At 46.9% G+C, this 111,279-nt stretch overlaps 1 protein-coding gene across 1 annotated transcript; it reads right to left on the bottom strand.

Annotated features, from left to right (window-relative positions):
- Positions 1 to 15,600: 15,600 nt before the first annotated feature.
- Positions 15,601 to 74,243, bottom strand: LOC119956799 (tetraspanin-3-like). The gene is made up of 7 exons (XM_038784231.1): positions 74,032 to 74,243; positions 54,741 to 54,932; positions 49,168 to 49,242; positions 46,313 to 46,414; positions 42,741 to 42,893; positions 39,955 to 40,038; positions 15,601 to 16,270 (listed from the first exon to the last, which is right to left on the bottom strand). The coding sequence occupies exons 1-7, from the start codon at positions 74,092 to 74,094 to the stop codon at positions 16,178 to 16,180; spliced, it is 762 nt and encodes a 253-aa protein (XP_038640159.1). The 5' UTR covers positions 74,095 to 74,243; the 3' UTR covers positions 15,601 to 16,177.
- Between the last annotated feature and the right edge of the window lie 37,036 nt (positions 74,244 to 111,279).

The raw sequence follows: 111,279 nt of genomic DNA, 5'->3' as shown, positions 1-111,279 counted from the left end.
TCTTCTTGCAACCTGCCTGCACGTTGTGTACTCCAAAAAGAAACCTTATATTTATCAACTCAGTGAACATTCATATATCATACATAAAGTGTTATCCTATTATTAAATATACTGAAATCTGCACACATTTGCTGTGTACACACCAGGTGACAAATGCAGTACCGTCATATAGTGTTTTTTATATAGTCAGTGTTCAGGTGGGAGTGCTAGGAGTGTCTGCAGTGATAGATTTCTAGTGATTTAAAAATTTTAATCATGTAAATAATTAAGGAACCAAACTAATTTTATAGCCACAAAACTCATTGGTGTGGTATTTCGCCGTAGAATTGTCTTGTACCAAATTCTAAATAAAGTTGGTTTATAAACCATTGACTTTTGTCGTGAATGACTTTTGTTTTGTCCCTCGGTTTCTGCCCTCTTTATTTTTGGAAATGCTGACTCCTCGTTGTACAGGGATGCTGGGAGGCCTCCTTGTCACCTCCACTGTCGTTGCTGCATTCCAGGGCTGAGAATTACTCGCACAGTCAAACTGGGTCTCCAACGCCTTCCAACGCCACAAGAGGGCGCTGGAGAGCCATCGGCAACAGGCCACCTGGTTCATTTGTGCAAATCCCCAGCCTTAGGAGCTGAACTCGACGCCGGCTCGGGATGTTGCACTGGGGGGAAAAAAAAGACATGAAGTCGAAGCTCTTTTGACTTGCACTTGTCAGGACAAATGAAAGAATATCAAATTTCAAAGGGAGCCAGAATTTGTACTGCATGAGAAAAAGGTGGTGATAGTTTGGCCAATCCAGGCGTTTAAGGCAGGCAGAAGTAACATGTCCTGGTACTGTGCCTTTTTTTGAATTAGAAGAAAGCGCGGGGAAATAGTTTGCTGGATCATTCTCCACGGCTACACCTTGTCCAATCAGAGTTAACTTGTCAACCAATCAAGGGCGGCAGGGTGGCGCCGTGGTTAGCACTGCTGCCTCATGGCGCCGAGGTCCCAGGTTCGATCCCGGCACTGGGTCACTGTCGGTGAGGAGTTTGCACATTCTCCCCGTGTCTGCGTGGGTTTCACCCCCACAACCCAAAGATGTGCAGGGTAGGTGGATTGCCCCTTAATTGGAAAATAGAATTGGGCATACTAAATTTTTTTTTTTTAAAAACTTGCCAACCAATCATCACCCCTTTCTAATTCAGTATAAATTGTTGCTCCCTTTGAAATTTGGTATTCTTGCATTTGTCTTGATGAGTGAAGGACAAAAAGCTTCGACAGCATGTCTCTTTATTGAGCTATACCATGTGACCATAATCTAGGGACTGGTCTATGGGAACCCCAGAGGGTAATTTCATGTCACTTTAGGATGGAATATATCAGTGGTTCTCAAACAGAGGGAGCCCTTATCAAATTAATTAATAATTGTTGACCCCCGTCTACATAATATCACTGTGAAAATACGACACATAAAATGTGCTTAGCTAGGTGTTTTAAAAAAAAAAAAGAAAACCGATATTTACTCAAGGACATCAATCTATGGAATGCGTTGCTCCTTTGCACTGGGGAGTCTGTCTAACCTTCGCAGAAACGCAAAAAGAACAGGAACTCGGGGAGAATAAAACACAAGGAAAGCCACACGGGGACAGGGAGAGCAGGCGGGAGGAGCCAGGCAGGGAGGGAGAGCATGCCATGGCTTGGGCTCGTTCACTGACTCTCACTCCGAGCCCTGAGCAGGCGCCCAGCCTTCAGGCCAGTCCTGCATTGCAAACGCCTTGAGAAGCCCTTGTGTGTGCCAGTGTTCGAGATTTACTGGGGTAATACTCCGGCCCTGGCGAGGTTAAGAGTCAGCGGAGTCATTTCCTGCAGGTTTTCTATTTAACCTGCCGGACACCAGGCTGATATTAATTGACGGGCGCCCGTGGCCAGCGTAACCCGTTAAGTGTGCTGGCTGAGACTGGCACATTGCCGTGACGGCAAAGTCCCTTCACATCTCGGGAATGCAGCGCGTGGTGTTCAAACAACCAGGTTTTTAAAGTTTGCAGCTGCAACATCTTTCAGCCACAAAGAGGTTACAAATATTTTGTAAAACATTTGTGTTCCTGAGTTGGCGACACGAAGCCATTGAGCCTGGGGAAGGGGCAGAGTTTTGTTTCCATTTCAAAAATATTTTAGGTGCGCCAATCGATTCCGGCTGCTGGGCAAAGGTCACAACCTTTCAGTGGCTGGGCAAAGGTCACAACCTATCTCACGAGAGAGGCTGAGTGCAACCTGTCGTGTAAATGAGAATTCTTTCCTGCTATGGGCGGCTGTGACGTGCAATTTTGATGGATGAAAGAGCGGCGGCAGCAGATTCGAGAGTAACCTCCAGAAAAAATAATTGGATAAATACTCAGGTTTGCCGGGTTATGGGGTAGGGCAGGTGGCGGGGGGGGGGGGGGGGGGGGGGGGGAGAGATTGTGGTAAAATCCCATCTGGTTCACTAATGTCCATATAGGGAAGCAAATCTGCCGCCCTTACCTGGCACGGTAGCACAGTGGTGAGCACTGTTGCTTCACAGCTCCAGGGACCCAGGTTCGATTCCCGGCTTGGGTCACTGTCTGTGCGGAGTCTGCACGTCCCCCCCGTGTCTGCGTGGGTTTCCTCCGGGTGCTCCGGTTTCCTCCCACAAGTCCAAAGATGTGCAGATTAGGCGGATTGGCCATGCTAAATTGCCCTTCGTGTCCAAAATGGTCAGGTGGCGTTACGGGAACAGGGTGGAGGTGTGGGCTTAAGTAGGGGGCACTTTCCAAGGGGTGGGTGCAGACGGTGCAGACGAACCGCCTCCTTCTGCAGTGTAAATTCTATGTAAACCTATGTCTGGCACGAGTGGTCCGTCCTTGTGACGCACATCTTCCTGCATCAATTGGATAAGCAAAGAGACTCATTACCCCATTGGGTGATGTTTGACCGTCAGTCAAAAAGTCTGTTATCTCCATTTTCACAAAGAAAATCGCGCAAATGTCCTGATGATTTTGCTCCGGGGTTTCACACCGCAGTGTCCTGGAAATCGATCTTCAATTCCTGGAGGCTCCAAGTCAATCCTGGAGGGTTGGGAACCTCCTCTGAAAACGGGGTCTGGCAGCATTGCTGTGGTGCCTTGCGAACGAGCTGCAGTAACATTGTCCACCCACAGGTGGTGACACTGAGTTAATAATTGGCCTCTTCCTAGCAGCAGCCATCAATTGGAATCGCACCGTTTGCTGTTCTATCTTCACTGTTCCCCCTTCTCGGCACCTTCTCCGTTTAAAATCTTGTGCACTTAAGGAAATGGAGACACTGGAGAAGGTGAAGACTAAAATCACAAGGCTGTCGTCGGAACTGAGAGATTGTATAATCTATGTTTAAATATGCCACAGTTACTAATAAACCAGAGAGCATTGAGAACTCATTAAATGGCTGACGTTTTAAAAAATCTTTAAGCAGGCTTGCAATGAAGTTACTGTGAAAATCCCCTAGTCGCCACACTCCGGCGCCTGTTTGGGTACACAGAGGGAGAATTCAGAATGTCCAATTCACCTAACAAGCACGTCTTTCGGGACGTGTGGGAGGAAACCGGAGCACCCGGAGGAAACCCACGCAGACACGGGGAGGACGTGCAGACTCCGCACAGACAGTGACCCAGCTGGGAATCAAACCTGGGACCCTGAAGCTGTGAAGCAACAGTGCTAACCACTGCGCTACCGTGTGGCTTATTATTTTAGTGTATCATCGCACTTGCTTCTTTCCCTTTACAGAATGCCAGTGGGAGGGTTCCCGAGCTGATTATCAGCCCATTGAACCGTGTTACGAACGCACCTTCTGTGGCCAAGTGTGTGGGAACGAGGAGCCTGGCATGTTCCGGAACAGTCTAAGACGGCAGCTTCCTGTTCTGGAAGCTTCTCCTGCACCTTCAGGTGTCCGTCAGACTTTGACAGTAGCTACATAGAACATAGAACAGTACAGCACAGAACAGGCCCTTCGGCCCTCGATGTTGTGCCGAGCAATGATCACCCTACTCAAGCCCACGTATCCACCCTATACCCGTAACCCAACAACTCCCCCTCCTTAACCTTACTTTTTAGGACACTACGGGCAATTTAGCATGGCCAATCCACCTAACCCGCACATCTTTGGACTGTGGGAGGGAACCGGAGCACCCGGAGGAAACCCACGCAGACACGGGGAGGACGTGCAGACTCCGCACAGACAGTGACCCAGCTGGGAATCAAACCTGGGACCCTGAAGCTGTGAAGCAACAGTGCTAACCACTGCGCTACCGTGTGGCTTATTATTTTAGTGTATCATCGCACTTGCTTCTTTCCCTTTACAGAATGCCAGTGGGAGGGTTCCCGAGCTGATTATCAGCCCATTGAACCGTGTTACGAACGCACCTTCTGTGGCCAAGTGTGTGGGAACGAGGAGCCTGGCATGTTCCGGAACAGTCTAAGACGGCAGCTTCCTGTTCTGGAAGCTTCTCCTGCACCTTCAGGTGTCCGTCAGACTTTGACAGTAGCTACATAGAACATAGAACAGTACAGCACAGAACAGGCCCTTCGGCCCTCGATGTTGTGCCGAGCAATGATCACCCTACAAGCCAACGTATCCACCCTATACCCGTAACCCAACAACTCCCCCTCCTTAACCTTACTTTTTAGGACACTACGGGCAATTTAGCATGGCCAATCCACCTAACCCGCACATCTTTGGACTGTGGGAGGGAACCGGAGCACCCGGAGGAAACCCACGCAGACACGGGGAGGACGTGCAGACTCCCCACATGGCTCTGGTAAAGGTCCAGGAATTATGGAGCATTTCAATTCCATTTCATATGGCCGGGGTTATGAATTTGTAGCCTCCTAGCTGCAGAATATTACCACAAATACCATGCTAGTAATTCAGCAACAGAGGTGAGGAAAATGCTGGCAAATTAATTCCATTTTTTCCACCCCAAAAACAAAAAACATTTGCTTTAAATCGACAAAGATTTGTTCCACGATCTTTACAAGTAATTTCTAAGATGGATTTCACTTTCGGCTTCTTTACGACAAACTTCCGTCACGTTCTTTTTTTTTGAAAAAAAGAAAACATGCATGTTTGAGAGCGAGTCCCCTTTACCCTCGGGCATTCTGAAACATTAACCTTTCTGGTCGCGAGATGACAATGATTCTGCCCTCGAGGTCAGCGATAATTGGAATAATTATCATGGATTTCCTTCGGAACAGACATTCCCATGGAGCGCACACTCGCTCACAACATCAGGCTGAAGTGACAGTGTCCTTCCCCCTTTCCCTTAGCCGAGCAGTGAGGTTTTACAAGCAGCGTACATAAGCCTCCCAGGCTCTTTGTGAAGGTGACCTCTGCCTTTCCTCTTTCAAAGGCAGATCAATCCATTTGTCTGGTAACCAAATCTTTCAACAGCAGAAGACTGATAGATTACCCAGCACTGGAAGCTTTAAGTTTCCCATTGAACTAAAGCTCTGGAATTAAGCCACAACGCTCACACAATCGCTGCTCTAAAATAATTCCCAAATATTAGATAACAGATGCACAGGGCAGGTTTCTTTATACATGATTAAAGTTTAATATTTTCTTAAATGTATGTTTGAGAGCAGCGATTCCAATGTGTGAAGGATGAAAAGGGGCCAGGTTCGATCCCCAATTTTAAAAAATAAATTACTTCTTGGGACTGTTTCCACTAGCTGGAAAAACTAGAACCCGAGGGCACAGCCTCAGACTGAAGGGACGTTCCTTTGAGATGAGAAGTTTCTTCAGCCAGAGGGTGGTGAATCTGTGGAACTCTTTGCCGCAGAAGGCTGTGGAGGCCAATTCACTGAGTGTCTTTAAGACAGAGATAGATAGGTTCTTGATTAATAAGGGGATCAGGGGTTATGGGGAGAAGGCAGGAAAATGGGGATGAGAAAAATATCAGCCATGATTGAATGGCGGAGCAGACTCGATGGGCCGAATGGACTAATACTGCCCCCACGATCTTATGGGATGTGGGTGCCTCTGGCAAGGCCATCAGTTGTTGCCCATCCCTAATTGCCCCCAGAACTGAGGGGCTTGCCCGCCCATTTCAGAGGGTTGTTACAGAGTCGACTACATTGCTGTGGGTCAGGAGTCACATGTAGGCCAGACCGGGTAAGGACGGCAGATTTCCTTCCCTACAGGACCAGCAGGGAATCGGATGGGGTTTTACAACCATCGATGATAGTTTTGTGCTCCCTATCACTAGCCTTCAATTCAAAATTTAATTAAATTTCAATGCGTTTGAATCCTCGTTTCCCCGGGCTTTAACCTGGACCCCAGAATCACAAGTCAAGCAACATTACTGCTAGGTTCCTGCAATAGATATAGGAGCTATCTAAACGTATCATAAGACCATAAGACATAGGAGTGGAAGTAAGGCCATTCGGCCCATCGAGTCCACTCCGCCATTCAATCATGGCTGATGGGCATTTCAACTCCACCTCCCAGCATTCTCCCCATAGCCCTTAATTCCTCGCGACATCAAGAATTTATCTATCTCTGCCTTGAAGCCATTTAGCGTCCCGGCCTCCACTGCACTCTGCGGCAATGAATTCCACAGGCCCACCACTCTCTGGCTGAAGAAATGTCTCCGCATTTCTGTTTTGAATTTACCCCCTCTAATTCTAAGGCTGTGCCCACGGGTCCTCGACTCCTCGCCTAACGGAAACAGTTTCTTTGCGTCCATCCTTTCTAAGCCATGTATTATCTTGTAGCCATGTATTATCTTGTATCATGAGTAGCAGTAAGTGCGTCTCTCACTGTCAACTGCAGCAGGTCCTGGGATAAGCATGGCACAGGTGTGGAGTTTGCACATTCTCCCCGTGTCTGCGTGGGTCTCACTCCCACAACCCAAAGATGTGCAGGGTAGGTGGATTGGCCATGCTAAATTGCCCCTTAATTGGGAAAAACAAATTGGGTATTCTAAAATTATTAAATAAATAAATGAGGTTCCCAACCGTCCGTGACAGGATTCGTGTTACTCCACTGGCAAGGGGCCTGGAAACTCTGAAAATGCAATCTCGCCGCGAGAATCACCTTTCCTGATGTCTCGCCGTATTTTGCGCCCAAGTCGGCCATTCTCACCGAGGGCTAACGGCTGCAGAAAATCGCCCCCAATGTGACCGATCACTTGTCCCGCGAACGGTAACGAAGAGCCAAGCTCTGGTCACGTATGTCCACACGCGGGAGCCACATTGTTAGCTCCTGTATCGCTAATCAGATGGAGATCGACTAACTCCAGCATAAAATGCCAAGCAAGCCACAAGGTTTCCTGGTTGCTATGGCTCACTTCCTCGTGTCACGAGCACGTTTAAATGTTTAGGGAGCGGCCTGGATGGCAAATAGTAATAAAATAAAAATGCATGAGAGGTAGGGGGTGCCGGGGGGGGGGGGGGGGGGGGGGGGGGGGCAGGAGCTAACGTGCTCGAGGCTCTCACACCATCAGAGAAATAATAAATACTGGAATCATTGTAACTAGAAACTGCGGCTGATTAATAATGGTGAGGGGTTGTTATCTCAACACATGACAGTTTCTGGCAATCATTTATTTCTAACTATGGCAACACCCCGTCCACAAATACCTAGAATACCAGAGATAAATGGAATAAGACTGGGACAGCCATTAGCCAGATATAATTAAAAGGCAGGGCTGTGTTTATATAGCACCTTCCATTGCTTGTGTATATTCCCAAAGTGTTTTACAGCCACTGGAGTACTTTATATAAGTATAGGCATCAGTGTAATATCAGAAATCTGACAGCCAATTTGCACACAGTAAGGCCCCTACAATTGTGATAACAGACAAGACAATCATTTCATAGAATTTACATAAAATTTACAGTGCAGAAGGAGGCCATTCAGCCCATCGAGTCCGCACCGGCTCTTGGAAAGAGCACCCTACCCAAGGTCAGCACCTCCACCCTATCCCCATAACCCAGTAACCCCACCCAACACTAAGGGCAATTTTGGACACTAAGGGCAATTTATCATGGCCAATCCACCTAACCTGCACATCTTTGGGCTGTGGGAGGAAACCGGAGCACCCGGAGGAAACCCACACATACACACGGAGAGGTTGTGCAGACTCCACACAGACAGTGACCCAGCGGGGAATCGAACCTGGGACCCTGGAGCTGTGAAGCAATTGTGCTATCCGCAATGCCACTGTGCTGCCCATAGTTTTAGTAATGTTAGTTGGGGATGAAATGCCAGCAAAGATGCTGGCTCAAACTCTTACTACTGTTCTTTGACATAGCACTGCTGCTTCACAGCGCCAGGGTCCCGGGTTCGATTCCTGGCTTGGGTCACTGTCTGTGCGGAGTCTGTACATTCTCCCTGTGTCTGCGTGGGTTTCCTCCGGGTGCTCCGGTTTCCTCCCACAAGTCCCGAAAGACATGCTTGTCAGGTGAATTGGACAGTCAGAATTCTACCTCTGTGACCCGAACAGGCGTCGGAATGTGGCAACTAGGGGATTTTCACAGTAACTTCATTGCAGTGTTAATGTGAGCCTACTTGTGACAATAATAATGGTTATTATTATTATTAAAAGAGTGCATTAAGAGAATCCCAGGGCCGTGTTGAGTTACTAATCTCAGCCAGGATGACAGCAGGGGAGGATGACAATTTGTGTCAAGGTCGTTGAAATTAAGCAGGAAGTGCGCCCCCTACCGACTATCGTTGGAAAGTACGCAGAGGTCAGAGTATGGAACACCATTATGGTCACCATGGTGGATGTGGAAATGGCACAAAGGAAAACCCAACTATTAAAACATAAGGGACATGTGAAAGAGTGGAATAGCTTGGAAGAAGGCAGTCGCAATGAATCTCAAAGCATTAAGCTTTGAGTTGCACCCAGAATACAAACCAGCCATGAAAATGGGTTACGTTCACACAACAGCTTGCTACAACGGTGCATCATGGGGAAAAAAAACACCCCAAGGCAACACAAACACAAGGAACATGAAATGTCAAGCCGGGGAAGGGAAAAGAAGGGTCTGGTGAGAGAAGTGGGTTTTATGGAGGAGGGTATTAAAAGGAGCAATGGAATTTATCGAAGCAACACCCAAATACGTGGCCAAGGTGACTGAAGGCGCAGTTACCAATGGTGGGGTGAAGCAAGAGAGGGAGGCACAAGTGGCGGACGTCAGATTAGAGCAGGCTGCCATAAATGTATTTAAGGGTAAGCTAGATAATGTGAAGAAGGGAAAAGGTGATAGAATGAGGTTCTTGCGGGGCATAATCACCAGCTTGGGCTGAATGGCCTCCCTCTGTGATTGTATGTTTGACAGGGCTAGGAGGGATAAGGAGAGGTGAGGGTGGCACGGCAGCACAGTGGTTAGCACTGCTGCTTCACAGCACCAGGGACCCGAGTTCGATTCCCGGCTTGGGTCACTGTCTGTGTGGAGTCTGCACGTTCTCCCCGTGTCTGCGTGGGTTTCCTCCGGGTGCCCCGGTTTCCTCCCACAGGTCCAAAGATGTGTAGGTGAGGTGGATTGGTCATGTCATATTGCTCCTTGTTGTCCAAAAAGTTAGGTGGGGTTACAGGGTGGAGGTGTGGGCTTAGGTAGGGTGCTGTTTCAAGGATCGGTGTAGACTCGATGGGCTGAATGCCCATTTGGGCAGCACGGGTGGCGCGTGATTAGCACAGCTGTCTCGCGGTGCCGGAGTCCCAGGTTCGATCCCGGCTCTGGGTCACTGTCTGTGTGGAGTTTGCACATTCTCCCAGTGTCTGCGTGGGTTTCGCCCCTACAACCCAGGGTAGGTGGATAGGCCGCGCTAAATTGCCCCTGGAAAAAATTAATTGGGCACTCTATATTTTTAAAAAAGTAAATTTTATGATGAAAAAAACCTAGCAAACAGGGCAAGGACATTGGGATTATTCAATACAAAGTGCCCCGGTGGGAATGCTGATACACTGAGGAGGGGCTTCGATGAGTCAACTGGCCTTTTGCCCCATTACCTCAAGTGATTAATTGCTGAAAACCAAGGAGCAGAGACGAAAACACTCAAATTGCAGTGGAGGATGTGGTAAGTACTAAAGTACTGGAGTGGTGGCAGCGGGGGCGGGGGGGGGGGGGGGGGGGGGGGGTGGTGGTGGTGGTGGTGGTGCAGTGGTTAGCACCGCAGTCTCACAGCACTGAGGTCCCAGGTTCGATCCCTGCTCTGGGTCACTGTCTGTGTGGAGTTTGCACATTCTCCCCGTGTCTGCGTGGGTTTCGCCCCCACAACCCAAAGATGTGCAGGGTAGGTGGATTAGTCGTGCTAAATTGCCCCTTAATTGGAAAAAATTAATTGGGCACTCTAAATTTATTTTTTTTAAAGTACTGGAGTGGAAGAGGCCCAATTTCTCTGGAATTTAGTGGGGCGATCTCATTTCGAATGTGTACATTTTTCAGAGTGTTTACACAGGGTAGGTGCCCAGAGGCTGATTTTCTCTGTCTGGGGTGTGGCGGTGGTCATAGGTCGCAGGATAAAGGTGACGGCCGTCTAGCAGAGATGAAAAGAAACGTCTCCACTCAAGAGGATTGTGAATCCTTGGAATTCTCTACCGCAGAGATGCGTGTGTGTTTCCGACTCAAAGGGAATAAAGTGATATGGCGTTTGTATGGGTAAATCAAGCTGTGGTGGACCAGTCTTGATCTCACTGAATGGTGGGGCAGACTGGAGGTAGTGTGGTCTGAGGTTCTTCTGGAGATTTCGCTTTCAACTGGGTGCCCCTCAGTGCAATTCCAACCCCTCTATTCCTCCAGTCTATAAGATTTCCATTTTATAGTGCAACTGTCCTTTATGGCTTCTTCCTAGACTGGTAATTAATTGAGTCCCAATGGTCTTAAACCTGAAATATTGACTATTTCTCCCCCTTATGATGCCTGACTGGAGTAATTCTAGCTTTTATTGTTTTCCGCTCATCGAGATTAGTCCCATTTTATACAAGTTGGCAGCCACAGAGCTAAGTGAAGACTGAACAAACTAATCCATTTAGTGCTACTACTCATTAGTGAGATAAAAGCCTCTCCTCTAATGTTGATTGAATTAAATCCAGATCAGCCCAGATTAAAAAGTCAGCGTTCCAAAACATTTGTCACTCTGGTTGCCTTTATACTGGCTGACTGTTCTGCTGGTGGGTCCCAAGACACAAGTCCTGCGCCGTTTGTAGCAACACCAGATTTAGACATCCCGAATTTGTGGCGCTCAGTCACAGCCCAGCAAACCTGGAAAATGTAATCCACAGAATCCCGACAGTGCAGAGGGAGGCCAATTGTCCCATCGAGTGTGCACCAGCCCTCTGAATGAACACCACAGCTAGGTCCACCCCCCGCCTCAACCTATCCCAGTGCACTAATCATAGCCAATCCACCAAACCTGCACATCTTTGGACTGTATTATTATTTATTACCCCCCCCAATTCCCCTTGCTCGGCCATTTCGGAGGGCAGTGTTGCTCGTTATGCTTTCCCTTAATTTGCTCTGTTTTAATTACCTTTGCTCAAGAGTCGCCAGGTATCTTTCTGATACCACCACAGGGTTCAAAGCCGAATACTGATCAATGACTCAATACACCAGTTAGTAAGTTTGAAATCAATGCACATTTATTTACACACATAGTCAATTATTACTCATGCACAAACTCTACTCGCTAAACTACAACTACTACTAAAAGCCTATACTTAGCTTCGAGTGGCCCACTCAGTCAGAGGAACAATGGCCATTGTCCGGTTCTGATACTGCTGGCTTCTAACTGGTATAGAATAGTAACTAGGAGCGTCTATCTCGTAGCGTGCGTTGACCATAGACTTACTTGGTTGGTGCTTGGCAGCCTCCCGTTGCTGAGAGCCAAATGCCAAGGTGAAGATGGAGAAAGTAAGAGTTCTCAAGCGAGCGAACTGACCTTGGGGGACTCTGCTTTCTACCCCAAGGGGTTTTGCGCCCTTCTGGGCGGACCCTGGGCTTGGTCCCAATTAATTGGACCATGTCCCAATCGTTTGTATCGATTCTCTCCAATAACGGGTCATTCCCTGATCGTTGGGCGGGCTCTAGGTAACCGTTGGCCTGCCTTTCTTTTAGCTTCCACTGGCGCCGGGAAGTCGGTCCTGGTACCGATTGTTTCAATGTTTCTTTTTGTCCCCGGAGATAGCTCATTACTATGCTAATGGCTTGTAGTTTCAGTTCTGTCTGGCTTCTGCAAGTTCCAATCCACAGGAAACCTTGCACCTGCTTGTTTTTCCTAGTGCTGTCCATTTTTCCCTGCACTCTTTGCGAGCATCCGTTTTGGAATCGGGACGTGGCCACCCCAGGTGGCTACAGCAGCGAGGGTCAACCACGCGGCTGTGGGTCTGGAGTCACATGTAGGCCAGACCAGGTAAGGGCGGCAGATTTCCTTCCTACAGGACATTAGTGGAGCAGGTGGGTTTTTAAAAACGCCAATCGACAACGGTTTCATAGCCATCATTCCAGATTTTGATGGAATTCAAATTTTACCAGCTGCTGTGGTGGGACGTGAACCCAGATGACAAGAGGATTACGCTGGCTGCCTGGATCACTAGTTCAGTGACAATACCGCTACCCCACCGCTGCATTTCCTGTGCTACTAATAGAGATTACACAAGCAGCCACTGGAGCCCACAAAGCACATTGAGGAGAGTGAACATTGCTCGGCATGAGGCGGGGATACCACCTCTGCTTTACCAATTGTGTCATGGGACGTTTTCAAATCCACCTAAGGAGGTAGACAGGATCCTAGTTCAACGTCACATGCATCCAAAAGTTACTTCCAAAAGGGCATGACCCTCTTGGCAGTGCCAGCCTAGATTATGTGCTCAGTGGGGCACGAGCCCACGACTTTGACTCAGACACGTAGGCACCGAGTGTGACACCAATATGGTTAGTTTTAGATAGGTGTTCAGCAAGGTCCCACCTATTCAGACATTATTGAAGCTGATGGTCGGGGTACGGTGTTCTTTTCACCAACAAAAATATAGTTAGCCAGTATCAATTTCCATTTCTCCAGACTCAGTAAAAGGTGACATGATAATAACGTGCGGGGAGATGGTGGTTAAGTGGCAGTAATAACATTGGACTAGTAATCCCGAGGACCAGGCTAATGCTCTGGGGGCATTTCAAATCCCACCACGTCAACTGGTGGAATTGAGCAACAAGTAACTGAAGCTAGGCTAGGGAAACTGGTTGTTGCAAAAGGACTCCAGGTCCACAGGAATTTTCATTTCATAGAATTTACAGTGCAGAAGGAGGCCATTCGGCCCATCGAGTCTGCACCGGCTCTTGGAAAGAGCACCCTACCCAAGGTCAACACCTCCACCCTATCACCATAACCCAGTAACCCCACCCAACACTAAGGGCATTTTTTTTTAGACACTAAGGGAAATTTATCATGGCCAATCCACCTACCCAAGGTCAACACCTCCACCCTACCCCCATAACCCAGTAACCCCACCCAACACTAAGTGCAATTTTTTTAGACACCAAGGGCAATTTATCATGGCTAATCCACGTAACCTGCACATCTTTGGACTGTGGGAGGAAACCAGAGCACCCGGCGGAAACCCACGCACACACGGGATGTGCAGACTCCGCACAGTGGCCCAAGCCGGAATCGAACCTGGGACCCTGGAGCTGTGAAACAATTGTGCTATCCACAATGCAACCGTGCTGCCCTAGGCATGTAGTTGACTCTGCAATGGCCTAGCATGCCATTCTGCTCATGGACAATTAGGGAGTCCACATCCTCACCAAAATATGTATTTTTTTTTTTTTTAAAAAGGTCAGATTGGTTAAGTCCACCTCCAGCGTTCCTCACCCCTCCCCAGTGAATCACAATAAATAATATTTTTAAATGCCATTCTTAATGAATACAAGTCTTGGAGAGTTAAATCAGCTTGTAAATTAGCTTAGCTGTTTTCACTTAGTCCACAAGTCAGGTCTTCAGCTCCATACGAATTACAATCGTGATAACTGACAAAAACGTTTGCTTTAGAGAAATCAAGAAATATTGGACAAAATACCGGGAAACTCATCTCTTCTTTTGAGAACAACCGTGTAATATTAAGTGAGTGGGTAAGGGTCTGGCAGATGGAGTTCAATGTTGATAAATGTGAGTTCATCCATTTTGATAGGAATAACAGCAAAATGGACTATTATTTAAATGGTTAAAAAAAATACAACATGCTACTGTGCAGAGGGACCTGGGTGTCCTTGTGCATGAATCGCAAAATGTTGGTTTGCAGCAGGTAATCAAGGCGGCAGATGGAATTTTGTCCTTCATTGCTAGAGGATCGGAGTTTAAAAGCAGAGAGGTTAAGTTGCAGCTGTATAGGGTGGCGAGGCCACGCCTGGAGTACTGTGTACAGTTTTGGTCTCATTACTTGAGAAAGGATAATATAATAATAATACTAACTTGTCACAAGTAGGCTTCAATGAAGTTACTGTGAAAAGACCCTTGTCGCCACATTCCGGCGCCTGTTCGGGGAGACCGGTATGGGAATTGAACCCACGCTGCTGGCCTTATTCTGCCTTACAAGCCAGCTGTTTAGCACACTGTGCTAAACCAGCCCCTGTACTGGCACTGAGGGTGTGCAGAGGAGATTCAAGAGGTTGATTCCGGAGTTGAGACGATTGGCTTATGAGGAGAGACTGAGACTATACATTTAGAGGAATGAGGGGGAATCTTATAGAAACATAAAATTATGAAGGAAATAGATAGAAGCAGGGAGGTGGTTTCCACTGGCGGGTGAAACTAGAACTAGGAGGCATAGCCTCAAAATAAGGGAGAAGCAGGTTTAGGACTGAGTTGAGGAGGAACTTCTTCACCCAAAGGGCTGTGAATGTGTAAAATTCCCTGCCCAGTGAAACAGTTGAGGCTACCTCACTGAATGTTTTTATATAGACATATAGAACATACAATGCAGAAGGAGGCCATTCAGCCCATCGAGTCTGCACTGACCCACAAGCCCTCACTTCCACCCTATCCCCATAACCCTCCTAACCTTTTTGGTCACCAGGAGCAATTTATCATATGGCCAATCCACCTAATCTGCACGTCTTTGAACTGTGGGAGGAAACCGAAGCACCCGGAGGAAACCCACACATGCAAGGGAAGAACGTGCAGACTCCGCACAGATAGTGACCCAGCAGGGAATCGAACCTGGGACCCTGGCGCTGTGAAGCCACAGTGCTAACCACTTGTGCAACCGTGCTGCCCTTGAGAGATAGATTTTTGAACAGTTAAGAGAATAAAAGATTATGGTGAGCGGGCGGGTAAGCTGCGTCCACAAAAAGATCAGCCATGATCTTATTGAATGACGGAGCAGGCTCGAGGGGCCAGATGGTCTGTTCCTGCTCCTAGTTCTTATTATACATTTAAGTGATCAGGAGCGATTTAATTTTGCTCCTTCTAATGCCCAGGGATGTTGTAGGCAATTGTCAATACTCCCTCGATGAGACGGTTCAACAGGAAACCAGTATGGATCCACACGATCCATCTGGATTCATGCAGTAGGATTTCTTTTACCGCTTTGCTTCATTTGATCACATTTAAATCGCCGAAGAATAAAACCAAACTTCAGTTTCAACAATCTTTATTTATTTTAAGTAATTCAGTTCGACCCTATCCTTTCTAAAAGGCTGCATTATTTCAGGAGATAACTTAAAAACTTCTCATCAGAACTCACTACACAAACAGCAAACTGGAAAAAATACTATACAATGTAAAATATCCTGATAGTGCACATAATAAATCGAAAACAAAATTCAGTTTAAAGGCTAAGGACAATAAAGTTAATGCTTAAATCTGGAAGATCACGCTCTCAAACACATCAGTTACTAGTGATTACCGTTTCCGTGATTGCTACAGTATTAGTAGTCATTTTTGTACAATTTAATCTCTGCTAGTTATACAACGTCTTGGGTACACCCATCAAGTGCGCACTTTTGTGCGACTAAACCCAGCAGTTCAGACTGTAAGATGTGCTTTAAATTTCCTTGATATGTATATATACAAAAGGAGTCAGTTTCATAGATTCGGTCTTTAGGAGATTGAGGGTTGAAAACAGCATAACAATTTTCAGGATTGGGGTCGAGGGTGGGTAGAAGGACAGGGAAGGAAATGGGAAACAGAACAGAGCAATCAGGAAACAGATTATGCATATGTTCCTCCAGGGATAAGGGGCTCGTAGGCAAGGTCCCCGCTCCTCCTGCACAGCACGACGAAGGCACACAGCATGCCCAGCAACTAGGGAACAAAGAAGAAAAAAATATTACTGGGGCAACCCAAACTTAAAAGCACCTTCTGCCTAAGGGACAGTCAAATTGGTGATCATCACAACCTTCTCTTCCATTGGTGGCCTGATGCTTAAAATGAGCACCCAACCAACCAGCCCATCCTCACCACCCATCACTCACCCTGCCCAAAACAAATAAAACAGGTCATTTCCACAAAACTGCAAGAGCAAGATGATCAAAACCAATTACACGGTTTAACTTCACATCTGTCTAAAATGCTAAAATCACAAGTTATAGATTAGGAAGGTCATTCGAACCATCTTAGTTCAATCAACCCAACGTCCATCCACTGAGTCATCCACAAACAAGTTCTACAAGAACAGCGGCATTTTCTCCTCTACTAATCTGCCCGTTCCTTGGGCTGATCGCGTTCAAATTGGTCTTAATTATTAGTGCGAGTGACATTGCAGCAACGTGGCTTTGCCAGTGAAAGGTCTGTGGGCCAGTATGCTTCTTGCCAATCTTACCTGGTGATGTCATTATCACTCAATTACACAAACTGACACTGATCCAACATGAGACCATGTGCGGAAAATGGAAAACAAAAATCAATGTTAGAAAGAAGTGCTTTTAATCAAGATTTAAAACACTTGGGTTAATGGGCATATAGCAGCTAAAAGGCATTTTTTTTTTTATTATATAAAAAGCAATGCACCCTTATTAGCATTTATGGAGTTTTGCATCCCGTTTGGCAACTCCACATGGCCTAGAGAGCTCATTATGAGGCCTAGAGAGCTCATTATCAGGCAGCTTAATGGAGACAGGACAGCATTTCCAAGTGTTAAATAAATTATGAGCAGCACACAGGAGACTGTTCACCAGCAGAATGTAATGAATAGTGTTGGCCACTAAATAAGCAGCATCTACAATATACAACTGGGTCCATTATGTGAACAGGGTGATGGCCAATACAAAAGGGGGCACTTGCATGTTCTTCAATTTCTATTCCAATCTCTAGCAGGCAAATTATGAAAATGTGGAAAGACTATTCAACCGATCTCGTGCTTTGAAACAATCGCATCACATTTGCAACATGCAATTCGTAACTATGCAATTCCTAGGGCAGCAGGGTGGCGCAGTGATTAGCACTGCTGCCTCATGGCATCGAGGACCCAGGTTTGATCCTGGGTCACTGTGCATGTGGAGTTTGCACTCTCTCCCAGTGTCTGCAGGGATCTCACCCCCAAAGATGTGCAGGGTGGGTGGATTGGCTGCGCCAAATTGTCCCTTAATTGGGAAAATTAAAAAACTATGCAATCCTTACGGGTATTGGTATCTCCAAAATATAACATAACCCCAAAGTCTGTCTGGAAAACTCTTCACTTTAAATATCCGAGGAACAACAACATCTTGCATTTATATATAACACCTATATTGTAGTTCAATGTCCCAAAGTACGTCACAAAATTCAACACCAAGCACAAAACACCAAACTGGTGTTCACTGGCATAAACCCCACAATGCTTCAACCCTCCTACTGTTCTGAAGGAGTTATATTCAACTGGAACGGTTAACTCAGCTCCCAAGAGCTTTTAAGGAAAGCCTTCAAAGGGGAGAGGGCAGTACCGAGGTGGTGCAGTTTAGAGGGAGAATTCCAGAACTTGGGACCTTGACTGCTGAATGAGATTTGACTAAGAGGATTCAAATTTTAATCACATGAACCTGCAGCCAGACAAGTCAGTAAATTCAGAATATTTTGGCGAAAATCAAGTATATTTAATCAACAAAAGGAGACATTCAACACTTTTTTTTTTAAATGTAGAGTTGCCAATTATTTTTCTTTTCCAATTAAGGTGCAATTTAGCGTGGTCAATCTACCTAACCAGCACATCTTTGGATTGTGGGGGTGAAACCCACGCAGACATGGGGAGAATGTGCAAACTCCACACCGACAGTGACCCAGGGCCGAATTCAAACCCGGGTCCACAGCGCCACAGTGCTAACCACTGGGCCACATGCCACCCCAATCAACGCATAATTAAGCATAAGACTTGATGAGAATAAGATTGGCCAACGTACATTTATCATCTAGGCCTGAGGGCAGCCTGCGGTAATGAGAGCTGCTATACGGCTCGCTTCTGTCGACAGTACCCGCTGCTTTTCAAAATTTCCAAAAAATTTATTTTTATTCGTCTCCAATCATTAAGGTTAGTGTGAGGAATGTTCACAATGGAAATTTGAGGGGATCCTTGCAACCAATTTGCACCTTGCAAATCACACAATGATCTGGCTTGGAAGGCGCAAGTCTGATCTCCTGAAATTTCCACATTAATGGAAACTCCGGATTCGGAATTACTTTAAATCTTCTAAATGAATCACAAAAACACTTGCAACCTCAGCATTTGATTGGGGGATTCACTGTTTACATAAGTGCAGCTCGGTACCATTGTGGTTAGCCACAATTGCTTCACAACTCCAGGGTCAATTCCCGGCTTGGGTCACTGTTTGTACAGAGTCTGCACGTTCTCCCCGTGTCTGCATGGGTTTCCTCTGGGTGCTCCGGTTTCCTCCCACAGTCCAAAGAGGTGCAGGTTAGGTCAATTGATCATGCTAAATTGCCCATAGTGTCCAAAAAAGGTTAGGTGGGGTTATGGGGATAGGGTGGAGGTGTGGGCATAGGTGGGGTGCTCTTTCTAAGAGCCGGTGCAGACTCGATGGGCCAAATGGCCTTCTTCTGCACTGTAAATTCTATGAAGTATTCCAGACTTTTACGCCACTAAAGCAGCCAGGGACTCTACCTGTTCTTTTGTGCCCTCATTCAATTAGCAGAATGGAAGGTTAGCCGAGTGAAGACTTTAGACGTTGAGAAATTTTTATTTGCTGGCAATGCCCTGTTAACCTCGTTACAGGATCATGCATCAAGCCCACAGCCACGTTGACAGTTCACATCCTTGCTGGCAGCTGCTGCTGACACAACAGAGAGAATACAAAACCCATATAAAATTGAAAATGTATTAACTGCTGCGAATGGATCAAAACTGTAATCGAATAGGTAGGTTCAGATAGCAGTCAACCCGATTCAGCTTTATCCTAGCAGCTGGCAAAGTAACACAAGAACTTTAGATTCTTGCCTTGTAATTATTTCTAGGCAGCCTTGATTCTACATTTCAGTAATGTCCGAGCGGACCATCATTAAACATGGTGGTCATAGCTCATCTCTTCAGGAATGCGAGGGGACAGGAAACCATGCAACTCAAATTAAAGGCTTAAAAATAAAAATGGTTTAACAAAAAAAAAAAATCATCAATGGGTCTCCACATCAGGCAGAACAGTTTTAAAAATTGTCAACCAATGACAGAAATGGTGGGGGTGGAGTAGGAGGAGGTCATATTTACAGTTAATGAAGCCAAGCTTGAGGAAAGTTACAATAAAAAGGCTTCAAAATGAAACTGCAGGTTAAGGCGAGTTTGGCAAAGAGAAAGATAAGACGTGACCTTCGCCTCACATTGTATCAGCACTTGCACAACATCTTTTCCGTGAGCCGATTTAACCACCCACCCTGACATGGCCATTTACCACAACTCGTCACAAACCATTTTCGAAGAGAGACTGCAACTGTGAAGTCACATGCCCAGCTTTATAACCTGGTAAAGTTCTGTGCAAATCCAAAGTTTCTATTTTGGTCCAAAAATATCAAAAGGTTCTTGTTATTTACAGTTCATTTCTCTCAATCGCCCTACACTTTCTTAAGTGAAGGGAAATCCTTTTACATGTTGTTCCTGCACATTAAAAACACCCGTTATTTTCTCCTACACACCCCTGGGATTTCTCATGTCTTTTTTAAATTATGGGGCAATTTGGTGTGGCCAATCCATCTAACCTGCACATCTTTGGGTTGTGGGGGGTGAAACCCACGCAGACACGGGGAGAACGTGCAAACTCCACAGGACAGTGACCTGGGGCTGGGATCGATCCCGGGTCCTCAGCACCGTGAGGCAGCAGTGCTAACCACTGCATCACCGTGCTGCCCTACGGAATTTGTCATGGTTTAAGCAGATAGGAGCGAGGGTAAAGATCACCAAATGCAAATTCCTGAACTTCGTCTCAGGCACGAGAAAAATTGTTAAATTCAAACATAATGCAATTTAAGAAAAAGTATTCCTAGCTTCTACTGGTGGCCACTTGAGGAAGGTCCCCCGGCTTCCACGAGACTGAAATCCCACATGACACCACTATTTGCAGGAAGAGGCAATGGCAGGAAATTGGCATGGAAATCCAAGACAATTTGTGGACACTTTTTACCGTGTCAATGATGATGCTGGGTACAGCAACATGCAACAAGGATAACAAAAGACACAGGATATAGAAGCAAGGAAGTAATAATCCAGTTCTAAAAATAGGGTTGGAACACCATCATGGGAAGGAATCCCTGCCATAGAGCAAGTCCAATAACAATTCACCTGCATAGAGCTGACAAAGTGACTTGAGTCATGGTGGTTGACGGGATACAATGACATTGTGTTCTGGTGATTAGCAGCTTAAAAGACTGCCGGGTTTTAAATTGTGATGGATTGATGGAAAGACAGTCCCTACTATACTCCCTGTACACACACACACACGACTGCGTGGCAAAATTTGGTTCCAACTCCATCTACAAGTTTGCTGACGATACGACCATAGTGGGCCGGATCTCGAATAACGACGAGTCAGAATACAGGAGGGAGATAGAGAACCTAGTGGAGTGGTGCAGCGACAACAATATCTCCCTCAATGCCAGCAAAACTAAAGAGCTGGTCATTGACTTCAGGAAGCAAAGTACTGTACACACCCCTGTCAGCATCAACGGGCCGAGGTAGAGATGGTGAGCAGTTTCAAATTCCTAGGGGCACACATCTCCAAAAATCCTGGTCCACCCACGCCGACGTTACCACCAAGAAAGCCCAACAGCGCCTATACTTCCTCAGGAAACTAAGGAAATTTGGCATGTCCACATTAACTCTTACCAACTTTTACAGATGCACCATAGAAAGCTTACTCACTCTCCCAACTTCTTCCATTGGGCAGGAGATACAGGAGTCTGAGAACACGCACAAACAGACTCAAAAACAGCTTCTTCCCTGCTGTCACCAGACTCCTAAACGACCCTCTTATGGACTGACCTCATTAACACTACACCCTGTATGCTTCACACGATGCCAGTGTTTGTGTAGTTACATTGTGTACCTTGTGTTGCCCTATTCTGTATTTTCTTTTCTTTCCTTTTCATGTACTTTTCACTGTACCTTGGTACACGTGGCAATAAACAAAATCCAATCCAAGACAGGATCCAACTCTTTCTTCCAATAGTGGGATAGAGAGCAGGAAGAGATAATTAAGCCAGTTTTCCGCAAATTCAGAAAGAAAATTGAGAAAATCAGTCAATTGAGCTGATTATATTTGAGATGCAGAGGCATGAAAGTATTTCAAGGGCAGAGATGAAGAGGAGGCGAGGCTATTAAAATGCCAGAGCAGGCTCAAATAAATGGCTCACTCATTTAATTTGGGCCCCATCTATATGGTGGTGGTGAAGATAAAATTTTAAACACCTAGGCTTTTTATACATCAGTTCCGGCTGAATTTTCTTCCTCTCACCCCCACCACCCAAGGTTATTTGCATCAGAAACATTTTGATGTTTTATAATGAAGTCTTCTCACCATTTCCTCATTAAAATGAGCAAAGGCGTTGAAAATGTTTCCAGCTCACATCAAATGGGTCGTTACTCAAGCGCAACAGTCGAACAAAAACTTTCTCCCACTTGAACAGTTAAAATAGAAGACCATTCTATTAATTTTGCCTGCTTACTGTATCACACAAATAGTTCCTCAAACCTCCATCTATTTTTGTAATAGGTCCAGCACAATGCAGGCCAACATTAACTGTAAAGGTTCAGTTAAGTATTTCAACTCGCAGTTATAACCACAATGGATAGAGCAAGTAATTGTCTGTGGTGCCACCTCGGCCAATCAGAGATGTATTCAGAAATACTCAAGTTCATGTTGCAGAAAATTCCCTTTTGTTTTCTGTCCGGATCACACAAACCATGGAGCTGGGTCAGAAAGGAAAGTTGGAAGATCCTGGATTTAAACAAACCACATTTCATGAAACTGCTAAACTTGCTGTTGAAATGAAATAAAATGAAATGAAAATCGCTTATTGTCACGAGTAGGCTTCAATGAAGTTACTGTGAAAAGCCCCTAGTCGCCACATTCCGGCGCCTGTCCGGGGAGGCTGGTACGGGAATCGAACCGTGCTGCTGGCCTGCTTGGTCTGCTTTAAAAGCCAGCAATTTAGCCTTGTGAGCTAAACCAGCTTCTCAATGTCATTGCAAGTGCAAAGGGCATCAAACTCCACATGCTCAGTCCCCTGGAGGCAATATTAAAAAGTAGCATTGGAAATGTACAGCAGGGAAGAGGCGGCACTGTGGCACAGTTTAGCACTGCTGCCTCACAGGGACCCGGGTTCAAATCCGGCCTCAGGTGACTATGTGAGGAGTCTGCACGTTCTTCCCGTGTCTGCGTGGGTCTCCTCTAGGTGCTCCGGTTTCCTCCCACAGTCCAAAGATGTGCAGCTTAGGTGGTTTGGCCGTGATAAATTGCCCTTAGTGTCCAATGATGTGTAGGTTAGGTAGGGTTACGAGTATAGGGTGGGTGTATGGGCCTAGGTACGGTGCTCTTTCAGAGGGTCAATGCAGACTCGAACAGCCAAGTGACCTCCTTCTGCACCGTAGGGGTTCTATGGTTTGGCAGCATTCGGTGAAGAGAAAGAGTTAATGACCTTTTATGAATACCCGACGTGGATCTATTTTCTTGCTACAAACGCTGTCTGACCTGCTGACTAGTTCCAGCACTTTTATTTTTATTTCAGATTCCTTTTGTCCATAAGGGTGTCGAAGGCAGCACAATGTGCACTACTGCGCCTGCAGAGCATGTAGGTCAGAATCAATAGCTTATTTACTGCAGTAAACCGATCTCAAGTCTCAGCCTTCATTTGGAGTGCAAATCTCCAGCACCAGCAGAAAAACAACTTCCAATAAGACATTACATGAACAACTTGAGCCTCTAAATAGAACTGCCTCAGAGATGAGACCAAAGTGCCTGTTTTAGATCACACGGACTATTCGAACAGCAAGCAGCTCTCAGCAGATCCTGGTCAACTTTCCTGCCTCAGCTAACACCACAATATTAAAGAAAAAAAAAAAAGATTATCCAGTCACTCCTTGTTCTCTAGAATTTGTGACATGGAAACTGATGACAAAGGCCTGATATTCAAAATCAGGTTACTGTGCACTCAGGTGCCTTGAAGACACGGAGGTAATATTGAATGCAGCTTCTTTCCCCTTAGTGTTTGGATAAACCTCAAAAAGTAAAGTCACAAAACGAGATCCTCCGCATAAAAGGGAAAACAAAAGGAGTTTGGAGATTGGTGGTTGGGGGGGGGGGGGGGGGGGGTGAAAAGCAACAAAGAATTCAGAGAGAATTTACAATTGTTCTGTGCTGAGTTATTCAGTAGTCCGAGAACTGGTCACAGAACACAAATCAAACTGGTAAATAACGTGGAGTAGATTACAATGGGTAAAGGGATACCCTTTATGTCTTCTCATCACAACCTTTCCCACACCCTGAATCGAGTTGCAAAGCAGAAACTGCTGCGGGCCAGCAGCCCATCAGCCAAGCAGCCACTGGAACAAGAGATAAATCTTGGAAGGCCATCGGAAAATTGACAAATTTACTGCTACAATTTTTGATGTTTATGGGTCAAAGCTCTGCAGGTTTGCAAAAACATCAAATAAATCGCGGTCAATCTTAAGAGAAACGAAAAGGGTGAAGAGATGTTAAGTGGAGCGGTCGACAACATCTTGCGGCACTTTTAAACCAGTAGTTTTTGATTGGATTTCAAGACCTGAGCAAATGTGAAGCAGCTTTTGTTGCATCTGGGATCAGGCTAAAGGCAATGGTCTGGAACGTAAACAACAGGAGTCAGTTCATGGACAAAGGGCCATTGAGAACCAATATAAAGGCAGCTTTACATATTACACTGTGGTTGCAGTACTCATAGAACATACAGTGCAGAAGGAGGCCATTCAGCCCATCGAGGCGGCACCGGCCAACTTAAGCCCTCATTTCCACCCTATCCCGGGAACCCAATAACCCCTCCGAACATTTTTGGTTACCAAAGGCAATATATCATGGCCAATCCACCTAACCTGCACGTCTTTGGACTGTGGGAGGAAATCGGAGCACCCAGAGGAAACCCACGCAGACACGGGGGAGAACTCCGCACAGACAGTGACCCAAGCGGGGAATCGAACCTGGGGCCTTGGCGCTGTGAAGCCACAGTGCTAACCACTGTGCTGCCCACCCCATACAAAAACAAAACTCCAACAGGGCTATTCATTTTTTCAGACTGTCCCAAAGCCCTTCACAACACGAGAACAATTTAATAGACTTTTAACATAGTAAACCGATCCATGATGTGTCACAGGGACCATATTCAAACAGAATCTGCTATTGTGTCACATTTGGAGCTTTGAGCATAAATGAAAAGGTTGCCATTCCATCAGGCAGGGACTCACTTTAGGTACCTGGGGTGCAGGTTGCCTGGGAATGGGGGAAGGGGGGGGATCCGCAGGTACAACATTTTTAGTTTGGTGGGAAGAGTGAAAGCTGATCTGGCAAGGTGGGATTGTCTCCCTCAGTCACTGGCGGGTCAGGTACAGGCGATTAAAATGAACAGGTTGCCACGATTTCTGTTTATTTTCCAACGCCTGCCAATTTTCCTGCCAACGGCTTTATTCAGAGAGATTGAGGAAATGATTACTTCGTTCATATGGGGAGGGAAGGTGGCCAGAGTTGGAAAGGTGCTGCTACAGATGGGAAGGCAGGCAGGGGGTTTGGGTCTTCTGAACCTGATGTATTACTACTGGGTGGCGAATGTGGAGAAGGTGCGGAGCTGGGTCAGAGAGGTTGATTCCCAGTGGGTCAGAATGGAGGAGGGTTTGTGCAGGGGTTCAGGACTGAAAGCACTAGCAACAGCGCCGCTCCCGATGGCCCCGGGAAATACTCAGGGAGCCCGGTAATAATAGCTTCATTGAGAATTTGGAGGCAGTTTCGCCAACACTTTGGGTTGGGGGCAGGGTCAAGGGAAATGCCGATTCGGGGGAACCACAGATTTGAGCCAGGGAAGTGGGATGGAAATTTTCGGAAATGGGAGGAGAAGGAGATTAAGACACTAAAAGATTTGTTTCTTGGGGGTCGGTTTGCAGGATTGAAGGAGCTGGAAGCGAAGTATGGGCTGGAGCTGGGGGAAATGTTTAGATACATGCAGGTTCGAAATTTTGCCAGAAAGGAGATACAGAGCTTCCCAGTGGAGCCGGCCTCCACATTGCTAGAGGAGGTGCTGACGACAGGGGGACTGGAGAAGGGGGTCTTTTCGGCGGTTTATGGAGCTATTTTGGAAGAGGAGAAGGCACCACTGGAAGGGATCAAAGCAAAGTGGGAGCAAGAGTTGGGAGAGGATATGGTAGCAGGGTTCTGGTGTGAGATGCTCTAAGAGTGAATGCCTCACCTCGTGCGCGAGGTTGGGCCTGATACAGCTGAAGGTGATAAACCTCACGAGGGAGAGGATGAGCGCATTCTTTGAAGGAGTAGAAGATGTGTGTGTGTGTTGCGGGATGGGGGGGGGGGGGGGGGGGCGCTAATCACGGACCCTCAGGAGTCCATATTCAGGGTGTCGGACCAGCCAGGGTTGGAAACAGGCGCGGAGGCAGATGTAGCCTTCGCCTCTTTGAGCGCCCGAAGGCAGATCCTGATGGGTTGGAGAGCAACCGCTCCACCCTGTGCTCCTGTGCTCTGGCGTGGCGGGGGGACCTGTTGGAATTCTTGACTCTTGAGAAGGTTAAGGTTGAACTGAGGGGAAGGATGGAGGGGTTCTACAATTCATGGGCATTATTCATTATGCACTTTCAAGAACTAGATAACATCGAACATTAGTTTGGGGGGGGGGGGGGGGGGGGGTGGAGAGGGCTGTGTGTGTTAATAGTAACTATGGGTGATTCCCGATTCCTTTTTGTCATTTTTTATGTGAACATACTAATGTTTGGGGTTTGGTGGGAGGATGGGATAGTTGTTATTGATATGGGGATTGACATATTTGTTACTGATTATAGTTTATTGTTGGCGGGTGTATATTTGGGAGAAAATGTGAAATAGGTGGAGAATAAAAATATTTTTTTAAAATGATCAGAGGTAGGTTTCAAGGAGTGTCAAAGGAGAAGAGAGAGTTGGGAGATGCAGAAGTCTAGGAAAGGAGTGCTAGGTCTGGGGGCTCAAGCAGCTGAAAGCATGGCTGCCAATGTTGGCATGAATAAAACTGGGGATGTGCAAAAGAGGCCACATCGAGAGCAATGCAGGGAACAGCAGGTTGTAGGGTTGGAGGAGCTCAAGGTGTAGGGAGTGACAAGGATGTGGAGGGAATCGAAAACGAGGACGAGAATTCCAAAACTGTTCCAGTTGACAGACCAGGAGCCAATGGGGGTCAATGAGCACAGGGGTGATGGATAAATGGGAATTGGTACGAGTGGGAATGTGAGCACAGTGGTTAGCACAGTTCCTTCACAGCTCCAGAGTCCCAGGTCCGATTCCCGGCTTGGGTCACTGTTTGTGTGGAGTCTGCACGCTCTCCCAGTGTCTGCGTGGGTTTCTTCCGGGTGCTCCGGTTTCCTCCCACTGTCCAAATATGTGCAGGTTAGGTGGATTGGCCTTGCTAAATTGCCCCTTAAGTGTCCAAAAAGGTGGGGTGGGGTTACTGGGTTACAGGGATAGGGTGGAGGTGTGGGCTTGGGTAGGGTGCGCTTTCCAAAGGCCGGTGCAGACTTGATGGGGTGAATGGCCTCCTTCTGCATTGTAAATTGTATGAATCTATTTGGACTAGTTAAACGAACGGTGGGCGTGGGAGACCCACCACGAGAACCAATTATTTTCAGGAATGTAACTTTACTGTAGGCAATTGTGGCAGAAAGTGTAATGCGGCAGAAGTTTCAAGAACTGAAGACTTTGCAGAAACATGAGAAAGATAGGTTTATAACACTGCAGGGTAAGGGAGCTGATTTCAGGTACTCCATAAGAAGTGGAGCTCAAGGCAGCACGGTGGCGCAGTGGGTTAGTCCTGCAGCTTCACGGCGCCGAGGTCCCAGGTTCGATCCCGGCTCTGGGTCACTGTCCGTGTGGAGTTTGCACATTTTCCCCGTGTCTGCATGGGTTTCATCCCCACAACCCAAAAGATGCGCAGGGTAGGTGACGTGGCCACGCTAAATTGCCCCTTAATTGGAAAAAAATGAATTGGTTACTCCAAATTAAAAATTTTTTTTTTTTTTTTTTAAAAGAAGTGGAGCTCAACATAGACTGAGCGATGCAAGGAGGTCCTTCTGTGGAACAGGGCTTCATTTAAAACATGTGAACCACTTCCTCAGCTAACAAGTGGTCCAGGTTAGCTTTCTGTACATGTTGCAAACTAAACAGCATCTTAACCAAAAGTATTTTTGGAAAAACTCCCAAGGAAGCAATTTTAACACCTGGTTGGCTAACCCAACACACGATTCCTGCAGCGAAACCAGAGCCTGCAGCAGACAAGAAAAAGAACTGGGTCAAGCCAATTCCTCAAGCTTCTCCACTACCAGAGAAAATGATCTATTTCCTGAAGATTCCCAACTCTCACTGAAGTACACTTCCATAACAAATACCCATGGATGAACCTAGATTATCCACATTGCCACACATCATAACCCAGTGTCATACATAGCTTGCCCGATATCCATAGGTGCGTGTTTTTTGGCAGGTCACTATGTAACATTCAGAAAGAAACTGTTTTTTTACCTCCCTGGTCCAGGGACACTGAAGCATTCTTCAGCACGGTAGCATTGTGGATAGCACAATTGCTTCACAGCTCCAGGGTCCTAGGTTCGATTCCGGCTTGGGTCACTGTCTGTGCAAAGTCTGCACATCCTCCCAGTGTGTGCGAGGGTTTTCTCCGGGTGCTCTGGTTTCCTCCCACAGTCCAAAGATGTGCCGGTTAGGTGGATTGGCCGTGATAAATTGCCCTTAGTGTCCAAACATTGCCCTTATTGTTGGGTGGGGTTACTGGGTTATGGGGATAGGGTGGAGGTGTGAACCTTGGGTAGGGAGCTCTTTCCAAGAGCCGGTGCAGACTCGATGGGCCAAATGGCCTCCTTCTGCACTGTAAATTCTAAATTCTATGAGCTTAATAAAGCATGCACAGTGAAGGAGCCTGAAAGCATTTTGCTCAAAACAAAATTCCAGACTGACTAAGAGTGAGAGATCCCAGAGCTGCTGTCAATGATGGGCCAGCTGGAGTCTGTCGGGAGATACACAGTCTTGGGTAATTGGCTGGAAAGTGAGAGAATAAATCTTACACTTTCCTCCTCTCACACCCAAGGATCTGGCACCCTGGCCAGCCAATAATTGACTGGAGCATAGCCAAGAAATTTTTTCTTCTTTTATTTTAATATATAAATTTAGAGTACCCAAATGTTCTTCTCCGATCAAGGGGCATTTTAGCATGGCCAATCCACCTACCCTGCACATTATTGGGTTGAGGGGGTGAGACCCACGCAGACACGGGGAGAATGTGCAAACTCCACACGGACAGTGACCCAGGGTCGGGAACAAACCCGGGTACTTGGCGCCGTGAGGCAGCAGTGCTAAGCACTGCGCCACCATGTCGCCCCATAACCAAGTAATTAAGACAATTTTGATTCGCAGAGGACAAGAAGTCGATCATGGCACGACAACATGAATTGCTACAAAACGTGACGCGCCAGTTGTTGTAGCAATACATAAACTGGAGGCAGTCGAAATATGTCGATTACTCAGCCAATCAGGACCCATCGTACCAAGAACATAGAACAGTGCAGCACAGAACAGGCCCTTCGGCCCTCGATGTTGTGCCGAGCAATGATCACCCTACCCAAAACCACGTATCCACCCTATACCCGTAACCCAACAACCCCCCCCAACCTTACTTTTTTTTAGGACACTACGGGCAATTTAGCATGGCCAATCCACCTAACCCACACATCTTTGGACTGTGGGAGGAAACCGGAGCACCCGGAGGAAACGCACGCACACACGGGGAGGACGTGCAGACTCCGTACAGACAGTGACCCAGCCGGGAATCGAAACCTAGGACCCTGGAGCTGTAAAGCATTTATGCTAACCAACATGCTACCGTGCTGCCCCACACATGGCATTATTGTAAATGTGGTCTTCCGACAGAATATTCCTCCTCATTCAGCAAACCACAAAGCAGAGATGCTAGGTTGGTTAAAAAACAAATTAAATAAATTCAGAGTACCTAATTATTCCCCCCCCCCCCCACAAAGGGGCAATTTAGCATAGCCAGGTTACCTACCCTGCACATCTTTTTGGGTCGTGAGGTGAGACCCACGCTGACACAGGGAGATTGGTAAAAATGACCTGCTGCCATTTGAGACCAAATTCAAAAACAGCAGTAGGATTTTAAAATGAATTTTGTAAAGTATGTTCAGATGCAGCATTATAGTCTTTGTGAACAACTCTGACCGGTAGGAGATTATAGAATAATTGAATCTACAGCACGGAGACAGGCCCTTCGGCCCAAACTGTTCCATACCAACCAAAAAGCCTGTCTAAGCTAATCCTATTTGCCTGCATTTGGCACTCAACAGGTGCCGGAATGTGGTGACTAGGGGCTTTTCACAGTAATTTCATCACAGTGTTAATGTAAGCCTACTTGTGACAATAATAAAGATTATATTATTATATCCCTCTAAACCTTTCCTATCTATGTATCTGTCCAAATACCTTTTAAATGTTGTCAATGTTGTCTAGACATGCCACCTCACAAATCACCAAGGCAAACTCTTGAATCAAGACACAGAAACATAGAACACACAGTGCAGGACAAATGCCTCAACCACTTCCTCTGCCAGCTCATTCCACATACCTACCACCCTCGGTGTAAAAAGATTGCACCTCAGGTTCCCATTAATTCTTTACCGTCTAGTTCTCGATTCCCCAACCCTGGGTGGGAAAAACACAGTGCATTCACCCTACACATGCCTTATGATCTTATACACCTCTACAAGATCATCCCTCACTCTCCTACGCTCCAAAGAAAAAAGGTCCACGCCTGTCCAATCTCTCCCTGTAACTAGTCCCTTGCGTCCTGGCAACATCCTTAAATAAGTTGATGATGTTTATAAATCAGTTGCCAATCTAGAATGGTTTACGTTTGGAAAAGAAAAAGCAACATATGATTTCTATTGCGCACAAGTGGGTAGCACTGTGGCTTCACAGCGCCAAGGTCCCAGGTTCGATCCCTCGCTGGGTCACTGTCTGTGGGGTCAGTACGTCACTGAGGAGTCTGCACGTTTTCCCAGTGTCTGTGTGGGTTTCCTCCGGGTGCTCCGGTTTCCTCCCACAGTCCAAAGACGTGCAGGTTAGGTGGATCGGCCATGATAAACTGCCCTTAGTGACCAAAAAGGTTAGGAGGGGTTACTGGGTTACGGGGATAGGGTGGAAGTGAGGGCTTAAGTGGGTCAGTGCAGACTCGATGGGCCGAACGCCTTCCTCCTGCACTGCATGTTATATGTTTCTATGTCTTGATTCAAGAGTTTGCCTTGGTGATTTGTGAGGTGGCATGTCTAGACAAGAGTGACAAATGCAAAAACAGAATATCACTGATTTTTTGCTAAATTTTTCACTTGAGAAATTATGACTTTTATTGCATTTGGTCTGCTGAAAATGAAACAATATTTTCCAAGCTATTTCTTTCGAGCTGCTCGATTGGAGTCAGATTGCCACAGGATACTGTGTATTGTGCGAGTGTGACCACAAAGGGTTCAGTATGCACTGCATGCTCAAAGGCACAAAGTCAATAAAAAGGGATCCCCGTGCCCAGCCTTGTACTGCCAGGTCAAAGCAGAATCTCCAATGTTCATCAGAATCTAGTGTTCTTAAAAAGTTCAAACGTTTCAAACGGGGAGAGATTTTCAAAATGATATTCTTTTTTTAAAAATCAAGAACAATAGTTCATGTGGTGCCATGCAAGAGATTTGTGGCTCTGATTTGTTCCCCTCAAGTACACATATAAACTCTTTCTGCCCAGGAAAGGGATATCAGGTGCTCTGCCGTAGGGAGACGAGGTGAATCATCCAGTCTGCTATTACAAATGGAAACAGAGCAGCATTTGCGGCTACACTGCTGCCTTACAAATACCGATATGACTGATATGGGGGGGGGGGGGGGGTTAGACAAGGATTTTTTTTCCTTAAAACCTTCCAAGCACCATTTGTAGCTACAAGATGCAGTGTAAAAAACACAGCAAGAAGCAGTTGGGAGGGGAGAGAGAGAGAGAGAGAGAGAGAGAGAGAGGTTTTTGCAAAAAAAAGCAGGCATCAAATCACCATGCCTGGAGACACTGAAGTCATAGTCTGTAATTTTACAGACAGAAGGTTTAGTGTTTTAACAAGCTAAAGGCATACATCTGCAGGACTAAAGTTACCATAAAGCTGGCTTTCATCCATACAAGAAGAGGGAGGCGATGGCGTAGTGACATTATCGCTGGACTAGTAATCCAGAGACCCAGAGTAATGCTCTGGGCCCAGGTTCAAATCCCACCACGGCAGATGGTGAAATTTGAATTCAATAAAAATCTGGTTAAAAGTCGAAACGGTAACCATGATTGTTGTAAAACCCATCTGGTTCATTAATGTCCTTCAAGGAAGGAAATCGGTCTTCCCTACCTGGTCTGGCCTACATGCGACTCCAGATCCACAGCAATGTGGTTGATTCTTGGTGCTGGGATGGGAAATAAATGCTGGCCCAGTCAGCGGCACCCACATCTCACGAGTGAATTAAAAAAAAAAAAGAGCTGGCCATTTCTTAAACTGCATTACTTGGGAGTTAATCCACATTGGGTGAACGGTCTCCACCCAAAACAGAAACCCATTCTCTCCTTAGGAAGTCAATGATTGTCAGCATTTTTAAGTTTACTTTCAATCGTCTTGCAGATTTTGCATGAAATAGAGTCATTTTCTTCCGAGAATGACGCTCCCTTGTCTCAGGAGAAATGAATTAATCAATCGTCAAAGAATCTTAACATAGACAACAATGTGGTTTCATTTATTAGCATATTTAGGGAAGTGCGCATTATGATATAGCGAGTCTGACTCTCATCCCTCAACTGGTACTGGTGGGGTGGAACTGAGCTAGCTCCCAAGCCCTGAATCTTCCCCTCTCTCTCCCCCCCCCCCCCCCCCCCTTTGGGAACCCAAGCCCCACAGTCCTAGCAGAAATGCCTTTGCAAAAATACTCTGTGCCCTCGCAGACACGGGGAAAATGTGCAAACTCCACACGGACAGTGACCCGGGCTTATTGAAGAGTTAATCTTCCTTTATTAAATATCACATCCGCTGTACGGACTGCAGACACACTGTGCAGAAGTATACAAAAGTAGTTTTTTTCAAAAGCTTCTCAGGAGGGTTTGTTTGATAATCTGTAAAGATTTCTCGACCCACAATGAATTTTTTTTTCAAATTCATATTTCAGGACAAAACAGTACTCGCCATGTGGACGTTTTACATCCACCTTTCTTTGGGTTTCTTGCAGCTTTAAGTCTTGGTAGTTGGTTTTTAAATCATGCTTTTAACTGCATGACAACCTAGAAGACACCCAAAGTTGCTTCACAGGAGAAAAACACAAGGGAATGGACTCAGAATCAATGAGGAAGACTTGGGAGACATGATTCAAGGCTTGGGGGGGGGGGGGGGGGGGGGGTTATGGGAGGAGATAATTTTGAAAAGAAATGGTGTGTGGACGAAGAAAAAGGAGATAGAGTTTGAGGTAAGGGACGAGGTGGCTGAAAGTGCCATTATCAATATGCAAAAGCAGGCCACAGTTGTAAAACTGAAGTGATGGGGTAACTGTGTAGGGATCTGATGCAAGAGGATCAATGAGTGGAGGTCGGTGGTATTGATAAGCTTTTATGCTGCAAATTAGGATGATGTGGGGTTCGTGAAGAGAACGCTGGCTGCCATTCCAGATCTGGATACCCAAGAGTTGATAGTTGGTGGGTGGGGCCAATTGTGGAGAATGTAGGGTTCAATTGCATGGGGAGGTCTCGCCATTGGTGGTGAGGGAGGAGGTGATCTTGTTTAAGGCCAAGGTGGATAGGGAGGAGAGGGAGGAATGTCAACTGTTGATACAAGAGATTTGGGAGGTGAATGGGAGGTACGCGGGGGACCCAGATCCAGGGCTCCTGGCAAAGAGAAAGGAGTTGAAAGCGAGATTTGACCTGCTCTTCATGGGGAAAGCGTCAGTTGAGAGGGGTGAGAGGGGCTGCCTACGAGTACAGGGAGAAGGCAGGGCGCAGTTGGCAGGTCAGCTCCGTAGCGAGGCTGCGACAATGGAGATAGCTCGGTGCAGGACAAGACGGGGGAGTTGGTGGTGGCTCCAGAACAGATTAACAAGGTAATTGAGGAGTTTTATAGGGACCTGTACAAATGGAGCACCAGAGAGTGAGGAAATGAGGGAGTTCCTGGGCTTGTTAGAGTGCCAGAAGCTGGGTGAGGTGGAGAGGGCAGGTTGGAGGAGCCGGTGGGGGTGGAGGAGGTGAAGGTGGCAATTGGGAAGATGCAGGCTGGGAAGGTGGCTTGGCCAGATGTTCACCCGGTCGAATTTTATAAAAGTTTTAAGGATAGGCTGACCCCGATGATGGTGGAAATGTTGGAGGACGCGATGGACGGGGGCGGGGGGGGGGGATTGCCGCAAATGATGGGGCTGGCCTCCATCTTGTTGTTGCTCAAGAAGGACAAGGATCCAGTGGAGTGTACAGGCCAATATCTCTGCTGACTGGGAATGCCAAGATATTGACAACGGTGCTGGCATTAAGGTTGGAGGGGTGCCTCTGAGGGTGATTGGGGAGGATCAGATGGGGTTCGTAAAGGGCAGACAACTGTCCTCGAATGCGAGGAGGTTGCTGATTGTGGTGCTTTCTCCGGCAGAGGGATGGGAGACGGAGGCGGTGGTGGCGTTCGATGCGGAGAAGGCGTTTGATCGGGTGGAGTGGAGTTATTTGCTGGTGGTGTTGGAGAAATTTGAGATTGGGCTGAAGTTTGTGGCGTGAATGCAGCTGTTGTCCAAGGAGCCGATGGCGAGCGTGCGCACGAATTATATGAATTCAGTGTATTTTGCATTGCAAATGAGGCAGCCATGCCCCATTTCCCCACTTCCGTTCACATTTGCTATATATAGAACCCTTGACCATTGAACGGAGGTTCTCGGGGTTGTGGACAGGGATAGTGAGGGGGAGGGGGGAGCACAGGGAGTCTTCGTATGCAGATGACTTGTATATTTCAGAGCTGAGGTCTTTGGTGGGGGACATAATGTGTTAGCTTCAGAGAATTAGGATGTTTTCCGGGTATAAAAATTGAATTCAGGGAAAAGCGAGTACTTTATGGTCTCCTCTCAGAGAGTGGGGGGTGGGGGGTGGGGGGGGGGCTGCCATTTCATCTGGCAACCTCTCGCTTTAGGTATCTGGGGGTGCACGTGGCCCGGGACTGAGAAGGTCTCCGGAAGTTCAATTTCACTAGCTTGGTAGGGAGGGTGAAGGCTGACCTTTTGAGGTGGGAGTGCTGTGGAGGATAAATGCCTTGACTGTTTGCATGTTCAGGGCTGATACAGCTGAAGTTGGTGTACAAGGCGTAACCCACAAAGTCTAGGATGAGACAGCTGTTCGAGGGGGTGGAGGATGTCTGTGGGCAATGTGGAAGTGGTCCTGCGAACCATGTACATATGCTTTGGTCCTGCCCAAAGTTGGGAAGGTTTTGGAGGGTGGTTTTCAGCACCATCTCAGGGGTTCTGCATGTCGACGTGGAGCCCGGTCCCCTGGGTCATATTCAGGGTTTTGGACCAGCCGGAGTTGTAGTCTGTGGGCGAGGGATTTCCCCTTTACATCGCTGAACAACACTGGTGGATAGTTAACAACTGATTTTCAACTTGCTCTATTGGTTGAAAAGGCTTTACCATGGAACATAGAGAAAACAAAGTAAGCTAAGACTTCTCCTTGCTCAATGTCAAATCAATTGGCTACACCTAAATCACCTAATACCAGGAAAACAACCAAAAACCAAATGCAGGTACACAATCCCGAAAGACGTACTGTTAGGTGAATTGGACATTCTGAATTCTCGGTGTACCCAAACAGGCACCGGAATGTGGCGACTAGGGGATTTTCACAGTAACTTCATTGCAGTGTTACTGTAAGCCAATTTGTGACATTAATAAAGATTATTAATTATTGTTTGGAAGGCAGAGTTTGTAACTCAAATGCATAATGGTAGAGTAAATGCTTTTGAAAGAATGGATTACGTTATAGTTTACTGAGGAACTATACACATCTCAACTCAGCAGCTGCCCATAGCGACTACACCAAGTTTCCTCTGGGATTGTCACCGACTCTGATCCCAATTATAGGACATCAGTGACTCCAGCACCCCACTGAGTGAAAAATAGAAAGCAACTTACAACTCCAATCCCAAAATTCAAATGTAGATTTTTACTTTGCAACAATTCTGAATTTATGGATATAAAAAGTTTAAATGCGGCACAGTCAATATTGACAATTGAAGATGGTGCTGCACGAACATGCACTTGGAGGATACAATAGCTTATGACAAAGACAATTACTTAATTCATATGGGAGGAAACAATTTGTCTTTTATTTTTTATAGTGTTTGCACAGTTATTCAGACGGTTTGGCAAACCTTAATTATTTCAAAATTCCATGGGGTGCCCATGGTTACAATCAGTTGAAAGCTCTAATGACACAATGCTGTTACCTATATGGAAGCTCTTACTGTCCAATATACCTCACCAATCAAATCTCAAAAACATTCAAATCCCTCCTCAATGATCATAGCGCCCAGCAGGAGTGCCAAACACAAGACTGAAGCATTTTCAACCATCTTCAGCCACAAGTGCCAAATGCATTATCCACCTCAACCTCCTGCTAAGGTCTCGGCCATCACAAAGGTCAGTCTTCAGTAAATGTGATTCACTCCACATGATATCAAAAAGCAGCTGAGTGTACTGGATACAGCAACGGCTATGGACCCCAACAGGTATACTGTTGAAGACTTCTGCGCTAGGACTAGCCACGTCTTTAGATGATCTACCCAGTACTTACAACACTGGCAGCTACCCAACACAAACGGAAACTTGTCCAGCTATGGCCTGCCCACAAATGACAGGACTAATCCAACTCGGCCAATTACTGCCTCAGTCTATACTCAATTGGCTAAAAGATTGACTGCATTGTTGACGGTGCATTACTGATGGCACTTCCATCAATAACATGCTCACTGATGCCCAGCTTGGATTCTGCCAGGACCTCATTATAGCTTTTCTCCAAACTTGGACAGAAGAGCTGAATTCTAGGTGAGGAGAGAATCACTGCCTTTGGCATCAAGTTGACCCAGTAAAATTGATGTCAATGGAAATCAGAGGGAAAACTCACCACTAACTGCAGTCATACCTAGTACAAAGGGGGCAGCACGGTAGCATGGTGGTTAGCATAAATGCTTCACAGCTCCAGGGTCCCAGGTTCGATTCCCGGCTGGGTCACTGTCTGTGTGGAGTCTGCACGTTCTCCCCGTGTGCGCGTGGGTTTCCTCCGGGTGCTCCGGTTTCCACCCACAGTCCAAAGATGTGCGGGTTAGGTGGATTGGCCGTGCTAAATTGCCCGTAGTGTCCTAAAAAGTAACGTTAAGGGGGGGGGTTGTTGGGTTACGGGCATAGGGTGGATACGTGGGTTTGAGTAGGGTGATCATTGCTCGGCACAACATCGAGGGCCAAAGGGCCTGTTCTGTGCTGTACTGTTCTATGTTCTAAGACAGTTGTTTTTGCTGGAAGCCAATCTCAGCCCCAGGACTCCACTGCAGAAATTCCTCAGGGCAGTGCCATGGGCCCAATCATCTCCAGTTGTTTCATTAATAATCTTCCCTCCTTCATGTCAGAAATCTGGATGTTTACTGATCATTGCAGTGTATTGACCCATCCACAACTCCTCAGATCATGAAATAGTCAGTGCTAAAATGCAGCAAGATCTGGGCAACATTCAGGCTTGGGCTCAAACAAAAAAATAACATGCGTGCCACACAATCTGCAATGAGAGTCTAAGCACCTCCCCTTGATATTCAATACAATTACCATCGTCAATTCCCTTACAATCAGCACATGAGAGTCAGCATTGACCATAAACTGAACTGGACCAACCAGATAAACAGTGCAAAAAGTCAGAGGCTGGATGTTCCACAGTGATTCACTGCACAATTCCCCAAACACTTTCCACCATTTATAAGGCACAAGTCAAGAGTCTGATGGAGTCCCCACTTGCCTGGATGCACCTCCAAGAGGCTCAGAGCCATCCAGAACTAGGCTGTTCAGTTGTTTGCCACTTTAGATATTCAATCCTTTCAATAGTGGTTCAATGTAGTGTCTGCAAGATGTACTGCAGCAACTCACAAAGACTACTTGTGACTGCAGCTTCCAAACCCCAGAGAAGGCTTTGTACCCTGTGACTATTTTTGCTATGTAACTATTGAATTATATGGAGGCTTTGTGCCTTGGGACAGCTTTTTGATCTGTAACTGTCAGATTGTTAATAAACCAAAATAGTTCCAAACTTCCTAGAAGGCAGAGGTCAGCAGGCACATGGGAACTCACAACCTCCAAGTTCCCCTTCAAGTCACATCACCTTTACTTGGAAATGTGTGTCGCCATTTCAAAATCCTGAAATTCCGAACAGCATTATGAGTGTCCCTCAACCACAGGGACTGAAGAGGTTCAAGAAGTCATCTCACCACCACCTTCTCATGGGTAATAAATTCTGGCCTTGCAAGTGATGTCCGCATTCCATGAAAGAATAATTTTTGAAATAAGTTTTGATACACAAACTAACAAGAATGAGAGATACTAGCTCCCTAAAGTGGTCATCAGGGTCCCCAACACAACAGTGGAACAAAGAGCCGCTTGCAGATAGTGTTTTATGAATATTTCAAAAAAAGATGCAAGTTTGTTCCTGGAGATGTTACTGGTACCTGGAATTTTTAGGCTGGATCTCCATCCTCAATAGCAACAATTTAATAATCCCAACTTTGATTGGAAGAAAATATCTAGGACATCATTCAAGAGGAGCTTGTGCAACTGACTCATCTTCATGGGTCATCCAAACATGTTCAGGTCCTGGAGAAAGTTCAGAGATAAGCCACGAGCACCACCCCCGGGACTGAGCGCAAGGTCAGATTGCAGAAATGTACAGGTCTAAGCTTTGACAGGCCATCAATGAGGTAATGTGTGGGAGTGAGGGTGATTGGGGTGGGGGAAAGAGAGGGAGGAGAAAAGAGAGAGGGAGGAGAAAAGAGAGAGAGAGAGAGAGAGAGAGAGAGAGAGAGAGAGAGAGAGAGAGAGAGAGAGAGAGAGAGAGAGAGAGAGAGAGAGAGAGAGAGAGAAAAGAGCAAGCGAGAGAGAAAAAGGAGAGAAAAGAGCGAGCGAGAGAGAGAGAAAAGAGAGCGAGCGAGAGAGAGAAAAAAGAAAGAGAGAGAGAGAGAGAGAGAGAGAGAGAGAGAGAGAGTGAGTGAGTGAGTGAGAGAGAGTGAGAGAGAGAGAGAGAGAGGAAAAAAGAGGGAGAGAGAAAACACAGACACAGAGAGAGAGAATATTACTGATGTGGTATCCACAAAACACTTTAGAAATGCTCAAGATGCAGTATATCAAGGTAAATCTTGATGGGATTGGGGTCAGGGCTAATTTCTGAACAGTCTGACACTTCAGAATTTCCCCTGTGATAGAGACGCAGATGATTCAAATTGCTGAAATTTAGAACTGTCTGGAAGAATTTCTTCACAAAAATGCTTTACAGGGAGAATAGTGAAGCTGGAAACCTTAACGGCCATCTATTTCTGAAATGGTGATGTGATTTGAGGGGGCGAATTGCACATTATTTGGATAGGAAGAGGGAGTGAAAATTTCCCCACAATAAATTTTTTTAAAACCTTGAATTCCCCTTCTCAATTTACAGCCACCATACAGGAACCAGAATTCCCTGAAGCAGCAATGCAAAATGTGCAAAATGCCTTCCTTGCATCAGCGACCAGATATAATGCATACTAAAAGATCAAAGCAGTTTACCATAACCTCCATTAATGGCAACACCCATGCAGGTTATGATCCGTAAAACAAGATGCAACCTAGTACTAGATCAATCACTTACCAGATGGTATATAAAAGACACAGGTGTGATTTATAACATGTGCAAGCAAGTCAACAATCACATGCCTGTCTAAAGAGAACACACATGGTATCACTGAAGCTTCAATTCCCACCAATGAGAAAGATTTGCATTGCACGAGTACTGCTGTTTTTGCATCTTCTAAAACAATCCAATATACTACGTGCTCCATTTCCCGTTATATATTAACACTAGCCGAGAGAGAGCAGGGGACTGGTAGCTCCTTCACAGAGCTGGCAAAAGCACGATGGGCTGAACTGGTGTGTTGTGCAGTACTATGGGTTCGAAAGCAACTTATTCTTCAGCCTTACCTGAATAGCTGCAAATGCCAGAGCAGCCGTTATAACATACATCATGATTTCCTGTAGCTTTTCCACCACCAGAACTTTGCACCCCTGTGAGATTAAAGGATAAAGTCATAAAAATCATACCTTTTTTGTTTCTTACCTCCCGCCACAACTACCCCATAAGAGTTCACTATTTTCTCTTGGCATCCTCCCGTGTCACTGCCAAGTCGTCACCCATGCGAGAGCCAGTGGGTATCACAGCGAATACTACCATCAAAGCATTTGCTGCTATTGGATAGTGAATTTGAGATCCCGGTTGAATCTTTTTTTCTCCGTCCCTCCTCTCCAGTCCGGAATACCAAGGTCAATAGCAGAACTTGTCCTGTATAAGACCAGCTAACAGCACGGATTAGACATCACATGTCACTTAATAGCACATCAGATTGTGCCTTTATCCACTGGGTTATATGGAGCTTGGTCACAGACTGGTCATGGTTTCATTAAATGGCAGGTTAATCAGGCTCGAGAGGTTAAGTAACCGACTCCTGTCCTTCTGTGTTCTTGTTCAAGGGCAGGGTGGATTAGAGAGAGAGAGAGAGAGAGAGAGAGAGAGACTATTTTTTCCTCAGTAACTGGTGTCACATCAGTAAAAGCATGAACACAATTCAGGTTTTTTTTAAATAAGTGTTGGGAGATTAGCCACAGAAGTAGTAGCTAGAATCAGTGTGGTGCAATAGAGCAGTATGTGGCTGCTTCATTCCTGTACTTCTCCAACCACACTTGTATCATTATGGAATAGTGACAAGCAGTAGGCTGGGAGATGGGGGAAGGGAGTACAAAATCATCCACAGGCCATGATTTCACATCCGACGGCATAGAACATACAATGCAGAAGGAGGCCATTCGGCCCATCAAGTCTGCACCAACCCACTTAAACCCTCACTTCCACCCTATCCCCATAACCCAATACCCCTCCGAAACTTTTTTTGGTTACCAAGGGCAATTTATCATGGCCAATCCACCTAACCTGCACGTCTTTGGAGAGTGGGAGGAAGCCGGAGCACGTGGAGGAAACCCACGCTGGGAGAACGTGCAGACTCCGCACAGACAGTGACCCAGCGGGGAATCAAACCTGGGACCCTGGCACTGTGAAGCCACAGTGCTAGCCACTTGTGAAGCCACAGTGCTAGCCACTTGTGCTGCCGTCCATAGGTGTATCGAGCAAACTAGAACGAGTCGGTTGTCTTTTTCCATAGGAGCTGCATAATGGTTAGCAGGTGAAATAGATAACAAACCTTTACCTAAGCTTTTGAAAAAGCAATGAATAGAAATTTAAGACATGCATCATGAAAATTAGATTAATTTAGTCACGGCATTAATTCTGACTGCAATGACAGATTTCACGCACTTTGCAATTAAGAAGTTTGCAACAAACGTTTGCGGTTAAATTTTAACTTTTGCATGGATTCATAGGGCTTAATGGACTTTTGTGCCTATTAATTTTCTGTAGTTTAGACATCACCAGTTAAAAACAGTGAAGCATTGAATTGTTTGTTTTAAATAAGCGTCAGTTTTAATAAAGAAACTGCTTTCGGAAGTAGTGGGACACTGCCAAGGATGCTCATTCCTATATGTTCCAAGAATGTGGTGGTGTGTCTGGAGTGATTATTGTAGACTTCCAGAGCATTAACAGACAGCCACGGAATAAGAGTTGCATGTTGACTAAACTAGAAAAGGGTGGCGGCTTTCTTTCCTGAAGGTCATCAGTGATCCAGTTGAGCGGTTTTATTAAAAGAAAAAAACTGCAATCCAGCTGCTTTTGTATACTTTTCTCTCCCTTGGTGATAGCCCACAAGCAACTAGATTTACTCAATTCAATTGCACAACATGCCACGGTGGACCGGAATTATGGGCTATAGACTGGAGAGCAGTGACAGGTTATGAAAATGCACAAGTCAGCAGTTCGTTGTGCCCAACTTAGTTTACTTTGGCAGCAGTGAGGCTTGTAATACACTGAAATTAAACTTGTGACTATATACATTTCAGATACTTTGTTTTTATGAAAGCTCATTAAAGAGACTGCTGGGGAGGGAGGGGACAGGGAGGGATCCCATCTGAAGTGGAGACCCAGTACGTGCACGCACAAAAGGAAAAGAAAAAGCACAGAACGATAGAAGGTGGACGGGCTTTTAAAAAGACTCCAGAAGGGGAGGAGAATGAGCAAAGAAAGGAGTTGCACAATTTTAGAAAATATTAATTTGAAGCAGGATTTCCTGCAATGAATCTCTAATTAACTAATGCAAGGGTGCAGACAGAAAGGGAAGGTTGTAGGTCATTATACTATACACCAAGAAAGGCTTTCTGCAAATGGCACAATTAATAACCTGCTTCTATGGGACAAATCCATTAAATCTCTACAGTGCAGGAGACGGCTATTTGGCCTGTGGGTGCGCACCGACCCTCCGAAAGAGCGACCCACCCAGCTCCACTCCCCCACCCTATCCCATAACCCCACATAACCTGCATATCGTTGGACACCAAGGGGCAATTTAGCATGGCCAATCTACATCACCTGCATATTTTTGCGAGGAAACTGGAGCACCTGGAGAAAACCCACACAGACCTTTTGGGGGGGGGGGGGGGTAACAAACTTCACACACCATCACTTAATTTTAAAAAGTAGATTTAGTAATTTCTAAGACAATGGATCTGCGGATACTAGCATCGTGTCAAATGGGAATTTTCAAATTACATCTGATCAAAGTAATTTTCCTCTGTGATACCAGTCACTTGTTGGCATGAGGTCTCACCTCGGAATACAGGTCCATGGGGCGGCTCATGTTGCCTGTGCAGTTGCTGACACCCAATTTGCAGCAGCTGATTGGTACGCTATTGTTCCTCGTCTGTTTGAACCACTGTGTATTTTCCCAGTCAGAGTAATTGTGGATGCCACAACAGCGCAGCTAGAAAACAGAAGCATACATTTAATTTGTAGTCACAGCACTCCTTACACCATGCAGTTTTCAAACCAGTATCCCTAAATTCATGAAACAACCAAACATAGAACATAGAACAGTACAGGACAGAACAGGCCCTTGATATTGTGCCGAGCCATGATCACCCTACTCAAACCCACCTATCACCCTATGCCCGTAACCCAACAACCCCCCACCCCTTAACCTTACTTTTTAGGACACTACGGGCAATTTATCACGGCCAATCCCCCTAACCCACACATCTTTGGACTGTGGGAGGAAACCGGAGCACCCGGAGGAAACCCATGCACACACGGGGAGGACGTGCAGACTCCGCACAGACAGTGACCCAGCCGGGAATCGAACCTGGGACCCTGGAGCTGTGAAGCATTTATGCTAACCACCATGCTACTGTGCTGCCCATCAGACTTCCCAATTTTTCTTGATTTGATGATTTGCTGCTGTAATTTTGTATAAATTCATTTACAGAATGAGTGTCGCTGGCTGGGCCAGCATCTATTGCCCATCCCTAATTGCTCTTCAGAAGATGGTGGCAAGTTGCCTTCTTGAATTGCTGCAGTCCACATGTTGTAGGTACACCCATGGTGATTCTTGGGGACTAAAAATATATTATTTGTACCATTTGTTGTTCTTTTCAGCAGGCAACCCACCCTTTCAGATGTTAGGAGAGGAGGAGCCCAGTGAGTACATTGATAAACATCTGCTCACCATCTAAATCCATTGGAGATAGCGGACATCATTAGATAACATACAGCCAAGAAACTCCATTTTAGCCTCTACTATCCCAGGGAATGAGAAGCAACTTGCAGCAGCCCAACTATTCCCATAACAGAGGTCACTGAACTTGGCAGAGTCCACAGATTCAAAAGGAAGGGCTTTTTACAATTCTTCACTCATCTCACACAATCGTGAAGGAACAACTGCAAAGCATTTTAAGTAATAAAATTTAAAAGTGGGTCAACTAATTTTTCCAATGAATTTAGTATTTTCATTTAGAACAAAGCAATAGGATTATATTGCAAGGATGTACAGTAACACTAGAGGGGATTGAATCATGTAAGCCACAAGAGAAGACAGTCATCGCAAACATTACTGTGTTTCGTGTGGCAGAAAAATATGTATGCAACTCTTCCAACTTTCCAGAAGCAGAGATCATATCTTTCGCTTTAAATTACAAATGTCAAGCTTTTGTGTAGATTTGTTCAAGACAAACGTGATTACAACATACGTAAGTGCAAAAGAGTAGGGAGGTACAATGCCTGCTCTATGTCAAGGCAGTAGCTGCATTGTAATTAAGCTAGCTTCAAAGCCACTGGGCTGGAGGCAGATGGGAACATGGTCTAGGACTTCAGATTTCTGACTGTTATCCGTCTTTCAACTGAGACATTAAAACAGTCTGTTCCAGCGTCGAGATACTATGACATTAAATTGAAGAGAAGGGCACTTCCTGTGTTCTGACCAACATCCTCCCCTCTCAATAAGTAACCACATAAAAGCAAAATTAACTGGATATTCATCCTACTGGTTTGGCTGCTCCTTTTGCCTTCCGTAAGCCTAAATATAATTCACTATGTCAGTATCGGGTGATGAGCCTTTCAATAACATTGATTTGCATCTGCAGTATTAGATCTTGTTATGATGGCTTTTCACCACTGAATAAATCTCCCAATAATGAAAGCGCATAGATCTTGGGCTGACAGATGAGCACAAGAAGCAATATAGGGAGTAAGGAATAAAGTTGAGAAGTCGGACCTTAAAAGTAATCTAAGAATCACTTAAAAAACAAAATCACTACCAGTGCAACATGATAGTTAAGAGTAGAAATAGCAGCATATATTGGACAAATACATGGCTGAAGATATGGTATAAGGTGGATGGTTTCAGATTCTTTGGGGATTGGGGCTGGCTCCAGGAGAGAATTAGAACAGTACAGCACAGAACAGGCCCCTCGGCCCTCAATGTTGTGCCGAGCAATGATCACCCTACTCAAACCCACGTATCCACCCTATACCCGTAACCCAACAACCCCCCTTAACCTTACTTTTTAGGACACTACGGGCAATTTAGCATGGCCAATCCACCTAACCTGCACATCTTTGGACTGTGGGAGGAAACCGGAGCACCCGGAGGAAACCCACGCACACACGGGGAGGACGTGCAGACTCCGCACAGACAGTGACCCAGCCGGGAATCGAACCTGGGACCCTGGAGCTGTGAAGCATTTATGCTAACCACCATGCTGCCCATGGGACCAGTTCAAACCAACGGGTTATACCTGGGCAGGACCGGGATTGATGTCCTAGGGGAAGACAGGAGAGCGGCTGGGGAGAGTTTAAATTAAAAGGGCAGGGGGATGGGAACCTATGCAAGGAGTCAGAGGAGGAGGAAACAAGAACAAATACAAAAAGATAATAAAGGGACTAAGAAAAGTGATAGGCTGAGAAACCAAGGGCCAGATTCAAACAGGGCCACAGTGAAAAATAGAGGGTGGGACAAGAAATGTTCAAAAGACAAGTTTAAAGGCTTTGCACCTTAACACGCGGAACATTCGCAATAAAGCAGATGAACTAATCACGCAAATAAATGTAAACGGTATGATATCATCGGGATTTTGGGGGCATGGCTGCAGAGTGATGCAGCCATGTGATGGGATAAATGAGAGGTTATCCACTTTGGTAGCAAATACGAGAAGACAGATTATGGCCATGAGTTAGGAGAGGGGAATGTGCAACGAGACCCAGGTGTCCTCGTACACCAGTCACTGAAGATAAGCATGCAGGTGCAGCAGGCGGTAAAAGAAGGCAAATGGTATACTGGCCTTCATTGTGAGGGATTCGAGTGCAGGAGCAGGGATGTTTTGTTGCAATTATACAAGGCCTTGGTGAGGGATATCGTGGGCAGTTTTGGTATCCTCGTCTGAGCAAGGACGTTGTTCTAGAGGGAGTGCAGCGAAGGTTTACCAGACGGATTCCTGAGATGACAGAACTGACGTACGAGGAGAGATTGAATCGGTTAGGATTGTATTCGCTCGAGTTCAGAAGAATATGGGGGGGGGGGGTTTCATAGAAACTTATAAAATTTGAAGAGGGCTAGACCGGGTAGATGCAACAAGGATGTTCTCAATGATGGGGGTGTCCAGAGCCAGGGATCATAATCTGAGGATACGGGGTAGACCATTTAGGGCAGAGAGGAGGAGAAATTGCTTCATCCAGAGAGTGGTCGGCCTGTGGAAATCTTTACCACAGGAAGCAGTTGAGGCCAAAACATTATATGCTTTCAAGAAGCAGTTGGATTTAGCAATTGGGGCAAAGGGGATCAAAGGATATGCGGGGGGAAAGGGGGAATGGTGAAACAAAACGGAGAACATCAGCGTTGATTACTCCTACCTGTCTCTGTACATAATCAATTGCACGGCTGGCAGCATCTGGGTACGTTCCATTGTATTCATTGTACACTTTCTGAATACTGTTATCAACTTCATCCTCCACCTGCACAGAACAGAACAAGGTTTAGGCTGCCCCGTGCGGACTAATTTCACAGTAAAGTAAGGGTGAGGCATTGTAGTTTTTCTTCGTCATTGCGAGTATGAAATTAAACCATGAGCGCCGGCTACAATAAAGCTTTCCTCACATTTCTTTCAAAAGAAAAAGAGAACAGAAAATAACTACGATGTTTGCTCCTTAATAGTCCGGAATTCTTCAGGTAATGCTCGAATCGGGGAAGTGAATCAAAACACTTCAAACACAAAAAGGCTCATGAGAAGTTGCTGAACAGCAAGATACAAGGTTAGTGTTGTTACAATATTGCAAGGTGACTTTACCCAGACCAGCTTCACTTGCGCTATGTGCAAGATTATAACTACAACATGGACCCTGTACATTTTCAGAAATGAAATTTCTCTTGTAGCTACATCTTGGCCAGTCATGGTGGATTAATGTTTTTTTAAATTATTTCACAGGATGTGGGCATTGTTGGCTGGGCCAGGATTTGCTGCCCATCCCCAATTTTCCTCGGTGGTGTATGTAGATTTGCCTTCATGCACTGCTGCCAGTCCATGTGTTTATAGGTACGCCCACAGTGCTGTTGGAGAGGGTGTTTCAGGATCACCAAAGCAGATTAGCTTGTAAATTGATTGCCTTACTTCACTTTAATGGCTTTAACAGGGTGTGACATTTGCATTGGCCTTGGGAAAATTACTTGCACTCTGGCAGCAGACAGCAAACCCACAAGAGTTTAAACAGCACGAACCTCTTGGCTCTTTCAGCCCTTAACACCAACACTCACGGGACTCGGGGTTGAACCAAGGAGAACATAGTTGCAAGGGGTTTCAATGGAAGTAAAGCTGCCAAAATGTACAAAGTCCATGAAGTTAGCAGCCGACAGTACAAACTACTGAATCCAAAGCATACTTTTTCCAATTACCAAACCTTTAAAAAAAAAAAAAAAAATTTAGCGTACCCAATAATTTTTTCCAATTAAGGGGCAATTTAGCCAATCCACCTACCCTGCACATCTTTTGGGTTGTTGGGGGGTGAAACCCACGCAGACACGGGGAGAATGTGCAAACTCCACACGGACAGTGACCCAGAGCCGGGATTCGAACCCGGGTCCTCAGCGCCGTAGGCAGCAATGCTAACCACTGTGCCACCGTGCTGCCTTCCAATTACCAAACCTATGCAACAGTCAATTTCATTACCTGAATGGATCACCTCAGAACAGAGTGCCACATACAGGTTATAAATACTTCCTCTTACATCTGAAGACAATGCCTTATTGGTTAAGCATTGGATAGACAGATGGGATTTTTTGGGGGGGGGGGGGGGGGAAGAAAGAGGCCTATTCCAGCTTCTCCACCCAAAATGATCACATGGTGCTATTACAGCATTTAGCTCTTGTATATAAATTCCTTTTGAAGGTTCACCACCACTACCCTACTGCCTATCCCATGTGTTAATCAATGGGCAAAGTACTCCCTGATGTCAAGCCTAAACTTGTCTTTTTTTTTTAAACTGGTGTTCCCTTGTCCTGTTTATGTGGCTTCAGTTTTTTAATGTAGGCGCTGGCTAGTCCGGCAAGCATTTATTGCCCATCCCTAGTTGCCCTTCAGAAGTTGGTGGTGAGCTGCCTTCTCGAACCGCTGTGGTCCTTGAGGTGTAGGTACACCAACTGTGCTATTAGGGAAGGAGTTCCAGGATATTGCCCCAGCGATTGTGAAGGAACAGCGGCATATTTCCAAGTCAGGGCCGTGAGTGATTTGGAAGGGCACCTCCAGGTGGTGGGGTTCCCAGGTATCTGCTGCCCTTGAGCTTCTAGATGGTAGTGGTCGTACGTTTGGAAGGAGCTGCCTAACGAACCTTGGTGAGGTACTGCAGTGCATCCTGTAGATTGTACACGATTGCCACTGTTCGTCAGTGGAGGGCGTGAATGTTTATGGAAGGAGGAGCAATCAAGCTTTGTCCTGGATGGTGTTGAGCTTCGAGTGTTGTTGGAACTGCATTCATCCAGGCAAGTGGATTCCATTACACTCCTGACACCTTGTAGATAGTGGACAGGCTTTTGGGGGTCAAGAGGAGAGTTACTCACCGCAGGATTCCCAGCCTTTGACCTGCCCTGGTATCCACAGTATTAATATGGCTATCCAGTTCAGTTTCTGATCAATGGTAACCCCAAGGATATTGATTGTGCATCTTTGCTACCCTTTCAAGTTGTGTTTCAAAGTGGAAAAGTCCAAGGTTTGCCAGTCACACTTCGTAAATTGATGCTATGATCAGAGTGAACAGTCTTCTGGTTTCTCTCCAGATACGTCCTTGGGCTTAAATATCTCCCTTTTGGTCTACGATAAGAAATAGATGCAATACTCAGGGTATTGTCTGATCGTAATAGCGTACATACCACATCTGACTTATAACCCTGGGCAATGTGATTTAACTTTACATTTGCTTTGTTGATGGTTAGGCAAAATTGTAAGAAAAGCTGGGATCTGAACTTGCATGTCCTGGCTGGGAACTGGATGAGAGACACTATAGGTCCCTGAACCACAAACAGTGTCATTCAATTGCACAAACTATTATAATTGACATCCATAGATAACATGCTTAGCAGTACATCAATGACATTCTTTTGCCCTACAGCTTTGTAGTTGCGGACAAAGGTCCATTTTTTCGCGTTTACTTGAAATTAGTATTAGCACCCCGACTATTGGGAATTAAAGCATATCAAGCAACTGTGGATTTAAGTTTACCTTTGCTCTGTAGATGTAGCCAAGTACCACGACAACCCACTCTGTGATGAAAACTAACAGGAGAATCAGCACAAACTTTTGGGGGGGAAAAAAAAGAGAAAAAAAAGATAATTTCAATTTCTGCAGAATGACATTGGCATTGTTAACCTGTGTTACTGTTTTGTTTTATTCATTCATGGAGGTGAACATTGTTGGCAAAGCCCATCCCCAACTGCCTTTGAGGAGCTGAGTCAACTTCTTGAATACAACAGAGTGACTTGTTAGGCCATTCCAGAGGGAAGTTCAGAGACAAACACATTGCTTTGGATCTGGAGTTACATATAGACGAGACTGGGTAAGGGCAACAGGTTTATTTCTCTAAAGGACATCTAAAAGCCGGGAGGGTATTTTTAAAATATTTTTTATTCTCCTTTTTCACATTTTCTCCCAAATTTACACCCAACAATAAACAATAATCAGTAACGAGTGTAATGTCAATCCCCATATCAATAGCAACGGTCCCATACTCCCACCAAACCCCCCAAACATTAGCCCGCATGTTAACATAAACAAATGACAAAAAGGAATGAGGAATCACCCATAGTCACCATTAACACATACAGTTCCCCTTCCCCAACCCTCCCAGCCCCCAACCCCCCTAATGTTCGATGTGATCCAATTCTCGAAAATGCATAATGAATAACGCCCATGAATTGTAGAACCCCCTCCATCCTTCCCCTCAGTTCAAATTTGACCTTTTAAAGCATTAAGAATTCCAGCAGGTCCCCCCGCCACGCCAGGGCACAGGGTGGAGAGTTTGATCTCCATCCCAACAGGATCCGCCTTCGGGCGACCAACGAGGCGAAGACTACAACGTCTGCGTCCGTTTCCAACCCCAGCTGGTCCAACACCCCGAATATGGCCTCCCGAGGGCCCGGGTCCAGTTTCACGTGCACCACTTTAGAGATTACCCTAAACACCTCCTTCCAGTAATCCTTGATCTTTGGACAGGACCAAAACATGTTTGCGTGGTTTGCGGGGCATTCCCTGCAACGTTCACACACATCTTCTGCCCTCTCAAAGAGCCGGCTCATCATCACCCTTGTAAGGTGCGCTCCATACACCACCTTGCACACGAGGTGGAGGCATTCACCCTCCAGAGCACCTCACACCAGAACCCTGCCTCCATACCCTTTCCCAACTCTCCCTCCCATTTTGCCTTGATTCCTTCGAGCGGCGCCTTCTCCTCTTCCAAAATAGCCCCGTAAACTGCCGATACTAACCCCCTTCTGCAGTCCCCCTGTCGTCAGCACCTCCTCCAGCAATGTGGAAGCCGGCTCTATTGGGAAGCTCTGTATCTCCTTTCTGGCAAAGTCTCAAACCTGCATGTATCTAAATATTTCTCCCCTGCTCCAGCCCATACTTCGCTCCCAGCTCCTTCAATCCCGCAAAACGACCCCCAAGAAATAAATCTTTTAGTGTCCTAATTCCCTTCTCCTCCCATCTCCCAAAATGTCCATCCCACTTCCCTGGCCCAAATCTATGGTTTCTCTGAATCGGTATTCCCCTTGACCCTGCCCCCAACCCGAAGTGCTGTCAAAACTGCCTCCAAAAGGCAGCATGGTGGCTCAGTGGGTTAGCCCTGTTGCCTCACGGCGCTGAGGTCCCAGGTTCGATCCCGGCTCTGGGTCACTGTCCGTGTGGAGTTTGCACATTCTCCCCGTGTTTGCGTGGGTTTCGCACCCACAACCCAAAGATGTGCAGGGTAGGTGAATTGGCTACTCTAAATTGCCCCTTAATTGGAAAAAATGAATTGAGTACACTAAATTTAAAAAAAAAAAAAAAAAACTGCCTCCAAATTTTCAACGAAGCTATTATTACCGGACTCCCCGAGTATCTCCCCGGGGCCGTCGGGAGCGGCGCTGTCGCTAGCGCCTTCAATCCCGACCCCCTACCGAAACTCTCCTCCATTCTGACCCATTGGGAATCAACCCCTCTGACCCAGCTCCGTACCTTCTCCACATTCACCGCCCAGTAATAATACAACAGGTTCAGAAGACCCAAACCCCCTGCCTGCCTTCCTCTCTATAGTTGCACCTTTTTAATAAGCCAGGAGGGTTTTTTTTTATAAATGTTTTTTATTGAGTTTTCATATTTCATATATGACAAATTACAAGTTATTAGAGAGAGAGAAAAAAAAGAAAAAAAAAGGAAAACACAAAAATTTTTTACATGAATATTTACAGGTAAGCATCTTCATAACAATAATTGTGGCCGCCCCCTTTAGCCAGCATACATATTTTACATTCCCCAATATGGCCGAGGCACATGTTTATAGGCATTTAATTATAGTTTGGTTTTGGGCCTTGGCTTGCCATCAAACCCCCATACCGAGCCCGTAGCCCCCCCCCCCCCCCCTCCCCCCGGCTACCTTCCCCCGATTCCCGCCCATTTTCCCCTGGTTCTTGGCCACCCGACTATTCTTCCTCATGTACGTTGGCCACAAACAGGTCCCGGAACAGTTGCATGAATGGCTCCCACGTTCTGTGGAAGCCGTCGTCCGACCCTCGGATGGCGAATTTGATTTTCTCCATTTGGAGAGATTCCGAGAGGTCGGACAGCCAGTCTGCAGCTCTGGGTGGTGCTGCTGACCGCCAGCCAAACAGGATTCTACGGCGGGCAATCAGGGAGGCAAAGGCAAGGGCGTCCGCCCTCCTCCCCAGGAATAGATCTGGCTGGTCTGAAACCCCGAAGACCGCCACTATCGGGCATGGCTCCATCCTCACCCCCACCACTTTGGACATTGCCTCGAAGAAGGCTGTCCAGTACTGCACAAGTCTGGGGCAAGACCAGAACATGTGGGCGTGGTTGGCCGGGCCTCTCTGGCACCGCTCACATTTGTCCTCCACCTCCGGGAAGAACCTACTCATACGGTTTCTCGTTAAGTGGGCTCTATGTACCACTTTTAGTTGCGTCAGGCTGAGCCTTGCGCACGTGGAGGTGGAGTTGACCCTATGCAGTGCTTCGCTCCAGAGTCCCCACCCTATCTCCATCCCCAGGTCGTCCTCCCATTTCCTTCTTGTTGCGTCCAGAACGGTGTCGTCCCTGTCTACCAGTCGGTCATACATGTCACTACAGTTCCCTTTCTCTAGGATACTTGCGTCCAGTAGGTCTTCCAATAGTGTCTGTCGTGGCGGTTGTGGGTACGTCCCTGTCTCCTTTCGTAGGAAGTTTTTGAGCTGCAGGTACCGTAGCTCGTTCCCCCCAGCTAGCTGAAATTTCTCTGTCAGTTCGTCCAGTGTTGCGATCCTGTCGTCCGTGTATAGGTCCCTGACTGTCAGTGTCCCCCCGTCCTGCCTCCACCTTTTGAAGGTGGCGTCGGTCAGTGCTGGTTTGAACCTATGGTTGTTGCAGATGGGAGCCTTGTCCAACATTTTGTACAGGCCAAATTGCTGCCGCAGTTGGTTCCAGGATTGGAGGGTGGCTGTCCCCACTGGGCTGGTGGAGTGTTTTTTGGGTGGGGATGGGAGTGCTGCCGTGGCGAGGGCCCGGAGGGAGGTTCCCATGCAGGAGGCCTCCTCCGCATGCACCCACTCGGCTTCTGGCTCCTGGATCTATCCCCTTACTCGCTCGGCTGTTGCCGCCCAGTGATAGAATTGTAGATTCGGGAGGGCTAGCCCCCCCCTGGATTTTGTTTTTTGTATGACCTTCTTTGGGATCCTAGCATTTTTACCCCCCCATACGAACGCCATGATATGTTTGTCCAGCGCTTTGAAAAAGGCCTTGGGGATGTAGATCGGAATGGATCTAAACAGGAAAAGGAACCTGGGCAGTACGTTCATTTTGATCGTCTGGACTCTCCCCGCGAGGGAGAGCGGGAGTGTGTTCCATCTTTGCAGGTCCTTTTTAACTTCCTCCGTCAGGCTGGTGAGGTTCCATTTGTGGACCCCTTTCCAGTCATGGGCTATTTGGATCCCCAGGTAGCGGAATTTATTTCGGGCTTGTTTGAACGGCAGGCCCTTTAGCGCTGCCCCCCCCCCCCCTTGCGGGTGTACTGGGAAGATCTCACTTTTGCTCATGTTGAGTTTGTAGCCCGAGAAGGCTCCAAACTCTTTCAGGAGCGCTATGATTCCGTCCATGCTGCTTTGTGGGTCCGAGATATAGAGGAGCAGATAGCCAGGAGGGTTTTGACCACAATCTACTAAGTTTCATGGTCAGCATTACTACTGAGCTTTCGACACCAAACTTATTTAAATAACCAAATTTAAATATCCCGGCCGTTTTCTTTAAGTAGTATTGACCAGGAAGATAAATAATGCAAGTGGGATGATCAGAGATGTGGAGTCAATCAAATTTCAAACTGCTTTGCTGCTGTGCATCATTAGGGTTAGTATACTCAAGGCAATATCTTTTAATGTTGTCACCCACACACGCATCTATTCATGCAGTCAATTGAAAAGCAATTAACTTGCTAAAGATTATACAACGGTGGCAGATGTGACGACTGTAAGAATGTCATTTTTTTTAAGTAATGTTATTAAACCGGAGTCAGGATGCATGCAGACAGTATGTCTGCTAGAGCTGTGATTAAGGTGTCGTAAAAGGTAGGTCATTGATTTGCAGGTGAAGTGTTCTGCTAATAGATCTTAAGAACCATTTACTGGTTTACAGATAGCTAGCTACTTAGGTATTGTTTATATTTGTAGGATGCCTGGGGGTAGATAATTTATGGGGTTCATTGTGTTTGATCCTGATTAAACAAGCCAAAGGAACATCATGTAAGAAGAGACAAAGAATGCCTTCTGATTTGGGTAGTGAATGTGAGAAGCCAGATATGTCTGAAAAGGCAGTTGGTCCTAGAACTCGCATCCAGACAGAAATGTTTCAGTTTGGTCCTGAACAGTTCTCACCCAAAAGATTCTTCACATAGAAAAAGTAAGCTCAGTGGTTAGCACTGCAGTCTCACAGTACCGAGGTCCCAGGTTCGATCCTGGCTCTGGGTCACTGTCCGTGTGGATTTTGCACATTCTCCCCGTGTCTGCGTGGGTTTCGGCCCCCACAACCCAAAGACGTGCGAGGTAGGTTTGCAAGATTGAACACGCTAAATTGCCCCTTAATTTATATTTTTTTTAAAAGTTAGTTGAAACCTTTACTCATGAGTGGTATATGAAATATATCAGTTTGCTTAATTGGAATATAGTGTCAGGTTTAGGAAGTTAGTTACAGTTTTCTCATTTACTTTTTAAAAAAAATTTAGAGTACCCAATTTTTCCCCCCGCAATTAAGGGGCAATTTAGCATGGCCAATCCACCTAACCTGTACATCATTTTAGGTTGTGGGGGTGAGACCCACGCAGACACGAGGAGAATGTGCAAACTCCATACGGACTGTGACCCGGGGCCGCGATCGAACCCAGGTCCTCAGTGCCATGAGGCAGCAGTGCTAACCACTGTGCCACCCAAGGCAAAAATATTTTAATGAGATCTATTTTAACTGCATTTCAACTACAATTTTGAAACTGGTGTGCTTGAGACAGCACATTTTACCTCAAATTAACTTATTTGTTCAGGTACAATATCATTCAGAATACTTACAGTTGCCAGGCCACATTGGCTTTCACGGATAGTAGCACAACAGCCAATCAAACCGATGATAAACAGGAGTGTCCCAACCCCAATGATGACAACCGCAGGAATTAGCGTGTACACATCTTCAAAGAAGTGGTCGTAGTCGTCGTACGTAATGAAGACATAGGCCCCCACGTAACACAGGATCCCTGCTGCCGCCTGTAAAACATTTTTAAAAATTAATACATTGAATAAGTTGCAATTCTGTTTGCCTGCAATCGAGACACTTTTGATCGAACCCGGGTCCTCAGTGCTGTGAGCCAGCGATGCTAACCACTGCGCCATCCCTCAGCTGTCCCAAAGTAGTGGCTGTTTTTACAATGGAGAAACTTCCCACGCCACTTCAGAAGGCAGTCAAAGAAAACCCGCTGTGCGGGACGTGCGCACCGGACTAGACGGCAATTGCATGATGCATTCAGAGGTAACAAGCCAGCAAGTTTCATGATTACTTTAATTCAGTACTAGCCAATTATTACCAGATTCAAATTCAATTTTGCAACTTGCTGACGCCAAATGCCATAATTGCTATAACTACTGCTGCCTAAGTGTTCTGCAGCTGGTAACCAGATAAACTAGATTGCGAAGGAAACGTCACTGATTTTTGACTCTTGCCATGTGGATCAGTAAACGTTCTGCACTAGAGCAGCAAGACTTGTAAAAATTTGCATTGGCTTGCAAGACTGATTTTGCAGTACAATCCAATTTGGCAATGTCACATCCCCTACAATGGCATAGCAATACAAAGCAAGCTGGAATGTTTCAAATGATATGATGCATCCATATCATAGCACATATGCGCAGAGCGATTTTTCATAGTGCACTGAGAATTTGTCCCAGCCTTACCTTCAGGAAGGTCTCCAAATACTAGAAGAAACACAGACCCCCATCCAGCCAATCAGGAATAGCTGATATTGACCTCCTTTGCCACCAGTTCCAAAAAACACTACCAGAAATCTAAACTAGTAGCATTCTTGCACGAAATTCAAAACAGACAGTTTGCAGCAGAAAAATAGGAACTGGGAAGAAACAGAGCAAGAAAAGACACTGCAGATCTTCAGACTTGTCCTAAAAGCTAACGACCATAATCGCTAGCCCCTCAAACATGTACGTAGTGGTCCCTTAAATCTTTCTTTTTTTTAAAATTACTTTTTCTGAGTTACAAAGCCAGGGCTCAGAGTGTGGACAGAGGCAAACCCCTAATCCAGCTCCTTGCCTGCTCCAAAAACCAATTCAAATTGAATCCAATTTATGGTCTCCACAAGCAAGACAGATCAGATCTGAGCCAAAAGGCCGAGCAGATACTACACTTGGCCTTCCGATCCTTAAATCTTTCAGGATCTGCCTCTCTACTGGTCTGTTCCACATATTCCCCCAGCTACCATTTTCCAATCAAGTTTGCGTTTTCCCAAATTGGGAGAAATTCCAAAACATATTACTGAGGTTATATTGTCTGTTAAGAATTGAAGGTTTTCAAACCTTCCTTCAAGTCTTTCCTCCAGAGTAAACAATCTGTTCAATATTTCCTTGTAGCTCAGGGATGTCTTAAAGGGATGTAACATTTGATGGATCTTTCCTGCAATATTTCCCTTCCATGTTCCAGCTATAACAATGGCATTTATACGACCATGTGGAAAATTTGCACGTATGTCCTATCCACAAAAAGCAGGACAAATCCAACCCAGTCAATTGACATCCCATCAGACTACTCTCAAAAACATCAGTAAAGTGATGGAACCTGCTTGACTGGAACCCCACCCATCACCTTAAACATTCACTCCCTCCAGCACCACAGTGGCAGCAATGTGCACCATCTACAAGATGCATTGCAGCAACTCACCAAAACCTCTTTGACAGCACCTGCCAAACCCAGAAGCTCTAGGATCTAGAAGGAAGAGGCCACCAGATGCATGGGACAACCACCTGCAAGTTCCCCTTACAAAGACACAATATGCTGACTTGGAAATATATCGCCATTCTTTTTTTTAAATTCATTTATGGGATGAGGGCGTCGCTGGTTAGGCCAGCATTTATTGGAATTCTCTTCCTATAAGGACGGCGCGTACACATACACCACCATCTGCTCAAGGGCAATTAGGGATGGGCAATAATTGCTGTGTTTACCAATGACGCCCACATCCCATAAATGAACAAAAACTTTCCCTTCCCTCTTTTTCCTATGTACTGCTGAATACCTGGATAGAGGTTATGGAGGGTTGCCTATTCTTACTCTCTGATCCACAGTTTGGATAGGTTGATACAATTAGCTGAACTAATGCACACAATTGTATTCAACACAATGTGATAACGTTCCAGAACAGGCACTAGCTCAATCACTTGAGCGGTGCTACTGAAATTACAGTGCCCAAGCATTTTCACAGCGCAATATCTATATCTACAATGAAGCCTCAGATACCAATTACAAAGTCAACTTGCCCATTAATCTGATGCAAAGTTACTGACACTAACAGACCTCGATGCATCCAATGAGGCAACGTGAAGGCACTAACACTGATCCAGAAAACAAACAAGTCAACTCAGGTGAAAAATAAATGCCTGAAATGCAGACCTCGAGGCTCGAGACACACCAAGCCCATAATATGGACCATTTTAAATTGAAGGATCAGGGGTGGCGGGGACTGAAATCTGTACCATATGCTCTTCTTTATGTATAAGCATTGATGACACTTTTAAACTATTTAAAGAATACTGACACAAAGTCATATGGAATAGGCCTCATTAAAATGTAAAATTAAGCACTGTGAAATACAGAATGCTGGCGGCATGATACCACCAACAAATCTCAAGAGTGCCCTAGCAACAAGAATGCTGTCCATTGTTTATAATTGACAGAATCATGGCCAGTGAGAAGATGGCCAACTGGTGGCACTCAATTTGCCTTACAGCCTGCTGCTGGACTTTCAGCTGATTTACAGGGGCCTGACTGCTAGGTACAGTAACCGGTGTAGACAGACATTGGCACCATGCCCTTGGCTTGCAGAAACAGCAGCCAATTATTCCAATGCCAGATTTTCAGAATCCTTTACGCAATTTATATTTACGAGACAGGCTGATGGTGAATCAGCCGCATTCTTGTCGTTGGCTGTGTTTATGCTTCGGTAATTGAGCAGTGCTACTACCACAGTGTGTTCCATTCACCACCCCAAGAGTCAATACTGCTCAAAGGTTCACAAATTTTTTGGGGGTCCAAGGATTTTCAAGCAAAACATTGTCCCATGTTGTGCCCTCACACTTGAGTGTTGTGGATTCAGAATTTTCTATTTTATTTCACAATTTAAGATTTGTTTCTTTTCTGTCTCTGGGAAAGCCAGACTACAGGGTCCTTACCCTCAAGATTCACAATTAATCTTCAAATTGCTCCCGTCTACCTCTAGTAAGTTTTTTAAAAATCTACTGAAACTTAGCTTTACAGTTCCGTACATTTATCTCTTCAGAACGCCAATTACCTCCATTCTCTTTTAATAAATTTAGAGTACCCAATTATTTTTTTCCCCCCACTTAAGGGGCAATTTAGCATGGCCAATCCACCTAACCGGCACATCTTTGGACTGTGGGGGTGAAACCCACGCAGACATGGGGAGAATTTGCAAACTCCACACGGACAGTGACCCAGGGCTGGGATTCGAACCCGGGTCCTCAGCGCCACAGTCCCAGTGCTAATCACTGCGCCACATGACACCCATATTACCTCCATTCTCAATGCGTGTTCCTAACAGGAGCTTATACATCGACCAGGGAGAAAACCTTCCTGCAGTTCTCCAGTCACAATATAAAATCTGTTTAATCGATGAATCCTTTCCTTTTCCAGATTTAGAAAGTTGCTTTGATCTTGTAATCTACCAAACTGTGCTTTTAGATTAGCTTGGCTGTTTTACTCACGACTAATGTTCAAAAGTATTGAAGCTTTACTGCGCTCAAGTACAAGTACCAAATCATCAGCTGAGCCCACTTTAGACATTCTATGAGACTGCATAAGCTTCAATAAAGAAATGTCATGACTCAACTTCACTCCTCTGACCAACTGTCCTCTTGATAGGGTCATCAGTGCTCAGTTGATACTACTCTTGCCTTATGGGTCAAGTCCTGCTAGTTGATTCTAGCACAAACTAGATTGACAGTTTTGAGGGAGATGCTGCACTATTGGAGGTACAACCTATCTGATGAGATGTCAAACCATGGACCGGCCTGTTCTAGGGAGAATGGAAAAGGGCCCACGATCACCACTTTGGAGGAAGAGAGCAGTTATTCTGGCCCATCTTAATCCCTCCAAAACAGATTATCTGGTAATCATCACACTGCTGTGGAGGCTTGCTAAGTGCTGATTGGTCGCTGTGCCTCCTCCATTACAATATTGACTACATTTCAAAAATACTGCATTGGTTGTCAAGCACTTGGGTATGCCTCGGGTCTTGAAAGACATAAATGCAAATCTTTCTTCCACTTTTTCACCTATTCAACTACAAATTAAATTTGCTTCCACCGCTATCACCTGCTTCTCCCCACATTAGCTGCTGAAATCCTCATCATCACATGGTTACATTTGGACTCAACCTCCCCAACACTTGAAAGCCAGTCTGTGTTGATCTTCAAAACCATGGTCATCCAAATCCTGTTCTGCACCATCCTGCCTACCTATAAACCCCACTCACACAGACCTCTCCCTCCCCATAGTCAAATTCATAACCCTCACTCTCAAACTTCTCCACAGCATTTCCCCCACCTACATAATGGCAATTTGTTCAAGATTGCTTAGTGCCAGCGCTGAGGACCCAGGTTCCATCACGGTTCAGGTCACTGTTCGTGTGGCTTTTGCACGTTCTCCCCGTGTCTGCGTGGGTTTCACCCCCACAACTCAAAGATGTGCAAGGTAGGTGGATTGGCCATGCTAAATTGCCCCTTAATTGGAAAAAAAATAATTGGGTACTCTAAATTTATTTTTAAAAATAATTTTAAATGTTCAAGATCATAATAATCAGAAGCATAACATGCTACCATGATCCGCAGTATGTATAGGAAAAATAGACAAGGCAAAATATGCTGTTGTGTGAAAAAGGGTCAGACATCTATTCCTGCCTTTTTTCAGTCCTCAGGATTCAAAGAATTGTGGAGGCCATGTGGCACAGTAGTAGAACCCTACCTCTGGACCAAAAACTCTGGACCATGTTAAAGTACAATGCCAGGACTGTTTGGCCACAAATGGAGCCTTCACAATGCAGTTCAATGGGCTGCTAAACAGCTCAGGGATCCTTTCGGCATTTCCCCAGGAGGGAAAAAACGGTGTGAGAGAAGATTTGCTTTTTAAAAATGTCAGAAAAGCAGTTAAGAATCTTGCAGAACAGGTGGTGAATATTTTGTCCATAGTAGCAGCACCAGTTCTTTGAAAACGCCATCACTTTACTCCCACTTTCTCAAAATCCTTGATACAGTAACTACATGTTCAACTGCATTATGGAACACAAATATTCAAAGAAAAGGTGCTTCATATTAAAACAATAGTTCCACGATGGAGTAAGAGCAGCACAAACAATACGAGTTGCAGTGCAAATCACCAACGTAACTGCTTACGTGCACACAAAGTAGGTCAGACTCAATTCTCAATAGAACCTGAAAGAGGCACTTTTGTCAGTACGACATGCAGATCAAGTATGAGGATTGAGGATTTTCATTATAGCAGTACTCAAACAGACAAAGGCATTTGTGACATGATGAACAGAATGTGTACCTGCTGATCAATAAGCCTCAAACATCTATCTTAACCTTCAGGAGGTTTGGCTTTGAAGGTCAATGTGATGGAACTGGAGTGATTTGGTATCAAATTACTATAACAAGGTCCCATTGACCTAAATAAGCCTACGGTTAGTGGTGCCAGTTTTTAAATTGAAGAAATAAATCCATCATCCTTTTCCAGTCACAAAAATATAATACAGGTTAGGAAGGGTGGGGAAGACTCCCAATCCAATGATCTCTTTTAGAAAGCATTTGAAAGGGCAGCATGATGGTGCAGTGGTCAGCACAGCTGCCTCACGGTGCCAAGGACCCGGGTTCAATCCTGGCCCTGGGTCACTGCCCCACAACCCAAAGATGTGCAGGTTAGGTGGATTGGCCACGCTAAATTGCCCCTTAACTGGAAAATATTATTGGATACTCTAAGTTTATAACAAGAAAAGAAATTAGAAAAGAAAGCATGTGTGGGAAAATATCAAACAGGGAGCTCCAGGTGTTGAGCGAAGCATTAACATTTTCAAAAAGCTCAATGTGACCACCACAATTAGATTATAAAAATTCTAAAATAAAAGTTTTAAATCTGAAACTAGATGATTTTCACAAAGAGCGCTGAATCAGTCTGGATAATCTATCTTTTGGCCAACTGTCTACATTCTTCTCCCGAAACAAGCAACCCTTGCTGGGCTGCAGACCTATAACCGCAGCAGCCCTCTGATTTCTCACCCAAATGGTACAAAAAATGGTCAGCCAGAGAAGCACTGTCCGATCCAGTCCATACCCGACATCTATACCCAAACCTTTCACTAAATAAAACTCAGGACAATCAGAAGCAGAATGATGGCTGGCGCTTTCCTTCCCTTCTCTCCCCAGCCTAGGGGAAGTTGACATAAATACTGTAGAAATCTAATCAGGAACCTCTGACTGTATGTCTTATTTCAGAAGGTGCATTTACCCAGTTGGCTTTAGATCACAGGAAAGGCTCTCCTGTCAAATTAGTCCACCATGAAACTTCTCCAGATCAAGTGAGAAACACCAAAGATAATTTCACAATCTGGCACACCCACTCATTCTGTGATACCAGGTATGGACATCAGCATCAAGCACTTAGGCCTGATATGCCACAATCGAACAGTTGAACAACATTTCCTAAATGCACACATGGAGAAAATGGCCACTTGACAAGATACCAGAGGACAGCCAACCATCACGAAACTATAAACAAGCAAGAAGCAGAATGTTCAAAAAGAGAAACTAAATCTAAGGCAACTCAATGGCGGAGTATAAATGCATTTTGAGGCATGGTACGAGCTAGTTACATCAAGAATCGTCCAGGTTTAATGTCTCAATTGTCCTATTACTCCAGGGTTTTTCAAAGTGCGGGTTGCAACCCGTGGGTGGGTGCCATGTTTTGCAGAGCAGGGGGTCCCGCCGGTGTTCCTGAAAGATTCCGGCAATGTTGCTGAAGATTAAAGCTCTACAACTTTGCAGCACACTCAGCCGAGTTGTTCTAAAACATCTGCAACATTGCTATCTACCCAGAACTGTGTACAGCGATGTCCACACACCAGCAAGAAAGCAACCCCCTTTTGTCAGTGGCATCACTGGGCAATTCTGCAGTCTCCTTGGTTTCAGGATTAGGATTATTTTCTCGATACCGATGTATGACTAGACATTTGGAGGCAACGGGTTCATTTCCCTTTTACTGCGCTGAAGGGCACTTCACAGGACAAAAAAAAAGTCTTAATTTTAAATCCACAGCCTTACCATAAATAAACTATTGTGAATCTGTCCAATACTGAACATCATAAAGTAGAGAGGTAGAGTGACAGATGGTTAAAATGGGGCAGGCAGATTTTGAAGCACTCCATAGTTGAGTTTTTTTAAACTATATTATTTGAAAAGGAAACAGCCTAACTTCCATCTCTCTATGTCTATCTCTATGACTCTTCCGACATATCTTTGTAAGCTTTGTAACTCTAATTCGACTTTGATATACGAGAGCGCTGAAGTAATTGAGACAGGCATGATGCTGGGGGAAGGAAAGCAAAAATGGCAGAAAATTGAAAGTCATTTGGGATCGGGGAAAAAAAATAAAGGTGCATGAAGAGAGGGGGAGTGACTGGGCCAGATAGGAACAGAAAGAGAAGCAAGGAAAACAAATAAATTCCTGGTAATAGAAGGATAAAACGGGGAGAAAAAAAAGTCATACATCAGGAGAAACCTAGGATAAGAGAGACTTGCATTGCATTTTTAAAAATAAATTTAGAGTACCCAATTCATTTTTTTGTCCAATTAAGGGGCAATTTAGCGTGACTGATTCACCTACCCTGCACATCTTTTGGGTTGTGGGGGCGAAATCCACACAAACACGGGGAGAATGTGCAAACTCGACACTGACGGTGACCCAGAGCCGGGATCGAACCTGGGACCTCGACGCCGTGAGGCAGCAGTGCTAACCACTGCGCCACCCTGAGACTTGCAATGCATGAGAGATGTTGAAAAAGAGAAATAAAGGCACAGGCATGGAGAAGAGGCCAATCTAATATGATGTGATATGCATAGTAATTTGTAGAGAGATGAACATTGATAGGGAGAACGAAATTGAAATGATTATGGATAGCCCAGATATTTTGGGGGGTGGGGGGGGGTAAGAGGGAGAGAGAGAGCTCCAGTTACTCTGGGCCAGTGCAGCCTTTGCAGCATTTCCTTCCTCCTGTCTCAGCCAGCCTGAGACAGGACGCAAAGCCCATTGAGTGAAATCTTGAGGACCAACAAGGCTCACCTGTCACATTAGAGTGGGTTGGCCAGCGTGGGTCACTTGAAAAAAGTGAGTCCCGGGGAGGAAAAAAAGTTTGAAAAGCACTATTACACCATCCGAAAAGGAGCAAGAGCTACCTCAGTGGAAACAAATTACATGGTTTCTGACCATTATCCAATAGCTCTTTTTTTTTGTTCACTGGATGTGCCAATTACTGGCAGGGCTGAATTTACTACCCACTCCCAATTTCCAGAGGGACTCGTTTCTGGACTGTGGCTGCCACACAATAGTGAGAGAGGTAGGGAGTGAAAGCCCTGCCAAAGCCTTGCACGCGAGAATAAAAACGAATCAGCTGCAATGCTGCTCCAAAGTCAAATAGACCCATGTCAAACACCTTTGGGACTGTATGCAGCCAACTGCGTGGGTGAAATCAATGGAAATATACTGCGCCATTAGTTACCACCGTTAGGAAAAATTACAAACAGTACAGCCTTTCAATGAGCTCTTTCATATCAATGGATGGTACTGTTTAGTTTTGTAGGTTTCTTAATTTGTAATAAATATAATTAAGTTGGGAGTGAGCATGATTTTGAAATAAGATAATACTGTTTACAAAAGACAGTCCATAAAAATCCACGAGTTTAAAATCTCTATCCATTGCAATTAAGCTCACAGAAGTACTATGAACAAGATTGTGTCAAGGTTCATAATAGCGGGCAGCACAGTGGCGCAGTGGGTTAGCCCTGCAGCCTCACGACACCAAGGTTCCCAGGTTCGATCCAGGCTCTGGGTCACTGTCCCATGTGCAGTTTGCACATTCTCCCCATGTCTGCGTGGGTTTCACCCCCACAATCCAAAGAGATGTGCGGGTTAGGTGGAATGGCCATGCTAAATTGCCCGTAGTGTCCTAAAAAGTAAGGTTAAGGGGGGGTTGTTGGGTTACGGGTATAGGGTGGATACGTGGGTTTGAGTAGGGTGATCATTGCTTGGCACAACATCGAGGGCCGAAGGGCCTGTTCTGTGCTGTACTGTTCTATGTTCTATGTGCAGGCTAGGTGGATTGGCCATGCTAAATTGCCCCTTAATTGAAAAAAATGAATTGGGTACTCTAATTTATTTTTTAAAAAGGTTCATAACAGCACCAAGGCTCCGAATCATTTCCATCAAGTGGACCATTTCTTTCAGAACCACATAGCTATAGACATGTTCAGGCAAGCAGAGGACGACTGCAAAACAAAAGCTTTGACTCGCAATTCACCACAGTTACTTAGAATTTTAAATCTTATTCCTGGGTGGTAAAGTACTGGGAAATCTAAGGCATTTGCACCATAACAATTTTTTTTCTCTCCTTTTTAAATAAATTTAGAGTACCCAATTATTTTTTTTACAATTAAGGGGTAATTCAGCGCAGCCAATCCACTTACTCTGCACATCTTTGGATTGTGGGGCTGAAACCCACGCAGATTCGTGGAGAAGGGGCAGGTTTAGCACACTGGGCTAAATCGCTGGCTTTTAAAGCAGACCAAGGCAGGCCAGCAGCACAGTTCAATTCCCATACAAGCCTCCCTTCATACAGGAATGTGGTGACTAGGGGTTTTTCACAGTAACTTCATTGAAGCCTACTCGTGACAATAAGCAATTTTCATGTCATTTCATTCAATGTGCAAACTCCACGTGAACAGTGACCCAGGGCCGTGGTCGAACCCTGGTCCTCAACGCCGTAGGCAGCAGTGTTAACCAAAGTGCCACCGTGCCACTCACCATAACACAATTCTGATTTTAAAAGACAATTGCTTTGTATTGCGTTGCTACTAGCACAGTACATCTACTGCTTGTTCATTCCTTTGGAGTAGGAAGACCGTGTAGATTTCATCCCTTCAATTTTACCAAGCAAATTTGTGATTATCAATTTGCCTAGTTTATATTAACCAAATGAATTCGGTTTTCATTAGATGGGAGCTCATTTTTTTTTGGGGGTGGTCACATTTTACAAATCTGTGGTTTTGTTCCACAGAATCAAAAAACAAGAGGGAACATGCAGAAAGGGGGTTGCTATTTCCTATAATAAAAGTTGACTGCTTTTATTGGGGCACTGATTATTGTGTATATGGCTCCAATGGGTGCACTGTTTATTGTGTATATGGCTCCAATGGGGGCACTGTTTATTGTGTGTTTGGCTAGAATCGGGCACTGTTTATTGTGTGTATGGCTCCAAAGTTATTAATTGTCATTTGGGGGAAAAGCCAATCTGTCCATTCACCCACTCCTCACTCAATGAGCCTTTGGCACATTGAGTCTGCACTGACAATAACTCCCTAATCTCACGCAATTCCAACCTAGCAGCACTTGTCCCATATCCTTGAACATGACGACAATAAGACCACAAGACACAAGAGCAGAATTAGTCCATTCAGCACATCGAGTCTGCTCTGCTATTCAATCCTGGCTGATATCCTTCTCATCCCCATTCTCCTGCCTTCGCCCCATAACCCCTGATCCCCTTATTAATCAAAAACCTATCTATCTCTGTCTTGAAGACACTCAATGACTTGGCCTCCATAGCCTTCTACGACAATGTGTTGCACAGATTACCACCCGCTGGCTGCAGAAAGTCCTCCTCATCTTTGTTTTAAAGGATTGTCCCTTCAGTCTGAGGTGTGCCCTCGAGTTCTAGTTTCTCCTACTAGTGGAAACATCCTCTCTACATTCACTCTATCCAGGCCTCTCAGTATCCTGAAAGTTTCAATAAGATCACCACCTCGTCCTTCTAAACTCCAATGAGTACAGACCAAGAGTCCTCAACTGGTCCTCATACGTCAAGTTCTTCATTCCAGGGATCATTCACATGAACCTTCTTTGGACTCTTTTCAAGCCCAGCACATCCTTCCTTAGATATAGGGTCCAAAATTGCTTATTCTCCAGGATGCTGATTGCGGGATATTCAGCGATGGTAATACCATTGAATGTCGAGGGGCAATGGTTCGATCCTCTCTTGTAGGAGATGGTCATTGCCTGGCATTTCTGTGGCACAAATGTAACTTGCCATTTGTCAGCCCAAGCTTGGATATTGTCTAGGCCTTGCTGCATTTGGACATGGACTGCTTCATTATCTGAGGAGTCACAAATGGTGCTGATCATTGTACAGTCACCTGAGAACATCCCCACTTCAGACCTTTTTTTTCGAGCCGGGATTCGAACCTGGGACCTCAGCGCCGTGAGGCAGCTGTGCTAACCACTAGGCCACCGTGCTGCCCTCACTTCAGACCTTTTGATGGAAGGGAGATCATTGATGAAGCAGTTGGAGTTGGTTAGGCCTAGGACACTACCCTCAGGAGCTCCTGCAGTGATGCCCTGGAGCGGAGATGAGTGACGTTATGTTTTGCTTTTAGAAACTACTGAACAAATTCACAGGACTCTGATTAACTTTTAACACAGGGAATAAAACATTTATTGAAGTGAACTATATTAAACCAGATAATAATATTAGAAAGATCACAATACAAACACAGAAAATGATTCAAGTATTCACTATTCCTTCATCACAGCAATAGCTTTGCAGACACATTCAAATTCGGAATGATTAAAAATAAAAATTTAGAGTACCCATTTATTTTTTCCGATTAAGGGGCAATTTAGCATGGCTAATCAACCTACCCTTCACACCTTTTCGGGTTGTGGGGATGAGACCCACGCAGACACGGGGAGAATGTGCAATAAATTCGGAAAGAGAAAACAATTTACCATGGCTACCGTCAACTCTAACATTCAAGGAAGTATGCAGTGCATGTGAACTGTGGTCAGACACACAACACCTGAAAGTAAATAACAGATGTGATGAAAGCAGATTCTATGGATTTCTCAACAACCCACTCTGACACGTCACCATGTGAACCAACTAATCACACTGAAACTCTGTCTTTGTCACAAGGGTGTCCAATCTCCACCTTGAAGAACTCGCCTTGGAATTGTCTCCAAATGTAGCTCCCACTTGGACGGCTTCAGCAAGGATCCACTTCCAGGGCTTCAATCTCACTTGAGATTCCTTTCCTCTACATCTCCAAGCTTCACTTTTCAAGCACATTTTCAGATTTTCAGCCACGAACAAGCATAGTAATGCTTCAAAATGGTACCTTTGCCCATACAGCCCAGTTGTCAACCTTCAGCTGCCCTTGCAGATCTCCTGGGCTTCTCTCAAGCACAATTTGCTTCAAATCGGCTCTTCACACCTGTCTCTTTAACTCAGCATTTTTCTCCGTCCCTGACATTTATCTGGACTCAATGGGATTTATCTCAAATTCCAGTCTTTGTCCCAGTTTGAAACCTTCTTCTGTGGCCTGTTTCTGTCCCACTCAGTTTGGAGCCTTCTCCCTGTTCCCCCTCCCAGTGTCCAGCTCCTTGGGACCCATCATCCTAATAGCACCCCTGTAAGGGTGACCTCACAGCATTTAATTTTTTCCCCTCCTGCGCATACACCCAGGCTGAAAGTCAACCAACATGCACATGCACAGATGTTCCGAGGCCCACCAGGAACTGAAGTTCCCGAACTGTGACTGCAATGTAGGAAAGTGAGAGTTTTGTCAAGGTGTGACAACCCTCAAATGCAACATTGAAGTGAGAAAGGAAAAAATGATAAATCCATCAAATAAATTAATCTAAAGCAGAGCTTTGATCAGGAAATAATCTGTGGGAAATTAGCATACAACCTTAATTTAATTTGATATTTTTCCATCCAGAGCCTCTAGTCCGTCTAATCAGTAACTTCAATGCTTCGTTTCTATTCGATTGGATTTTCCATACTTCATGCCAAAATCGCACATTCAATACATATACCAAATTTCACTCATTGATTCTCAACTGGTGTTTTTTTTCCCCATTCGCCCAGAAACAGATGGTTTGCCGTACAATTTTCCTAGAATAATAGGTATTCTAGGTATCAAAAAAAAATGTCAAAGCTTTGCATGTATTTAAAGGGAGTGCTGTTAACCAGGAATAAATATTTAACATGTACACAGGTCCACATCACCAACATCAGGGTCGTTGAGCTATACAGAGCTTTGGATTAGGATGGATTAATGCTTGCCATTTTATGAACAAAGGCTTCAGGTACCATGTTGTAGGATTCAAAAATTGGTGTGGTGTACTGTAATTAGGGCAGTCCGGTGGCACAGGGGTTAGCACTGCTGCCTCACAGCACCAGGGACCCAGGTTCAATTCTGGCCTTAGGTGACTGGAGTTTGAAGGGTCTCCCCGTGTCTGTGTGGGTTTCTTCCGGGTGCTCTGGTTTCCTCCCAAAGTCTAAAAACGTGCAAGTTAGGTTACGTGGATAGGGCGGGGGAATGGGCCCAGGTAGCGTACTCTTCGGAGGGTTGGTGCAGACTCGATGGGCTGAATGGACTGTATGATTCTTATGGGTATATTCCTCACTAAACTAGTAGCGCATAAGGAACAGTGCAAAATTTACTTCACGCTTCCCTTCACTACCACATATATTATTTTCTAAACATAGTAAGAAAATATCCCATTTTACCACATTCAACTAAGTCTTTATTACCTGATGCTCAATCGATTTTCAGTCAACCTCAGTACTTCACGTTAATTAGGGGGGGAAAAAGAAATTAAGTCTCCTGCTCACTATCCAGTGAGGAGAAAGAACAGAAAAGATTTATTAGATGGATACAGGGATGAGGGATTACAGCTATTCAGTCACATGGCTGAGCAGGTCAGACTTCTGCCTTTGCCCGAGACTCGAGCAGGGGCAGGGGGGAAATAATAATTTTGTGCTTGCACCATGCATTCTTCAGTGTGCATTTACACTGCCAAGCGCAGCACACTATGCTGCGATCCCACAACTAAATTTGAAAGTCTTCTCAAAATGCCACCGTCAATCCTCTGATCATAAGAGGAATTCCATGGAGGAGGATATTACACGATTAACACTGCAGAGTGCAAGTGGACAGTTCATATAACACTTCGACCTCGGATTTCGTTCACATTTTAACAAAATCCAGTTCCAATTAAACAGCAGAACTAATTGAGGAATAGAATCGACAAAAATTCCACATTTGAACACAGAAAAGCCCCACCTTCCAGTTTACTGCAACACAATGATTATACAGTTTTATGACACCAAAGACAGCTGGTATTGGCACAAGAGTAAACCAAGCTTTTCAAGAGCTTTCCACACACCCTCACTTCGGCATTTTCCAAAATTTGCAGAAGATGCACATTAAAACATTGATTTTCATTCAGGGTGAATTTTATACTGGCAACCTGCATTCCAAAACAAAAAGGCCAAAGAAGGGCTGTGGAAGCTGTTGTCTTTATTTTATTTACACAAGTACACAAAGTTTTGTGGGACACAACAATGTCCTATTAATTTTCATACATTCCTAACACACCAAGGTGGTGTGAATAAGGAGGTGAACAAATGAGGGAACAAAACCAAGGCTAAAATATTCAGTCGCACAGAATCGGAAATCCATTGAGTAAGTGCAGGGCTTGAAAGACTCTGAGGACCTCCAAGATCCGAAAATGGCCCACAGGCAGCGGTTTAAAAAGAGGTTTGCACAGGAATTTCACATATATTCTTAATAAGATTGAAGTTTTATGGGTACAGGTTCGCCATTGCTAACATCAGCATTTTTAGCCAGTGCAGCCCACTGATGAATAGACCAATAGGTCTATTAACGTGGCAGCATGGTGGCGCAGTGGGTTAGCCCTGTTGCCTCACGGCGCCGAGGTCCCAGGTTCAATCCCGGCTCTGGGTCACTGTCCGTGTGGAGTTTGCACATTCTCCCCATGTGTTTGCGTGGGTTTCGCCCTCACAACCCAAAGATGTTTGGGCAGCACGGTAGCATGGTGGTTAGCATAAATGCTTCACAGCTCCAGGGTCTCAGGTTCGGTTCCCGGCTGGGTCACTGTCTGTGCGGAGTCTGCACGTCCTCCCCGTGTGTGCGTGGGTTTCCTCCGGGTGCTCCGGTTTCCTCCGGGTGCTCCGGTTTCCTCCCACAGTCCAAAGATGTGCGAGTTAGGTGGATTGGCCATGCTAAATTGCCCGTAGTGTCCTAAAAAAGTAAGGTTAAGGGGGGGGGGGTTGTTGGGTTACAGGTATAGGGTGGATACGTGGGTTTGAGTAGGGTGATCATGGCTCGGCACAACATCGAGGGCCGAAGGGCCTGTTCTGTGCTGTACTGTTCTATGATGTGGAGATGCCGGCGTTGGACTGGGGTGAGCACAGTAAGAAGTCTTACAACACCAGGTTAAAGTCCAACAGGTTTGTTTCACTGTTCTATGTGCAGGATAGGTGGATTGGCCACACTCAATTGCCATTTAATTGGAAAAAATGAATTGGGTACTCTAAATTTATTTGTAAAAAAAGTATTTATTAATGGTAGGTTAATTCATAAATGTAGTAACAAGAAACTGCAGCCTTTGCACAGATCAGTATTTTCGTGAAACTGCGTTTGATCAACAATTAGGACTAACCATTGGCAATGAAACAACAGGAACTAAACAGGCAGATGTTACACTTTGACTACTGGACACATATAGCATGAAAGAAAGCCCAACTTTGAACCTTAATGGGCACCAAAATTCAATTTCTTCTCAGAAGCTATTCATATTGCACTGTCACTTACAACAGGGCAACACAAATGCACAAAGACCTTTGACCATACATGCTGTCACTTTGCATAATTAAACATTACGGTTAATCTGCGGCTGGAGCCGGTGACAAAAGGAAATGCCCTGAGAAAGTTTAAATTCAGCTCCTCAATAGCTCAACCAGTTGATCTGGTGAATAATGGGGCAATTCAGACTGAGAGAGAGAGAGGGAGAGATGTCTCGTGTGACTGCTGGTCTGTGCTCAGTTATTTCTCAGCTGAGGCAGAAGCAGGGAAGGTGGGGAACTTAGTTTTCTCTGAGTTAGAGTGGAAATATTAGGCAAGTTTTAATGTTGATCACCATTCACCATCCCTGTTAAAAGTGCTGGTACAATTGTCAGGCAAGGTTACAAATTCCTAGGCAAATATCCTGTGGAAACATGTTCAAGATTCATAGTGAATAATGACCACTTGCACTAGGTATTTATGCCAAATGTAATTCATGCCCATCCTCAGTAATAAAACTCACAAAATGGTATAACTATCGATCAACACAGAAGTCAAAACAGCTACCTCGTCATATCAAGAAAGGAGAAATCACAAGTGTAAAGATGTTAAATGAAATATAAAACAGCTTCCATCTTTACCATAGATACATAACAAGGCAGCTTCCAGAGGCACAAGGAAACTATATTCCTTACCATTACTTCAATGCGGAGACAATTTCAAGCACATAACAGCATCTGAAATGGTTTATTGGGCATAGACGCTTTGGAATTTCCTCACCAAACTTCATCACTCCTTTCAGATGGCAAGTTTTTGTCATCTATCCTAGTATCTCATGTGGTTTCATTTCTATTTTATTGTCGATAATGTTCCTTGTCAAGTGTCAAACATTTGACTATATTAAAAGATGCTACGGGAACACAAGTTGGGATAGGCACAATGCATGGATTGGGGGGGGGGGGGGGGGATTGCATGAGCAATCAACAGCCCTGAAGACAACTTATCTGTTTGAAGCTCACGAGTTCAGTCATGGAGAAAAGAATCATCCCCTTAAGACACAGTTGGCAAACACATTGTTTGGTGATGTTCAAGGACATTTAAGGCAGGAAGGTTTGTTTAATTTCTAGTTGCTAAATTAGTTGATCCCCACCAGCTCATTTGGAAACTGCTTCGTAAGCTTATATGCTTACTACTAGTTTTGCAGTATAATGATGGAATTCTAAGAACATGCAGGAGTGCAAGCAGAGTGATTATACAAACCAAAAACTCAGTCTAACCTACAAACAAACTTGAATTTTCCTTCTTTACGGAGAACACAGGACGAAAGAAAACTCCAAATAACAAGCATTGACCCTTAAATTCTATGCTTTAATGTTTCCACATGCTTCAGCAAACGAGACTAAATCTGATGGAGAATCTGCCCAGATCAGACACTGACAAATATCCCACTTAGTTTCTATTGCAAACCAAATGAGAGTATTAAAATAAATCTGGCTTCAAGGGTTTCACGTCAGTCTTTGTTTAACCAGTTTGTTCAATCTCAGTGAAGAGTGTCAGCAATTTACTCTTTATTAGTGCACGAGAGCAGAGATTCAAGTAAATGAGAAAGAGTTTTACATTTTAGCAACATTAGTTACTTGAATTTTAAAACCAGGAGTAGGCATTTAGTTCCTCAAGCCTGTAACACCATGCACCAAAATTATGGTTGATATGTGACTCAACTCCATATACCCACCTTTGCCCCATATCCCTCAATACCTTTGATTAACAAATTCATTCAAACTCAGGTTTAAAACCAAACAATTGACCAAGAAACAACTGCCATTTACAGAAATATATTCCTTCTACCTCACCTCACCTATTTTCCCCCAATCATACCATAGCATGCTACTTTGCTGAGAAGTTATGAATTTAAAGTTAGCAGTTACAGCATTGAGTTGTATGTTCAGCTTGGTAACATTTCAGGGTTTATTACACTTTCCAACCTTTTCTCAAGCCTGAATAAAGGAGCCTCTGCATTATTGAAGCGTCACTCAGAGGCACCGAATACAGTAGGACACTGTGCCACATCACCCAGTAACTGTATCCAACTTGGCTCATGAATCAATTATAAATGGGAGCTGGCCAGAATTATTTTCATCCCATTTTCAAACACTCCCTCCCCTTCTCCCACCCCCCAACACAAGAAAAAAAGCTCTGCTGCGGCAATGCTTCTGGAGAGATTATCCACTCATGGCAAGAATCTGCCCTTAATGCAAACTATTTCCCCCTCCCCTCTGGTCACATTTTCAATGACAAATACAATCAGGTAATGACAACAGGTGGAATTAGAGATGGTGGAAAACATTGAGCAGCACGGTCGCGCTGTTGCTTCACAGCTTCAGGGTGCCAGGTTCAATTCCCGGCTTGGGTCACTGTCTGTGCAGAGTCTGCACGTTCTCCCCATCTCTGCGTGGGTTTCCTCCAGGTGCTCCGGTTTCCTCCCACAAGTCTCAGAAGACGTGCTAATTTTAAAATAATCTTTATTGTCACAAGTAGGCTTACATTAACATTGCAATGAAGCTACTGTGAAAAGCCCCCAGTCGCCACATTCGGGTACACAGAGGGAGAATTAAGATAATAGCACGTCTTTCGGGACTTGCAGGAAACCAAAGCACCCAGAGGAAACCCTGTTAGGTGAATTGGGCATTCTGAATTCTCCCTCTGTTTACCCGAAGAGGCACCGGAATGTGGCGACTAGGGGATTTGCACAGTAACTTCATTGCAGTGTTAATGCAAGCCTACTTGTGACAATAAAAATTATATATATTATTGAATGATTTAAACTCTAATTTTTTTAATGACTTGGACTTCCAGTCCAATGGAGGGAAAAGCATTTAAATGACATCTAAATCCGAGACAAACAAAACCCTGCAACATTTGGAAGACATTAGAGATAGGATTGTAGGGGTGGGCAGGTTGCCTACCCCAGCCCCTGACAACCACAGCTGCAAGACAACAGCTGGGTGCAACCTACCCCCAGTTGGGCGCCCTCAGCCAATCAGGCCGCCCAACGGCACGTCAATCAAAGGGCGCTTCCGGTCATCATGCTGGGTTGCGGGAGCGGGCAGCCATGGAGACGGCGCGAGCCGGCCGCCGCTGACCTACTTACCCAAAATATCAGGTTTAAAAACACCAGGACGGTCTTGGACGACGTTATCCCGCACTGCCCCATCTCGAGTCGGTCGGTAGGTCGCCCCTTCCTTCCCCAGCTGCTGCAGCCCGCGGCCTAAAACACGCCCTCAGCCGAGCGAGCGCGGCGGACGAGTGCAGGACGACGGCAGCCGGAGCCCGGGGAGCCAGCTGGCGCGGCCCACGTGACCCGGGCGACGTCACGGGGCATTACGTCAGCGGCCGGCGCCCGTACGCATGCGCCCTCCCGCTGCCCGGCACGTGACCCCTCCAAGTGTCAAAAGATGTTCTCAACTTCCACCCATTTACCCAGCAACTTCTCTGGCTGCTTTCTTTTTGCTCTCTTCCTCCCCTGAGATGTTCACTTAAGAGCCTGACCATTTAAAAAAATGTTTTAAATTTAGTGTACCCAATTATTTATTTTTTTCAGTTAAGGGGCAGTTGACTGTGGCCAATCCACCTAACCCTACACATCTTTGGGTTGTGGGGGTGAGACCCACGCAGATACAGGGAGAATGTGCAAACTCCACACAGACAGTGACCCAGAGCCGGGATTGAACCTGGGACCTCAGCGCCGTGAGGCCGCAGTGCTAGCCCACTATGCCACCGTGCTGCCCCTAAGTTGCACCTTAGTGTCCAAAGTTTAGGTGGGGTTACAGGGTTGCACAAATAGGGCAGGGGAGTGGGCCTCTAGCGTGCTCTATCGGAGCAAGGGCTGGTGCAGACTCGATGGGCTGAATGGCCTCCTTCTGCACCGTCTATAAATAGCTTGCACCTATCACTGACCTATTTTGCTCCATCTAATCCACCCCCTCTTATAGAAGAGTGTGTTCATAGAATCCCTACAATGCAGAAGGAGGGCATTCGGCCCATCAAGTCTGCACCGATCCTCTAAAAGAGCACCTTACCTTGGCCCACTCATCCACCGTAACCCTGCAACCCGACCTAATCTTTTGAACACTTTCATAGCATGGCCAATCCACACAATTCCTGTAGGAGTCGCATGAACCCAACTGTTGAACTTTACCCATCGCACTTTATTGATAATATCCCTGTCGTTATAAGACAGCCTATCCTCTTGACCCATCCCGTGTGCGGTGCCACCAGGGAACAGTCAGTAACTCTATAAATGCTTGTTTGTCGGGTTACATTTCCCATGTTGTACTTTGAGCACAGGCATATTTTGCAAATCACCTGATCGCAACAGTTTGGAAATTGGCAGGTATGGGGAAGTAAAAATCAAAAATTTAGAACACAGGTAAAAAAACTGCGAGTGAGGAACTATTGGGAATGTGTAAGACCGAGCAAACAAACGAGAGTGCTGTCCAAAGTGCTTTTTAAAAAAAAATTTAGATGACCCAATTATTTCTTCCAATTAAGGGGCAATTTAGCGTGGCGAATCCACCTACCCTGCACATTTTTATGTTGAGGGGCTGGTTTAGCACACTAGGCTAAATCGCTGGCTTTGAAAGCAGACCAAGGCAGGCCAGCAGCACGGTTCGATTCCCGTACCAGCCTTCCCGGACAGGCGCCGGAATGTGGCGACTAGGGGCTTTTCACAGTAACTTCATTGAAGCCAATGAATTCCCGTGACAATAAGCGATTTTCATTTTCATTTCATTTGTGGGGGCGAAACCCACGCAGACACGGGGAGAACTTGCAAACTCCACACAGACAGTGACCCAGAGCCGGGATCGAACCTGGGACCGTGAGGCAGCTGTGCTAACCACTAGGCCATTGTGCTACCCTCCCCAAGTGCTTTTTGAGGAACCTTCCAGCTGTCATCCGACTAAACGTATGGCTGACAAGGTAAATAATAAAATGAGGACATTAAACAAATGGCAAATTTACAAGGAAGTTAGTAAACAGCTCATCAGCTGTGGCTTAGGTAGTGGCACGCTCACATCTGAGTCAGCAGGTTGTGAAATAACCGAGGCTGAAGGAGTGCTACATTTGGAGGAAATATAGTGGCCCCATATGGGGTTTTCGAAGATTTTTTAGCTGAGGTGCTGGATCATGAGGAGCAAAAATATTTCCAGCAATGGTATTTTGTAAGAGCATGAGGCTGGATTCTCCGTTTCTGCAGCTAAGTGCCGAAGCCGGCGTGGGAATTGTGGCGTTTTACGACGCCAAAATTGGCGCTGAACCCTCACCGATTCGGGGACCTATGAGGGACTAGCAGTGGTGCCGGATAAAACACCCAGCTCCCATGCCAAATACGGCCCCACAGGACAACCCCTGGTCACCACCCACCAGTCCCCCCCCCAGCCCCCCCGGCGCCCCCCCCCCCCCCCCCCCCCCCCCCCCCCCCCCCCCCCTGCCAGCAGCCGGCTCCCGGCCGACTGTGGCAGCACTGGACACAGTCCGCGGCCGCCACGCCGGCTTCCCGACAGCTCAGACCACACGTCGTCAACCGCACGGTCGGGAATTCGGCCCATTGGGGGGCGGAGCATCGGGGGAGAGCTTTCCAATGACATGCCAACGACGTTCCAATGGCGTATAGTGCGCAACGCAATGCTGTCATTTCAGAGGGGGTGGAGACTCGAAAACTGGGGTCAAACCGCTGCCGTTCTCGATTTGGGCGCCGGAAGGGATTCTCCACCTGATCGCCGATTACGATATCGGCGTCAGGCAACGGAGATTCCTGCCCAGGGTTTCTAAAGAGCTACAGGAACAAAGTCACATGGGGATTCATGCACATAAATCACTGAACAAGTTGTTGAATAAGTACATCTGATCCTTCTCTTTATAATTAGCGGCATAGAGTTTAAAAGGTAAGGACATTATGGCAAACCTTTATAAATCTCTGATTATGCCTATTGTGGGCTCGATTCTCCAGTCCACCAGCTGCGTGTTTCTTGGAGGCGCGCTGTTCCCTGGAGGCGGGGTTCTCTCTTCCCGTCAATCGAAACTCCAATTGAAGCCACTCCACACTGCCGGGAAACCCGTGGGCGGGGGTGCGCTGCCGGCGGGAAAAGAGAATCCCGACGGCTGGAGAATTCCAACGATGGTGTCCAATTCTGCGCCACCGCTCTCGAAGGGAAGGTGTTAAGGCCTCGGAGAGGGTTAAAGCAGATGTACTGGAGTGAAACCAAGGTCCATGGTCTTCAAGTACATGGAGATACCAGAAAGGTTGGGATTGTTACCACTCCAGCAGAGAAAGTTAGCAAAGACGATCAAAATTAGGAGATGTTTTTGATAGAGTAAATAAAGGGGAAACTGCTGCTAATGGCACTACATTCTGCGGATTCAAGATAATTGGCAAAAGAGCCAGAAAGAGAAGATTTTGTTTTTTGCAGCGAGTTTTGATCTGAAGGCACTTCGTGAAAGGGTGTTCGAAGCAGATTCCATTGTAACTTTAAGGAAAATTGGATAAATATTTGAAGGAGCCATGTCACAGAATCATGATGTGGAGATGCCGGCGTTGGACTGGGGTGAGCACATTAAGAAGTCTTCCAACACCAGGTTAAAGTCCAACAGGTTTGTTTCAAACACAAACTTTCGGAGCACTGCTCCTTCCTCGGGTGAATGAATCATTACACCACAAAAGGAGGCCATTCAGCCCATCAAGTCTCATCCAACTGTCTGTAGGGCAATCGCACTCCCCTGCATGATCCCTGTAGTCCAGAAAGCTTATTTCCCTCTAGTTCTTTTGAAATCCCTGATCATATCCATTTCCAGCACCTTCATAGGTTCCAGATCATTACCACTCAGTGAACAAAATCCTTCCTCATATCCCCCTATATACGTTGCCCAAAACCTTCAATCCTTGGTCCCTGTAGAACAGCTAATGGGATTAGATTTTCTCTATCTAGCCTCTCAAAACCTGTCAAGATTTTGTACACCCTATCAAAGTTTCCTTCTGGTAAATTTGCATGCCCTCAGAGACCCTCACATCTCTCCCAAAGTGTGGGAGCAACACTGGACTCAACGCTCCACTTCCTGCCTAATTATAATGTTATAAAGATTCAGCGTGTGTATACAGTACCTCTATTTATGAATCCCAAGATCCGATGTGCCTTGCTAACTACTCTGCCGCCTTCAATGGCCTATGCATGGGAACCCCACAGATCCCTCTGTTCCTACACACTGTTTACAACCCTGCCATTAAGTATTTATTGCCTCTCCCAATCATTTCTGCCAAAATGCATCAATCACCTCACACTTCGCTGTACTAAATTCCAGCTACCATTCGGATGCTTATTCTGTTCGTCTATCTCTGTCCTGTTGCTGTTGATGGGCTTCACCCTCACTGTTTCTCACGCCTCCAAAGTTTGGTATAGAACATAGAACAGTACAGCACAGAACAGGCCCTTCGGCCCTCGATGTTGTGCCGAGCAATGATCACCCTACTTAAACCCACGTAACCCGTATACCCAAAACCCAACAATCCCCCCATTAACCTTACACTACGGGCAATTTAGCATGGCCAATCCACCTAACCCCGCACATCTTTGGACTGTGGGAGGAAACCGGAGCACCCGGAGGAAACCCACGCACACACGGGGAGGACGTGCAGACTCCACACAGACAGTGACCTAGCCGGGAATCGAACCTGGGACCCTGGAGCTGTGAAGCATTGATGCTAACCACCATGCTACCGTGAGGCCCCCTATGATCGCCATTTTTGAAATTTTACTCTGTGTTCCAGTATCCAAACCATGCTATATAGTGGAACAAATTGCATAGCTTTTTCAACTGGTCTAGGCATATTTGGTCAAATAGACTCTTGTGCTGTATGATTCTGTGACATATCCTTCAACTTTCCCCAAATCTTTGTTGTGTTACACTCTAGATACTACACCCAATAGTACCGGTTTCTTAATGATCCTATATCAACCCTGTTCAGTTTCATTTGGGTGGATGTCATCTCTTGGCTATCACTTGAGCAAATATATTATAGCCAAGGTCTAAAAAGAGACACTTACTGAAACTGCGTGGTTGGGTTAAGAGATATACACTTGTAATGTTCCACTCCGTAAATAAATATAAGAGTAAACATTGGTTCCTGTATCATCCTTCACCAATTGGACTGTGATGCAGAACAGCCTTACAGAACAAGAACTAAAAATGATCAGATTTGGAGCCTGATATTTAATAATAATACTTGTTTTTGTCACAAGTAGGCTGACATTAACACTGCAATGAAGTTACTGTGAAAATCCCCCAGTCGCCACACTCCGGCGCGTGATCAGGTACACAGAGGGAGAATTCAGAATGTCCTATTCACCTAACAAGCACGTCTTTAGGGACTTGTGGGAGGAAACCGGAGCGCCCGGAGGAAACACAGGGAGACACGGGGAGAACGTGCTGACTCTGCGCAGTGAACCAAGCCGGGAATCGAACCCGGGATCCTAGCGCTGTGAAGCAACAATGCTAACCACTGTGCTACCGTGTCGTCCTACAAGTGCATTTCAATCTGAAAAATTCCCTTAACTGTCCTCAAAGTTGTATTTCTTTACATTAATTGAACTTTGACCCTTTATAGGGACAGACCAACTAAGTTCCAGTTTACTGGAAGACTAAGGCATTATACGTTGCACGATCTGATGCCTCTGTCATTAGATAGTAGCATGCTATCTGATTTACTGTGAGCAATCTCAAAGGGCACCTGCTAGATTTGTACTTTTTGCATTGCTTCATTGTCAGTGCACTCTGCTGGCCATGTTTGTGAACTGCACTTCGTTAATGGGAATGAAAAGCCTTGAAAGATTACCCCAGAAGTGTGAAGTTACTTCATGCAATGTTTTTTGTGCGGCTATTAATCCATTTAAATATGGTAGACTATGTGCTTCCACAAATTAAACCACGTTTTCTTCAGTTTTGTTGTGGTGTAATTTAACATTCTTTATTTCTTTCTGCGCACTTCAAACCTCTCCATTGTTCACCTCCGTCATTCTAGCGGGGAAAGAATTACAGCTGCTTCAAACCACAAAAAGAAAAGTCTCCAAATAACAAAAAGGCAAAATGCATGAGTTTAAGAAAAAAAAACCTTCAAGAAAGCAGCGCGTTGGCACAGTGGTTAGCACTGCCGCCTCACAGCGCCAGGGACCCGGGTTTGATTCTGACCTTGGGTGACTGTCTGTGTCGAGTTTCTTCCCGTGTCTGCGTGGGTTTCCTCCGGGTGCTCCAGTTTCCTCCCCAGGTCCAAAGATGTGAAGGTTAGGCGGATTGGTCATGGTAAATTTCCCCTTAGTGTCCAAAAGATGTGCAGGTTAGGTTATGGGGTTCATGGGAAAGGGTGGGGGGGGGGGGGGACGTTGGTTATCCTTTCAGAGGGTCAGTGCAGACTCGATGGGCCAAATGGCCTCCCTCAGCACTGTTGGGGTTCTATGGATTCTCTTGTGAATCAGCTACCACTGATACAGGAAAGAGAAATGCACCAGGAAGAGGGGCCAAGGCTTTGATCACTGGCCGCCTGTCACAGTGAGGCTCCCTCCCCATGACTGCTTCCAAGAAAAGCCCTTTTACTTCCTTTTGTGGTCAAGAAAGTTGAAATCGTCAAATTTCAGCCAAGTAAATACAGATTTTGGTTGTTTATTCAGTGAGGAATGGAGGGGGGTGGGGGGTGAGGGGGATATGGCATTGAAGGCACAATGAGAATCCATTTTTAACTTTTCCAGCAGAACCCAAAAGGTTAAAGAGACATCCTTTTTGGAACCAATAGTACTCCGGACGCACAACAATGTGAACCCGTAAACGTGGGATCCTTGCAGCTTGAGTAGGATTTCTGCATTACATACCCAGTAGGGCCAGACAGGCCATACGAAGGTACGGAAGACACACACCCCCCCCCCCTCCCCCAGGGCTTCAGGCTCTCTTACTGGTATATTCCTGGCATCCACCCTACCAAACCCCCTCAGGAAGTTATATATTTCAAGAAGATCACCTCTCATTCTTCTAAAAGACATAGGTCCAACCTGATCAACCTTTCTTCACAGGAGAAGTCACTCATCCCATGAATGAGTTTGGTGAGCCTTTGTTGGACAGCTTGTAGGGCCATGATATATTCTTCAAATAATAATAATTATTTATTGTCACAAGTAGGCTTACAGTAACACTGCAATGAAGTTACTGTGAAAAGCTCCTAGTCACCACGTTCCGGCTCCTGTTCAGCTACACAGAGAGAGAATTCAGAATTCTCAGCCGGTACGGGAATTGAACCCGCACTGCTGGCCTTGTTCCGCATCACAAACCAGCTGTTTAGCCCACTGAGCTAAACCAACTCTGTGAGCCAGGAGATCTGAACTATACACAGTACTCCAGTTGTGGCCTCACCAATCCTCTTTACAACTCTCCTACTTTTATATTCCATTCCCCTTGCAATAAATGCCAACATTCCATTTTCCTTCCTTATCACTCGCTGATCTATATATTGACCTCGGGTGATTCCTGTACCCGGACACCCAGATTCCTCTGTACTATCAGCTTCAGCAGATCCCTTTATTCCTCTTTCCATCAACACATCATCCAACCTGTTCTTAGATGTTGACACGGGGCGAGATCTTCCAGTCGTTCACGCTGGCGCGATCTTCCGTTCCCTCCAATGGATCAACCGCGCCGCAGGTTTCCCGGCGACGTGGGGTGGTTTCAACGGGAATTCCCATTGACGCCGGTGGGACCAGGAACCACGCGAAACCTGCGGGGAGGTCAGAGAATCTCGGTCATGGTTTCTACTCCTATCAGAGCCTTCAGCACAGAATCTAGGATGACACCTCACTGCAATACTGAGGAAGTGTTACATTGTCAGAGGTACTGTCTTTCACACGAGACTTTTAGAGGGCAGCATTATTTGAAGAAGGGCAGAAAAGTGGTCACTGTCCGAAATTTATGACTCAACCCACATCACTAAGGAATAGACCAGTGTTTTTCAAACTTTTTTTCCGGGGACCCATTTTTACCAACTGGCCGACCTTTGTGACCCACGCTGGCCGACATTTGCGACTCAACATTTTACATTTACCTTTAATGTGAGAGGTGAGCCTGCCTGGTCCTCATTCACTTGTTTATGACTGACAATCGCCATCGGGGCAAAGCCCGTAGCGTCGACGTTCGGGTCGCGTGACCTGCTCTCTGCCTCGCTTCGGGCAGGAAGATTGCATTAACATTTTTGAAAATCTCCTGGGTCAGCGCGCTGACATCAGGAGGAGGCGGTGTTTCTCGCTGGGCTCTGCGCATGCACACTGATGAGCAGTGCGCCCGCATTTTGTTGGCTGGTTGCGGCCGTCGTTTTTAAAGCCACTCCCACCCGGCATTGTTAAAAGCCGGCCGCTGTGGCTATTGCGCGTGAATTCCTGCGATTGGGAACGCCGCGATGGACGTCTCCGTGACCCTCCCGACACCCGCCCGCGGATCGCGATCCCCTCTTTGAAAGTGCCTGGAATAGATCATTACCTTATTGCTGTTTGTAGTACAGGTAGTTGCTGTGCATAAATTGGCCACTGCATTCACTACAATAGGACAGACTATCGTACCACAGGCCTTGTCTACATAGATCTGTACGATAATCACGAAAAAACAAAGTCCCGAAAGACCTGCTTGTTAGGTGAATTGGACATTCTGAATTCTCCCTCCGTGTACCCGAACAGGCGCCGGAATGTGGCGACGAGGAGCTTTTCACAGTAACTTTATTTCAGTGTTAATGTAAGCCTATTTGTGACAATAAAGATTATTTTAATAAGCAGAGGAAACTGCAATTGGAGTTGAGGAGAACACCTGGCAGAATTATGGTTCCCAATCCTTGGTGTTGGCCACATGGCCCCCTGACTACCCTCCCCCCATGGCCACCAGACACACCCACCCTGGTGGCGTAATGTCTTGTCCTGGCAATTGCAAAGTGAACAGACTTTGGATGAATCACGAGTGTCAGCCAAACAGATTTCCCCACTCTGCTCCATTCCCAGTGCATTTGGAACTGATCAGCAAACGTGTTTCAGGGAAATGCAGTTTTGCTTTTAAATGCCTGCATTATTTTTCTCCCAAGATTGCTGGCAGCAGGGGCGGCCCGGTGGCACAGTGGTTAGCACTGTTGCTTCACAACACCAGGGACCCGGGTTCGATTCCCGGCTTGGGTCACTGCCTGTGCGGAGTCTGCACGTTCTCCCCGTGTCTGCGTGGGTTTCCTCCGGGTGCTCCAGGCGCCAGAGTGTGGCAACTAGGGGATTTTCACACTAATTTCATTGCAGTGTTAATGTAAGCCTACTTGTGACACTAATAAGGATTATTATTATTATTATGGAGATTAATCTGTAATTGGGTGGAGCTCTGAAAGAATCCATGAGCTCAAGTTGCTGCGGCACTTCCATAAATCACCACAGGGGGCCCTCGTAAGACCTTAGGTGTCTCAATTCTAATGAGGACTAGACCATAATGGAAGAGATAAGTGAGAACAGCAAAGACAAACCTGAAAAGAATAATACAGGAAAAATGTCCTGTGGGCCTGAAAGATGCCATCTCGTTTCATTCTTTATTTGCCAATACAATTTTAATAATTTCGGATCAAACAGGGCAGAATCAGGGCAGCACGGTGACCTAGTGGTTAGCACAACCGCCTCACGGCGCTGAGGTCCCAGGTTCGATCCCGGCTCTGGGTCACTGTCTGTGTGGAGTTTGCACATTCTCCCCGTGTCTGCGTGGGTTTCGCCCCCACAACCCAAAAATGTGCAGAGTAGGTGGATTGGCCGCGCTAAATTGCCCCTTAATTGGAAAAAATAATTGGGTAATCTAAATTTTAAAAAAAAACAGGGCAGAATCTGGTGGCATCAGAAGGCAGGAGAATTGGGATGGGAAATACATCAGCCATGATCAAATGGTGGAGCAGCCTAGATGGGCTGAATGGCCTGATTCTGCTCCTATATCTCATAGTGGGGAAGGGGCATGACACGGGGTGGCCTGTGGGGTGGGGGCATGGGAGGAGAGGAAGGACAGCATGAGGCGGAGGATGCATGGAAGGTATGGAATGTGGATTGGGCATGACGTCAGAAGAAGGGTTGGGATGGGGAAAAATATGACAGGATGAAAGGAATGGGATGAAAGGGGAAGGATGGAAATGTATGGGATGGGCATTTAAATAAGCATCTTTCAATAAAGATAATAATTTCGGTGAAAACCTCTGCTCGTCCGATATTAAAAGGCTACCTTTATCACGAACATGCATTTGGTAAATCTGCACATTGGGAGCATATACGAGAATTGTGTCATTTCCATGAAAATGCATTAGTGAATCACTGACAGCTAGTCTTTCTCTTAATTTTCCTGTTAACATTTCCCTTGAAGGCCAAACTCCTACTGCAATAGGCTCCATTCAGCCATATTCGCATGTAATAATAATAATCTTTATTAGTATCACAAGTAGGCTTACATTAACACTGCAATAAAGTTACTGTGAAAATCCCCTAGTCACCACATTCCGGCGCCTTTTCGGATACACGGAGGGAGAATTCAGAATGTCCAATTCACCTAACAAGCAAGTCTTTCGCAACTTGTGGGAGGGAACTTGTGATGCAGAACAGCCTTACAAAATAAGGGGAAGTAGATTTAGGACTGAGTTTAGGAGGAACTTCTTCACCCAAAGGGTTGTGAATCTATGGAATTCCTTGCCCAGTGAAGCAGTTGAGGCTCCTTCATTACATGTTTTTAAGGTAAAGATAGATAGTTTTTTGAAGAATAAAGGGATTAAGGGTTATGGTGTTCGGGCCGGAAAGTGGAGCTGAGTCCACAAAAGATCAGCCATGATCTAATTGAATGGCAGAGCAGGCTCGAGGGGCCAGATGGCCTACTCCTGCTCCTAGTTCTTATGTTCTTATGTTCTTATGTTATGAACTGGAGCACCCGGAGGAAACCTATGCAAACACAGTGACCCAAGCTGGGAATCGAACCGGGTCTCTGGCGCTGTGAAGCAACAGTGCGTGGTTGGGTTAGGAGGTATATGCTTGTAATGTTTCAGTCCGTAAATAAATATAAGAGTAAACATTGGTTCCTGTATCATCCTTCACCAATTGGACTGTGATGCAGAACAGCCTTGCAGAACAAGAACTAAAGGTAACCAGATGAGGAGCCTGATATTTAATAATAATAATCTTTGTTGTCACAAGTAAGCTTACATTAACACTGCAATGAAGTTACTGTGAAAATCTAGTCGCCACATTCCGGCGCCTGTTCGGGTACACAGAGGGAGAATTCAGAATGTCCAAATTACCTAACAGCACGTCTTTTGGGACTTGCGGGAAGAAACCAGAGCTCTCGGAGGAAACCCACGCAGACACAGGGAGAATGTGTAGACTCCACACAGACAGTGACCCAAGCCCGGAATCGAACCCTGGGAGCCTGGCACTGTGAACTGTGCTACCGTGCCGCTGTAAGAGTCCTTCCCGTTTATTTCCTTTCTTCCGATTTATTTTATTTTATTTTATAATTTTGGTCCTTGGATCCATAATCAGGATGTGCCTTTAATTGAAAGACTCAAAGTTGAAACAGCCTGCTTGCCAGGACACTGCGCTCCCAGGTTTTGTATTTCGGAGAGGAGAAGCCACACTCTTTGGCTCTGGGTGGGTCTTAGGAACCGGTTGTGGAGGGAGTTGGTTTAATCCACTAGCAACTGGTGGATTGGCCAGGGACAGTGTTCAGCCTGGCAATGGTCAGTGACTGGTTCCTGCGTGATGCTTTCTGAGAGGACTGGGCAGAGGTGTTTAGACCTTGGAAGTGAAAGGAACTTGCTCTTTCTCTCTCTCTTTCCTGCTTGCTGAAGCGAAAGAACTGCCCTATTGTTCTGAAAGTAGTGCTTGCCCGGCAAATTGTTTGCTGTAAACCTGAAATGATGCTGCGACTGCAGAGAAAGTAGACAACCTTGCCAGAGAAAACCATCTCAAGCCGAAAAGGAAGAAGAATCAAAACAAAAGCCTGAACTATAGAAAGACATTGGGTGAATTTTCCGTCGGCCGATGCCAGAAGCGGGAAACACAATTGGCGGAGAATTTCCCGTGTGGCTAGCTCCGGGCACCCAACAGAATGATATCCTCCAATGCCTCGACAGCGGCATCAATGTGTTCTACTCCACACGTACAGTAAACAGTGTTGGCATATCATTAACGGGCCTGAGCTAATTTTCTCTGGGTTCCCGATTTCGCCTACGGGAGTGGGCCGATTGCACCACAAACTGTTTGCCACCTGGCGCGATTCTCGTTTTCGGCCTCTCCGGCTATTTACCCGCCGCGTCTCGCTCCAGCGAGAGCACAACGAGTTCGGAGAATCGCCCCCATAGCCTCTGAAATGGAGATTCCCGCCCATTGACCGGAAATCTTCCCCATGCATCACAGATCCTTATTTTTTATTTTTACTGATATTTCCTTTCCCTTTGCACCATCCTTTCCCCTCTGTGTTGTGTGTGTGTGTGTAGAGAATGGGGCAATTTAGAAAGGGGGAGGGTTTGGGAAAGGGGTATTCGGTAGTCAGTTACATTTTCTGTCTCTTTGATTATAACACTGTACATAATAAAAGGTTACTTGTGTTAAAGTTACAAACCTGGTGATTGTAATACCAAGGACCTTGGGTATTTTAAATAAAACCTCATTTCCCCTGGGTTGCGCCTCTGAGGCAAGTGGGGCTGGAAATGACCGTTCACTAGCCCAGAGAATCGTGACACTGCTGAGATTAAAATAGATCTGAGTCATTTGTTAGCTGTGGTCCAGTGGGTTGCATTCTTTTTATTTGTTATAATTTTAGAGTACCCAATTAATTTTTCCAATGCGGGGCAATTTAGCGTGGCTAATTCACCACCCTGCACATCTTTGGGTTGTGGGGGTGAGACCCACGCAGACACGGGGAGAATGTGCAAACTCCACATGGATACGGACAGTGTCCCGGGATCGAACCCAGGTCCTCAGCACCCTGAGGCAGCAGTGCTAACCGCTGCACCACCGTGCCGCCATCCACACGGGCAGGGATAAACATTTCCCCATATGTTCCCACTGGCTGTGGTCTGCCAAACCTTTATTTCCCAAAAATATACTTTAATCGTAATATTTGTAAAAGTACGTTACATAGCATGTTAAAATGTAACATTACACAAAGTGCAGTACTCACTTCCCACACAGCACGTGGAACTCTGAGGTGCCTCGCTACACTTATTAATTACAATATACATTTATCAGAGTGTACAAGCTTTTATGCACTTTTCAGTGTTCTATGGCAGGAGGGCCTTTAACAGTGACTTCTCCCCCTTTTTTGGGGAGCTGTCCCAGTTTTTAGTGAGCCCCCCTCTGCCTGTGCTCCTGGACCTCAGAATGTGCCAGTCTAGAACACCCGGCCATAGACAGCTCTTTGCACCGGAGAAAGCAGCAAGTTCTAAAGAGCGAGTTGATGGTCCTCCAGCAGCTGATGTCAATCTCGGGGTAATAATAATAATATTCTTTAGTAGTGTCACAAGTAGGCTCACATTAACACTGCATTGAAGTGACTGTGAAAATCCCCTCGTCCCCACACTCCTGTTCGGGTACACAGAGGGAGAATTCAGAATGTCCAATTCTCCCATCAAGCACATCTTTTGGGACTTGTGGGAGGAAACTGGAGCGCCCGGAGGAAACCCACGCAGACGCGGGGAGAACGTGCAGACTCTGCACAGACAGTGACCCAAGCCGGGAATCGAACCTGGGTCCCCGGCGCTGTGAAGCGACAGTGCTAACCACTGTGTACATCGCTGGCACACGATAGCTTTTTTTAAAAATCGCCGTGTTCTTACTGACAGAGTTGCTGATTCTCTCAGCATTGAACTAAAATGGACAGACAGTCTTTCGCAATGTTGCATCCAATGCCGTATTTCCATTTTCAAGCCATTTACAACGGCGCCTAATGCTGACTGACAGTATATTGAGATTCAAATGTCTGCACTTTCATTGTCAGCCCATTTCAGGGAACTTTGGCACTTTTATCGATTTTTAAAAATCATAAAGTCTCTTTAGAACATTAGAACATTACAGTGCAGTACGCGCCCTTCGGCCCTCGATGTTGCGCCGACCCGTGAAACCATCTGAAGCCTATCTGACCTACACTATTCCATTTTCATTCATATGTCTATCCAGTGACCACTTAAATGCCCTTAAAGTTGGCGAGTCTACTACTATTGCAGGCAGGGCGTTCCACACCCCTACTACTTTCTGAGTAAAGAAACTGCCTCTGACATCTGTCCTATATCTATCACCCCTCAATTTAAAGCTATGTCCCCTCGTGTTGGTCATCACCATCCGAGGAAAAAGACTCTCACTGTCCACCCTATCTAAGCCTCTGACTATCTTATATGTCTCTATTAAGTCACCTCCCAGCCTTCTCCTCTCTAACGAAAACAACCTCAAGTCCCTGAGCCTTTCCTCGTAAGACTTTTTGAACTAATTGTCAGCGGAACCTTTTCTATTCTGACTGAAACGTGCAAGGTCGGCAATATAATTTATTGAGCCCCGCTCCAGTTCATTTGTGTAACCCTGTGAAATGGGACCCCTATCTAGAAAGAAAGTAAGAAAATGAAGGAGTTAATTCAATTGTTGCTGCATGCTCCAGTGAAATCAGCAGTCCCATTCCGGGCTCCGACCTTTGACCTTTTCCCATAATAATCTCAGGCAATTTAAATAAATGAGCTCTTTGGTTTCCCTGTCGCAGACTTCCAGCCCACTAAATTCCCAAAGTGGTTTTCAGTGAACAATTCCACTGGGGTTGGTGGAATTCCAGCAGAGGGCAGGAGGCTCCCCCTCACCCCCTCAAACCCCCACCGCCCCACCCGCCTCACGCCATGGGTAAGAATGCATGGCCGGGGGGGGGGGAGAAGGCCAGGAGGGCGCCGGCGGACAAAAAGCTCGTGGGAAACGTCCAAACGGCCAGGAATGTAGCACTGAACTTCAGCCGATCTTTGAACCCCCGGCCTGCGAGCGTTTTGAGCGTGTGGAATTTCTACTCCAAATGAAAAACAGGCGCTGCTTTGCTTTGCCTCTGCAGCCAGCAAAATGCCAGCCAACATCAACAACTTACACTCATACCCTGCATATCCGAGCATCACTGGCAAAAGCTGGATCTTCTGTTTAACCATAGTCATTACTGAGCATACTGCCGAATACTGTAGACGATTATTACCACGAAATACCTGAAGGCTATATTTTTAAATATAAATTTTGAATACCCAATTCTTTTTTTCCAATTAAGGGGCAATTTAGTGCGGCCAATCCACCTGTTCCACACATCTTTGTGTTGTGGGGGTGAATCCCGCGCAGACACGGGGAGAATGTACAAACTCCACACGGAGGGCAGCACGGTGGCACAGTGGTTAGCACTGCTGCCTCACAGCACCAGGGATCCGGGGTCAGACGAGGTAACCAAAAACGTAATTTGTTTAAACTGTTCAGGGAGCTCCCTACCTGAGGAAATCGAGGTAGAGAGAGGTTTGTGGAGGGAAACCCAGATGTTGGCACCTGGACAGCTGGAGGCTCAGTTGTCCGCGATGCAATCCAGGGATTCATAAGAGGCCGGAGTTGGTAGAATTCTCTAAAGGTTAGAGGGTTGGTGGGTGGGGTGGGGGTGCGGGCGGTAGGGGGGGGAAGGGGGAGGAGTTACTTCACGAGAAAGACAGGAGATTTGAATACAAGCGTGCAAATTGAGAACTTGAGGTATCGCGGGCTGGGATTAATCAATTAATTCAGCTTTATTATTGTCACAAGTAGGCTTACATTAACACTGCAACGAAGTTACTGTGAAAAGCCCCTCGTCGCCACATTCCGGCGCCTGTTCGGGTACACTGAGGGAGAATTCAGAATGTCCAATTCACCTAACAAGCACGTCTTTCGGGACTTGTGGGAGGAAACCAGGCAGACACGGGGAGAACGTGCAGACTCGACACAGACACTGACCCCAGCTGGGAATTGAACCAGGGACCTTGGCGCTGTGAAGCAACAGTGCTTACCATGGTGCTACCGTGCCGCCCATTCTGGAGTATTCTGACGGACGGGGGACCACCAGATATATTAACAAATGAACAGTTTGTGAAAGTAAGAAACTATATACAGAGAGTGAGATAAAAAGCTACCATGTCCCAAGACTCCAAACTCCTAACAGGGGAACCTGCGCTCCGCCCCCAGGGCTCACTCCCACAGATTTGATGCGGGCCAGTGAACACCGGTGAACGCAGCAAGGATTTGGACGATCTGAGTATTACAACGACGGCGAGAGCTCTTTTAGTTATTCAGCCCAGAGCAGATGGCACAGCTTGAACCCTGCCTCAGCAGTGGGTACAGGCAATGACGACAAATCTCCTCTGACATACCCAGGGTTAAGTGGCATCATCCTGGGGGTCTGGGAAGGAGCAAACACATCGCCTGAGATGTCCTTGGCTGTGGATGTTGAAACTGGTCACCATCAGTTGCTCAATACGACGATACGGAATGGTGTACGTTGGCAGAAGCTGCCTGAATTTCGTGAATGTGTTGCCTAGCAACACAAAAACAGGTCACGCACAACCATGAAAAGCAAAGTAGGCAAGATGTCAATATTCACGGCCAAAAGAAAAGATAAACTTGGGGACATTCATTTAAACTCCCACAACCTGGTTTTAAAAAACAAAAAGAAGGATTTACAGCTCTTTTCACAATTTAAGGACGTCCCGAAACATAGCCAGTGGAACACCGTCAGTGCTGCAATGCAGGAAGCACAGCTGTCAATTTGTGCACAGCAAGCTCCCACAAATGGTAATGGGATCATCGTTGTTTTCAGTGAAGCAGGATGTTGAAGATAAATATTGGCACGGACACCAAAGATAACCCATCTGCTCACAGAACTTTTACATCCCCCCAGGCCCTGCAGAACCTCATCAAGGTCAGCCTGGTCCTGACTCACATCCCCCAGCAAGACGGCCATTCTGTCGAGACCCTCAGCCACGGCCGTCACCGACTGCGTGACGCCCTGGACACCTTCTCTGATGCTGCCGACATTGTGACCCATGCTCTCCGCTGTGGTCGACACCCTAGCAGTGTCGGCCTCAGTGCCAATCATTGCTGATGAAATCTCCTGCGCCCGTAGCCTTTGGGGCTCCTCCAATCGGCTATGGATCTACTGGAGTGACGCTGGCATCTCCCTCTGAATGTCGCGGCCGCTCCCTCCATCAGCTCCGGGTAGCCCTGTACCAGAGAGGGTTAGCATCAGGCTGGGACTCCCAGCAATTGTGGGAGAGCTTTTCCTGATGAGATATAGAGAGGATATTGTTAGCCGCACGCATGGTTCCCAGTTGCGGGGTGGGGAGGGGGAGCGGTGTGTGTGTGTGTGAAGGAAGGGTTGGGGGGGGGGGATTGAAGGGAGAGGGAGGGTGGATGGAGGGTTGAGAGTCGCATGGAGGGTTGGGGGGATGGATGCTCGCGTGGGGACGGAAAGGTCTGGGGGAGGGGAGGCGTGGTTGGTGTTGACTCACTCGTGCTGCCCGGTGTAGATCGTTGACCTTTTTCCTGCACGGAAGGCCACTCCTCCCGGTCACGCTCCCGGAGCTCACAGCCGCCGCCACCTCATCTCAGGCCGCATTGGCTGTCCTGTGACTGACGCTCTGGGACCCTCGGGGGCAACAGGGCATCTCTCCTGGTCTCCACTTCATCAGGGACCTTCCCAGATCTGCATCGCCGAATCTTGGGGCCGGTCTCCTGGGGGCCATTACTGCAAGCTGGCTGGAGCTGTCATAAGTGCTGCTCCTCCTTGTTAGCGGGGGGCAGGCGAGGGCGGTGCCAGCGAATCGGCTGGCGAGCCTTCATTTGCGGCGAGAGGCCGGGGGGCCTCGTTAGGTGGACCAATTAACGTTGACTAGCGTTGCCGCCCCCATTGGCTGAGCGCCGGGAATCTCGGGCAATTCGCACTCGCTACCACACTGAGAAATCTTTCTGAAAAACCCGCCCTTCCTATCACTCTTCCTTCATCATCACTGGGTGGGAATCCCAGAATTCCCCCTTATCTAACAGCATTATGGGTGTGCCAAAACCACAGCGAGTGCAGCCAATCAAGGCAGCAGCTCACCAGCACGTTTCTACCTTGCAAGGGATAGCTGTAAAGATTATTGTTATTATCCAGATATTGATGCGGTTAAGACATTACACAACATGTGAAAATGAGGTTCAGGAACCCCTAGCATCGCCCAAACTAAAAATTGCTAATTGTCCAACGTCAAACAGCAATTTGAGGTTGTGACTTTCTCTTCCACACCTTCCACCATTCAGGCTCTGCAGCCATGTTGGTTGCTTGTACCATTAAGAGTTTGCAATTCTGGGCAGCATGCTGGCGCAAGTGGTTGGCACGGTTGCCTCACGGCACCAAGGTCCCAGGTTCAATCCTGGCTCTGGGTCACTGTCCGTGTGGAGTTTGCACATTCTCCCCCCACAACCCAAAATGATGGTCCAGGTAGATGGATTGGCCACGCTAAATTGCCCCTTAATTGGAAAAAATTAATTGGATACTCTAAATTTATATTTTAAAAAGAGTGTGCAACTCTTTTTAAACCCTAAAGGGAATTAATACTGCCAAGTCTAATGTTTTATTCAGCTGTGCATTTTCAAATATGATTACAGTGGATGTTCTGGTATGCATTGTCCAGGTTCAGGGGAAAGACAGTCAATGAAAACATACAACACAGTCAAGTATATCATGAAGAGCCTGGATGTGGTTGGGGCGTGGAAAGCACTCCCAGCTATGGTAGTGGAGTCGGACACTTGAAAATGAAATGAAATGAAAATCGCTTGTTGTCACAAGTAGGCTTCAAATGAAGTTACTGTGAAAAGCCCCTAGTCGCCACATTCCTGCGCCTGTTCGGGGAGGCTGAACTTTAGGAACCTTCAAGCGGTTATTGGATAGGCATATGGAGTGCACTAGAATGATTGGGAGTAGGTTGATTTGATCTTAGTTTCAGACTAGTTGGGCCAACATTGTGGGCCGAAGGGCCTGTACTGTGCTGTACAGTTCTATGTAGTGGAGAGAATGCACTTACCAGGATGAGAAAGGAACTGTTTCCCATGCCTGACATCCAATCCTCAAATCCCATGGATCTAAACGTTAGCGTTAACCCACCTCTCTACTCTGTCCCAGAGTGCGCGTCACTCAGCTCCAAATTCATATCACTGCCTCAATTGCACTTTTTTCTTTTTTTTTTGTTATAAATTCAGAGTACCCAATTCATATTTTTCCAATTAAGGGGCAATTTAGCGTGGCCACTCCACTTACCTTGCACGTCTTTGGGTTGTGTGGGTTTCACACGGGGAGAATGTGCAAACTCCACACAGACAGTGACCCAGAGCCGGAATCGAACCTGGCACCTCGGCGCCGTGAGGCAGCAGTGCTAATCCACTGCGCCACCGTGCTGCCCCAATTGTACTTTTAAAACCTGTCCTGGAGTCTCTTTGAATCTAACAATGTAGTACCAGATGAAGGACAGATTTGTATTGTAGGCTCAAGTTCACTAGGAATTGCGATGATGTCTGTCCACTTTGCTTTGTGTAGCATTGGCCGTGGCTGCCTCTATACGCTGGTCCCAGAGGATTATTGATCCACTGCAGCATCCACCTCAGCAAAACATTTCAGAACAACAGCCTGTGTTTATGCAGCAGAGTAAGCGGCCCAATCGAGGCACCTCACGGAGCACAAACAGAATATTACACCAGGCCACAAAAAGGAGGGGTGACCATAAGCTTGGATGAAGGAGGAGAGGGAGGTAGTGAGGCAGAATGGGTTAGGGAGGGAATTCCGGAGTTTAGAGGCTGGGGAGCTGAAATCAGAGCCACCTTGTATGGTAACCATTCATAATGAGTAACTAAATGGGAACAAAGTCCCGTACCGAGCACTTTTAGCCCCCTGTTCTGCAGCGCCGAGTAACACAACGCTATCGAACGTCACGGGTTAGATAGGGGGTGAGCGGGGAACGCGCAGCTGAGGCTGCACATAGCCCTGCGTTCAGCTAGAGGGCGCTCCTCTCACCGGAAAACCCTCAGTGTAGCAAGAATTGGGACCCCATTTAAAAATGGGGTCCTGACCTCGAGAGCTCCTGATCGGATCTCTGACCTCCTCCCCCAAGCCCCAACTCATTATGAGGGGTCCATGGGCCCCTCCGCACCCCCCCCTCCCCAAGGACACCCCCGGCCCAATCGCCACTGCTCACAAAATGCCAGCTTGGCACCTTGGCCGTGCCAACCTGGTACCGCGGTAGTGCCACCTGCCAGCTGGCAGTGCCACCTGGGCACCTTGGCAGTGCCAGGCTGACACACAGGTGGTATTGTCAGGGTACCAGGTACCAGGCTGACACTGCCAGGGTGCCACCTGCCCAAAGGGAAAGCACCCGGGAGTCTCCGTCCCCAAGGAGATCCCCACGAGTGCCATTCCGTCTAGTACCCGTTTGCGGAGGTCAGTACTGAACGGCGCGCGCCCGAGGTGGCCGAGGCGAAGTGGACAGATTCCAAAGCCTTGGGTTCCTCGGGAAACTGCATATTAGAGCAGTCATTTTCAAAGCCGGGGTCGCGACCCGCGGGTGGGTGTCGGGAGGGTCGCGGAGCGATCCCTTGCTGCGTTCCCGACCGTGCAGCAGCCGGCTTTTAATAATGACGGCCGTGACTTGCTTTCAGAATGCAGGTGCGCCGCGCATGAGTGCCCGCTCATCAGTGCACACGCACTGACCCAGGAGAAGGTTTTTCTTTAAATTCAATGCAGTCTTCCTGCCTGAAGAGACGATCGCGCTCCCCAAACGCTGACGTCCATTGCTCCGGGCGCGATTGCGATTCCTCCATTTTGTCAGCAGCAAACAAGCAACAGGACTGTAAAAGTTAAAATGGAAGAGAGGCCCAGAGACACAAACAGGCCAAGATCTCGCAACTAAACCTGCTGGAGAGAGCGGCTCAGGAGAGTCTACAACAGGACAAAGCAGTGCTGGTGTGAGCTCCAGGACCCTGATGAACAACCCACACAGAAATGTCACATTGAATGACAAAGCAAGTGAGATCGTGAGGACCAAGCAGGCTCACCTGTCGCATTAAAGATAAGCGGAAATGGGCAGCACGGTGGCGCAGTGGGTTAGTCCTGCGGCCTCACGGTGCCGAGGTCCCAGGTTCGATCCCGGCCCTGGATCACTGTCCGTGTGGAGTTTGCACATTCTCCCCGTGTCTGCGTGGGTTTCACCCCCACAACCCAAAGATGTGCAGGCTAGCTGGATTGGCCACGCTAAATTGCCCCTTAATTGGAAAAAATGAATTGGGTACTCTAAATTTATTTTAAAAAGATAAGTGAAAATGGTGGGTCGCAGCAATCGGCCAGCGTGGGTCGCAGCAATCGGCCAGCGTGGGTCGCAGCAATCGGCCAGCGTGGGTCGCAGCGGTCGGCCAGCGTGGGTCGCAGCGGTCGGAAATGCTCGTTGACCTCAGCCCGACCCGCACTTGTCAGGTACAATTGGACTCAGTACCCTTGGTGTAAGGAGGTGTGAGCCATGCTTCCCTCGTACGATGGTCAGCATGTTGTGGACAGTAGACTTGTATTCCCTCGAGTGTCGAAGATTAACAGGGTCTTTACCATGTGTTTGGCAAGGTACAGTTCGGAGAGAAACTATTTCTCCTGTTGGGAAGCACAGAACAATATCGCGATTTCTTAATATTTATAGCTAGTTCTCTCACGGGCAATGCCAAGAAGAGTTTTGCCACACACAGGCGACATTCTTTGCCCCTCGCCCCTCCTCAAAATGTTATTGAGGCTGAGGGGGTGAATTGAAAATGTCAAAACTGAGATTGAGGGTCTTTTGTTTGGCAAGGGTATTAGAGGGACAGAGTGGCAACAGCAAATCATTCGAAGTCTGATTGGACGGTGGGGAGTCAGCCTCAAAGGGGGGCTGAACGGCCTCTCCCTCTTCTTGCATGTGTGGGCTGTTGGGAGGAACCACAGGGATCAGTCGGCATTGCGATGCCTCCCTTGGCCAAATAGCCCAATGGCAGAAGAGTTCCTCAGCAAGTGTCAGTACCTCCAGGAGGAGAGAGAGAGAGAAAGAGCAACAAGCTGTAAAAAGATATTCATTTCTGGATGGACTGGCAGACATGATTAGCGAAAGAGATGAATTCCAGAGTTAAGGGACACCAAGCGAAAATGAAATGAAATTGAAGAACAGATCAATAGTAAATTTAAGGCAATTTTACTCTGGTGGTTTGCTCTGAACTTGCGGGCGGTGAAGTACTTACAACAGTTTGTTATCAGACTTTGATTCTTGTGAAGTTTCACTTGAAATTAGAGCCCTTGGTTGTCACTGAGACTCTGACAACTGGCTCTGGCTGATGGATATATCAGCCATCTTCTGTCAGCTCGTTCGCTTTTTCTTCTCAATCTCAATTGTGCCCCCTCTGCGCCGAGCTCTGCGGAAATCCAATCCGTTTGGCTTTTCTCTGTCTGCACCTAATCACACGCATTCCCCGAGCCGGTTTGAAAATGAGAAGGCCTCACCATTTCAGAATTCCAAAGGTAGGAGGGGAGAGGGAAGGGGGAAGAAATCTACCCCACAAGCCGAACGCTCGATTTTTCATTCGGAGTCAAGGAGGAGAATTAATTGTACTCCTCGGAATGCTGATTGTGGTACAGCTCCATCAGGGACGCCGCGTTCTGCATGAGAGGTTATATCAAGGCCCCGTTTTTTAACTTAGAGTACCCAATTATCTTTTCTTCCAATCAAGGGGCAATTTAACAGGGCCAATGCCCATCTTTGGGTTGTGGGGGTGAGACCCACGCAGACACGGGGAGAATGTGCAAACTCCACGCAGACGGTGACCCAGAGCCGGAATCGAACCTGGGACCTCGGCGCCGTGAGGCAGCAGTGCTAACCACTGCGCCACCGTGCTGCCCCGTGAAAATCCTGCCCTTGCTCTGAACTCCTTCACCACAGTGAATAATTTTCTCTCTCTCTCTACCCCATCCAATCCTTTAATCATCTTAACGACCCAAGGTTGAGGTGGAATAGGCTGCTGTTTATTAAGGTTGAGGTGGAATAGGCTGCTATTTATTAAGGTTGAGGTGGAATAGGCTGCTGTTTATTAAGGTTGAGGTGGAATAGGCTGCTGTTTATTAAGGTTGAGGAGGAATAGGCTGCTGTTTATTAAGGTTGCTGTGAGTCTACCCTGACCCCGTTCGGGCCTCCACCATCACCCTCAGTCAGACGGTTCCAGGTCGCAGGCGCAGGGCCTTGCCAAGACGAGGGTCACGCAGCCAATGCATTTTCTTCATCTGCCATCGAAAGTAACAATCAGATCTGTATCAAAACCAGACTTTAAACAAAGCCAGACATTTCTGAAATGCTCAGCATGTCACTCAGCATCTGATAGCATATCAGGGGGCCACATTGCCACCCACGTTAGCACACCCTTCTCTTTCACATGTTGTGCATCTGCTGCATTTTTCTGCCTTTATTCAACTTTCCCACCTTTTTACAGTTTGCTTTCAGTCGCAAGGCCGGCTTGCCCCTTTGACCATAAGACCATAAGACATAGGAGTGGAAGTAAGGCCATTCGGCCCATCGAGTCCACTCCACCATTCAATCATGGTTGATTTCAACTCCATTTACTCGCTCTCTCCCCATAGCCCTTAATTCCTCGAGAAATCAAGAATTTATCAATTTCTGTCTTAAAGACACTCAATGTCCCGGCCTCCACCGCCCTCTGTGGCAATGAATTCCACAGACCTACCACTCTCTGGCTGAAGAAATTTCTCCTCATCTCTGTTCTAAAGTGATTCCCTTTTATTCTAAGGCTGTGCCCCCGCGTCCTAGTCTCCCCTGCTAATGGAAACAACTTCCCTACGTCCATCCTATCCAAGCCATTCATTATCTTGTAAGTTTCTATTAGATCTCCCCTCAACCTCCTAAACTCCAATGAATATAATCCCATGATCCTCAGACGTTCATCGTATGTTAGGCCTACCATTCCTGGGATCATCCGTGTGAATCTCCGCTGGACCCGCTCCAGTGCCAGTATGTCCTTCCTGAGGTGTGGGGCCCAAAATTGCTCACAGTATTCTAAATGGGGCCTAACTAGTGCTTTATAAAGCCTCAGAAGTACATCCCTGCTTTTATATTCCAAGCCTCTTGAGATAAATGACAACATTACATTTGCTTTCTTAATTACGGACTCAACCTGCAAGTTTACCTTTAGAGAATCCTGGACTAGGACTCCCAAGTCCCTTTGCACTTTAGCATTATGAATTTTGTCACCGTTTAGAAAATAGTCCATGCCTCTATTCTTTTTTCCAAAGTGCAAGACCTCGCACTTGACGCTGCGACCATTCACCCCTCTACCCCGCTACACATCGCCTCAGCAAACTACACCCCACATCTTCAGCAGAATGGCCTGCCTGCCAGTGCCGCACATCTCCGCTGGAATATGAGCGAGCAGAAGTGGAAAGTCCCAACATGCGCGTCCTGACTATTCAACTGCACGAGGCCTCACAGTCCAGCCCTGTCGTGTTCGCAGCCAATGTTCACACATTTGCGTTTTGGATAATAGCTCGCATGGTGGTAGTCCTGGGTTCCTCCCGCCCCCCCCCCCCCCCCCCCCCCGCCCTTCCCCCTCACCCCCTCGGCACCCCAGGGTGCTGAGCGCAATTGCAATGCCCCAATGGATGTGCAACAGGGATGAGCTAAGCACTGCTCCGGAATCAAAATTGGGAACTTCCTGAATGGCAGAGCTCAGTTGCTCACTGCGGCAAATCACCAAACCACTTGGACAGCATTATCTAGTCCCACGGTGGCGCAGTGGGTTAGCCCTGCTGCCTCACAGCGCCGAGGTCCCAGGTTCGATTCCGGCTCTGGGTCACTGTCCGTGTGGGGTTTGCACATTCTCCCTGTGTCTGCGTGGGTCACACACAGGGTGGCGGAAATTAGGAACCCTCGCCTCAAAATGCTGCTGCGGCTGCTGGTTGGCGGGGGGCAGTCGTAATATTTGTTCAGGAGGGGTTATGGAACCAATGCGGGCTGAATGGCCTGCGCTCGTTGTTATGTTTCTATTCTGTCTGTGAGCTGAGCAACTTAAACCTGCTCCAAAACCACGAATATCCCTGCACCCAGGAGACAGACACCATCCAGGTTTTTCAACCAATGTTGCTTGTCCCTCGAGCGAGGTATCGTAATCTTTACCGGGCTCCTCGTCCCTCAGCCTGGCTTAGTTGGGGCACCGAGTGTGTGTCCGTCAATATAACTCACTAGAATTACAGCTGCATCTTGAAGCACTGAAACATTATCATTTGAAAGTGAAATGTAAAATCAAACCTCCAGTGAAATTCCCTCCAGCAAACATGTAACCAAAACAGCTCCTTTCGAAAATAACCTCAAAAACCACAACCTAATTAGAGAAATATGCAACCTAATCTGTTCCCAATTGCGATCCATCAACCATTTTTACTTTCTGCTGGGAATCCTGTACATATGGATATGAGGTGTGGGCTGAATTGGTTTCCGCATAGCAGCCGTCTCCCTCCTCGCCAGTCGAACAGCCCATTGCTACTTACATAGAACATAGAACAGTACAGCACAGAACAGGCCCTTCAGCCCTCAATGTTGTGCCGAACATTGTCTGAAACCAAAATCAAGCTATCCCACTCCCTGTCATTCTGGTGTGCTCCATGTGCCTACCCAATAACCGCTTGAAAGTTCCTAAAGTGTCCGACTCCACTATCACAGCAGGCAGTCCATTCCACACCCTAACCACTCTCTGAGTAAAGAACCTACCTCGGACATCCCTCCTATATCTCCCACCCCGAACCTTATAGTTATGCCCCATTGTAACAGCTACATCCACCCGAGGAAATAGTCTCTGAACGTCCACTCTATCTATCTCCCTCATCATCTTATAAACCTCTATTAAGTCGCCTCTCATCCTCCTCCACTCCAATGAGAAAAGCCCTAGCTCCCTCAACCTTTCCTCACAAGACCTATCCTGCAAACCAGGCAGCATCCTGATAAATCTCCTTTGCACCCTTTCCAATGCTTCCACATCCTTCCTATAGTGAGGTGACCAGAACTGCACACAATACTCCAAATGTGGTCTCACCAGGGTCCTGTACAGTTGCAGCATAACCCCGCGGCTCTTAAACTCAAGCCCCCTGTTAATAAACGCTAACACACTATAGGCCTTCTTCACGGTTCTATCCACTTGAGTGGCAACCTTCAGAGATCTGTGGCCATGAACCCCAAGATCTCTCTGATCCTCCACATTCCTCAGAACCCTGCCGTTGACCCTGTAATCCGCATTCAAATTTTTTCTACCAAAATGAATCACCTCGCACTTATCAGGGTTAAACTCCATCTGCCATTTTTTGGCCCAGCTCTGCATCCTATCAATGTCTCTTTGCAGCCTACAACAACCCTCCACCTCATCCACTACTCCACCAATCTTGGTGTCATCAGCAAATTTACTGACCCACCCTTCAGCCCCCTCCTCCAAGTCATTGATAAAAATCACAAATAGCAGACTGCCTGTATTAAACTCAAATATTAAGAACGCCCACTCGGGCAATGCAGAAGACAGTGCAGACTCACTCCAGCATCCAAATGAAGATTTTTCAAGAAAACCTATCCAAAGACTGGTTGAGAATGTGGAAGAGGGCAGCACGGTGGCCTAGTGGTTAGCACAACCGCTTCACGGCGCTGAGGTCCCAGGTTCGATCCCGGCTCTGGGTCACTGTCCGTGTGGAGTTTGCACATTCTCCCCGTGTCTGCGTGGGTTTCGCCCCCACAACCCAAAAACGTGCAGAGTAGGTGGATTGGCCACGCTAAATTGCCCCTTAATTGGAAAAAATAATTGGCTAATCTAAATTTAAAAAAAAAAGAGAATGTGGAAGTCAGGGGATGGTCGAAGTCAAGACTAAAGATACACCTGTGGGAGAGCTGGGTAACCGAATGAGGGAGGAAGAGATAGAGGGTTACGCTGATAGGTTTGATAGGAACTTTCAAAATAGGAGCAAGAAGCGGCCATTTTGCTCTTCGAACCTGCCATTCAACATGATCAGGGATGATCCTGTATCCCAACGCCAAACTCTAGTGCTCTCCCGGAGGAGGAAAAAGGGGAGGAGGCTCAAGTGGAGCTTAAACGCCAGCATGGACCAGATGGCCTGTTTCTATCCTTTTTAAAAAAAATTTAGAGTACCCAATTACTTTTCTTTCCAATTAAGAGGCAATTTAGCGTGGCCAATCCACCTACCCTGCACATCTTTGGGTCGTAGAGGTTGTGGTAGCCGGTATTAGGGGTATTACAGTACCCAGGTTGAGGCTGTAAGACCATTGGTGTGGGAGGTACCTGAGACAGCAAGATCATTGGTGAAGCCTGCCTGCTGGTTCCGCCCAGTAAGGCGGAGTATAAGAGTCTGTGTCTCCCCAGCTGCTGCATTCTGTACCTGCGCTGCTGAGGGAAACATCTAGTCCATTAAAACCTTCAATTGTTATCCAATCTCGCTTCTGGAGTCATTGATCGAACATCAATTTATTGGACTAGATTTTAAAGAATGGAGCTCCGAATCAAGCCGGAGTGTCTGCAACTCAACCCCCACGCGGTAAACTCAGCGGCAACTTTCAAACATTGGCTGGCGTGCTTCAGTGGGCACCTCAGGACGGCCACGACTACACCCACGGAGGACCAGAAGATGCAAGTTCTCCACTCGAGGGTGAGCCCAGAGAGCTACACGATCATCGAGGATGCGGACGATGGCCCTGTTGAAAGGACACTACATCCACCCAGTAAACCAGGTCTACGCCTGACATCTGCTAGCGACAAGGTGACAAATCCCGGGGGAATCGCTGGATGAATTCTACTGTGCGCTCCTGGTGTTGGGTAGGAACTGTGACTGCCCGCAAGTTTCAGCCAGCGACCACACAGAACTTTTAATCCGGGACGCATTTAGGGAGCACGGTAGCATGGTGGTTAGCATCAATGCTTCACAGCTCCAGGGTCCCAGGTTCGATTCCCAGCTGGGTCACTGTCTGTGTGGAGTCTGCACATCCTCCCCGTGTGTGCGTGGGTTTCCTCCGGGTGCTCTGGTTTCCTCCCACAGTCCAAAGATGTGCGGGTTAGGTGGATTGGCCATTCTAAATTGCCCGTAGTGTCCCAAAAAGTAAGGTTAAGGGGGGGTTGTTGGGTTACGGGTATAGGGTGGATACGTGGGTTTGAGTAGGGTGATCATTGCTCGGCACAACATCGAGGGCCGAAGGGCCTGTTCTGTGCTGTACTGTTCTATTTGTTGCAGGTCCGCTGTCCTCCCAAATCTGTCAGCGGTTGCCAGAGAAAGAGACACTAGACCTCAAGGAGGCACGGGCCCTTGCCAGCTCCCTGGATGTGGCCTCCCGTACGTACGTCCCCGACCGCGCGGCAGCCCCTTGGGCAGCATGGAACCCGCCCGTGGCCGACCCCGATGCATCCCCCATCCCCCCACAAGCTTGTGTCGCGCGGCTACCAGGCAACCCCAGAGGGCCCCGCTGCTATTTTTGCGGGCAAGCCAAGCACCCCCGGCAGCGCTGCCCGGCCCGCTCCTTCACCTGCAAAGGGTGAGGCAAAAAGGGCCATTCCGTGGCGGTATGCCAGGCCCGGGCGGTAGCTGTGGTCCCCGTGGGCGAACCGGGACCGCCACCACAACTCTCTCCACATGCCATGTGCGGGCCCCGAGCGCCGCCATCTTGTTCCCCGGGGACCACGTGCGACGCGTGGGCATCGCCATTTTGCACCCCCTCAACCATGTGCGACCCAGTGGGCGCCCCCATCTTGGCTGGAGTCTCAGCACCCTGATTCGGATGACCATTCACCGCCTGAGGAAAATCTTCAACTTTTACCACGACTTGCCTCGGTGACCCTGGACCAGTCTCGGCCCTGATCTCTCTCGACCGCGACGACGACCGTGCTCATCAACGGGCGCGAAACATCCTGCCTGATCGACTTTGGGAGCACAGAGAGCTTCATACACCCCAACATGGTAAGGCGCTGTTCTCGTCCCATCCACCCAGTTAACCAAAAAATCTCCCTGGCCTCCGGGTCTCACTCTGTAGAGATCAAAGGGTTCTGCGCAGCTAACCTCACGGTCCAGGGAAGGGAATTAAAAAATTTCCAACTCTATGTCCTTCCTAACTCTGCGCTGCCACGCTCCTAGACTTCCAATGCAACTTCCAGAGATAAACCTTTAAATTTGGCGGCCCTATACCCCCCCTCACTGTCTGTAGCCTCGCGACCCTCAAGGTCGACCCGCCTTCCCTTTTTGCGAACCTCACCCCGGATTGCAAACCCGTGGCCACCAGGAGCAGGCGGTACATTGCCCAGGACCGGACCTTCATTCGGTCGGAGGTCCAGCGGCTACTGAAAGGAGGTATTATCGAGGCTAGCAACAGCCCCTGGAGAGTTCAAGTAGTGGTTATAAAGACCGGGGAGAAGCACAGGATGGTCATCGATTATAGTCAGAGCATCAACAGGTATACGCGGCTCGACGCGTACCCTCTCCCCCGCATATCTGATTTGGTCAATCAGATTGTACAAAACGAGGTCTTTTTCACGGTGGACCTCAAATCCGCCTACCACCAGCTCCCCATCCGCCCGGATGACTGCAAATACACTGCATTCAAAGCAGATGGGCGGCTCTACCACTTCCTGAGGGTTCCCTTCGGTGTCACAAATGGAATCTCGCTCTTCCAACGGGAGATGGACCAAATGGTTGACCGGTACGGTATGCGGGCCACGTTTCCGTACCTCGACAATGTCACCATCTGCAGCCACGACACCAACCTCCGCAAATTCCTCCATCCCACAAAAATCCTTACTCTCACCTACAACAAGGACAAATGTGTGTTCAGCACCGACCGTCTAGCCATCCTCGGCTACGTAGTGCATGATGGAGTTATAGGCCCAGATCCCGAATGCATGCGCCCCCTCATGGAGTTTCCCCTCCCCCACTGCTCCAAGGCCCTGAAACGCTGCCTGGGATTTTTTTCATATTACGCCCAGTGGGTCCCCAATTATGCGGACAAGGTTCACCCACTAATCCATTCCACGGTTTTCCCCCTGTTGGCAGAGGCCCGCCAGGCCTTCAGCGGCATCAAAGCGGACATCGCAAAGGCCATGAGGCACGCAGTCGACGAATCCCTTCCATTCCAAGTCGAGAGCGACGCGTCCGACGTAGCTCTGGCGGCCACCCTCAACCAAGCGGACAGGCCTGTGGCCTTCTTCTCACGCACCCTCCATGCTTCAGAAATCCGTCTTTCCTCCGTTGAAGGGCAGTACGGTGGCCTAGTGGTTAGCACAACTGCCTCACGGCGCTGAGGTCCCAGGTTCGATCCCGGCTCTGGGTCACTGTCTGTGTGGAGTTTGCACATTCTCCCCGTGTCTGCGTGGGTTTCGCCCCCACAACCCAAAAAATGTGCAGAGTAGGTGGATTGACCACGCTAAATTGCCCCTTAATTGGAAAAAATAATTGGCTAATCTAAATTTATTTTAAAAAAGTTTTAAAAAAAAAAATTCCTCCGTTGAAAAGGAGGCCCAGGCCATAGTAGAAGCTGTGCGGCACTGGAGGCATTACCTGGCCGGCAGGAGGTTCACGCTCCTCACTGACCAACGGTCGGTAGCTTTCATGTTCGATAATGCACAGCGGGGCAAGACAAAGAACGATAAGATCTTACGGTGGAGGATCGAGCTCTCCACCTACAACTATGAGATCTTGTATCGTCCCGGGTGTCTGGGTGGCACGGTAGCATGGTGGTTAGCACAATTGCTTCACAGCTCCAGGGTCCCAGTTTCGATTCCCGGTTTGGTTCACTGTCTGTGTGGAGTTTGCACGTTCTCCCCCGTGTCTGCGTGGGTTTCCTCCGGGTGCTCCGGTTTCCTCCCACAGTCTAAAGATGTGCAGGTTAGGTGGATTGGTCATGTTAAATTGCCCTTAGTGTCCAAAATTGCCCTTAGTGTTGGGTGGGGTTACTGGGTTATGGGGATAGGGTGGAGGCGTGGGCTTGGGTAGGGTGCTCTTTCAAAAAGCCGGTGCAGACTCGATTGGCCGAATGGCCTCCTTCTGCACTGTAAATGATATGATATGATATATATGATAAACGAGCCTCCTGATGCCCTGTCCCGCGGCACATGTGCCAACGCACAAGTGGACCGACTCCGGGCCCTCCATGAGGACCTCTGCCACCTGGGGGTCACTCGATTCTTCCATTTCACCAAGACCCGCAGCCTGCCCTACTCCATCGAGGAGGTCAGGACCACCACCAGGAACTGCCACATCTGCGCGGAGTGCAAGCCGCACTTCTACAGGCCAGAGAAAGCGCACCTGCTGAAGGCTTCCCGTCCCCTTGAACGCCTCAGTATGGACTTCAAAGGGCCCCTCTTCTCCACCGACCGCAACACGTACTTCCTGAACGTGATTGACGAGTACTCCCGGTTCCCATTCGCCATCCCCTGCCCCGACATGACTGCAGCCACCGTCATCAAAGCCCTCCACAGTATCTTTACACTGTTCGGTTTCCCCGCCTAAATACAGAGCGATAGGGGACCCTCCTTTATGAACGATGAACTGCATCAATTCCTGCTCAGCAAGGGCATTGCCTCGAGCAGGACGACCAGTTACAACCCCCAGGGTAATGGACAGGTAGAGAGGGAGAACGGAATGGTCGGGAAGACCGTCCTACTGGCCCTGCGGTCCAGAAATCTCCCAGTCTCCTGCTGGCAGGAGGTCCTTCCCGATGCACTCCACTCCATCCGATCACTGCTGTGTACCACGACAAACGAAACACCTAATGAACGTCTCCTTGTCTTCCTTAGGAAGTCCTCCTCTGGAACCTCGCTCCCAACCTGGCTGGCAGTTCCTGGACCCATCCTGCTCCGCAAACACGTGCGGGCGCACAAGTCGGACCCATTGATCGAGAGGGTCCACCTCCTTCACGCTAACCCTCAGCCCGCTGCATCCCCACCCACACCTACCCCACCTACCCCACCCTCTCTCCCCATGGCTGCCCCCTTCCCAGGTGGATCAGTTCTCCCGCTGGTCCCACCCAGGGGTGATGAAGCTGCCGAAGAAGCTGAAGCCACGCTCCCGGAGCCACGGATGTCCGAGCCGGCGCCTGCATCCCCGCCGAAACTGCGACGTTCGCAGAGGACGACCAGGGCCCCCCATCGACTAATTGCTTCACTTTGATATGTACATGTAAATAAATACTGTAAATAGTTGTGACATGTAACAACGCAAATCACTGTACCACCGACGGGTACCACCATAATCTCAATCTCCACTACTGTATAACGCAAGTCCACCACCCCCGCCGGACTCTTTTTTTTAACAGGGGGTGAATGTGGTAGTTGGTATTAGGGGTATTACGGTACCCAGGTTGAGGTTGTAAGACGATTGGTGTGGGAGGTACCTGAGACAGCAATATCATTGGTGAAGCCTGCCTGCTGGTTCCGCCCAGTAAAGCGGAGTATAAGAGTCTGTGTCTCCCCAGCTGCTGCATTCTGTACTTGCGCTGCTGGGGGAAACATCTAGTCCAATAAAGCCTTCAATTGTCACCCAATCTCGCTTCTGGAGTCATTGATCGAGCATCAGGGGTGAAACCCACGCAGACACGGGGCGAATGTGCAAACTCCACACGGACAGTGACCCAGGGCCGGGATTCGAACCCGGGTCCTCGCCGCCGCAGTCCCAGTGCTAACCGCTGCGCCACATGCCACCCTTGCCTGTTTCTATCCTGAATATCCCAAGCAATCGTGCGTAAAAAGATCCGAAACCACTCAGAACATCAACCCTGCCATTTCCGATAAACCATATATTTTTGTTGCACTATCCATGGGAGAGTTGTGCAATTATAATGAGCTCTGAGAAAATCTTAATTCCACCCTGATGTTCCCCGCCTCCTTCCCACTGAACCCCCACTCATCAAAAAAAAAACAATTGAGCAGTAACTTCCAGAACACCAATGGCATTACAGACCAGCAGGATTAATTGCATTCCACACATTACGGAAACATTCCATGCATTCCGACACCCTGCAAACTCCGACTACAACTTCCTGGAATCTGTGGCCCCCCCATCTCTCTGATTGTTCTTCCCATTATTATAGAGTTTGTGACTCATCAATACCGAAGTTTGGGTCTGGCAGTGCAGAGGAGCAGCTGCTGCTTTAGTAGCTCGGAGATTGAGTTCAAATTCCATCCTGCCAAGCTATGCGCTTGAAGTCAAGAGATCTGTGGGCAGGAGAATATATTGAACATAGAATCATAGAATCCCTGCAGTGCAGAAGGAGGCCATTCAGCCCATCGAGTCTGCACCAACCACCTGAAAGAGCACAGTACCTAGGCCTACTCCCCTGCCCTATCCCCGTAACCCTGGACACCGAGGGGCAATTATACATAGCCAATCCACTTAACCCGCACATCCTTGGACTGTGGTGAGAAACCGGAGCACCCGGAGGAAACCCACGGGGAGAACGTGCAAACTCCACACGCACAGTCACCCAAGGTCGGAATTGAACCCGGGGTCCCTGGCGCTGTGAGGCAGCAGTGCCAACCACTGTGCCACCATGCTGCTCTTTCCATGAAAACCGCTGAATTGTTGTAAAGCTCAAATGGTTCAATATTATTCTTTGGTAGGGCGGCACGTGGCACAGTGGTTAGCACTATGACTGCGGCACTGAGGACCTGGGTTCAAAACCTGGCCCTGAGTCACTGTCCATGTGGAGTTTGCACATTCTCCCTATGTCTGTGTGGATTTCACCCCCACAACCCAAAGACGTGCAGGTTAGGGGGATTAGCCGTGCTAAATTACCCCTTAATTGGAAAAAAAAATCATTGGGTACTCTAAATTTAAAAAAATATAGATATTATTCTTTGGTGGCGGGTACCTGCTATATTGACCAAATGTGACCGAATCACAACTCCAGCCTACACCGTGTAATATAAGCTTGACCGAGCTGACATCCCCCTTGTTTCTGCCGATCAGAAGCCTCACTCCATGGGTAGAATTTTCTGGTCGCGCGCATCCCAAGACTGGAGATTCCTACCCGAGGTTAATGGACCTTTAAATGGTCCGTCAAACCTTCTGTCCTGCCCACGACCATTCCGTGACGGGTGACACCGGAACATTGACTCCGACGTGAGCACATAATCTAAACTAGGATCCTTTTTGAAGAAACGGCAGAGTTGGGATGGTTTTCAGTGCCTTTAGAACATAGAACATAGAAAAGTACAGCACAGAACAGGCCCTTCGGCCCTCAATGTTGTGCCGAGCCATGATCACCCTACTCAAACCCACGTATCCACCCTATACCTGTAACCTAACAGGTTTGGCCAACGTTGATCCCTCAATCAACGCCATCAAAGGCGGAACGATATAAATTCCCTCCAATCGAGCTTTAACCAACAGAATCTCCAGTGTGACTTGAAACCATTTCTTGGCAAAAAGAAAACAAATCAGAACACAAAGCGCAGTCTCTGGCAGGCGAATCGATGATCCAATCCTGGAAAATGTAGCCTTGTGTTAAGTGCTTGGCTATGCCTTTGTTTAAAACAGCGAGAAAAAGAGATGAGAAAGATAAAACGAAGGGAATTGAGAGAGAGATTCAGACAAAGAGAAGGACAGAGATGGAGTCGGAGTTTAGTACGGAAAAGGAGGAGGCCTTTAACCCATCAAATCTGTGCTGGCTCCCTCAGAGAGAATCCAGTTAGTCCCACTCCCCCGCTCCTTCCTCAAATCGCTACATTTTTTCCCTCAAAGTTTAGTATTTAACATTTGGAAAACTTCAGTGAATCTGTACACGCCACCCCATCAGGCAGCACATTCCAAACCTTAACCACTTGTTGCCAAAAAAAATGTTTTCCCCCATGGCGTCCACATGGTCCTTTTCATAATCACCTGTGACATCTGGTTACCATAATAATAATAATCTTTATTATTGTCACATTAACTCTGCAATGAATTTACTGTGAAAATCTACTTCAGCCAATGGAAATGTTTCTTTATTGCCTCTATAGCAAACCTTCTGGCTTACTGACATCAACTTTTTTTAATGTATTCCTTTTGCAGAGTTACAAAGCCAACTTGCAGAATGGACGTGACAAACCCTTAATCCATCCCCATGTTTGCTCCAAAAAACAATTCCGATTCAAATTGAATCCAATTCCTGGTTCATAGTTCTAGAATCCCTACGGTGCAAAAGGAGGTCATTCAGCCCGTTGAGTCTGCACCGACCCTACTGAGGTTGATGCCCCCGCCCTATCTCCATAACCCTATCTAACCTATTGGACACTAAGGGGAAATTCAGCATGGCCAATCCACCTAACCTGCGCGTCTTGGGACTGTGGGAGGAAACCGGAGCACCCGGAGGAAACCCACGTAGACATGGGGAGAACGTGCAGACTCCACACAGACAGTGAACCAAGCCGGGAATCGAAACTGGGACCCTGGAGCTGTGAAGCAATTGTGCTAACCACCATGCTACCGTGCCGCCCAGACACCCGGGATGATACACGATCTCATAGTTGTAGGTGGAGAGCTCGATCCTCCACAGTAAGATCTTATCGTTCTTTATCTTGCCCCGCTGTGCATTATCGAACATGAAAGCTACCGACCGTTGGTCAGTGAGGAGCGTGAACCTCCTGCCGGCCAGGTAATGCCTCCAGTGCCGCACAGCTTCTACTATGGCCTGGGCCTCCCTGGGAGGAATGACGGATTTCTGAAGCATGGAGGGTGCGTGAGAAGAAGGCCACGGGCCTGTCCGCTTGGTTGAGGGTGGCCGCCAGAGCTACGTCGGACACGTCGCCCACGCAGACACGGGGGAGAAAGTGCAAACTCCACACTTTCACCAAGGCCGGATTTGTACCTGGGTCCCTGGTGCTGTGAGGCAGCAGTGCTAACCACCGTGCCGCCTCAGAAGAGAGGCATACTCTATCCAAACTGACAAGAGCAGGCATTGCACCTGATCACACACTTGATCTTAGTCAAAAGAACAAGAAGGCACTGAGTTCAGACTCAAAGCCCCTACTGCCAGCCTCTAGCTGAAATCAGCAAATGCCTACCCGATAGATAAACTCACTAAACCTTTGAGAGAGAGCACCTTTTATTTAAGAATTGGTGTTCAGATATAGGACAGAGGGAGCATGGCTTATAAAGTAAACATAATTTTTGAAGGTAATTCTCAGCAGGCTCTTGGGTGGCACGGTGGCGCAGTGGTTAGCACTGCTGCCTCACGGAGCCGAGGTCCCAGGTTCGATTCCGGCCCCGGGTCACTGTCCGTGTGGAGTTTGCACATTCTCCCCGTGTCTGCGTGGGTCTCACCCCCCACAACCCAAAGATGTGCAGGTTAGGTGGGTTGGCCACGCTAAATTGCCCCTTAATTTAAAAATAAAATTCTCGGCAGGCTCTGAAGGGAACGATCTCCCCTCTGATTTTACTTCAGCGCCCAGAATTGCAGTGAAATTCAGTGCAGCTTATCGAGGAAAAGGGAGAATGCAGATTTTCAAAGCTGTTTGAAACAGTCCCGTGGCGATGGGGGGGATTGGGACTGTGAACCTGGTAAATGATCTCAGCCAACCCTCAATTGGGTCAGCCTGGTTTTCTGACACCAACATTCTCTCATCCCTGCACAGCAGCCGCCAGGCGAATCGACACTCGACAGAATGCATGACGCCCACGTAGGCTGCTGCTGCCTGTTAATCACGCAGTAATTACAGGTTACATAAGCCACATATTGGAACTGAGCCTGTAGGTTTTATTAGCACCTAATGCAGCCTCGTAAGGTCACCAGCAGTGCCAATACACTTCAGAAAACTCAAATTGTGTCTAATAAGTTACATTGCGAAAGTGAGGACAATTAGTGGAACTTTGGGGCTCGATTATAGAATCTGGGACCAGCAACAGCTTAATCAAACAGCTAACAGCTCCGCAAAGTAATGGTTTCAAGAAGCAGTCTTAATCGCCTTGTGAGGATCAAAATGGGAAACAACACCTCAAGCCAAATTTTTCTTTGTGGTTTTAAATAAGACAGAAATAGACAAGAGCAACTGAATTAGTTTTTCCTTTGATGCCAAGCCATACTGAGGGAACAATTAAGGCCCGTTGTGTAGAACCACATTTCATAGAATTTACAGTGCAGAAGGTGGCCATTTGGCCCATCGAGTTTGCACCGGCTCCTGGAATGAGCACCCTACCCAAGGTTAACACCTCCACCCTATTCCCCATAACCCAGTAACCCCACCCAACACTAAGGGCA

This window comes from Scyliorhinus canicula, chromosome 24, assembly GCF_902713615.1.
Source record: "Scyliorhinus canicula chromosome 24, sScyCan1.1, whole genome shotgun sequence".
Lineage (NCBI taxonomy): Eukaryota > Metazoa > Chordata > Chondrichthyes > Carcharhiniformes > Scyliorhinidae > Scyliorhinus > Scyliorhinus canicula.
Note: the sequence above shows the minus strand (reverse complement) of the source record. Positions and strands in the feature narration are given on the sequence as shown.

Excerpts from the sequence above, each read along its gene's own strand:
- LOC119956799 (XM_038784231.1), bottom strand. The coding sequence starts at position 74,094 with ATGGGGCAGTGCGGGATAACGTCGTCCAAGACCGTCCTGGTGTTTTTA. Across the intron at positions 54,933-74,031 it reads TTTTAAACCTGATATTTTGG|GCGGCAGCAGGGATCCTGTG; the intron begins GTAAGTAGGTCA and ends AATGTTTTACAG. Across the intron at positions 40,039-42,740 it reads CCATGGACCTGTATTCCGAG|GGGTGCAAAGTTCTGGTGGT; the intron begins GTGAGACCTCAT and ends TTAATCTCACAG.